This window comes from Sphaerodactylus townsendi, linkage group LG03, assembly GCF_021028975.2.
Source record: "Sphaerodactylus townsendi isolate TG3544 linkage group LG03, MPM_Stown_v2.3, whole genome shotgun sequence".
In the NCBI taxonomy this organism is placed as follows: Eukaryota; Metazoa; Chordata; class Lepidosauria; order Squamata; family Sphaerodactylidae; genus Sphaerodactylus; species Sphaerodactylus townsendi.
The window spans coordinates 80,821,183-80,965,361 of record NC_059427.1 but is presented as its reverse complement, the minus strand read 5'-3'; the positions used below and the strand labels follow the sequence as shown (position 1 = coordinate 80,965,361).

Here is a 144,179-nt window from a genome sequence, read left to right as displayed (position 1 = left end):
TATTTGGCTTTGTACAGTGAACAGGAAATGGGAGAAGTATTTCTTGGTAAACTTAAGTTTTTCTGTAAACAGACTGAGCAGCTCATCTGTCTGAGTCTGAGCTTTGGAGCAACAGTCTGGGATGTTTATATATTCAAAACATATTTTTCCCCAAAATCATATTTTTTTTCTGGCTTCCTGATTTGGATTTTCTTAGCCAGGCACTAATCCTTGAGATAGCCGAGATTCTGCTGCATTTGCCTTGATTTTCCTTCAGCGATCAGATGCATTCATGCAATTTATTGAAACCCAACAAGTCACACATGCTCTGAGAGCAGCAGTGTGGATTTTCTACTTCTATGCTAAGAGGGGTAGATGGTAGGAAAACCGGTGCAGATTGCTTAGTTCACTCATCAATGTCAGTATAAATCTTCTCGTAGAGGCCTTTCTTGTGGCTGATTCCACTACCACATTAAGGACGCTTCATGAAGAACTCAACATATTCTATTTCCCTCACAGTGAGCATAACAGAATTTGACACTGTGGGCAGAAAGGCAAGCACACAAAGATTACAGTGGATATTTCCTTACAGAAAGTGCAGCAGCATACGTTGCTCTGTCCTCTGATTACAGGTGCAATCAACTCCTATAAAATCATACCTTCTCAGTATCAGTAAAGTCCTGACCAGCTTTTCCAAAGGCTCATTTGAGCCAAATTCTCTCGGGAATTCTCCAAACAAGAGGGTAGGTCTTACTTCTGAGCCTTACATTTTGGACACAATATAGATTGCATTCAGATGTCACATCAAACTTACATGAAACCTGAATGTGCGTGGTCCTGGTTTGCATGCCACACCCTGCTCCTCCTCCTTTCCTCTCTTGCATGAAGCATGATGGTATCCTGGTTTTAAAATAACTCCAATTACCCATGGCCTTCGAATTCAGTCATGTGGTTTAATCAGAATCAATCTACTCCCATAACCCAGAAATCTAAACTTAGATTAAATCCCATTTTAGTTGTTAGCCACCCCAACTGGTTGTTAGCTGCTTCAAGCTTGGCTGTGGCCAAGCATGAGCAGAGTACAAATATAACATAATAAAATAGGACTTTATGGATAATCAGAGCTAGTTTTAAACTACGATTCCTTCATCATTCTCTGTCTGAGACAGGAGAGGGGAGAGGGGAGGTATGCACACAAACTCAACAAGAAGCCATTCACTGTATGTTCAGGGTTAATGATAACTTGTAGTCATGTCTGAATGCAACTGATGTCTTCTTCTACATTGAAGTGGTGCTTGCAAAAAGTCATGTATTTTGCAAATATTCCATGCCACCTTTATCATCTGACAGCATGCAATCTATAAATTATATAGCCCAAGCAATCTCTTTGTTCTTTCTCAAATCCCTCTGTGCAAATCACTGTAGCTGGGATATTCACAAAGATAAAGGCCCCGGCAATGGTTTACAACTGTGCATAATACTTATCTTGCTGACCAGAGCTGTTTCCTTGTTGTCCCTTTGTCCAGAATGAATCTTTTGTCTCTTATATCACATGCCCAGGCAGTTACTGATGGGCAGCTTTCTTTTTTGTGCTGAAAATTTCTGGACTGCCTCTGATGGTAATTTCTTTATTTGGCTTATTTATACTAGAGTACAAAATCAATGCATTTTGCCTCAGTTATTAATGGCAAATTTATGTATCATTTGTGACCCTTCAAAATAATCACAACCTCCTCCCACAATCCTTTCCTGAATTTCACTCAAATGGGGGAAACATGAATACTGTACACATGTGCTGGCATCATGCCTGATGCAAATCACATGAATGTTGTCCTTTGTGTTTAAAAACCAAATACAAATGTTCTTTGCAAAGCATCCCAGAGAGTAGGCACTCAGTTTTTCATTTGTTGTTGTAAGTATAGGTATTATGGCTTCTACCCAAAAGGCCTTGAACAGCCTTGTTAAATTTATTTACAAGCCCAGTGTCTCATTTCTGACTGTGGCACATTTAAGGCTACTCCTGGCTTTCATTTTAGTGGCAAAGGACTGCAGCCTTTTCATTCCATCTTACCCTTGGTAACTGCAGAAATGACTCGCCCCAAGAACCAGATTCAGGTGTGTCAAGTGTGGATTCTTCTTCCCGGGTGACCGTAGAACCCATTGTTATTAAGTGGAGTGGGAAGGTGTAATACTAGAGATTATATTTCTTTTGAGCCTAGGTTTGAGAAGCAGAATGAATACTTGACTATCTGGAGTATTTAGGGCTACTTTTCAAATTTCATGAAAAAGAAACTGATGTTTTAATTACAAAGCATCCCTGTTTTGGCAAATGTAGCATAAAGTAACACCTGTAACTCTTTTGAATGAAAACAGGAAGAGTTTAGAAGCCAAAAATCTCAGAGATATGCCAAGAGAACTGCCACTGCCATTTTTTGCTGCTGAGTAAGATGTTGCTGGTCAAACCTGCAAGGGGGACGTGGGTGCCAACTTCCATTTAACAGCCATTTAACTTATTCATATGCCTTTGAAAAATTATCTAATGAGCAAGAAAAATGTGCCATCTGCTTACATCTTTCTCCTAGAAGCCTGATACAAAGTAAAGAAAAGGCCTTTAAAAACCAACTACTCCATGTTGGTGAGAGAGGAGTTTGTGTACAATTTTGGTTGAACTAGTAATACAGACTTCATTGTGACAGGCCAAGCAAGAGCTGATCAAGTGATGATCAGAAGAGCATACAGTGTATGCATTTGGGAGGAAGAGGCAGGAGCATAGCTTTCTAAAACAATCCCTGGCACACATACACCCCGAGCTGGGGTGGGGGCACAGTTAGCCAGTAAGGCCAGCCTGGCTGGCTCCACCCCAAAATCCATGGGGAGTTCAAATGTGGGGACAGTCGCCCTGCCGCAATCTCCCGATGGAGTTTGGAGTGGCACAGCCCATTTGCTACTGGCCTCAGCTGACCCTGAGCCTTGCTGAGGCTGCAACAAACTGAGCACTGAGGGCTGACCAGCTCTAGCTTTATTCTGTTGGCTCTACCCCAAACCCCTCTGGTCAGGTGAAGATTGTGGGGCTGGGGGTGGGGGTGGGGGCAACAGTAAAAAGCTAGAGCTAGGGTCAGTCAGTCCCCAATGTTCAGTTGGCTGCTGGCCTCAGCAAGTTTGGGGCCAGCTTGAAACTGGAAATTTCCAATCTGCAGTTTAAAGCTGGACCCATATGAGTCGAGGCCAGCAGCAAATGGGCCCATGCAACTCCTTGTGTCATTCAGGAGCTGGGGCAGCCTTTCTGGCCAGCATCTAACTGTGCTCCTGCCCTGAACTCCTCAGGATCAGGGCTCTGCAGGTCCAAGGGGAGGTATGGCAATGTGATCCCAGGAAGTGGCACCGGGGGCTCTAGCCCCCTCATGCCCCCCATTGTTACGCCAGTGGAAAGAGGGGTGCATCTGCTGGTCCTATCTCCAAAATCTGTGTGTTCTTCCTTCATGTGTACATGTATTCATGCACACACTCTTCCATGCGACTGAGACACAGCTCTTAATAACATCCTGATTGCATGGAAGAGCCTACATGTGTTAATTTACATGTGCATCTACCTGTGTTCAGACAAAGACTGAAAGCATGGATTGAACACAATCCCTGCTACAGCAATCCTGTTCCCTTCTGCACAGATACAGTGCATGCCCTTTTGAATTTCTACACAGCCTTGAGCCTCCTATGGAACCTGGGCAGGAAGCCCAGCTCAACTAGGGGTGGAGGGCAAAGAGATGTTTTGTGTTATTTACTAGCAGTCAAAACTTTCATGTTTCCATGGGAGGCTTATGGTTCTCAAACACCCTCTGCTTAGCTGATTTTATCCTGCTACATACTTTATTGAAAGCAGCCTACTGTCAGCAAACATTACTTTGTATAGCTCTTTAATTTCACAGAACAGCAACCATTCCAAAACCCTTCTGTCTTTCTCCTTCTAACATTGTGAAGAAGGAAAAACTGAGGTAATAATTGTTATTTCAGAAACAAAATCCCTTTGGAAAGATTCCTGTTGCTTTTCTGCAGATGGTGCTGGCTGGTGAGTTTGTGGTAGCTGTGGAAAGATTCTCCCTACCTAAAAATATGCATATGTATTTAGGTGAAAGAGAAGAACTTCTGCAGGTGAAGCTTTCCCTGGAATGGGGGAGGGGGCAGGTGGGTAGAGAGAGTATACAAGTTGGCACCCTCCAGGGATATTCAGTAGCTCCAGAAATTCAAGGGCACAAATAAGGAGTCTATGTCCTGGGTCTTTTTCACACTGGCATCATCTCTCCAGTAACTGAAGCAACACCTGTGTATAGGCTCATTTCATTTGACCACAACCTTGACTTGGGAATGAACTTTAGATGCTCTAAAGTCAAAGTTCTCTATGTGTCAAGAGATCTTCCTGAAAAGATACATACAGTTGCTGTGGAAGACCTGATTTTTTCCTTTACTTCCCCAACCCACAATCCCCACTGAGAAATTAAATCTAGATACAACCAGGTTTCAAAAGATACGGCACCTTTTCATCGAGGTTTCACCCTCCCCACTGCAGCATGTTTCTAGTGAAGGCATTGATGTCTATCACGGATTAAAACAATGTTACGCTCCCCACAAACCCGTGATTGGCTCGGCAGGCCTATCCTGATTGGCTCTTGTGCTGTGTTGAGGCGGGAACTTTTTTTAAAAAAGGTTTTGCGGGAAAATACGTGGTTATGTAAGCACATAGGTGCATATGCACAATCTCCCCACCTACGCCACTTTCTTTTGATTGGCTCCTCGTGCCCACGTTTCAACAATTTCTGCTCCTCATGCCTGCGTTTAAACAGCTTCTGCTTGTCATGCCCATGTTTAAAACAATACCATGTAGCCTCCGCCGGCACACACACACACACACACAAAAGGGCTGTGCGCACATCAGGCACAGTCCACCGTGCTCTGATTGGCTGGAAGGCTCCGCGTCACTCCGCGTCACTCCCTATGGTGGGAAAAACAAATCTACATTCAAACCCTGATCCTCCCCACTGATCTGGATTGGACACATGTTTTTTTTAAAGATGCACTTCCATGCAGGTTCTGAAAAAACACATGATAAGGGGGAGAATGAGCACCAGAACCAGGATGAATCCTTGTTCAGCGGTTGAGCGGTGGGGAGTTCTTGCTGAAACCTGGATATTTTGCGTGAGTATCACGCAATTAATTGACCATGGGGAATCAACCATAGTTTAATTTTAAGGGAATCAGAGTGCTGGGCATCTTCCTGTTTTACCTAATAAATTTATAATTGTCATTTTACTCTCAAAGAAAAAAGAACCCTGCTAGGAAAAGCTGACAGCATGAAAATTAGATGGAAAATATTCTCCCCTTTATGTTAATTCAAAATGGATTAAAATTGTGATTCCCAGTCCCTTCCAATACCCTAGAGATATCTCACATGTCCTAGGAAGTACCACTGAAGTCCTAGATTTATTCATATATTACCAAGTTAAGCAGATGCTTTAGCAAGTCTGTTTCTCCTGCTTTCTGGACTTCAAATACCCAAATGATTAATGACAAAAGGTCCAGAATAGAGCGTGAATAACAGAAAAACTGTTACCTTGGGCTGGATGGATATATAATTCCTGCTTTTGGAATCAAAGTTCCTTTTCTCAAGTCTCATCTGGCCAAATTTCTCAGAAGAAGGTGATTTTGAATGGGAAAGTGTGTCTTTGTTTTCCTTCCAGAGATCTGATGAAAGAGATGGAAGAAAACATAAGATGAATCATCACAATCTGTTTCTACTCTTGCCCCTAACCATTTACATCTTCTTTCACCTCATCAGGACAGAACTTTATTCCTTTTTCCCATAACACTCTCTACACCAGTGATAGTGAACCTTTTCGAGACCGAATGCCCAAATTGCAACCCCAAACCCTCTTATTTATTGCAAAGTGCCGACACGGCAATTTAACCTGAATACTGAGGTTTTAGTTTAGAAAAAACAATTGGCTCTGAGGCATGAGTTACTCAGGAGTAAGCTTGGTGGTAGTCGGTGGCTTTGCTTTGAAGCATCCATTCAACTCTTCCAATGGGTGAATCATGACCCTTGGAGGGTTTATTCAGAAGCAAGCCCCATTGCCAGCAACCGAGCTTACTCCCAGGTAAAGGATCACGCTTTAGTTCTTTGCATGAAAATCAGTGGGGTTTAACAGCGCTTAACAGGGTTACCTACACTGCTTCCCCAAAACTAGGTCTTAGGTTTAATGCTAATAATTGAGCCCAGTGGCCCAGGCCAGCCTAGATGTGGGGTGGGGGGGCACTCTGTTTGTGCGTGCCCACAGAGAAGGCTCTGAGTGCCACCTCTGGCACCCGTGCCATAGGTTCGCCACCACTGCTCTATACCTTCTCTTTCAGCAACAAGTTTCTTAGCAACTAATGAGATACCCATGTTGTAGGGTTCTGATTCTCACCTCCTCAGAATAGCTACTTATCAGATTAGGGGGGAAAAGGCTATTTATTTTATATCCTTTCTAATGATGTGTCTAGGATCTGTGTAACCTTTGGTCAATGACTCTTACTCAAGGATTACAGACAAAAAAGAGAACAATGCTCACCATCATGTCTTCTGTGCAGTTTTGCATAGGACTGCACAGGAGCATGCCAGCTGCAGAGAACAGATCAGAGGGTTTTGAGAAGCTTCAGAGCTCTTGGAGCACTCTCCAGTTTCCCATCTGGAGTGGATAGCAGGATGGTTTCCCACCCAAACGGTTATGTGATGGAGGTGAGGAGAGTGCTTCTCCCTCAGTTCTCTCTTTGCCGCTGAAGAGAGAGGACAGGTTTTAGTGAAGTGCTTCAGCTGTTTTCCTCAGGATTCCTTTACTTCTTCTTCATTGAATGGGGTTGTTAAAAAAATGTTCCAAGTGCAGAACAAAAATGGTTCAGAATGATGAGCACTCAGTGAGACCCAGGTCTCTGATCCCTCTCCGCCCTGCTGCCTTTTCATACCGAAGGCCATACATGAACAGGCTTCAAAGTTAAGGTTGCATTGTAGGAAAAATCTCTCACTTTGGTGGATACTCCCATGGGAGAATCTGTGGATACATCGGCAATGTGCCATGGCATTGGGGAGACAAGGGCTTAGACTGAGGGCTTGCATGTCTTAAAGGACTTCAGTCCCTACAGTCTGGACTGACTTCTCACTCAGTTTTGGTGGCCAGCAGGCTACATTGGAGCCCCCAATTAAGAATGCTAAAAAGTTGAAAAATATCTCTCAGCTCAAGCCATTGTCTCCTCAATGCTGTGGCATCCAAGTCAGATTCCACGGTTTGTGCACCAGAGGTCCCTTCTCGATGTCGATCACTATCGTCTCTAGGTGCTGACTCTCATCACAAACATGTCACCATCTTGATTCTTCCAATTCATCATTTGGAGGTCTCCAGTTGATGTTGATTGCCATCATCTTACTGATGCTGAGCTTCTCCAATTCTGTCTCGTCCATTTTGTCGAACTCTCCACCAGGACAGTGTCTGTATCAGGTCATGGTCAGAGTCAAGGAGCCTCTCAATGACAAAGCTCCCCTTGTCATTGTATATTGTTGTGCCCTGTCATGGGCTCTGCCAGCCCTACTAGTTTAGAGCTCCTCCTTCATCTCAGGATGCTTTCACCAATGTTTAACAAACATTCTTTGCCTTCCTTGGAGGATGATGTATTTGAACTTCCCCTGCCTTCATCAGACTGAGGCAAGCACTCAAAGGCAGAATTCTTCCTGTCTGCTGAAAGGTTTCCATTCTCACCCTTGCCAGTTGTCATATTGTGGATATATATGCCCCTTGCTCCTATTGGGATATGCCTCCTCCTTGTCTCTCTTGTTGTCTTTCAAACAGTCCCCAACATTGAGACAAGAGGACATTGTTGATTCACCAGTTCACCATCAGGATCCAGACACAAGTCATCCCTCCAATGCCAATGGTACGGCTTTCTCTGGAGATTTCTCTGGAGGATGATGTTGGCAATTGTTGCCTGTTTCTCCAATGAAGGACATTAGCACTATTCAGAGTAATTTATTCAAATGGAAAAAGCACTGAATATTGACTATGTTCAGTTGAATCCAAGATCCTAGGATCTGATCATTAGTGTATCATACAGTGCCAATACGGGGCCAATTGCCCTCCCTTTAATCAAGGGTATTCAGTAAACACCATAAAGCATATGAGTTAGACCTTCAAATCAAACTTCCACTAAAAAGGGGGGGGGATTTATAAAGATAAAACAGAAAGGGTCTGAATTTCTCTTCTACCACCTCATGCCCAGTTTGATAGTTGCTGAAATACTTTCTTTTTGCTTTCTGTAATAAAATTTGGGTATTGTTTATTCTTTAGATCTATCCCTTCCTGTTTTTATCCACCACCTCCTTCTGTTTGCAGCTGGAATTTTGCTGCTGCTGCAGAAGGGTGCCATCACTCTAACTTTTTTCTGAAAAAGGATTTTATTCCAGATAATTTCTTATTAACAAGAAAGGTGATGATAAGAGATCTGTCCTGGATCTCAGATATTTTAATAAGTATGTAAACTTTACCTTGCATATTGATCCTGAGGGTTTGCTGATCCCTAGGAATATAATTTGGGGCTGCAACAGGAGGGAGAAACAGTAGAAATTGCTACCCCCTCAACATTTTTGGAACTGGATGGTTGGATACAGGCCATTGACTTTTCTGAAGCAGTCACATTAGCTTGAATAAGATTGTGGTGGACTAAACATATTATACAGGAAGGTTGGTGTAGCCTGTAATCTGTTCCCCTATTTCATGTCCCACTAAACACGGCAAACCATGCCCCATGATGGGCCAGCTTCATCATGGAGACTTTATTCCTTTAAGGCTGGAGATGAGGGACTCCGGGGTTCCCATGGGAAGCAGGGAAGGGGGATGGGGTGAATAGAGAGTTATAACCTGTGCTTCCCATAAAGTGTCATTCCCAAGCAATTTGTACTTTGTTTCAAGATGTCTCCGAATAAACGGTCTTTTTTTCACCAAAGAGCCTTTTATTTCTGTTTCTATGGAATTCTTACATTGTATGTAAACCAATTCTACTCATATCCCTAAAGTGCAGTGGACCCTGTCCTGCATGGAGAGGTTGGAATGTTACTATGAAGGTGCGTAGCCCTCAAAGAGGGGTTCACCTTCCTCTGGATCTGGAGGAACCGGGCGGAGAACGTGGGTCTTCACAGGACTTCCTTTCCCCCGGCCCCTCAGACAGCACGAAGTCTTCCTTTTACTCCGCTGGAACGTAGGGACGTGGACGACTCACTCATGGGGACTCACATGAGGCCGCTTTGGGGCTTGTCTATGATCGAAGGCCCGCGGATCGGTCTCTACCCGTTTTCGTAGATGGATTAAGCAAACCCTAGATGCGTAACCTGTCATGGAGGAGACGGGCCTGGACCACCTTCATGCTGCAACCTTAGAGTCCATTGAATCCATTCCTGACCTGCCAGATTTTTGGTGATGCTCCCAAAGAACCACCGGCACAGACTGGGGCCCGCCCAAAGACACCTGGACTAAACCTGGGATTGGGAGGGGTAACTGCATCGTTTTCCACCGGACCCCTGACCCTGGTCAGCGGCTCGCGACCTGAGGTGTGCCTCGGGAGCCACCGGGCTACGGTGTTCCGCCATGTCTCGCCTCCAGACGACTTAAGAGTCCGGAGGGAAAGCCTGCACCTCAGGCCGGATCTGTTCCCTCTCCATCGAAGGAGAGACCTGGGATGAGGGAAGTACACTCGCGAGATGCCCAAGAAGCATGGACCCGTGGAACGCCAGCTATGGAGGAGGAACGGGTACAGTTGCAGCAAGAGCGCCAAAACCTGCAGAGGGGACCACTGGAACGGTAAATCTAAAGAAGTCCAGCTCGAGTTGGACCGTGCCAAAGATGCGCTTCCAACGACAATATGCCCAGAATCTGTCAGTCCATGATAAAGTCCTGGAACACCTAGACTGGATTTACAACGCAACGCCAAAGCGTCAGGCCCCGCGCACGCAGTATGAGCTCACCTTCGCAGCTTTTAAACCGGGACGAACTACAAATTTGGAACGAAAAGCTGCCCTGCATGCTAATTCAGGGATGCACTTGACCCGCAAGGAGAGGGAGCTGGCTGGGCGCTTGGAGAGGGAGCTAAGGAGGCAGTAGACCAGAAGCCCCTGCTGGAGTCTATGCTACATTGATGTCGGGCTTGTGGGGGCCAATGTGACCTGGGTCCTGCCACCAAACTAGCTGGCACCGCCAGCTTCGACCTCGCCCCCCCCGCATAAACAGCTGCCTGCCCAACCTGCTCAACCCAAACCACTTCCAGCAGGCACCACAAGAGTCGTGGAACTGCTACTATAGGCTCCCCGATTCGCCCGCTTTTGACGGGACCGCCTCCAAACTTCCCCACTTCTATTTTGTCCTCAATGCCTAATTTGGAAGACTATGATGATTTATACCGGGTCTGAGCGCCAAAAAAAATACGTAGGACATCGCTCAGTCCTGGATGGGGCAGCAGCCACTGGTTCGCGGACTCTTTGACGGTAAGATGAAGACTTCGCACGGTGCCCGTGATTCCTCCAAGCTCCAGAGCTAGCTTCAAGATCCAGGGCGCCGAATGAAGCTATCCGCATCAAACTATCCAGCAAGGCAACCGCTCGCTTGCAGAATTTGTCTGCGGAACTTCGCAGGCGGGCGGCTGCTCACTTCCTCCTGGAGTGGCCTTGGAACGATGAAATGCGACACTTCTCGGATGCTGTGGACGGCAAGCTGCGGAAACGGTGTTTTAATCGGGTTCCTGCACTATTGCAGATTGGATCCAGTTGGGATCCCAGGCGGCGCCTCGCTTGAATACGCTGCCGGAAGCCGCCCACGCTTCCCAAACCCCGCCATCATGCTTCTACCAAGCTGCCTTCCAGCCGCCCCTACCAAACTTTCACTTCTGAACGCCGGGGCCGACTGGGATTAGGTCTTTACTCATGGAGGGCTAGGTCATTCCAGTCAGCCAACTGTCCCAAGAAACAAAATCAACCGCTTCCAGCTACGCTATACTCCATCTGCCAAGCTACCATGTAGATCACCGCCTCATCGGGTTTCCTGCCTAAAGCGGTCATCGGCGGCACTCCAGAGGAGGGGGGGGAAGCAGCTTGCTCCTATCATCAGCTCCCCATGGACATGGGGCCCACTCCTGATCAAAGGGTGAGTGAAGGCAGCGCCCCATTACTGTCCAAGCCGCTTGGCCAACCCCGCTTAAACACACTCGCATTTCTTATAGCCTCCTGGCCCTTTGTGGGATTCTGGCTGCTCCTATTGCTTAATGCGCCCCAGGTGGTAGAGGAGCTTAGGTCAACCAAATTCCCCTGGCTAAGTCTATACCACCCAAAATGGACGGTAGCCCCCCCTTCGGGAACAAGACCGCCCAGTTCAAAACACAGCCGGTTCTCCTCCTGCTATGCTCTGTAATTCATTGGGAGAAAATTAGTTTTATTTTACAGTGGCCAAACACTCCATAGTTTTGGGTATATGGTTATTGGGTTACATGAACCAAAGTTCACTGGAAAGAACGGATCTTAGAAATTCAATTGACCCTCCCCAGGTGAACACATGAATTGGGGAAACCCAACTCTGGACACACACCCCCTCCTTGGCTTCTTCTGCCATTGTTCTCGATTCTATTGGCATCCCACCCATGTATCAAGTGATTCAATCCAGAGTTTTTCAGGAGCAAGAATGCATCAGTTGCCACCCCACAGAGACACTGACTGCAAAAATCGTTATACAACCAGGGGCGAATCCAACAGGTAGAATCTACCGCGAGATGAGTCTCCAATGAGGGAGAAGGGAACTTCGCGGCTCTCTTGACAAGAACCTCTGCTGGGTTCATATCATGGCTACCAAACACACATGCTCCTGGGCTTTTGTTTGTAAAAGAAAGATGGGTCTTTACTGGGCTTTGTACAGATTATCGAGGTCTCAATGCGTCCTGTCCAATAAATATCCCTTTGTCTTTGATCAAGGACCTTTAGATGCACTGGCAAGGGCTTTTAGATTTTTTTACCAAATTGGGACTCTGAGAGAAGCTTACTACAGGGTCAGAATCTGTTGGACACATGAACACTTTGGACTGCCATCACAAAGTTTGGACAGTTTGAATACTTGATAATGCCATCTGGTTGGCGGGGGGGGCCCCCGGGCTTTTGGCAGCCCTATCAACGAAGTTCTCCATGATTTATTGGGTGGGAGTTGTATAATTTAGATGACGTTTTAATTTACTCACAAAAACTATAGAAGAGCATGAAACATTGGTTCGAGGTATTGAAACGCTTTGCTCGACAACCCCTTTGCCAAACTTCCAAACAGTTGTTTCTACCCAGGACCTCCATTGACTATTATTTGGGTTACCGATCTCACCAGGGTTTGAAAATGGATCCTGCTAAAATTGGACTTAGTCCTCCAATGGCTCTGTCCCCACCAACCTAAAGAACTCCAGTCTTTCTTTGGTTTTGCTAATTTCTATCGTGGACTTTATACCCAATTCGGCTGAACTGGACTCTCTCCTCTCACAGACCTCTTACGCACTAAAGGTAAAGAGACACTGTCCGGGCCAGTCTGGGCCCCTTCTGGTCTGAAGAGGTCAGCCAGCCTTTCAACTCTTAAAGTCTGCTTTTACCACCAACCTATCCTAAAGCACCCTGACCCAGATCTCCTGCTTGTGGTTCACGTGGATGCTCTGACAGCACTTGGGGCAGCCCTGTTGCAGAAAAATAAAGATGGTAGGTTGGTTCCGCAGGCTTATTTGTCTAAGAAATTCTCTGGTGCTGAACCAACTGGACTGTAGGGGATAAGAGACTGCGGCCATCAAAGTAGCACTTCCACTTACACTGGCTGAGGCTAACACCCTCTTCTAGGTTTGGTCGGATCACAAACCTTGGCAGCTCTTTCCACCCCCCCTCAAGATGTCCGCAAAACAACTCCATAATGATTTCTTTCTTCGCTTCTCATTTACAGTCCATTTTTCCTTGGAAACCAATAAACTGGCTGATCGCTACTACACACCCGAGGGGTGGAGCTCCACGGTACATCCCACGCACTGTCTTCCCTCCCAGTTGGGCTGGCTGTCACCGATCTCAAACGCTCCACTCTCCTCCACCCCACTCCTAGTCCTGCCTCCTTTCCCAAGTGGAACTTGAGGGAGGCGGGCTGCACCCAGCCTCCAAAGGAAGAAAGTGACCCACCATGCTTTGGAGAATGGGAGTTTCATGGAGGGGGGGAATGTTGGTACCTGCCTCCCTCCGCAAGCAGGTGGGTTCTGAAGCTCGCTACCGCATGCCCGCCCCGGCTGACATTTTGGCTTTCTAAAATCCTGTACTTGGTCTGGCCGCAGTTCTGGTATGCCATGCAAGGACATTGAGGGCATATATTATAGCTGCTCATTTGTGCAGAAGCTAAACTATCCTGAAAGCTTTTCCCATGGGCTGTTGAAACCTTCCGTGGCCTCCTCACTTTGGGAAGTCATCTCCATGGATTTTGTATTACAGATTTGGTTCAAAGTCAGTAACACGGTTTTAGGGTGGTGGTGGACTTATTTTCTAAACAAGCCCATTTTATTCCATGTGTTTCCATCCCTCCATTCTGTTGGTACCGCTTGTTCATTCAACATGTTTTACCGCTCTACATCCTCGGGCCTAAGGTGGTCTCCAATCACAAGCCCCCACCATCTCAAGTTCTGAAGGCGCTTTTGGATTGTTGGGGTCACTCGCAGTCACTCCACCACTGCCTTCCAAAGTGACGGTGAGATCTGGAGAGAAATCTAACAGAACCCTAGGAGCAGTATTTACGCTTGTTACACCAACTACCACCAAGACACAATTGCGCGAGCTTATCTGGCTTGTGGAGTAATGCTCTATACCAATGCGTCATAGTAGTACCTAAGAAAACCCCTTTGTACCAGGTCTGGTCACTCCTTCCCAATACAGTTACTAAATCCACCATAGCTTTGGACCTCCAGAGTTTCAACAATGGATTTCATTCCTAGTCAGGGTGGAAATCGTCCAGATCAGCCTTTACAACAGGCTAAGGACTCCTAAAGCTGTAAGCGTGGATAAACACCGCCGATTTCTCCATGCAGGGCTTTGGGTGTATTTGTTCACCAAAAATCAGAGACGTACACCCTTCCAAACTTGGGTGTGCAAGATCTGTGGACCTTTTCTAGGACATTAAAGTGATTAATGATGTCACTGTCCATTGATTTGGCTCTAACCTCTTAGTAACATTCATCCTGTCTCCAATTCATTGCTCAAGATGAACCTGTAAAGGTTTCAATGGTTTCAATATAAATTGTTGATGGTAAAATTGACCTTGAGTGCATTCCACAGCCGAGCTGATGGAGCCAGCTTCATGTTGGAGACTTTATCTTTAAGCGGGGAGACGGGACTCCGTTCCATAGGAAGCAGGAAGGGGGGGATAGAGGTGAATAGGGGATTTATAACCTGTGCTTCTGTGGCGGAAGTGTCATTCCTGCCACTCGTGTACTTGAGCTTTCTAAGATGTCTGAATAAGCGGTCTTTTTTCACCAAAGAGCCTTTTGTTCTGCTTCTATGAATTCCTGCATTGTAGCGGAATCTTAATTCATCTATATCCCTAGTGCAGTGGACCTCCTGGTGTCTCGGCATGGAGAGGTTGAATGTTACTGCGGAGATGCGGTAGCCCCAAGAGGAGCTCCGACCTTTCCCTTCTGAATCTGGAGGAACTTGGTGGAGAAGCGGGCCTACGCTGGTGACCACTTTCCGTCACCATTATCCAGCACGAGTCTTCCCCTTTACTCGTTGGAGCAGGGGCGTGGCGTGACCATGGGGACTTACTTGAGTCGTTTGGGGAGCTGTCTATGGATCGGCCTGCCCGGACCGAGGTCTCTACCGTTTTAGGTATGGATTACAAACCTCAGAGATGCAATATCATGGAGGAGGCAGACACAACCACTGCTGCATCGAGTCCATTAGGCGATTCCTGGACACCATTTTGGTGATGCTCCCAAGAACCACCGTGGCACAACACTGGGGCCGTCCAAAGGACACGGGACTAAACCTGGGATTAGGAGAATTATCCGTACTGTTTTCCAATCGGACCCCTGACTGGGTCAGCACCTAGAGGTGCCTCGGGGGGGAGCCACCGAGAGCTCACGGTGTCTCAGTGTCACAAGCTTCCAGGCAGCCCGAAGAGTCCGAGGGAAAGCCTGCACTCCCGGATCTATTTCCCTGCTCAGAAGGAGACCTGGGATGAGGAAGTGGGGCTGACTTCAGGAGTGCCCAAGAAACATGGACCCGATGAGCGTCAGCTATGGGAGGAGGAGCGAGGCTGCAGTTACAGCAAGGCTGAAAACCTGCAGAGGGACGGGAGCGGCAGCAAAGTCCAGCTTCGAGTTGGACCCGTGCCAAAGATAGCTCCAGCGACAATATGCCCAGAATCTGTCAGTCCATGATAAAGTCTGGAACTTGCTCAGACTGGATTTACAGCGACAGCAGCGTTCAGGCCCTGCATGTACGCAAAGTGAGCTCACTGCAGCTTTAAGCAGACCCGAACTGGCTAAATTGGAGCGAAAAGCTGCCCTACCATGCCTGGGATGCATTGACTGGAGGAGGGTGGCTGGGAGAGGGAGCTGAGGCAGCAGACCAGGAAGCCCCAAAGTTGGAGTCTATGCTGTTACTGATAATGCGGCCAGGAGCCCGCATTACCTAGGTCCTGCCACCCCAAAGCGCTCCAAGCGGCCACCCGCCAAGCGCCCGATTCCGGCCCCGTTACAACAGCTGCCTGCCCAACCTGCTCAACCCAGCGCAACCTTGCGCCCCAGCAGGTACCAGAGTGCGTGGAGCAGGTTTACTATAGGCCCGATTCCGGCCCACGTTTTGGCGGGACGCTTCCAAACTTCCCCTACTTCATTTTGCAACTCAATGCCCACTTGGAAGACTATGATGATTTATACCCCGTTCTGGCGAAAATACGAGACGCTCCGGCTCAGTCCTGGATGGGGAGCAGCAACCGACTGGTTCGTGACTCTTTGGATTTGCAAGATGAAGACTCTCACCACCCGGTGCCGCATTCCTCCAAGCCAAGCCTTCCAAGATCGAAGGCGCGAGAATGAAGCTATCCGCACCATCAAAACTATCCAGCAAGGCAACCGCCCGTTTTGCAAGAATTTGCCCGTGAATTTACGTCGGCTGTAGACTTACCCTGAGTATGGCCTGAGCATGAAATACGAATACTTCTCGGATGCTGTGAATGACAGAAGCTGCGTGAAAGCCCGGTGTTTTTTAATTCGGGTTCGTACTGTGCGATTGGATCCAGTTGGGATCCCAGGTGGCGTCTCGTTTGGAATCATTTCGTGCGAGGCCCGCTGACCCGCCATAAGCCCCAAAGCCAAGCCCAGCCGCCCCTACCCGGGAAACCACCTCTGAGGCGTCGCCCGGCTGGGAGTTGTGCTGCGGAGGGCCAGGTCATCTGGCCGCCAACTGTCCCAAAACAAAATCAGCAGCTCCAGCTGCACTCCATCTGCCAAACCACCATGCAGATCGGGGCCGCCTCCAGCCAGACTCGTCTAAGCGGTCGAGCATTGAAGGAGGGAAGCAGCTGTTTGCCTATCATCAGCCCCATGGACATGGGCCGACTCCTGGCCAGCGGTGAGGTAGAGGCAGCTCCATTACCTTCCAAAGCGTTCTGGCCAGCCCGCTAAACACACTTTCGCATTATAGCCTGCGGCCCTTGGATTCTGGCTGCTCCCATTGCTTAATCTCGCGGCCCCAGGTGGCAGAGGCTAGGTCTGGACCAGAATTCCCTGGCTAAGCCCATACCATTCACTAGATGAATGGCCCCTCGGGGAGCGAAGGACCGGCCCAGTTCAAAAAACACAGCCGGGGTTCTCCTCCGTTCGCCGACCATTGGGGAAGGTGAATTTTATTTTGAAGCCGGTGGCTAAACCTCCATAGTTTTGGGCATGCCATGGTTATTGTTATGAACCAAAGTTCATTTGGAAAGAGCGGATCTTAGAGATTCACTGACCCTCCCTGGGGTGAACACGTTGGGGAAAACCCAGCTTCTCCTGACACACACCCTCCTTGGCTTCTTCAGCGATTGCTCGATTCTATTGGCATCCCACCTGCGTATCATGATCTAACCAGAGTTTTTTTCAGGGCAGAATCACGATCCAGTTGCCACCCACAGAGACACTGACTGCAAATGGTTATACAACCAAGAGCGCCAACTGCCCAAAAGGTAGAATCTACATGAGTCCCAATGAGGAGAAGGAGCTTACGTGCCTTCTTGGACAAGAACCTTCAGCGGGTTCATCTGGCCGGGCTACCAAACACACTGCGCTGCTCCCGTTTTGTTTTGTAAAAGAAAGATGGGTCTTTCTGACTTTACTGAATTAGCCGAAGGGTCTCAATGGATCTCCCTGTCCAATAAATATCCTTTGCCTTTGATGGGACGCTTTTAGATGCACTTTCGGCAAAGGCATTTTACTAAGTGGACTTGAGAGAAACACTACAGGGTCAGGTACTGAAGGCTATGAACACTTGACTGCGTTTAACACAAAGTTTGGACAGTTTGAATACTTGATAATGCCATTCAGTTAGAGTGGGGCCCCGGGCTTTTATGGCCCTTATCAGCAGAAAGTTCTCCATGATTTATTGTACAGGGGAGTTGTAGTGGCATACTTAGATGACGTTTTAATTTACTCACAAACCATAGAGGCATGACATTGGTTGGAGGTATTGAAGCGCTTATTTCGACAACTCTCTTGCCAAACTCTCAAATGCTGTTTTCACCAGACCTCCATTGACTATTTAGGTTACGGATCACCAGCCCGAGGAAGCTTGAAAATGGATCCTACTTCAAAATTGGCCTTGGTCCTCAATAGCCTATCCCCACCAACATAAAGAACTCCAGTCTTTTTCTTGGTTTATAGCGAATTTCTATAAGTGACTTTATACCCCAATTGGCTGAACTGTCTCCTCCTCACAGACCTCTTACGCTTTTCAAGGTAGATCCATGTCAAGCCCAGAGCCGGGGCCCCCCTTTCCTGGTCTGAAGAGTGTCAAACAGCCTTTCAACTCTTAAGATGCTTTTACCACCGAACCCTATCCTAAAGCACCCTGACCCAGATCTCCCGTTTGTAGTTCCACGTGGATGCCGGACAAAGCACTTAGGGCAGCCCTGTTGAAAAATAAAGATGGTAGGCTGGTTCCGTGTGCCCCATTTGTCTAAGAAATTCTCTGATTGCTGAACTCCAACTGGACTGTAGGGATACAAAGAGACTACTGACCATCAAAGTAGCCTCTCCACTTAAGCCACTGGCACGGAGGGCTAAACACCTTTAGGTTTGGTGGGATCACCAAAAAAACCACAGCAGCTCTTTCCACCCCCCCCTCAAGATGTCCATAAAACAACTCCGTTGGGCGATTTCTTTTCTCGTTTCTCATTACAGTCCATTTTTTCCAGGAAAACCAATAAACTAGCTGGCCAGCTCTGGCGCCTACCGAGGGTGGAGCTGCCTTGAGACATTCCGCACTGTTCTCTCCCTCAGTTGGGGCTGGCTGTCACCCGATCTGCAAGCGTCCTCCTCCTCACCCCATTCCTAGTCGTCTCTCACTTTCCTGCGGGAACTTGAGGGAGGCCGGGGCTGCCTGAGCCACCTCAGCCCGGAAGAAAGTGACTCCCAATTGCGTTTGGAGAATGGAGTTTGGCCCGGAGGAATGTTAATGCGATGCCTCCCCCCCTCCATAAGCAGGTTCTGGAAGCCTGCCACGATGCCCTTCGGCTGGACATTTTGGCTTTCTAAAACTCTGCATTTGGCCCATACGGCAGTTCTGGTGGCTATGCCTGGGACGTGGGGCATGTTAAGGGCTGCACCGGTTTGTGCAGAAGCCAAAACCATCCGGAAAGCCCATGGGCTGTTGAAACCTCTCCGGTGGCCTCCGCCCTTAGGAAGTCATCTCCATGGATTTTATTACAGTTGCCGAAAGTCCTTGCTTAACCACGGTTTGTGGGTGGTGGTGGACTTATTTTCTAAACAAGCCCATTTTATTCCATTGCTTCCATCCCTCCAGCTCCTAAGTTAGCGGCTGTTCATTCAACATGTTTACCCGTCTACATTTACGCCCGTTAAGGTGGTCTCCGACCCATGACCCCAATTCATCTCGAGAAGTTCTGGAAGGCGTTTTTTTGGGATTGTTGGGGGGCGCATCGCCGCCCCTACCCGTTCAAAGTGGCGGTGAGGCGGAGAGAGCAGAACAGAACCCTAGAGCAGTATTTGCGTTGTTACACCAACTACCAGGGCAATTGGTGCGAGCATTTCGTTTGTGGAAGATGCATACTATAACAATGCCCCGGTTCATAGCAGTACTAAGAAAACCCCTTTGAAATTGTGTCTGGTCACTCCTTCCCGCCGTTGCCACAACTACCCAGCGACCTTTGGACCCTCAGAGTTTCAACAATGGATTTACCGTCCCTAGCCGAGGGTGGAAATCGGTCAGACAGCCTTACAACAGGCTAAGGACTCCCCAAAAGCTGCAAGCGGATAAGCTTACCCTTCAGTTTTCCCTCTGGGTAGTAGGCAGGTTATCGACCCCTGTCTACCAAAATCTCAGAGGCGTTGCATAAATTTTCCAAACTTGGCAAGATTAGGTGGGACCTTTTCAGATTTACTAAAGTGATTAATAGTGGTCACTTACCCGATTGGATTTGCCTAACTCTCTTAGTAACATTCATCCTGTCTTCCATTCAGCTTGCTCAAGGAGGCTCCGCCACGATGTCGATGTAAGCTAATTCGGACCACTGAGAGGCCCTCAATCACTCATTATTATTGGATGGCCACAAGCGCACTCACGAGAATTGGACGTTTTTCATCCTGGATTCTCGGCTTTGTAATCGCAGCAAACTGCCAGGCCATTTAGTCTCTTGCGGTGGGATATTCCTCTCAATTTATAATCAATGGGTTTATTCCGGAAAATATTGAGCGCCCCCCACCTCTTATTTCTGCTTTCCACATCGCTTCTTCCGCATAAACCTGGGAGGGGTCTTCTTTAAGGAGGCAGAGTGTAAAGGTTTCAATGGTTTCAATGGTGTTGATGGTAAGGTAAACCCTTAGTGCATTCCACAGCCTGGCGACATGGGCCTGCTCACCATGGAGACTTTGGTCTTTGCTGAGATGAGGGGACTCGCTCCCATGGGAAGCAGGGAAGGGGGGGGATGGGGTGAATAGAGTTATAACCTGTGCTTCTGGCGGGAAGTGTCATTCCTGCCACTGCGTGTACTTGAGCTTTCTAAGATGTCTGAATAAACGGTCTTTTTTCACCAAAGAGCCTTTTATTTCTGCTTCTATGGAATTCCTTACAGAACCGAACTGTCAACATTTATGAGAACTCAAACCCTATAACTAGTGGCTGTGGATGGGTTGTGAGTCAGACATTGTGTAGGGCTGATCTAAAGAGATGGTAAATAGGAAACAAATGTGTCCAGAGAGCAGACAATTATTTGACATTTACTAACTTAATTAAAATATTTTCTATGAATATTAAAAACATGGTTGATTGTGGTCAGTTCATACAAATACCCATCCCTTCCCAAATCCCCTCCCAAATTCCAGCCAGCCTGCCTTCAAATTTATTTATAAAATATATCAATACAGCCTGAGACTGGGAGCATGACAAGATAGGATCCCAAACTTTCACATTTGTGAATATTCACATTTCTCACATATTATTCTCTCTGGGCTATAGGGCAATATTCCTTTTTGTTGGGATGTTACATCACTCTAACAACAAATCTTAGGCTTCTTCCGCACATGCAGAATAATGCACTTTCAATCCACTTTCACAACTGTTTGCAAGTGGATTTTGCTAATCTGCACAGCTGTAAAGTGCATTGAAAGTGGACTGAATGTGCATTATTCTGCATGTGCAGAAAGGGCCCTACTAGCAGCTCCTTCCTTACGTCAAAAAAGGTGGTGATGAGAAATAGGACTTTTCCAGTATTCATTCATTTGGAACCACATGTTTTAGGAGCACAGATGTGTGATCATCTGCTGCTTTGGGTTGCAATCTGTCTGCAAATGGAATTAAGCACAGGCAAATATTTGACACACTTGTTTGCATACAGTCAATTGTGCACAAAAACCTACTAGACCTGCAAAATTTCATAATGCTTCCCACCCGAACGTAATTTGTGCATGCACATTCTTGTATAGCATCCCCCAAGTAACCATTTGTCTCTCACCCTGTGTTGTAACAAATTGCTTCTTTGACCGCAACACATAAGTTGCAAATATTTTTTTTGATAACTTCTCATATGTGATGCCCTTCACTGTCACATTCCGGGTGTGTTTGTATGCTGTGTGCTTGGAATCAGTTCACCTGTGATGCAGCTCTGTCCTGCACAACGCTCGTTTAAGACACATAAAATCCATATATGAGATGTAGCCTCCACATGGGAAGCACATGTGTCTAAGTTCCATATGCTTTCTTAGTTAGGGGAAGCCAAGGGAGTCCCTGTGGTTTTTCTTTGCAGCTATCCAGCTATTCTATACGGTTGTAGAAGAAAGGTTCCCCTTCCCCAGATCTCAGGAACTCCTAGGTTGGCATTTGTAATACAGTTCCTCATATTTCAATGCACTCTGGCCTCAAACCTCCCATTAACTAGTCAGACCTTCAGCAGAACACAAGCCTCCAATTTCTCGGCAATCAGGATTCAAGAAAATAGGAACTGACCCCAAGGGCAAATTGAGAAGGGGAAAGGGAGGAGGACTAGGAGTAGATTGTCAGCTGTTTCTTGTTACTGGTCATCAATTCTTTCAGGTATGAGTTTCTACTTCCTCTTCCTACTCATATTAGCTATTGTATTTTGTTTATTGCATTAGAACTTGAAAAAAATTCTGAACTTTTCCCCTTCTAAGTCTTTTTTTGCTCAAAATAGTTAAATTAACTCAAGCTTCAAAAGCAAAATATTTTCTTTAGCAAATATGAGTGACAAGAGGAAAATTTTTACTACCATTACCTGTTGCGCAAAGAGGTGTTGAGTTCTTGCCAACATTTCCTCATGCCCTATAACAGCTAGGGATGTTACACACTTCCCACCACCAAGGGAGCACCCCCCCTTCATGCCTCCTCACTTCTATACCTTACTTCTAGTAGCTTATCAGTAGTATGATTTCTCTTGGGGGTTGCCAGCTGTAGTCTGAAAATCCTACCTCCCCCCTCAGTAAGGACCTTACCAGTCCACTCTAACTAGGGCTATTTAAATAAGTTAGAGCTCATTAATGCAGTATTAATGAACCAAAATTACTCTCACACAGCCAATGGGAAACAATCCCCCCCCCCCCCGCCAATCTTCTTGGGCCCAGAAGCAATCAGCTCATCCTATCCTGTAAACAACCTAAAACACATATTTTAGTATCTAAAGCAATCTACACATTCAGACCAAATGTCATGATGTTTCACATTTGTTTCATCATGTATACTAAAGGCAACTCTTTCTTTGATAGCAGTGCCTAACATTGCTTCAGCACAAATCCTTTTCACTCTGGAAAGAATTATTCATTTAGCTATTACTACAGCCTGTAAGATCCAGAACCTTTGACCTTTTGAGAGACTTCAGGAAGAAGCAATGTCACTTGATCTTACAGTAAGTATAATCTTACGGTAAGTAGATTAAGATCCAGTGAATATCCCAGCATAAAATTAATTTCTATATAATTTTTAATCAAAATGGCATTATAATTGGACATGTTATATGTGTCGAATTGGCTCTTGGCTGCTTCAGCACTTATCCAAGTTTAACTTCAATATAAAGAATCTTCCAAGTGTCCAAAAAGTACAGAGAAAAATATATTTTTTAATTTTTTGGTGATCTAATGTCTAATTTATTGGTAATCTATGGGCTCAATTATTTAGGGTGTTTGGTCTTTGATGACTCTTACAGAGAGGCCCCAAAATTACTAGAAATTCGGGTCTCAGCTATGAGGCTTTTGCGAGTTTTTTTGCAGACAAGGTCCTGTCACTCTGCCAGGACCTCCCAGCTAACTTGAATGCAGTTAATGAACTAGAAGCCCGTCTTCAGGTCCTATATTGGAGCAAATCAGCTGCCTCTTCAAGACAATGTTGACAGAGTCCTGTGAAGCCTACCTCTTAGATCTGTGCCCATCTTGTCTGGTGAAAGTCTGTGGAGATGTGGTGCAGACCACCCTAGAGAATATTATCAATGTCCTACTGAGCTCTGAGACCTTCCCTGGGGGGTTGAATGAGCCTGTGGTAAAGCTCCTCTTGAAAAGAACCACCTTTGTATCCAGTGGGTACTTCCAACTACCACCCTGTTTCCCACCTTTCATTGCTGGGTAAAGAAGCTGAGAGAGTGGCTGCAAAGCCTTGGACTCATTTCAATCCAGAGTGTGAAATTAGTTTAGGAAATGTATCTGTTTTTATCTTGTTGAGTTTTTAACACCATCTGGTTGAAATTATATTAGATTGCTATAGGTTTATTGAGACACTGTATGGATTTTATTGTTATTTTATGTTGGAAGCCACCCTGAACTCATAAAGGAAAGGACAGCCTATAAATAGAATTAATAAAAAATAAATGTATAAAGAAGCCTGTTTAATAGTATACAGTATTTCTTGTCATATTGACATTTGAATTTTGATATTGAGTTGCATATTTCAAATCTGCCTCAGTTCCTGTGTCACATGTTTGTGTTCAGGTTTCAAATAAAGACTTGTGTGTTTTTGGTGATGATTCTGTAGATATTTTTAAAAGACAACATGTCAGGGAAATCTGAAGCAACAAATACATGTAGGTCAAATTTGGCATGAAAGCAATGGGTTGTAGATACTGCCAATGACTGGGGTTGGGGAGAAGGAATCTTATTATAATTTAATGACACCATCATTTTTAACAGTTGTGTTAAAGATACGATATCGGATTTGGCCCATATCAACCTTACAAAAGATTTGCCCTCAGTTTTTAAATTAAAGTTCCCCCACAGTGTCAATCACACATGTATAAATGGTTCAGATTTCTGGGACACCTGAATTTCTTTCCAGATATGTCTGGTTGCCTGAATTGTGGGGCAGGATGCATTTGGATTACTTAGCCCAATACTTTCTAGCCAGAGGTAGGATGAAATAAAGGATAAATAGAACCTTGAGGACATTCTTGCCAGTATTTTTTGTGCCATTAGAAAGGTCATATGAGGGGATCCAAGCACTCCTACTGGTACTAGCGTAAAGGGCCATGTGCACTCCTCAGTTTCTGACACCTGCATACAAAGAACCACCATAACACATGTGCATGCTAGCACACATGGAAACATACTCTTTCTTGTCTCCAGCTGCATTCTCTTTTTCACCCGCATATTCATTTATGCCTTTACAAGGTAGCACACACTTGTGGATAAAAAAGAACCCACAGCTCCTCTGCTCTGGACTCTATGAGGAAACAAAAGATGTTTTCTAGTTCCTTCACATCTATCCACCCACAGTAACAGTGGCTTCCCAGTGTGAAGCAGGTTGTCTTAGGAAAGCACTAATCAGTTGCTAAGACAACTAAGTGACCTTGGACATTTAAAACACCAATATTTATTGTGGAATGACATCTGGTTGTCAGGAAGCCTGGCCTAAAGTCAAGCTTTCCACTTCCCAACCTCCTGGGTTGTCCCAAATAAAGGGTTCTAGCCCAGACACAACCTCCCTGTAAGATAGGCAAGTAGCATGACAAATGGTTTTGTCAAGTTAGTAAGAGCACTGGAGAGCTTAAGTTCAAAGATTAATTTCAGGCAAGAGCATAACACAAAACAAACAATCCAGGCAACAAGAGGACAAAACCTACCCAGTCCCATTTTGGGGTTCAAGCTAAATACATTTCTTTGGCCACACAACACAAAGCAGACCCAACTGGTGATTGTACAGCAGCAGTTTTCCTGTCTGGGTTTCCTGGCTACAATGACTCCTCCATCTGCAGCATCTCCACCTACTCACACCCCAACCCCACAATAGCTGCTCCTTTTATCTAAACTTCAGCCAATCTCACTCTTTGTACCAGGTGTTTCAGCTTTACTGAGCAAATTTTTTTCTTGGAACTGGATTGTTTTCAGCTGGCTCTTCACCCTAGCTTTACACAGATTTTTTTTTCAAGTTTTACAGTTTTAACCCTCAAGAAGATATGTCTTCTTGATGCTGGTAGGATAACCGTAAGGTCAACAGCTGCTGAGTTCTGGAGACTAATGGGCTTTGCCCATTTTCCCCCAGAATTCATATAACTATCATTTTGTCCAGTCGCTACATTCTTGTGGGAATCCACTGGTGCTGGTCTTTCCCAAGTGCACTTTTTTCACACAATTAACAACGGCAAGTTGGGATGAATATGAAGTGAGATAGCATCCCAGTTCTCAGAGTGTATGGACAAAATGCAATAGACCCAATGGGAAGAGAGTCCAGTCTTGACCTGTGTTTCTGAACTACCTCATTTTTGACACATGAGCAAACACTCCATTCTATTCTACTATAAACACAAGGGCAGCTGAAGAAATTTTCTCATAGACATTCTTATTTTTTTAATTCCGAATTTGTCCTAGCAGCAAAGTAAGTCTAGTCATGCTGCATCTGTAGTTTTTAGCCCTGAAGTTTTATCATAGAACATCCCAGACAGTACACTCATGCATTCAAGGATTCATTCATCTGTCAAAAGTTGCATAAATCTTTATATAGTTAGTCGATGGATCTTTGATCAATGATTTCTAGCACTTTATATTTCCTGTGAGATGCATGCTGTTCTAAAATTTTATTTGATATGTACACATGCACTAACACATGATTGAAATAAGTACTGCCTGATAACATTTCCAGATATAACAAACTCTATGCAGCTGTTGTGTCTGAAATAAAGGTTGTCATTTTGACCTACAGAAACATGCCAATAAAGGAATTCATTATATTCTGTAGAACCCCTTTAAAATGGGGGCATGCCTCTCGAGACTATCAACAGCTAAAAACCCTACTCTAAACACACTTCATTTCAAGAACTATTCATGAATTCTTTCTTCTAAGATTGAAAAACACGTGGCCATGTACACATTACAAAATAAGACATTTTTCTGATGTGGAGATAAATATGTTTCCTTCACTCCAGAGTGCAGAGCTGCTTTGCCAATTGGAAGAAGTCCATCATTTACAAAAACAGAAGGTTAATGTCGGGGCAGTTGCGAGACAGAAGTGGGGTAAGCTCAGACTTCACTTAACAGGGGGCATCAATTACAAACGGGGGCTGTATTCATTGGCATGAGCCTGTTCAATACATTGAACAAAAAGTTCTTTCTTTCTGGTACTGCCCAAGGGAAGCTAGGCTGGTTCAACAAGGAGTAAAAAAATTAAAAAGCTATGTGCGTCAGAGACTGGCTGCAAGGCAAATTCTGCAGGAGAGCAAGCAAAGGCAGAGCTTTGAAACTGAAGGTTACTTGGAGTTTGCTTATTTTACTGTGGGTGTGAAAATATATCCAACTTCTTGGGGTAGCTTGGAAATCTATCAGTTTCGTTCTACATAATCATCTTATGGTGAAATAAATTCACTTTGTTTCCCATTTATTGTATCTGATTCTTACACTTTCAGAATCAAGTCCAATGGGATTCTCTCAAGAAAAAAGGGACTCCAATATATTTTCCTTCCCTATTTTAGTTTGTTTTTTTAATCCACCTTAAATGGTAGGGTGCAAAACAGGGGCATAGCTCACTAAACCAGCACCCAAGGCTCACTCCAGGGGATGCGTCCCTCCCCCCCATGGTGCCCCATAGGGCCAGCCTTGATGACCCTGCCCTCAAACTCTACCTGAAGTGTGGGTCCAGGGGCAGCCACCCTGGCCAATCTCTACATGGAGTTCACAGGCTCATTTGCTGCTGGCCTGGTCCAGTTTGAAACTTCAGGTTTCAAGTTTAAAGCTGGCCCCAAGCCTCACGAAGGCCAGCCGCAAACTGAGACCTAAAGGCTGACCAGCTCTAGTTTTATGCTGGTGGCTCTGCCCCCGAAGCCCACCTCCACTCAGGTGGTGCTTGGGGGGGGAGGGTGGAGCCAACAGTATGAAAATATTACCAGTCAGCCTTCGGGACTTATGCCGCACAAAAGTGCAGCGTAAGTCTGCAGTCTCCCAGGGCAGTGTTCCCAAGCTGGAATTCCAGTGGAAGCTGACTAACGTTGACTTCACCCCCAGGAATGTCCCTCCCACCACCACCACACCAGCATCCGATTCGGATGCCAGCGCAGCTCTACAGCAGCCCGGATGTCTGGGTTTCACTGCTGTGGAGCTGAGGGGTGACTGGCAGCTGGCTCATTTGCTCCTTGTGCTGGCAGGGCTGCCCCTTACATGGCAGAGGGGGGCAAACATGCTGGCATGGTCTTCCGCTGGTCTCTGTGCATGTTCACACACACACTCATCTGGATGGGACTGATAGCTATCATGAAACCCCTTAACATTCTGTTTTCCAGATTCAACATGCCCAGCTCCCTAATTTTCTCCTCGTAGGGCATGGATTCCTGATCTTTTATCATTTTGGTCACCCTCTTCTGAACACGCTCTAGCTTATCAATATCCTTCTTGAATTCTGATGTCCAGAACTGGGCACAGTATTCCAGGTGAGGTCTGACCAAGGTAGAATAGAGTGGCACTATTACATCCCTTGATCTAGACACTATATTCCTATTGATGCAGCCCAGAATCACATTGGCATTCTTAGCTGCCACATCACATTGCTGACTCATGTTCAGCTTGTGACCTACTAACACATGACAGCATTCTAAGCATAGGTGCAGATGCTCTGCAGTAAAGCAATGTTTACTGTTGAACAGCTGAGTGCATGAAGTGGTAGAAGCCTATCATATGCATGCCCAGGAAACAATCCAGTGCAGAGCCACAGCAACAACTATCTACACAGTAACCCTCCCCCCCAAACAATCCACATATTTTTGCACAGTGCTTAGAGTAGCAGCCTAATAGAAAATTCAGTCCTGGCGTCTCTTAGGACAAGATGTACCAGTTGGAAGGATGCATAGAGTAGATGGGTAACCAGAAATCCCCAAAAGCTAGCATCACAGTGGAACAAAAGGTAAATGGCTAAGTAAATGACACTAAAACAGTAAAACAAATTCAGTGTCAGAAAAGGAAAGAAATCAGATAATAGAAAATGGGCAGAACAATAGTTAAGAATGTGAGGCAGGCATTCAAAGTTATAAAATAGTAATTAAAAATACTTCTTCATATATCTATTTTTTAAAAAAACTTTGATTTTCTACCTAGCCTAAATTAAGTGTTTCCATGTTGTAACTTTCCTCTTTTTACATGAATAGACAAGAACCAATACATGGGACTGCCCTATTGTATCTAGTTTGTACCAAGGCGATCTATTGAGTTAATGACCGAGGCAAGATTTCAGCTGAGAACTTTACAACTCACTGGCCACTGAACACCTCCTCTTGAAAATCATAGACTGCAAAAACAGAGCAACCCTCCTGTCTTTTATCAGAGTTAATCAGCTGAGCCCTGCCCTGTGTTCAGCTTCCATGTGTGTGCCTGTGTGTGTGAGAGAGACAGAGAAATCCCACCACTATGAGCCCAGTCCCAAATAGCTTAGCCCCATCATCATGAGCTACTGTTTTATATTTCTTTGTCAGACAGAAGTAGCTCACCCCAGAAATATGTGAGTCCTGATGTGACGAGGCAGCTGGCTGATTAGAGGCATTTAGCTTTTTCACAATGCCAAAAGGATGTTTTATCAAGATTTTTTTTCCTGCAGACTATGTTTCTTTAATGCAAACATAAAATGGTCTGAAAGATAAGAGGTAAATTTATGCAAGTTCACATTGCAGCAGCCAAAATGCTGGCAAGGACATAACCCTCCTCCTCTTGCCCCTTGTTTTTCCCAATCAGCTGGTTATTGAGTACACACCCGACCATTTCCTCACATTCTGTCCATAGTCTCACAGTTCCCACTACAAACTTGGCTGTCCAGACTTTTCCTGCCAGTTATGCAGACTTCCACTAATGCAGCCAAAGCCAAGGATCTGAGGGACAGATAAGGTGAAGAGAATTCACAAGAGGCTTTGCAATGCTCTTAGTCTACCCTTCAGTAGTGAGGCATTCTTTAAATCTAAGCCTGTGTCTGCTATTAGAAACCTATGAAGGGGGAAACCCTGTTGACAGCTTTCATAGTTGATCACAGCTATTGTCAAGTATGCTTATGGTATGAGAAATTATATCTTGATAATAAACCAAAGTCAGTCTTTCTGCTACTTAAGCTAATTCTACAGCAGATTAGAAATGCAGATATGAAGATTTCTATGAACTTTCAGCATCGTAAGAAAAGCTGTATACTGGAAGCAGGCAGGCTGGGGGAACGATAAAACCCCTTGATCACATTTTTTAAGAGTGAGATTGAAGAATCCAACCCGAGGTGCATAACTAATGATATTAACTCATATTGTGAATTCACAAGATTTGGCAGATGTTGAAATTCAATCTGTTTGCATCTTTACTGATTTCACTGAGAAAGGAACCGGGGGGGGGGGGGTGTTCCTGCATAACATGTAGTAGTATGTACATCAAGCGTAGTATGATGTCATGAATGAGAACACCAATTTTTATCCCAGTAGCTTAGATTTCAAAGCAGAGATAAGATTTTATTGTGTTTTTACATCTCTTTCCTTTTATTGCCTTCTTGAAAATAGGTGCATTACCATCTGTTTTCCTTTTCGTTCCCCTTTGGAAATGAATATAAGGGATAGACATGGTATTTAACCTTGAACCACAGAATAGTGTTCTGTATAGGTTTTTCAACTCTCCTGAAATTCTAATCATCAAGGGAGATCTCACATGTGCTTTTCATCTTTCCTCACAAGCGTGGGCTCACAAGCATCGTTCCACAATCGGTTGAAACATTACAATCGCATTCTACTTTGTCCTCCTTTTTGGAGACCCAGTACCTCTCAAAGATTCATAAGATACCTGGAAACAGCTAAACATTCAAATTGATGAACAGTCATTAAGACCAAAAATAAAACAAAACAACACAAAGATCCCATCAAAGCCTCTTTGTCTTTCTCACAGTCTGTAATGTCAGGTTAGGCAGGCTGCCCGTGAATGGGATGTCCATTAGTGGCTGCTGTGGTCAAGGAAGTCTGTTCTGTCTCCTCTCTTCATAATTATATGGAGCAAGACCTTACTTTAATGCCCAGAAAGGCAAGGGAAGATGTTTCCTTCAGCCCATTCTACACAGGTCAATAAACATGGGTTAAGGACGATTAAAAAACCGTTTTGGGGAGGAACTTTGCATGGATCCCACCCCTAAAGCAAATCTGCCCTGTGTTATTTCCCCCAAACCGGTTTTTTTTTTTTTTTTGAGAATCGCACTGTTCACAAGTCTTTTGAAGAATCCTGGGTTGCAGCCGCTTGCGAGTGAACAGCCGGGCAGGAGGCGCATTAGTCAGCTGCACTTTCCTTTACATTTATTTTTCCTGGCTCACATCTGCATAGCCATGCAGATGCAAATGGCCATATTGTGGTATCATGAGATGTCAGCATGGCTTTGGGGGTTCATTTGTGCATGCCTGTGTAGCTACGCATTGGTGGGAGGTAAATTGTTTCCATGGGCTCCGATCACTGCCTGCTGGAAAACAGGAAAGCGGGTTACTTTATCCTGACTGCACCCCCCCCCCCCATACATTTGCTGTGCAGAAAAGAGCTCAGGTATGTTGGGTTTAGACTACACAGGGGATTATAGGAAATAACCAGTATCTTGAATTGGGCCCAGGTACTTGCCAATCTCCGGTGGAATTCACAAAATAGTGATGTCATATGCCATTTTTGATATACTCTCATCACCTGATGAGATCCAGTACTGCTGTACACTGGCTAAATTTTCTCAATTATTGTTAAGGGCAATTTCAAACCCCATGGTCATTGTGAGCAGGTCATGCATCATTTAAAACCAACTGCATTTTGTATTTTATGGGATTTAGTCCGCAGAATTCATAATTTGGTGTATGTTCAAAATTTAATGGCTTGAACTGTAGCTCATCAACAGCAGTGCAAAATATCAAGTATTTGCAGTTTAATTTAGAACATTTGATAACCATGCTTAGGTTTGGGAGTCAGATAAGCAAACTAGGCAAAGCTGGAATACTTAGAGAGGCAAACCATAGAGAGGCAAACTAAAGAGGCAAACTATTGTTTCCCTCACACCCAAGTAGGATCAAAACAATTAAAGAAAGCACCTCTTTAGTAGTGAATTACAATTTTTTTCCTCGTCAGCTGACTTGGATGGAAAGGTGGAGACAACCATGGGAAAGCAATGGGAGCCCATGCAACCACAAAATATTTTTGAACTGATTTAGAACAATTATCAGTGCTTGATAAAAAGCAAGCTTGTTTTGAATGTTCACGGATGTTGCTCACAATTTGCAGTCACATTGTGGTTTGAGGAGAGATGTGATCCCACATAATTGGTCTTCTGTGGGAAATAAACATTATATTCTAGCAGCGCTAGTCAATTCAGGAAGTGGGAGATTACATGACATGTTTAGGTTGTCCTGATTTTGGTAAGTAGGGTGGATCTGCACTTCTGACCTAATCGAGGGACATGAAAAACTAGGTTAGACAGGCCCTGCTAACTTCCAGTGCCTTTATGTGGCTCACACTTTTAAAACCACAAAACCCAATTATATATAGTAGGGTGAATCGATGGTACTGATATGCATTACACATTACTAATTAAAAGTACACACACACATTGTTACTGATAAAAAATTCCTAGAAAAAATGAATAAATCTTGTGTATACCTTCAACCAAGTGTTTATTCTGTATGTATACAATGTAGCGCAATTCTAAGCAGAGCTACTCCCTTCTCATTGAAATCTGGGTACTTGGAAACACCTAACTCTGGACACAGTTGCACTGTTGGTTTGCTATGTGACTTCCGTGAGCTTATAACCTGGGCTGATTTGTTCAATGTTAACTGTTTGTCAAAACATCATATGAGACAAACATAGTATATTAGAGAGCCACAAACGCTTTGTGAATCAGTCTAAAAATGAGTGGGACGACCCAACCCAGACTGCTTCTACAAGGTTTTCCCCCTCATCTTGGCATACGAACTGGCTTTTTTTTTTCACTCTGAGCTTCCACAGGATGTTGTGCTGTGGTCGTCCTGTTTCCAGGTTTTCCACATCCTCAATAAGCTCTTTCCCAATAAGCTTGGTTGACTCTTATCTTTCTGGAAAGAATACAGTTCAAGAGCATTATCGCGCCATCTGGGAGAAATGGCATGCTTTTTTCTGCCCTGCAAAGGTCTCACTCATGCAAATGATATTTTTCTGCCTTCAGTGCCTCATAGGCACCATTTTCCCAGCATTATTTCCCTGATGCTGCAATAGAGGGCTTTTACAGGGCTTTAAAAATACACAACAGTAATTGCTGTTCCAGTAACGCAATAGTGCAGTTGTGCTATAATATTGCAACAACAGCACATGTGTGAAGAACAGAACAAAAAAGGGGCAGTCCTGAAGGACCAATTTTGTGCAAACTCTGAAAATACTATTCCCTGTCAGTGACTCCAAGCTCTGTCTTAATAAACAGGAGTCTTGTGGCACCTTAAAGACTAGCATTTAAGACTAGCAGTTTATTCCAACACAAGCTTTCATGAACTACAGCTGCCTTCTTCAGATGCTACAAGCAGATCCTCACTATCCTATCATTTTATGTAGGAGGTATGAAAAAATAAACAGCATGATCAAGGGGCCATGAAATGCAGGCAGTACAGAATGAAATGTAATTATGTAAAAATCATACAGCATCTAATCAAGGAAAGTACAGATGCCAACTGATAGTTTTAAGTTAGCTAACTGTAGGGAGTTCCAGGTTTTGCTAAGATGGTTAACATTTAAGCCTTCTGCAGATGTTCCATTCCATTCACATGAATCAGGAGCCCAGGTGCCATCTCATATTAATTGGGAAACATGCAGATTTTCCTTGTGGTTATCTTATATTTGGATAGCAGCCAAATCTTTGGATACTTATATTGGATGGCTGGAGCTGTGATTGGGCAAGACAGATCTTTCTACAAACCTGAAAAGAGCCCCACATTTGCAGAAAAATGTGAAATTTAAACATATGCACACAGAAAGAGATTTGGGGTTTTAAAATCCCCAAAATGATAAAAGAAGTGCCTGTAGCTTTAAGTACTGTAGCTTGTAGCTTTGAGATTCCCTTAGTGGCTGTTGCTAGGCAACCACAGATTTCGGGCTTCAGTTTGTGTGCGTAAAAGGTAAGGTAAAGACCTATTTTGGTCGTTGAGGAAGGACTTACTGGGGCCAGGCCTAAGGTTGCCAGCTTCAGGTTTGGAAATTCCTGGATATTTTCTGGTGAAGTTTGAGGAGAGCAGGATTTGGAGGGGGGAAGGGAAGGGAAGGGAGAGGTCTTTTCCGAATATAATGTCATACAGTCCATCCTCCATTTCCTCCAGGAGTATAGATCTGCATTGTTTGGAGTTCACTTGTAACTGTGGAAGATCTCCAGGTCCTACATGGAGATATGCAACTCCAGGCCTGGTAGCAATCTCTGGATGGTTTTATATTACCTCACTTACAGGTCTCAACTAGGCCTGACTGCTTGCTACTATTCAGCAGTAGCTACCCTATGAAAGTCAATGTGATAAGGCAGTTAGAGCTTCAAAATAGAGTCTGGAAGATCCAGGTTCGAATCCCCATCTTGATGTTGAAATTCACTGGGAGATTTTGGACCATTCACATATTTTCAACCCTACCTTACTGGGATGTTGTGTGGAGAAAAAAGGGGAGAGTAGAATGATGGAAGCTGCTTTGGTCTTCACTGTGGAGAAAAGTGGAATATAAATGAAGTAAATAAATAATAAATGTACCTGAAGATGGGAGGGAGAGAAAAAGGTAGGTTGGTAAATCACTGAGAAGGAAACAATAAGGCAGGGAAAGGGAAGAAGATATGGGGTTGCTAGAATAAGGCAAAGGGGAAATAATGCAGGGAGGGGGCACAGAGGAAACTAACATCCCCCCCATAATTCCTTGAGGGTTGCATGCCATACAAGCAGGCCTGGCCCAGTGGTGGGCCACAGTTTTCCTCGGTAAAAGCTACTGTGGGGGGAAGCTGTAGACAGAGGGGCAGATAAATGTAGGTAGGCTGCTGGGTGGTGAGGAGAGAAGGAAGCCGAAAGAGGGGGGAGGCTATGGGGCTTTGCAGGAAAGGGAAAGAGGAAATGGGGAGGAAGAACTGAGATGCCTCCTGTGAGTCCTTGCTGGTACTAACTTGTGACTTCTATTCATGCAAATGTTTTGTACAGAATATCTGCAGAAGGCAATAGTCAAAATTTCAAGTCATGGATCAGTGCGGAATCAGGACAGGAAGATAATATGAATCCCAATTTAGTACTTTCATGCTGAAGTCTCCCTTTAAAATTCTTATGTTGAAATAAAGTGACTTTCAAGTTAGTGATAGAGCACCCTGGAACTGGACAGTAAAATTTCTCTCACTGTTTTTTGAATACTGTGAATTTTACAGTTTGATTTATTTTATTTTATTTTTTTGGTTTAACAAACTAACATTTTCTTCTTCGGTCTTATTAGCACTGTCGTTGCAACACTGCATCACTAAAGTCATAAGAGTTCTGCACCTTCACTTTGTCAATATGTTCCATTCTGAGCCTGCAGCAACATTTAAAATTAAAGTTCAAGACTGTCTTAATCAAAGGCTGCCGGCCTCCCCAAATTACGTGATTACACTGCAATGTACATGAAGATTTCAGTAAAAGACCACCCAGTTCTTTTTCATTTGTAAACCACACTGGAATTAGAAGCCAAGTGTTTGAACACAAAGCACTAGTACTCGAAACATGTGTAGAATATCTAAGGTTTAGATTTACATTAGTGAGGCTGTTATTAAAATTCATTAGAAGATTTAGGCAAAAAACAAACAAAGCATCTATATCAGGTGATAACCACATTTTAGGTATCAGCTGCTTTAGACATCAAGTAGCCACCATGAGGAACATGGATTATCTAGCCCATGTGTGTGATTTCCCTATCTCTAGCTACTTGAGAGTGCTGCATTTGCCCTCAGAAGTTGCTATGTTGACATCTAAAATGAGTTTATTCCGTACTTGGCATGCAGCTTGCAATTGTTGTATGTCTAAAACCCACAAAATTCTAATCCCCATCACACAAAAATGCCATCAATTATTCAGGAGATGTGGGGTGTTTGATAGCTCCCAAAACCTTCTGCACATTTGCATAATTTTGGTACTTTGTATAAGGGCCAAAAAATAATTTTTCTGGTCCAAAGCAAACTTGTGCAGTCGTGAGCATACCATTTCATAAGCAATAAACGTTTCCAATGTATTTCTAAAATGTCGCATATAAACTGTACCATATTAAAATCCCTAGAGTTCTTAACATTAAAGTTAATTCTGGGAAATTTGGTGGGCAGTGCCTAAAGAAGGTAGAATTTGAGGAAGATGCAGAGCTATTTCTGGTTAACATTCTAAGCTGCCTCCCATAGTCTGTATGATATAGGACTTTTCCTCATGCACATCTTGCCACAGATTTTTTCAGTGGTCAAACCTTGTGTCTTGGGAAATGTTTTCTGTGAAATCATTCTGCACATCTCCTTTCTTCCCATTGTTTTGAGGTTTTTCCCTCCTTGTCTCTTTAGTAGCACTTATTCCACATGGTATTGCTGTAAAGGTTTTATTTCCAATGGTAGAATGTCTTCCATGATGCAGAAAAACATCCCTCCCCCTTTTTTCTTCTGCACAGGCACTCCAGTATTCCTGTGCAGTTATATTTTGAAGTGGCAATTCAAAAATGTCACAAACTCCATTTCTACTGCTGAGAACTACCAACCCAAATGGAAACCAAAACAACTCCTGGAGCAGGCACCATTATCTGAAGGAATAGAAATATGTAGCCCATCCTGTCATACAGATAATATTTTTTGGGCAAATTTCATCTGCAGTAATGCATGATTGATACTGCAGCAATCCCCAATTATATGGAGTGATCACTAGTAGTACACTTTTCAATCACCCCCAGCTTCAAAATTGCTTTCTGTCCTAATGTTACTTTGGTAGTTCAATATGAAATTGACCTAGCATATCCAATCGATCATACTACACATGTCTCCCTCATTATTACATTTTTAATTCTATATGGCAAGATTTTTTTTCCAAAAAAAAATGCTTTTGAGAATGAAAGGGGAGGAGGAGGAGGAAATGGGTGAAGGAAAGGTTGATCAACTACATGGGACAAGTATTTGCACCAAATGGAAGCAAAAAACCCCACTATTGGAGCAGGTCCCATTATCCAAAACAAACAAAAATGCACAGCCTACCACACCCCCACAAAAGAACCACATTTTCCAACCAAATTAGAGTTGCAGTCTCACAATTGGTATTCCAGCAGTCCTTTGTCAATTTCCTCCTGCAAAAGGAACTTCCATTGTCAGTTTCACTCACTAACTGCAGATGCACTGTATCTTTGCTGTAAGGTTACATCACTAATTTGAGGTGAAATTGACAACATTGATACAATGGACCTGGCTTGTGTCTGTATCCTGCTGTGACATCAAGACCCACTTCCACTCACAAAAAATAAACTCTGGCCGTTTCCACACGAATGCAGAAATGGCCGGGTCGGCGTATCTGACGCCCACCCGACGACGCTGGGACCGTCCGCACAGACGGTCCTGGAAAGAGCCGGGCAGCCGGCACTGCGGAGGGCCGGTGCCCGGCCGACCCAGCATGTCCCCGGGCCTCCGGCGCATTGCCGAGGCCTGGGGACACGCCCCCCTGGCCCTGCGCGCCTGCTCCAGAGGCGCAAGGTGGGGGGCCTCTACTTGTTTGTATCTCAGGCCTTGGCGACGTGTCGGAGGCCCGGAGACAAGGTAAGTCCCGGGTGGGGGAGGCGTCCCAAAGCCGCTGCCGTTCGCTCGGCAGCGGCTTCGAGGCGGCGTTTCCCCAACAAGAGCGCTTTCAAGCACTCTGGGGAAACGTCGGCTTCGCGGCGGTCGGGCGGCGGTCGGGCGGCGCGGCTGCGATGCAGCTGTGCCCCCCGTGCGAATGGTGGCCTGGAGACGGCGTTTTTGCCGTCTCCAGGCCGTCATTAAATGCCCGTGCGGAAATGGCCTCTACTTGTTTGTACCTCAGCCTGAATGTTCTATTACAAGTGTTATATGAAATTGACAAAGCTGACCCTGCTTGAGTGTGTGTCTCTCCCTGAACATAACATTGCTAGTTTCATATGACAAAGAGAAAAAAAATCCTTTTGAAAACAGAGTAGGAGGGGGGAGGAGAAAATGGGAGAAGGAAGGTCGGGCAACTATCCAGGGGCATGGACACAGGCCAGGTGTTTGGTAGGGTAGAGAAATAAAGACCATTTCAACATGGTTGCATGCTCAAGGAAAGCTGGCTCAGAAACAGAAAAGAACATTGTGGTAAAAATATTCAGGGAAAACAACAGAGGAAAAATGAAAAGAAAACATTTCCAGAACCAGTAGAGAAAAAACGTGTAGAATTAAAAGAAAAAAAAACGTACCATTTGTTGTCAAGATACACTGTAAACAATTTGTATGGAAAAGGCAATAGACACTAGAGGAAATTCCTAGAGCATAAGTTCCCTTCCTGCTGCTCAATTACCTGAGAGTGGGAATTTGGGTCTGGGGCCAGGTAGTTCCCCCATCTGTGGTAGGTGAGAGGTCAAGTGAGGCCACCAGGGTGCCTGAGCCTGGTAAAATGCATTCATTTCTCCTCGCATCTTGAGACCAAGAAACACAGGTCTCTTGTTGATGCGATAGAAGTCTTGAACCACTGCTAACTGTGGTAGTTAAATGGCTAAGAGTGAACAGACTGAAACTAAAATCCTGACAAAATAGAAGTAATGCTGGTTTGGGATGCCTGAGGTCTCTAAGTAAGAGATGCCAAGTGGCAGCCCAGCATCGCTGGCAGCTTCAAGAATGGAGCAATGGCTGCAAATGACATCAGGCCTGATGTCAGATCTAGCAAAACCCAGGATGTGACATCTGTGCATTGACTGACACTGTAGCAACTCTATGATATTTCTAGAGGGTAATTTGATATTGGCACATGGCCCAATGTTATTTTTCTTCCCCCTCCCCATTTTTCCTTCAGACCCAAAAGTCAAGGGCAGGTGGAAGGGCTCTTCAACAGTTGTTCTTCTGAATCAGGCACTTGGTATGCCTGCTTGAAGGACATTGTGTTGTCAGTGGAGTTCAGTTGACTTTTGTAGACTCAGTTAATAGCTTAAGAGTTATACTAGACCAAGCGTTACTCATGGAAAAGCAAGTTAATGGAGTTACAAAAAATGCTTCCTTCCAAATCTGTTTAGCTTGAAAGATGGCTCTTTACCTAGACTCTGCCAGTGTGGCCCCTGGATCCACGCCACAGAAACATTGGCTGATTCCGCATGGGCCAAAAACAGCAGTGTGAAAACGATGTGAAAACAGTATAAACCCTTTTACACCATTTTCACACCGTTTTCACACTGCTGTTTTTGGCCCATGCAGAATCAACCATTGAGACGAGACTATTGTGATGTACTCTATGTAGGTTTGCCCTTGAAGTCCATTTGGAAACTTCAGTTGTTACAAGATGTTGCAGTTACAATCAGGAGCTAAGTGGCACATGCGTATTACACCCAATCTGCAGCCACTCCTTTTGGCAAAGTAATTAACTCAGTAGAGATGCACAACCTGATAAAAACTATAAGTAAAGCTTTATTCAGGAGCTAACATACTTCATAGTGAAGAGGAGAAACAGAGTTCTAGCTACATCACTAGCTGGGGTGTGTGTGAGTGTGTGAGAGAGACAGAGAGAGAGAGAATGGGGCCCTGCTTTTCCTGGTTTTGGAAACTGCAGGGATTCTCTCATCTGTAGCGCTGTGAGTTTGGGAGTGGGGAAAAATGTGTGCACAATTCAGAATCAGACTTGAAGGTAAAGTACACTTGACCTGAAGAGACCAAATGGCCTGAAACATCTGAGAAGAAGCAGGATATTTGCCCTAAGATCAGCAATATGGAGACAGAAGAAAAGGTGCTGCCCTCACTATTCTATCTAATTAATTATATGTCAGACTGACTAGATATTATATTTTACTATAAAAAGGGCAGCATATGAATCCAATAACAACAGCAGTAGTAATAATAACAATAATGATGATGTAACTGCAGGGAATGAATTTTTAAAAGGACAGTGAAGAAACACAAGATGAAAACACAGAAGAAAAAACAGGATTCCAATGGCCCCTTGAAGACTAACAAAATTCACTCCAGCATAAGCTTTCATGAGTCACAGCTTACCTATCAAGCTTATTTTTATCCACAATAGAAAGTGGGGAAGGGAACCTTGTGCAATTAGTGAAACTTGTTATATCATGAAACTGTTACTCTTATAAAACATAATCACAATCCTTCCCCTCACCTTTGTTATTGATGGACACTGTTTTGCATATCAAAACATAAGAGCCCTGCTGCTGGATCAGACCCCTGGTCCATTTAGACCAGCATCCTGTCTTTTTTTTTACAGCTGCAGCACACTGGGTTGACACTTTCGTTGAACTATCTACTGGGGCTAGGCTTCTGGAAAAAGCTGAACCAAAAAATAAACCTGTTTCAGCTTTTGGGGCATTTATTTTTGGCTGAAAAAATGGTGGTAATTTTGGAGAAAGCGTATCCCAAAAAATGCCATTTCAGCTTCACCTCCATTTAAAAAATGGGGAGACCACTCTCCCTATCCCTTTCCCCCTCACTTACTTGCTGAGCCTACATGAGTTCTGAGGGGTAGGTAGCAGACAGCTAGATCCAGGGATCGTCCTGGCCATGCCCAGCATTCAGCTCAGCGCCACCCCTCCAAAGTCCACATGGAGTAAGTCCACATGGACTTTGGAGGCAGCAGAAGTGGAGAGCTAAATGCTGAGCTTGGTTGAGGTGATCCCAGAAATCACCTCTCCCCACCACCTCCAAAACCCGCCCGGACTTTGGAGATGGTGGGGAAGGCAGCAAAGCTGAATGCTGAGATCTGCTGAGACAGATCTCTGGAATTCAGAATTTCTCAAGTTTAAAAGACTTGAAAATATTTGGAAATATTTGGAAAAACCTAGTATGGGGGTTCAGCTTTTTTTGGTGCTTTTTAAAAAAATTACAGCTTTTTTTTAACATAACCCAAATATAATGGGGAGAAAATGGTGCATACCCCTACTATCTACACAAACCTCAAGATCTTTTGCCTTTTCGGAATCAGCAAGTTTAGAATGCTATGTTTGAGGTCCTGGCCTGCAACTTTCTGCCTAGTAATTGAATTTTTTCCCTCCAGAATGACACAATTACATTTCCCAGTGCCAACACGGAGCACTGTATAGTGCTGGTGCTGACTCTGCCAGCATTATCTATCAACCTATCCAGATAGTGCATGGCCACTAAGATGGATAAGAATAGTCACTGAACAGAACAATTCATATAGAGACAATGTCAGATGTATGCTACAAGTAGAATATATTCCATGAGCTATCTCCTAACAATATCCTCGAGGCCAAAAGATGGAGAGTTACTTGAAAGATTTAAGGCCAGTGAGAATCTCTTTGCTGTCATCTTCTATAAAGTCTCCCCTGTTTAATTTCTGCAACTGTGGAGGTTGTCCAGTGAGCCAGGCCTCAGGGCTAGCAATGCTGTAATGTTTAACTTACCCAAATCTGTAATAAATTTGCTTTGTTGCCCCTGAGTAATCAGTACCCACTCACCCCCACCACACTCCTGACTAAGGTGCTTCAGGTTTATGAGCTTTGAAGAACTATAAAGCCTTTTTATGGGCAGCTTTTAAAATTTCAAATCAGAGTGTGTAACTGGGTAAACACAGGACAAAGCACCAATTTGCTGCGCACCCTGCTTAGCATGTGCAGCATGTGGACATCAATCATATGATTCATTTATTGGACTTCATAATTACCAGCAGTCCCTAGAATAGGGACAAAACACTCACATACATTTTTATATAGCTAGAACAATCAGAACCCTTTTCATTTCAGCCTTCATTTCCACCCCCAAAGGGCATTTCCAGGTTCTATGGAGGAGGGAAGGTCCTATGGTATTCTAGTGCATATGGAAGCACTTCAAATGTGATTGAGGCACAATTTCTCCTAAACACAGACTGGGATATGAACAGTGGAAACCTATGAACATGTTAATGAACTAGACCACTGGTTCATCAGAGATTTTTTTTCCCCTTACTGCCAAAGGCTTTCCTGTGTCTCACACTGTGGTCTTTCTCATCACCTCCTGTCTGGTTTTTCTAAGTGGACATTGTGGGGTTTGAACTTGGGACTTTCTACATGCAGAGTCAATGTTCTACCACTGAGTCACAGCCCCTTCCCTAATCCAAAGGGCAGGAAGTTGCAAGTACCAGTAAACACTTCCAAATAAAAAGGCTCTTCTGCCTAACAAAAAGCTTCCACCAGTAATGACACAATTGTCTGTATCACCTAAATGATTCAATATGGAGCAAGCCATAGCTACCTTTATGTATATCATAAAGAACTTCAAAAGCATAGCCTCCATCTCCAGAGATTCCACCAGAGTGAGTTAAAAATTTAGCAGGCAAATTTTCTCTTGGCATGGGGACTAATAGGGAAATGGGTCACAACAAACACCTACTCAGTTTGCGCATGTGTGCATGCGTGTCAGGCTGCTATTAAAGGCTTAGGAACGTGACTGGCCACTAAAAAGTTAACATTCCATTTTTCTACAGGGTGAAGGGGAAAAATCAAAACATCTTAGATCCTGAAATAAATAGCCAGGGTAACAAGTATGGATCCCATCAGAACTGCATATGCTTATTACAGAACTGTTTTCTGTCTCGGTTGGTCTTTCACAGAGCTGTAGATTGCCAGATGTGCCTATAGACTGGGTTCTTTCAAATTGGTTCTTGGGGTAGAAAGGGAGAGAGAGTGGGCTTTGCATGAGTTTGGGGCTCAAGATAAATATTGATACATTTCTAAACCATTGCCAGATGTGCAAGTTTCTTATCTTTGCGCTGCATCATGTGGTTTAAAGTGCGGTCCAAAATTCATTTGATGTCTCACCCCACTTCATTAGGAACTGGGATATTCACACAACAGAGGCTCCAAATAGGATCAGTTCTTTGACTCCAATGAAGCTAATGAAGAGGGGAGTTGCGAAATATGGGTACCTGGCTGTCCCCTAAGTGTAAAGCAATGCAAACCAAAACTCTGCAGTCAGTGACGGTTTTCTGTAGTGAAAGTGTTTGGGGTGGAGACTGCTGCCAGATGAGCAATAAATAAAGTTCATGTACACAGATCATTCACAAAGTCAGGCACAGGCAGCAGCAGGATGGAAAAAGAAACTTTCAAAGCATCATAGCGCTGTCTGTTTTTCTTTTGTGTGTTTGGAGCTTGCAAAGCTCCTGGCCCTTCCCAGAGTGTGTTTTCAGAGCGCTGGGCATGGGCTGCATTTATACTTTTGAAGTAAGCTCTTTAAAAATATAGGTGGCTAATGTCTTCAGTATGTATGAAATATACCATATGCTGGGAAACAAAAGGGTCTCTGTGCTATTAAAGTTACAGCTCCACGTTCCCCCTCCCTCTCCTCTCCCCCCTTTCACCCTTCCTTCCTCTGCTCCTACTCAGGCAACTAGGAGGGAGGGAGAAAGAAGAGAAACCCAGTTGCTCTGAGGTGCAGGCTGAGGTGGATGGAGAAGGAAGAGTCTGCTGGTGTGGCAGCAGCTGGGGACAACATTTCACAGCTTCAGGTAAGGGGGCCTAGCCAAGGAGAAAGACTTGTCCAAGATTGTAAACTGTGGTTGGATGGGATGAGGAAGTCAAATAGTAATCAAGTGTTTGGAACAGTTCAAAGAGAGAGAAAACGCAAGAAGCAGAGGATTTCTTCTTTTATCTCACCTTCTTAAGAGTACTGAAACTTTCTAAAATAATCCTTCTTCACAAGCAGTGCTTTCTGCCATTATAATGAGACAGAGCATTTTTCTTTCCATTGTGATCTGCACTGTACATTCCTCTCAGCTGAGCAGCTGGATTTGGGTAATTAATGTTTTCCTACAATGAAGACAGAGCTGTTAGTACTTAATACTGTCCTGTCTGTGCATTTGGAGTGGAAGGGCTTCACTATAAAGACACACATCTTAAAGGTACGCACATGTCTTCAGCCTGCTCTTCTTTAACAATGTGCCTTTCATTATGTGTGTGCTGCTGAATAAAGTGCAGGGATATCACATGGTTTAGGAAAACCAATCAGTATTGCTCTCTGGATTCCGTTACCTGATGGAATGTCTTGTCAGGTTGTTGTTTTTTAATGCACCATTTCTATATAAACCCAAATCCCGAATATAACAATGATCTAAATTCTCTTTGGAGATGCTGGCTTAAGCAAATACCAGGAGAAAAAGTTTCATGGGACCATTTGCTCCCACAGACTTCATAAATTCTAATTCCAGTTGTTGGCTATCAACAGGATTATATTACACCTCATGGTTAAGAACCAGTGAGTTTTTTTGCTGCTGGAAAAAGGAAGGAGGCTTCAATTTGACTACTAAAAAGGCTATGCTGAGGATTATGGGACTTTCATGGACAAAAGCTGGGATGGGTACTGTAGTGGGGAGTGGAATTAGGTGAGATTGATTGAAAAAGCTGTTTGGGTCCACATGGACTCTGAAAGGCCCTCATGGAGTTTCACATGGACATCCTTTTATTTAACTAAACTAAAGAACCAAAACTAAAGAACCAAAGGGACTACATTAAAGGCTCTCATCTTTCTGTGAATAGTTTGGAAGTGTTGTCTTTTTCTCTACACCTTTTGGATGGTTGGAAGTGCTGACATGTGGCGGCATGATATAAGGTCCTTCTGCTCAGCCTTAAGGAAACAGACCGTCCTTTGACTTGACTATTCTGTCAACATATTGGGGTTATTGTTGCTGGTGAAAAGATGGAAAAAAGGGGGGAAGAGAGAAGGAGGAGACAAAAAGTCTAGGAAAGGGAATAGTACTGAAGAAAGACATTGTAAATGTGATGCCAGTGAACTGCTAAAAATAACAATGTCTGTGGGTTGATTTGTTTGTTGTCCTACTGTCTTTCAACACCATATCATACAATTGCTGATGGCACAAGGGATTCTAAAAACAAGCTCAAATACAAATGCATCGTGCTACGTTAAAGTATGGATAAGTTGCTGTGCCCTATATAAAGGCTAGGATGAATTTTTGGTTAGTTGTATTTGATACTGTATCTGCTATTGTTTGATATTTATTATAGTGTTGTGAGCTGCTCTGAGCCTGCTGGGACAGGAGAGAGTAGGATAAAAATCAAGTAAATTAATAGATAATGTGATTTTAGTCTTCTGTGAACTGCCTTAAGTGCCCTGGGAGCTGCAGAAGGACAGAAATATAAACTAACCTAACTAAAAATCCGATGTCCTGGCTCTACATCAACATGTTTTCTTGTCTCATCTGTAATCTGTCCTTCCTCAATGAAGTATAAGACAATGTACACAGGGTTATCCAGTGTTAACTTTACAACAACCCTGTGAGGTAGGTTAGATTGAAAGGTATGGAGGTATCAAATGCCACCCAGTAATCTTCATGGCTAAACAAATGTTTGAATTCAAGTCAATATAGGTCCAAACATTCTATCTACCTCTGTACACTGACTCGTAGCTAGAATGCATATCCTTAATGAATTTCCAAAATCCTGAGTGCAGCAGTCTATTTTCAGCTAGGGCCAGCTTACAAGGAATACACTTGTACATGTGCAGTTTGGGACTTGCACTGGGTCACTAGTATTCTCTAGGCTCAATATGAAATGTTGGTTTAAAACAATAAACCACTTAATGGTTTTGAACAGACATACCTAAAAGTTGTTCTTGCCTCCTCTTTGTCTTGAATCATTTTCAGACTGACGAGTTTTTCTCTCTGAACAATTCTGTGCATACTGCTGACAAAACTGACCTGCCTAGGGGAAGGGGGACGGTATCTGTGACTGAAACCTGTGCTGTCCAGTGGCACTGAAAGAGTTAAGAGAGCACTGGAAAAGAGGGGAAGAAAGCAGAAAAGTTTAGGAATGAAATGGTAGCTCAGAAATTATTTGTGCTGGCTTGTATTTTCACTCCCTGTGTTTATTTCTAATCCACATGTGGCACTTACAGGAAATGGATCCAGACGGCTGAACACACATTCATTGATTTCTGAGAGAGAGGGGGGGGAGGGGGCTGTGCAGACATATCTATGGGTGGATTATGGTACTGACCTCTCTCCCTCTTTGTGCCCAGTCTCTTCTCCACACCATTGTGGACGCATGCATATCATAGTTAATGCACAATGACCACTGTACACATAAGAAGGACTAGTTTGATCGGTTTTCCTTTGTGCACTACATGCATAGGTGAGATTTCCACCTATGCTTGTAAGCCGTTTTGCACAAATTTTGACCAGCATTGGGCATAAGGAGGGTTTTGGTCTGAGATAGCAGCTGCCACCCCCTTTCTTGTATGTACAGCCATATATCTAAAATACTAGCCACTGGCTTCTAAAAAGTTGTCAAAACGTCACAATGCCTGGACAGACTAGAATGAGCCTTTCCTGTTTCCCCCCCCAAGTAAAGAACATGTTCAGGCATATTCTGATTTTTCATTCTGAAGGCATAAATATTTCATGTCAATCATCATCAGTAGCACAACCCTTGCCTCTATTTGTCTGTGAACACAATGTGTAATTATGTTAAAGCCAAAGTGCTTGCTTTGAAATACAATAGCACTTGATGAGTTCTTTCCTTGAAGACTGAAGTGACTTGTTTGGAGCCGCTTCAGATGATGCACAGTCATGCTATCATTTGGCAAGACTGCTGTATCATGCTAACTTTGTTCCGGTATAAATTTATCACACAGCAAACAATATAATTTGGAAGCACCCCTTGTTTTCCATTCTATTTAACAGCCAAGAAGGATCTCATTGTTGTGCCGAATAGATTCTGTGAGAAGAGATATCCAAATGTAATAGAGTCTTAATAGGTGAAAGCGGGCCCAACTCTGGCTGAAGTTTCTGAATAACTACTACTACTACCACTACTATGACTACATGGATGTTATTGGATAGTAGAATGTTATTTCTATAGAAAGACCCAGCTATGGCAAAGCTGGATCGAGGAATGCCAACCTCCAGGTAAGGCATGGAGAGCTCCTGGAATTACACCTGTTCTCCAGACTCCAGACTACAGAGATTAGTTCCCCTGGAAAAAATAGATGTTTTGGAGGATAAACTTCATGGCATTACACCCCACCAAGGCCCCTCTCTTCCCCAAATGTCACCATCTCCAGGGTCTATCCCCAAATCTCCAGGAATTTCACAAGTCAGAACAGGGAACCCTAAATGGATATCTCCAGTAAAAAGAACACAAATATCTTGCAACACAAATATCATTTTTTTAAAAATAGAAAGTGACATATGATGGAATGTTCACTCCACTTGAAGGAATATTAGTACCTACAGTCACATTTAGTCAAGGACGTAGGTAAGGGGGGGGGTTCTCGGGTCCCCCCCCCCCCGTTTGTGGGTTTTTGTATTTTTAAAGTTTTTTTTGGTTTTTGGCCTGCAGGGGGCCCGGTTTTTGGGATAGCGCCACCAAAATGTCAGGCTATCGTCAGGTGACACTCCTGATGATACCAGCCAGGTTTGGTGAAGTTTGGTTCAGGGGGTCCAAAGTTATGGACCCCCAAAAGGGGTGCCCATCCCCCATTGTTTCCAATGGGAGCTAATAGTAGATGAGTCTACCCATTTGAGAGTCCATATCTTTGGACCCCCTGAATCAAACTTCACTAAACCTAGGTGGCATCATCAGGATAGTCTGATTCTGAGACCAGCCCAGTTTGATGAAGGTTGGTCCAGGGGTTACAAAGTTATGGACTCTCAAAGCTGGTGCCTCCATCCCCCATTGTTTCCAATGGAAGCTAATAGTAGCTGGGTCTACCCATTTGAGAGTCCATATCTTTGGACCCCCAGATCAAACTTTACTAAACCTAGGTGGTATCATCAGGATAGCGTGCTGCTGATACCAACCCGGTTTGGTGAAGGTTGGTCCAGGGGGTACAAAGTTATGGACTCCCAAAGCTGGTGCCTCCATCCCCCATTGTTTCCAATGGAAGCTAATAGGAGATGGGGGCTACACCTTTGAGAGTCCATAATTTTGGACCCCCTGAACCAAACTTCACCAAACCTGGGTGGTATCATCAGGAGATACCCTGAAAGTTTGGTGCTGCTAGCTTAACAATTGTACCCCTGACAGCAGGCACCCCCCAAATTTTCCCAGATTCTCTTTTTAAATCCACCCACTTTGGCATGTATTTAAAGGGAGAATCTGAGGTCCCCAGTTTAAACATTGAAAGTGATGTTGTTTCAGGGTGGGGGATAATCCACCCCAAAACAGCATCACTTTCAATATTGTTTTATCTGGGGACCTCAGATTCTCCCTTTAAGTTGTATTTAAAAGCAGAATCTGGGCTCCCTAATTTAAACACCATTGAAAATGATGCTGTTTGGGGGTGGATTCCAGCATCACAGCAGTCGCCCATGGGGAGGGGGGTGCGCAAACCTCACATTTTGCACTGAGCTCCATTTCCCCTAGCTACCCTTCTGCCTGGAGGGGAGAGAGAAGGGATTGCCGGCTGCCAGCTGGGAGCCCAGCCGGTGGGGAAGGTGGGGCAGGCGGGTCATGGGAGTCTGCCATCCCTTGCCTCGGAGAGCTGCTTTTATAAGCACTTAGGCTAGGGGTGGAGCTTGGGGAGGCGTAGCCATGCCCCCAGAGGCAGGTGGGGGCGTGACCTCACCCTGAACCCCCCCATAAAAAATCTATACCTACGTCACTGCATTTAGTACCTATAAAGGCATAAATGACTCAGGAAGCAATTTTAAGCGGTTTTCTTCAAAAGTAAATTCCATTTTGTTCAGTGGGTTTACTCCCAGGAATGTGTTCTTAGAATTGGTGGAGTGTGGTTTTGGTGGTCATTTATTTATCTATTTAATTCAACTTCTATCCTATTTCTATTTATTTGCATTTATTCCCTGCCCTTTACCACAGACTCAGGATGTCTTAACCATTTACATGCAACGTAAATATGTAAATATTAATATAAAACTACATGTTGAAAAACAACCAATTTAAAAGGTGCCTAAATACAGCATGAACAAGGTCAGCCCCAGGAAGAACAAAAGGCATGGTGACCTCACAACACAAACTAGGGAATAGCAGTATAATGGCAGTATCCACTAAACTCTTGATAGGTTCAGGTTACACGTAAAACCTGTGAGTACACTGGGTCATTTAAATCTTCCTCATCTTGCTCGGGCCATTAGTAATAGGAAAACCATGGGAGAGAAGCAATATCCATGCTTAAAGACTTCTTCATAGGAAACAATGGCTCCTTCCGCACATGCAAAATAATGCACTTTCAAACTGCTTTCAATGCTCTTTGAAGCTGTGCGGAATAGCAAAATCCATTTGCAAACAGTTGTGAAAGTGGTTTGAAAATGCATTATTCTGCGTGTGTGGAAGGGGCCTATGTTTCCAAATTCCATCATCCAAGACTCCATGAACTGGGCTTAGGCTGGGGAAGTAGGGTTATTGTGGCATTCGATGCTGTCCCTGTAGGTAATGACCAACCACTAGTTTCGTCTTCTGTTTTTTAGAAAACAAAAGTATTCCTTACTTTCGATCAAGGACAAATTCAAGTAACGAATGGCAGAGTCAGGTTTGAAAAATAGTCCAGGCTCCCAAAGTAACCCCTAGCTCCACCCGTAGCAATGGTCCCAACTTCCTCACTTAACTATTCACCCCTGGAGTTGTTGCTATTACTAACAAGCTAAGGAAGGTCAGGCCAGCTTGTGCACTTAGGGAGTGTATGGGGTGAGTGGGAATGAAGAAGAGGCTAGAAGAAGGCATATGAACTCCCCAAACAAACAATTACATACATTCAAATCCACAAATCTCTTTCATGGCAATCTTAATAAGCGTATAGTGGTGTTTGTTTTTTTAAATAATGCCCTATGCTTCTTTCCCTTCAAATGTATTCCATTATTTTAAACAAATATACAGGGACGAAAATTGTGGGGTCAAGAGTAATGAGCAGAAACAGACACCCTACCATGCGTGTAAATGAGACTCACTGGCAGTGAGGCAAGAGGATATGGAGAAACGAAGATTCAATTTTAAAATGATATCCCCTCTTGTACTCCCTCCCTGTCCAAGTCTTAAAAGCAGCAGTGAGTGTTTCCTTAGATCGCATTACTGGATAAGCATACAGCTTAATGAAATCCAGTGCAACTTGGGGATAAAGCAACACAAGCCAGACATCGCTGTTCCATCAGCTTCCTTTTATGGGGCACTCTTTGCCCCCATAACTTCTCAAGCCTATAAGCTTTTCCAGGCAGGGGAAAAGTTCTTCTCTGTTGCTCAAATGGTGCACACACACAAAAAAGCTGGGTCAGTAAACAAACGGAAGACAGTTTCCACTGTTAAAGATGGAAAGACAATCTGGAATGTGGAACTTTTTTTAAAAAAGAGGAAAACAAATTATTGGAATTTGGGGGGATATTTTGTTTTTTGCAAGAACAGTTTCTGCTCAGTATAAAAGTCTGTATTTGAGCCCCAGGGGGCTCTATGCAGCCACACAGTAATTATGTCTAGATCTAGAACAAACAAGGGGGAGAGGGGAGAATATAATATCACAGCCATCATTTAATAACTTCTAGTTAACCTTATGGTCAACAAGAGTCCCTTTGGGCTCATGCTAAAATAAGCTGTTTTCAAGATTCTATTTTCCTTTCCCACTAGGAATAAGCAAAATGCATAATCAGACACAAGCTGGGTTCTTGCCACACTGGAAGCTAAGGCTGTCTCAGCTCCACCTGGTTATGTGGTCCTTTATCAACTCCACACTGAAGGCTGGGTGATGGTGGTGATAGTTATCATGATTCAGTAATCTTCCAGGGACGTAGGTAAGGGTGGGGGGGTTTCGGGTTCAAACCCCTCCCATTACATGTCCAGCTTGCTTGAAACAATGCATGGAATGAAGCAGCAGGAAAGCCCTCAGCCACCGAACCCACCCCACTAAAAAATCTATACCTACGTCACCCTTTTACAAAATCCCAATGCCAGCATCATGCTGGCAGGGGATGATGGGAACTGTAATCCATAACATCTGGAGGGCCGCGAGTTTGACACCTGTGCCCTAGACTAATTATTTGGAGAGATTTCAACATTCATGCCAATAGCACCTGGAGGGGGGGGGGGGCATGAGACAGGCACCACTCCCAATGGTCTTGTGGAGCATGCAAAATCCCCCGCAACGGCATCCCTTCCTGAAATTCTCCATTGAGTTCAGACAATGGGACGAGTAGGGCTGGCCCCACCCTCAAGCTCCACATGGAGCTGGGAGCAGGACCAAGTTCACCCAGCTCCCAAACTCCATGTAAAGTTTGGAAGTGGGGAGGGCCCATTGAATGCTGACTTTATGAGGTCCAACTCCATTTTTAAACTGCAAGCCTCAGTTTAAAACTCGACCCTAGCCTCAGTGAAGCCAGGATCAAACTGAGCCTCTGAGCTGACCAGCTTCAGTTTTGGCTTTGCCCCTCAAACTCCACCTCTGGTCATCCGGACCTGGGCCACCTGAAGCCAGCATCCAACAGGCCCACATGGAGTTTGGGAATGGGGTAAGGCAGGCTGGCCTCACTCTCAGCGCCACATGGAGCTTGGGGGCTGGGCCAGTCCTACCGTCCCCAACCTCCATGATTTTGAAGAAGGGGTGCAGCTGAGGGGGCAGGGCACAGAGTGAGTCCCAGGCACTGTTTTCCACAGCTACACTCCTGCAGCTGTTTGCTTCACAGTGGGGTTTTCCCATCTTTTTCTGTTTACTCTGTGAAATATAGGGACAGCCGAGTCACCATTTTGCCCACATTTTGCCTTCCTTGTTGTTTCTGAAACCTCCTATTGGGGAGTTGCCTGCTACCTTTAAAAAAAAATACCAGAGTTTTACCTGCTCCTGTGATAGACCTACAGCATTAAAATAAAAACGAAGCCCCTCTGCTCCTCTTGACAAGTTGACCCAAAGGGTGGGCAGAACTGCTGTTGTGTGGGTGAAGGAAGACAGGGAGGAGCGGGAAAACCTAAAGAAAGCTGGTGCATGCTACTTTCTCTGTGAAAGGGGGGGGGGGAGTCAGATTTTCACAGGTTTAGAAAGCTGCAAGAAGAGTCTAATCTAAGATCACAGTGAGATCTGAAATACAGGACACATGTGCATAACTGAGAATCAAGCCAGAAGGGAATGTGTGTCCCATGCAAAGGAGACCATAAGTGCATAAATGGTCTGAATCTATCTTCCAGTTCCTGAGGATTAGACTTAGGGGTGCTCGAATATCTGCCAGTTTGACTCGACATGTTAGTCAGTTGCAAATAGGAAGCCAGGATTTTTTTTTAAGGTACTCGGGTTAGTTGTTTTGACAAATATTTCATGGCTTTCCAGCAATCTGAACTGTTCCTCCCTTATAGTGCCACTAGCTTTTTGTGCATGTGCAATCTCAGTCTCTGAGGGAGTTCTATTTCTCCCACTACTTGCCTTTGCTCTACTTAGCAGACATCAGTGATAAATCATATAAATCAGGCAGAAATAAACACTATTTTTTTAAAAAAATAACCATACCATTCAATATCTTTCAAAGTACTCCTTAACAACATTAATGGCTGCTGATCTGTTTGGACTGGCGCATGCCAGATTTTCATGCATATGCAGATTCACAAAAACTGCTTGTGCTAAACTGTTTGGTTTACATTCAAGTGGTTCAGTTTTGAAGTGAACAGACCTGCAGAGGCGTAACAAGAGGGAAAAGTGCCCGGTGCACTGGTGTGTCCTCTGCTTCACCCCGCCCCACCCTGCCCCGGAACACCTCCGCTGTGCCCCTGGAATACCCCTGGAATGTCCTCGCCACACCCCCACAGGGACACGCACCCAGTGGGTCACGTGCCCCCCCGGTCCCGTTGGAGCTACGCTTCTGCAGACCTGTTGACACAATCAAACACAGTAAATCTGAATGTTGGACACGTTTGCCACAAAATTTGTGGAACTCCTAGTTAGGTCTATGACTTACTGGAAAAGGGTAATCTCAATATCTTGTTCCCTCTGTTAGCGATCAGTTGGACAAACTGCTGGCTCTCAGGTATATGGTAAGTTGATCCCCATTGCCATGCTCTTGAAGAGGGGTTATTTACCATCCATTCTTTTCTGAAGCAACAGTAGAAATTTGCAGTCTCCTCAGTTCCCCAGCCTAACATCATAATTTTGGGGGGTTTGTTTATTGAAGCAATGACAAATACTTTGCACATGTGCATTTTTGCACTCCTTTCCTTTTACAGAGTCCCCTTCCTCGTCTATCCATCCGAAATACTTGGAAGAAAAAATATTTATTTTTCAAAGTGGGGATGACTTTGGCTGTCTTAATCTTGCTGGGGGCTAAGGTGGAAGAGGAAGTGACATGGCTTGTTTTTTTAGGGTTCATTTTTTGTTCCCTCTTACTCATATATAAAGCTGAGTGTGTGTGTGTTAATTGGATAGCATTTATATGCTGAAGCACTGTTTCCTGGTAATTGTGGTTTTGATTCACCAGCAATTTCCTGTAAATGGAAGGGATTTCTGCCCATGGAATGCAAGTCTTAAAGGACTGGGGACCCCCAGGAACTGCTTAGGAGTGGAATCGGAGGTCTGCAGCAGGAGATGGCAACTGGGGAAATTGCACTTATTCGATATATGTTTATTCATTTAGAAAATGTATATGTCCCCTCTCCAATCCTTCTTGTGACAACAATAAAATCAAAACCAAGCCTACAATTGAACCAGATTGTAACAATAAATATATAATTAAACATTCCAGTCAATAATAATAAAAACCAGCCAAAGGCATTAACTCTAGTAAAATAAGTTGTTTGGAATAATATTAATAATACAGTCTTTATTACCATTGAACCATTGAACCATTGAAAATAAAACCATTGAACAACAGACAAAACTCCTTTAAAATCCCTTGGCCTGGCACCTACAGGAAAGTTAAGTAGGACCCAGGTGAGCCTCAAAGAAAAGGGCCTTTCAAAGGTAAAGTGCTACTCTCTCAAAATGTCATGGCTCTGGTGACCATCCACCTTAATGTTGAAGATGGGGGCACAAAGAGAAGAACTTGACAGGAAGACCAGTAAGCTGGACAATATGGCAGAAGATTGTCATTCAGGTACCCTGAAACTGAGCCATGTAGTACCTTGAATTGTGCCTGAAGATCTGCAGTTATTATAGATCTTTTAACACAGGGGTGATACCAGCAATAATTTAGCTACTGCATTCTGAAGTGGTGGAAATTTCCAGGCAGTTTTCAAAGACAGCCCCACATAGGACCCATTACAGTAATCTAAAATGGATGTGTTCAAAGCATGGATAACTGTGGCAGTTGATGCTTTTTGAGAAAGGGCTATAGCTCTTCTATCAGTCGGCAAAAGGTTCTACGTGCCACAGAGGAGATCTTTGTTTCCAGACACAGTCCTCCAATAAAACTGCACTTTAGGGGGAAATACAACCCCCTCTGACTCTTCAGTCCTTCACTAGCTTTGTCATTGATCAACAGCATTTCAGCCTTGCATGGGCTGAGCTTTAATTTATTGGCCCTCATCTTTCCCATTACTCTCTCCAAACATTTGTTAAGAATTTCTACAAATCCACCTAGCTGTTAGGGGAAATAGAGCTGAATGTCATCTGCATATTAGTGGTACCTTGTTCCAAATTCCAAATGATCTCTCCCATCAGTTTCATGCAGATATTAAATAGCAAGGGGGACAAGATAGCTTCCTAGTTGATCCCATAGCATACACATCATTGAAATGGCCATTAGCCCTTCACTCCCAGCCCATCAATCCACTCCAGAAGGATACTATTTAAAGCCACTGACAGGTCCAGGAGAATCAAGAGGGAAACATTTCCCATAATTCTCTCAACAACAGTCAGGGCAACCAACAGGGTTGCCAACCTCCAGGTGGTGACTGGCAATCTCCCACTTTTGCAACTGATCTCCAATAGAGATCAGTTCACCTGGAGAAAATGGCCACTCTGGAAGGTGGGCTCTATGGCATTATACCCCATTGAAGTTCCTCCCTTCTCTAAACCCTGCCATCCTCAGGCTCCACCCTCAAAAATCTCCAGATAGTTCCCAACCTGTATCTGGCAATTCAAGCAACCAAAGCCAAATCTGTCCCAAACCCAGACCTCCATCTGGATTGAAATGGGTCTAGATAATGTGTCCCTTTCAGGACTGCCTGAATCTATATAGTCATACATCTTCCCCCAAAATGGAGGGGGTTCACAAATGCCTTTTTGAAAACATCTGGATTTGTCCCCTCCCTCTACCAAATAAGCAGAATGAATAGCAAAAAAAAATCACAATAGTACAGTAGATTTCCATGATCAACCTTGTCTGGGGCATAAGATAGAGAATTCTTTCATCATTCAGAAAATATTTGCTGGAGGCACTGCATGGATACTGTAATGGTGAAGAAGTGAGCTTGCTTCCCTACCATCACTGCCGCAGAGTGGGTACAACAGTGGTGGCAACCCTTTGGCACTCCAGATGTTATGGACTACAATTCCCATCAGCCCCTTGCCAGCATGGCCAATTGGCAAGCTGGCCTGTCTTTTCAAATTAGTGTTCAGTGAGCTGATCTGCTGTTGCAGTACCAGCACCCCCACCCCCACTGGCCCCACTGCTGATTCATCTGTGAAAAGCCTCTGGTGCATTTGATCCAGTAAGTTCTGCACATGCATCAGCATGCTGAATGCTGTCAACTGCTGAATTTTACTGCCTCTGCAGGTGCAACAGCAGCACATACACTCTAGCTTAACTGCTTTTAAGTTATGCATGATCTAGCCAATTATGACCCTTGGGCATGCACAAATCAAGGAAGCAAGTAAATCACAAGTGTGCACCACCAGCCATTTTTTAGCAATGGTTTACTCCAGTTGTTGGTTGTTGAAGCAAATAACTGCAAACAGGCATTGTGGGCTTTTCCAGAGAAGGAATCATCAAGTACTGTTGTAGTGGGGCCGGAGCTGACAACGAGCTGGCACCATAATTTATTTATCATGAAAGTAACATTAAGCATCTGGCACTTTTAGTTTTAGCATTTTGATCCATCAGTTAACCTTCCTTCAACAGCATTTCAAAGTTTACCCATAAAAAAGGGTGCAGTTTAATAGATTTTGCAAAAAACTTTGGATCGTTTGGCCATGAACATCTGATATTATACTTAACAGATGGCTAGCTCAGCTCACTGGGCTGCTCTGTCAGGTCAGGCCATGCTCCAAATCTCCTTTAGAGCTATACCTGGAATGGCATCTTGGGTATTAGCTATTGCATCACTAGGCAGGCAGCATTTCATAAAGCAGTGCCCGTCCAAGCTCCGAACTGACCTTTTATCATCTGAAACGACTTCTAGTTCCTCGTGAGGTTATAAAAGGACTATGCCTCAGTAGTGAACTGCATGTTTTGTGTGCAGGAAATCAGTCCCTGATTTTGTGGCTAAAGAAATTGAGGCAAGGAACTGTTGAAAAGACAGCCTGGAAGACTAATAATTGGGCACAGTGTAAAAGTGGCTCAGTTTGTTGGTGGCTCAGCAACAGCAAATACATTTTGCATGCAGAAGTTCCCAGCTTCATTGGGCATCTCCAGTTGAATGATCACAGGGACCAGGTACTGGAAACAACCTTTCTTTGCCCAAGCTCCCTTGAGAACTTCTACCGGTCAGAGTGGATAATACTGAGCAAGATGGACTAATGGTCCAACTCAGTGTAAGACAGCTTAATGCATTCATAGATAATATTTAATTTTCCTCCACTGCACTGCATTCCAGAAACATTTTTTTTGCTGAACTTGTCTATTAATTATCGGGGAAGGAAGACTGGCCCAGGAATAATCCAGGAGGTATGAGTGCTTACTCTTGGCCAAGTTGTTGAGCTATGCTAAATCAGAGAGCCATAGGGGCTGGGATTCTATTCTCATGGAGGGATTTCTGGTTGAGGAAATCCTTTTATAATACTCATGAGATTAACTTCATACATAGAATCATTCAAATGTATAAAGCAAGTTAAAGATCAAGCTGCCATTTTTGACTTGGTTGAGAACAGGCCTCACATCTTCAACATTTCCAGTACTTCATGTGAGGAAGACAATGTCTTTCTAAGGAATGATTCCTGTTGCCAGAAGTTATTCACAGAATCACTGCTCACATTGATTACAAAAATGTTATTTACAGCCCTAATGAGGAGGAACAAATGCTAAGGACTGTCATTGCCATTATAGTAGGTCTATGAATAACCGTTACTGAAAATACTGAAACTTTGCACCAAGAAAATCCAAACTCTATGCCAAAAAAAGCTGAACTCTGTGACCTGTGTACATCATGCAAATAAACCAGATTTACTAATAATTGCCTATGATGCATCATTTTTTCAGCAATAATGATAAGGAAATTTCAGATGGCATGGACAAGGCCCGAACTTTCTTCCGTCACTTCAAGCGGCTTCATGGCTGGCAAGACACTGGGGGGGGGGGGATGGGAACAAGGCCAGAGAAGGAACGCACCCTCCCTGGCCCTACCCCCACCACCCCCAGTGTCTTGCCAGCCATGATGCCTCTTGAAGTGATGGAAGAAAGTTAGGGCCTTGTCCCCGCCCCCAAGTGTGTTGCCAGCTGTGCCACCACTTGGAGGGATAGAGGAAAGGTTTGTTTTTATTTTGCAGGGGTGGGAGGAGTGCAGTGGGGAAATGGGGGGAGTTTGGCCAGGGGCTGGGGCAGGTGGTGGCTGCAGGGGGCAGTACCTGGTGCAAGCCCTGGGTGCCATTTTACAGCAGTACGCCACTGATCCATCAGGATGGCAAGTAATTAAAGATCCACTGGGAACTGTGATGATTTACAAACTGTGATTTACAAACTGTGATGATTTACAAACACATGCTGTCTGCTTCTGGGAGCTTCTGATTTTTCACCAGTTATGGCACACATATTTCCAGTCTAGCTTTGTAGCCAAAATGGCTAAATACTGACTGCTTTAGCACAACTTTCCATGCATGCAGAAATAAAGAACTCTTTTCTTAAGTATATCATGAAATTTTAATCCTTCTCTTTTAAAGGTTGCTGTATTCTGGGGGAAGTGGGCTTCCAAAGCACTCACCTCTCCCACCAGATGGGGATATCACAGTCAGAATCCTTGTAGCAGGTCTTTTTCTCTTCATTTTGATGGCATTGAAGCCAACCGTGCCTGCCAAACCATATTTGTGTAGGAGGTGGAAAGTTAACTTTAGTTGTCCTTTTCAAAGGGGGAGGGGTATTCTTTCTTTATATCACTACAAAATATGTGTGCAGTAATATCACAGAGAGAGCAAGATACTTTTCCTCTCTTTTCTGAAAGGAAATGTTTCCAAACCAGTTGTTATACTTTGACATTTTCAGAGAGCAAAAGGTTCCCTGTAGAGATAAAGCTGTACAGTATTGAAAGTGTGAAGGATCATACATATTACTGAGAAAATACAAAAGGCAGAGCCATAAAGGTACAGCAGTTATTCAGCAAATAAGACCCAACACATTCTAAAATAATCGCTTCACCTCATTCACATTACCTTTTGTATATTTTTCTGAGTTTCAGCAGGTGCCCCTCTCACATCCTTTGATTTTTATTTCTGAATCCAGAAGAATGGAAATAGTATGATTCATCATCAGACTACAAACTTGGGCTCTAATAAAGTTAACACTTATTGCAATGTGTCCATTAAACATTGAAATATAAGAAATTGATCCAGGTCTCTTCAGCAACCCAACTGTATCTTCTTAAACTTCAGCTCTCATATGTGGGATAGGCTATATTTACTCAATTTGTGCTTCTGCTGCACAGATACCAAAATGAATGAGGCACATCATGCCTCTAGCAGCACATCACCTTTCTAAGGCTAATGTGGGATGACCACATTTCTTTAGGAGTGAGGTTCTGAATCCAGGCCAGCCCACCTACAGGTTCATGTCAGTACACCATCATTAAACAAGTGGTTTGCTCTCTTTGCACTCACATGCAGAAACTTCAGATATTGGGGGAAGCTCTCAGCCTTACCTGCCTCACAAAGTACCTGCTGTGAGAGCGGGTAGGAAAGGGAAGGTGATTATAAGTCGCTTTGAGATTCCTTTTGATGGAGAAAAGTGGGGTATAAAAGCAAAGTCTTCTTCATAAAATGACTTCTCTTGCCTTGTGGCTCACTTCTGAAGTTATGAGTTTATACCACAAAGGGGAGAGAGAAGGTATTCCTCCTTGTTCCTCCTCCTTCTTTTCCTGCCACAGTGTTCTTGTTTTTGCAGGCAAGTAGTCAACTGCCAGAGAACAATAGAAAAATGTGCACTGCCACCTGTTCCCTTCAACCAGAAGGGCAGGATGCCCTTCCCTCCCTTGCATGCCACCCCTCCCTCCCCTCCCTTGCATGCCGCCCCTCACTCCCTCCCCTTCCCTTGCATGCTACCCCTCCCTCCCCTCTCCCTCCCTCTGCTAGGGTGGGTGGGCCAGGTCCAGATACCGGGCCTCCTCCCTCCCTCCTCCCTCTATGTCAGTCACCCTCCCTCCCTCCCTTGTGCATGTGCCACCCCCCTTTCCTCCTCCATCCTTCCGGGCTTAGCTTAGGGTGGGCTAGGGTCCAGATGCCCGAGGCCTCCTTGCCCTCCTGCCCCCTCCCCTTTGTGATGCTCACCCTCCCCCCTCCCTCCACTAGGGAGGGTGGGCCATGTCCAGATGCCAGGCCCCCTCCCCTCCCCTCCTTTGCATGCCACCCCTCACCCACTCCCCTTCCTTGCATGCCACCCCTCCCCCTTCCTCTGCTACCTGATGATGGTACATTGCAGCCTTAATGGGGTAAATTAGAAGGCTGGGTTTATAGTTTCTTCACACAACACGTGATTGGTGTTTGGAATATGCTGCCACAGGAGGTGATGATGGCCACTAACCTGGATAGCTTGGGCTTGGACAGATGAGTAAATTCACTTCTGCATACAGTTCTATCCAGCATGCCTGTGATAGTCATTTTTTGGTACAGATCTGCTGTCTACCACTTGGGAAAGAGGCGTTTCTAGAAGATCTGTTCCATTTTATACAAAACATTGGTGGGTTTAATGATGAGCATATCTGTGGGACAGAATTATAGTATTCTATCTGTCAACTATCTGATTTTCAGTAGTCCTCTGTAATGAGCTAGACATGGCTGTGCACAATTTTGTGTGAGGTCTATTCAGACATTCTAAGAAATTGCAGAATGGGTATGAATTCAGGAAGCTCTTCCAAAGAGAAGTATGACAATGAGTGATACCACATGATTTATTTGCCCCAGGTTCAGTGCTGCTGGAAGATGTTTTTAATCTTATCTGTATAACAAGGCACCCCGTAGTCAGCAAGAGAGAAGGAGAGGGTGTGCTTCTCACACACACAAGCATCTGCCAACTGCCTGTGCCTTGAGGGAAATTTTTCCTCCAAAATCTCTAACTGATAGAACAGCTCTGACTGAGCAACTTTTTATTGTCAGAACAAAAAAAAATACTCATGTGGAGAGGATGTTTAAGAGTTCAAATTTCTCTTTCAGTTTTTCCATATATATGTTTCCTAAGAAGTCATCTAAATAGCTGCTCTTTCAGGGCACTTGTCTGTTAGGCAGGGCAGTATCTCTGAAAGAAAATTAAAATAACCTGTTGTATTTCTGTCACAAACTAGATTTTTAAATTTTTTATCCAATTTATATCCTGCCCTATCCCCGCAGTGCCCAGGAAAAGTCACAACAAAGAAAGATAAAGAAATGGTACCAGGGGTTTGTAAAGTTTAAACCAGAAATTGAAAGATTTTATTTACAGGAACAAGTTTAAAAGAGCTAAACTAGCGAAGGATTAAGGACAGAAAATATAGGTACAAAGGAAGCTGGTTTTAGAGCGGCTACTATGTACAAGATTTTTTTAGTAATTTTTTTCGGTTCATACAAATTACAGATGGAACACTATCTTTGTGCCTTCCTGATGCTACTATTACTGGCTCTAGACAAAATAAATCTGTTACTTCAATATAGTTGTTATGGATGGCTATCTAAATTTTTTTTGAAAAACCTTACTTTTTACCCTCAGGTGAGTGCTAAACACACACAGTTTTTTGGATACTAATACTAAGACAAACTCTCTCTTAGAGTGATTCTCTCACATGGTGCTAATCGTAGAAGGATGGATGCTCTCCTTGAGAAGTTCCAATCCTCTCTATATAAGCCCCCTTCTCTCAGAAGCTTCACTGCTTCATATCTGAGTGGGGTTCTCTTCAAAGAAAAAAAATTAACTAAGCCACCAGTGTGATTAATCAGTGTTACTGTGTTATGCTTAACTCCAGAAACTCTAGTACAGATTCCTTTACTGAAATCTGCCCTTCCCGGTACTTAACTGAGAGAAGAACAGTTCACTCTGAACTGGCCCCTTACTTCCAGAGAACAGAGCTACCGTTCACTCTTGGACTCCTAACAGAAGATTTTCTCTCCCCAGATGTTCCTGTCCTCAGGCTTTAAAATGCAGTGCCACTCTCACAGTCAATCCCGTGGAGTTCTAAGTCAATCCTTTGGCCTATGAACTTTCCATTGACTGTATAAGCCTAAGTGCTTGTATACATTACATCAGTCAAGAACCACCCAGGAACTGAGAGAGTAGATTGTAAATAGTATGTAGATAATTTTCCAGGGTTTTTCTTTTATATCCTTCATTTTCTCATTGCCTGCTAAAGAGATTCATACATTAAAAATATTTGACTAGTCAGTATTTCCATGCAGAATTCGTGTCTATCCTATATCATCCTGTATAACACTAAATAGCACATCTGAGCCCCACCCAAGCTATTATTTATTTTATTTATTAAATTTATTATACTGCCCACCCCTGAAGGGCTCTGGGTGGTGAACAGAATAATCAAACATTAAAATCACAACAACCATAAAACCATAATTAAACATAAAAACTGAACAAAATTACAGATGGCGATAAACATCCTGTCAAAGTCAGAAACAATTGAATTCAGCTCCTTATCACGGGGGTGGTCCAATGATGGAAAAATATGTGTGGTAATCAACGGTTACTCTCCTCCAAGTGCTCGATGGAACAGTTCAGTCTTTAGAGCCCCACAGAACTGGCCAAGGTCCCGCAGGGCCCTAATGGTTGGTGGACGAGTGTTCCACCACATTGGGGCCAAGGCACTGAAGGCCCTGGTCCGGGTGAAAGCTAACCGAATCATGGAGGGGGCAGGGACCACCAGCAAATTGACCTCTGCAGAATGCAGAGGCCGAGTGGGGACACAGGGGGAAAGACGGTCCCTGAGGTATGAGGGCCCCAGACCGTGGAATGCCTTAAAGGTCATCACCAACACATTGAAGATGATCCAGGAGCCAGTGCAGTTGGTGCAGCACAGAAGAGATGTGATCCAGCATAGAACTACCTATGAGGAGCCATGCCACTGCATTCTGGACCAATTTCAAGCTCCGGATCAACCTCAAGGGAAGGCCCGCGTATGGAGAGTTGCAATAGTCTAATCTGGAGGTGACCATTGCATGGATCACAGTGGCTAGGTCGGTCTGGGAGAGGTATGGGGCCAGTCACCGTGCCTGGTGCAGATGAAAAAATGTTGTCCATGCCATGTGGGCTACCTGGGACTCCATAGATAATGATGAGTCCAGGCAAACCCCCAGGCTACAGGCATGGGAGGCCACTGACAAGGGGACTCCCTCCAGCACCAACAGACAGACCCTCTCATCCTCCAGTCACCAGCTACCCACAGGATCTTCATCTTTGATGGATTCAGTTTTAACCTGCTGTGCCTCAACCAACCAGCAACCATCTCCAAACAGTGCTGCAGAGCCACAGAGACAGTAACTGGCCCTCCCTCCATCAGCAGAATGAGCTGAGTGTCATCCTCATACTGATGGCAGATCAGCCCAAAGCTCTGCACCAGCTGAGCAAGGAGTCACACATAGACGTTGACTAGCAATGGGAACAAAAGAGTCCCCTGCGGCACCCCGCATTGAGGGGGGCACCGCCGGAATCCCTGTCCCCACATATCATTTGCTGAGTCCGGTCCTGGAGGAACAAGATGAGCCAATTTAAGGCAACACCACGAACCCCGGAAATGGCCAGGTGGTGGGCCAAAAGGTTGTGATCGACCATATCCAATGCTGCAGTCAGGTCTAACAATACCAACAGCACCGATCCGCGTCGGTCCAACTTAATGCGGAGCATATCTGTGACGGCTGTTAGGACAGTCGAGTCCGGACTGGAAGGGATCGAGGAAGGGATATTAGTGCCACATGTGAATATTGTTGCTCTCCCTCTGAGCTGGAGGATATCTTCCAGGTGATTTCCACCAATTAGTCAGGAAGGCAGGAATAAATTTTCAACGTCTTGTTTTCTGTGGGGATAACTTTTTGTCCTCAGTTCTTTTCCTGTCTCAAGGAAGAGCAATAACCCAGTTGCCTGTGCTCCTGTCAAATCCTTGTTTTTTTCCAAATTTATCTTTTTAATTCTACTTTTTCTACACTCATCACCTCCTTTCTTTAACACCTATTTTGTTCTTTTGCCTCCCCTCTTTCCACTGGCAGGAGAGAGAGAAATTGGGCTGAAGATCCACAAGGATAGCTTTAATAGCTGAAACCCATATGCCTTGAGAAGCTTTCTTTCAGGAGTCTAAGTGGAGTCAGAACTGTCCAAATAGGACTTGGGGGCTCTGATTGCAGTTGGCGCCACTTTAGATACAGACCTGGTGGGCACGTCCCTGGAATGGGCTGCTCTGACCTCAGCTCCATCTTAATTAGCTCCACTATCTTGCTGGCCAAAATAAGTGCCAAAAAGCAGAGGTAAGACAAAATGGCATCTGCCTCTTCAGGTGTTCCTGCCTGCCCATTATCAAGTCAGTGAAATAGCCTCCAAAAAGCTTCCACTCAACTCCCTTAGTCCTCCCACTGAAAGCAGCACTACTACTCTGCATGTCCATAATGTTTGTGCCACTGAGTCATCCATTATGTCCCCAGAGTTGATTTCCCTCATCAGATCTACCATGAGTTAAAGGGATGAACTTCATTCCCTTCTGTAGCAAAGAGGTATTTACCTACAAGTACCAGCCTCCAGTTGCCCAAGGAGGAGCAGCTCTTCCTGGTCCACGAAAGTGGCAAGGAAGAGGGGGAGATTGAGTCTAGCCAGGGATATGGCAAATAGTGCAGAGGACTTCAGTGGGAAAGGAGAGTTCCTCTCTGAGAAGGAAGAAGAGGAGAAAATCAAGGTACATTCCAGAACTGACCAAAAAAATCCATGTTACCCAATCTTCATCAGTGACATGAATAATAGGAGGGTATCACTCAATGGCATCCCTTCTGTCTCAAAGAAACATATGGTTGACTGGATTGTGACTTTACAGCCTGAAAGTATATCCAACATATGGACTAAAAGACGGTCTCCAATTACTCTTTCCAAATCACTTTGCATTAATTAATGCACATATTTATTTAGCTGTAGGGTCTTAGGCTTCCCACTAATGCTTAATCAGCTGTATGGATAGGAATATCTTTTTTTTTGCTTTATTAAAGCTGTTGTAATGCAAAACCAAATTATAAGGTGCAAAATATATATATTGTACTGTTGCATCTATGAACTATAGAGTTGAATAGATATAGTGGGTGAGTTAGAATGATTTCTTTGAGCTGTTAATGCTGTTCACTACAAGATAATTTTATTAGTTGAGCCAGTTCCTTTTTGTAATTATAACTATAATAAAATCATAACAGAAAAAAAATCAATACACATATTTTAAAGTCAAAATCAGGCAAACTTTGTTTACAGAAAATAAACCCTCTATTGTTGGGTGCCTGATAGATTATTTTAGCTCTGGACACTCCTTGGATGTTATCCTAATAATACAAGTTGATAAAGAAACAGAAGGAACTCCTAGGTTGGAGAGATTAAGGCTGCCAATAGAGAATGTGTGGAATTTACCGTTGATCTTGAATGGAACCCTTCTCAGGACTTGTCAGTTCTTCCTCAAAAAAGCCACAAATGGATGAAGCAAATATCTTGGATAAGAAGCAAAATTAACCATTTCCTGAACTGCAGAAAGGAATGTAGACAACAATTTGAGTATGAGGAGGCTGACCCACTGAGGAAAGTCTGTTCTGCTCTACAGACTGCTACTTCATTTTCTCTTCATTCCCCTGCCTGAAGCAACTTGCCTGTCATCTTTTTACAAAGCTCTTTTTCTTCCTTTCCCACATCATACGTGCCTGAATCATCCCTATACGAATCTCATTATGGAATTTATCAGTGAGAGCCCACAAAGGTGCAAGGAAACTGCAGACTTCAACAAAGGAATGGAACAGTTATTGCTGGAAAAAAAACTTTTTACCAAAGTTTGAACATTCTTATGCTTCAATTTTCTCTTTTGTAAGTGTTACAGCCTCCATGCTACTGGGGAGTGGGGGCAAGGAGGGCAGTTTTCTTATTACATCATTGTTGCTATTCACTTATATACAATCAATGATAGTAACCATCTAAAATATTATCTGCATCACAGCAGCCACTAATAGTGCAATCCACTGGGTTGGGAGGATGAAAGAGTTGTTGAACTGGAATGAGGGCATACTGGCATGAGTGCCCCATATGCTTGGCAAGGGGCAAATGCCTCTGTGGTAGGGGCACTCACACTGGTGACAGGGGGCCATGAGGCTCCACAGCTTCCACATGCGGAAGCTGCCGCTGCATCAGCACTCCTCTAGTGCTACTGCACCAGCATTCCTCCAGCACCAGCACTTCCCACGCTGGTGAGGGCAGTCTGGGGGTAGAACTGACATTAGTCGGCTTCCTGTGGCCTTCCGGTTGGGGAACACCCCCTTTGGCTGGTGTAGACTTACGTCAGCTAAAAGTGTGGTGTAGCCCGTTGGACTGCAAATGGGCTTTGCAAGGCAGCTGGGGATTATCTGCTGTTTTTTCTTGCTTCCCGCACTGCTTGAAACCCCTTTGGAGGTGGTACAACTTTGCTGCAGTGTGGCCATCCCCAGCTGCCACAACTGCTGTTCCTCATGGAATGCATTGTAAGTTAGCAAAACACACACATATAATGACAACAGCAACAACAATAATGCAGAATTAAAATGTATTTTGACAGGGAGATTTCTTCATGACTTTAAAGTTACATAGTTCACCTTACAATTCTTCATGCTTATAAGAGTAGGGTTAATGAACAATACTTCTAACCTAAAGTTGTGTCTATTTGTAGGCTATTCTAATATGGTGTGCATAATGTGTCAAAAAGGGGAAAGCTTCCACCTGCAACGTTATAGTTTTTACTGTCCAGCAGTTCAGAGTTGTGTTTTACTCAGTGAAAAACATTATTACTGCTAACTCAGTCTTCTTGGGATGTTTGTGTTTCTCTACTCGCATGCTGAGGTAAAATGGTTCACAATCAAGCAAGCACATTCTTCGTCTTTTACTGCCCTGATGAGATGCATTAATCTGCCCTTTTCCAAGTTGCCTTTCTTCCTTTTGTTGTTTAGAGTTGCCAATTTCCAGATTGGGCTTGGAGATCACCCAAAATTACTACTGATCTCTGGAGTACTGAGGTCAATTCCCTCTATGGAATTTTCTTGGGGGGGGGGGGGGGGGGGAAATGGCTGCTTTGGAGGATGAACTCTATGCCATTATACCCTCCTCTCCTCACCTCCCCACCCCTGCACTATCAAATCTCTATAACTTTCCCAACTCAGAGTTGCTAATCATAAGAGAGATTCAGACATTGCCAGATGTAACAGATAGGAGGTTGTTCTGCCCCTGAAGGGAAAACAACCATTCAGCTGAGTCTATGGGAGTGGCCTTCCAGCATCCAATGGAGTTGCAATGCTGGAGGGAAGCACACAAGGAATTCAGATCTCCCTAAGGGAGAGAGCAGTGAGTCTGGGTCTGCTTCAGTTAAAGAGTAGACAGATTGAAGAGTGGCTCTGCGGGTTAGCATGGCAGAGTGGTTTAACTCCTCATTTGGGAGTGAATAGAGTACCCAGTTATGTTAATCAGCAGACCTTGTACCACTTCGACTAATTCTTGGGAATGGGCAGGCTAATATGGATGGAATCTCGTGTGTATGAGAGGATCTCATCTAACCTAGTGGCTAGACAATAAAAACCTGTTTCTAGCTAACAGCATAAAAGGAAATTAAAACCACACTCTGGTTATGACTCTCTTAAGTGTATGTTCCTCAGTCATGTTTCTTCTTTCTTCATCTTTGACTGGATACCTGTGCTGCTGCTCTGCAGTGTTTCCTCTCTTAGGGTCCTAAACTACATGACGGCCTTTTGGAATGCAACAAAACCTAAAGGGTCTGGTAGAATAAATGAGATAACTACAGAGAGGTACAGGATGTCTGAGATCTGATGACAGGGCATATCATGGAAACACCAAAATGTTTTCTCTAGAATCCCCAGACCTTGGACTAAATAACCTTCAGGTCCTTTGAAAGAGTCAAACTTTTCACTTTTTTAAACTTTAAAGGAACCAAGCTAATTTGCTCTGGAAAGCAGAACTGGTGGAGAGAGTATTTAACCTTTTCTCCTGTTGTGTTCCCCAAACTAACCCCCCACCCTCCCCCCCCCAAGCTCAGGGCCATCTTTACAGCATTATAGGCCCCAGGCCAAAGCAGTGTGTGAAATGCATACACATACGTTGGTTTCAGAAGTGACCATGATATTAAATCAGAGGCAAATGATAATGTCCACTTATTATCATAAAAAATTAACATTAACATTGTTTATTATCTTTAGTAAAACACATGCTAAATATGCATTTTCCAATAACAAGTATTTATCATTTAATATTGTATAGTATTTATCAATTTATGTATTGACAGCAAATCATAACATACATAGATTAGCATGGGGGCCCTATGCTTGTAGGGGCCCCGGGCAGTTGCCCAGTTTACCCATGCGTTAAGATGGCCCTGACCCAGCTGCTAGTAACTGTCCACAGGTACAACATGCTAACTCCTATGACTGTAAATGTATTCACATGTGCATTTACCATATATACTCATGTATAAGTCGAGTTTTTCAGCACATTTTTTGTGCTGAAAAAGCCCCCCTTGACTTATACGTGAGTGAGATGTATTTTAAAAAATATTTTAGGGTTTTACTTTGTCGGCTGCCAGGTAGCACAGATTTTAGGCTAGTGGCATCAAAATTTCAGGCTACCATCAGGTGACACTCCTGATGATACCAGCCAGGTTTGGTGAAGTCTGGTTCAGGGGGTCCATAACTTTGGGGGTGCCCCCATCCCACATTGTTTCCAATGGGAGCTAATAGTAGATGGGGCTACATTTTGAGGGTCCATAACTTCGGACCCCTTGAACCAAACTTCAGTAAACCTGGGTGGTATCATCAGGATAATCTCTTGCTGATACCAGCCAGGTTTGGTGATATTTGGTTCAGGGGGTCCAAAGTTATGGATCCCCAAAGTGGGTGCTCCCATCCCTCATTGTTTCCAATGGAAGCTAATAATATATGGGGCTACATTTTGAGGGTCCATAACTTTGGATCCCCTGAACCAAACGTTGCCAAACCTGGGTGGTATCATCAGGAGGGTCTCCTAAAGATACTCTGAAATGTTGGTACTGCTAACATAAACAGTTATTGTTGAGACTATGGGCCTTTCCCCACTTACCTTAAGCCCCGCGCTACTCTCCTCAAGTAGCGCGGGGTCCCCCGGCACTCCCCACGACAGGGGCGGCGACAGCGCAGCCACCCCGACGCTGCCGCTGTCACGCCCCCTCACCGCACGGCATCCCTGGCGCTCTTGTAAACAGCGGCTTTTGATGACCCCGTGCAGAGCGCAGGGTCGTGGGGACGCCCTGGCACGCGGCATAGGGGGGATCGTGGAGAGTGGGGAAACACCCTAAATTGTTCTTGTTGACCCTCGTTTCCACTTACAGAGCAAGTTTACTGTTTTTCTTTGAAATAAATATTCAAAAACATTTAACCTACTGATGCCTCAATTAATGTAATTTTATTGGTATCTATTTTTATTTTTGAAATTTACCAGTAGCTGATGCATTTCCCACCCTCGACTTATACGCGAGTCAATAAGTTTTCCCAGTTTTTTTGTGGTAAAATTAGGTGCCTCGACTTATATGCGGGTCGATTTATACACGCGTATATACGGGTACATTAATATTTTATTATTTAAAATGTTGTAATATATACAAACATAAGTAGTATGTACTGGTTACTTTTCATACAAAATGGAGCATTTTAAGTGATTTTTAAAATTCATTTCTTCCCAGTTAGATTTCATTGCTCAGAAGCACCTTCTTACAAGTGACAGAAAAGGAAAGCTCGAGAAGAGGTCATTCGTCCTTCATTTTGAGCAGCTGAAGACTGCAAAAGCAAGTTTCTCTTCCAGAAGCTCTAAATAATACACAGCTAAAAGTCTGCGATTCCTCTTCGAAAGCAGAAATGCAGCATCCCCACTCTCATCTGGTATCACCCATCAGCATTCATGCATGCAAGATCTTAAGGGTCAGGCTGCAGAAAGGACTGATACACTAACACAGCCAAAGTGTTACTGCCTTTCATTTGTGGCCAATTTAAGTTTTCAAAATTGTTGACTTTATTCTGAGCTTGAATCAAAGGCCAATCCTTACATCTGTAGAAAGACAAGCAAGTTTCCAACCTTATCCAGTAAGGGTGACAAAGGAAACAAGATGATCAAGACAACCTTGCTGCAGCCTTGTCTCCAGCCTCAGTCAAACTATGCAGGGCCTGGCAAAATGAACCAAAACCCACACAATTCTAAGCCCACCTGTGGAGAAGGCTATGGCTGTTTGGGGAGGCAGCAAGGGGTGGAAAAAGAAAGCAGTCCAGTTGGAAGGAGATCAGATACAAAGGACCAAGAGATAAAAGGGTCTACAAGAGACAATTTCCTGCTGGAACTATGTAGAACCAATGGAGAGATACTACCAAACAAAACAGATGGTAGTGGCTTGGCACCCAGCAATGAGCACCCGGTAGCAAGAGACTCTCCAAGGCCTGCTTCAGGCCTGCCTGGGCCTAGCAACAGAAGTGACCAGAACCAAGAATGGAAAGTGGTGAAAGTTAAACGAGTCCTTATTTCTCCTGTTGGTGAACCTCGGAAAGCAAGTAAGTAAAGTTCTATTTATCATGAGGAAAGTAATAAAAATGTCCTTCTGTGCTCACTTGCTTGGAAGTAAGTCACATTATATACTGAGTGAGACTTATTTCCAATAAACATATATTGGATGAGGCTACAGTTATGATCCGGCAGCCAATGCTTACTCTTACTGCAATGACCCTCTCTACAACTCCATTTAGCAGCTTATATTCAGTTCACCCACTGTCGGATTCTTTGTCATAGCTTCTTCTCGTGTTGGTCTTCTTACCACACTAACTGGAGTGATGCATTTGAAAGTGGGGAAAAATCTAATTCTGTTTTGAGGGTAAGACAAGCAGTGGCTTGTGTGACCATCAGTCAGCTAAGACAATGATAATCATAACTCTTTCCTGTGGCTGGGGATTTGCTGGAAGTGGTTTCCACTTTGATCAGAAGTTTAGATCAGTTGATTCTCATGTTAATGCCTACATAAGTGTGTGCATTTCAAAGAGCAAAAGGAAAAAGGGTAGGGCTGGTGAGGTGACCTATTGAGCAATTTTGCCAGCACAATACAAGCAGCGACAGCGGCTCATATGATTAATGTTTTACAGAGGTCAGTTCAGTTAGATTTTCATCTTCCTCAAACTTGCATTTTCTTACCTCTTTGCTGCATGATTTAGTTGGTCATTTCAGTGTTAATTGGGAAAAAAAGACTAGGACCAAAACAGGGCGAGGTTTTGAAGTGTCATTTCTGATTAGGATACCACATCAAGCATAGGGGTGTTCAAAAATTGTCAGATTTTGGGGGGGCACTTAACGCTGTTTTAAAAACTTGAACCAAATCCTTCAATTGGAATTAAAGCTATTCATGTTACGAAATCTTCATAATGGTTTGCATGGGTTTCAGTGGAAAACACATGTTTAGGTATAGTGAAGTTTAGTCTGGGTTTTAACAAAAATGGAATGGATTATGGGAGCTGAAATCTGACTATTCCCATGCCTTTCCTTGCTGTGCTTCACTTTTCTCATCATTTTTCGCTCAGCCCAGTAGACTTCTTATATCAAAAGTTAAATACACCATCTGCTAAGTTTGTATGTATGGGTATTTCCATTGTGATGGGGATTGGGTGTGCTTGTCTCCTCCTTTATTTTTCCCCCACTTAGGCTGCCTGAAACCAGGGCAGGACCTAAGGCTTCTGCTTTTATACCTTCCCAACCATGTAGCCTTACCTGCCTTTCAGAATTTTGCAAGAAATCATTGTCTTTGTCTCCGGCTGGAGATGTGGGATGGCAACCTATCACAGGGAGGGGGGTGTGTGAATTATCTATAACAGCAGTAACCTTAGATCTGAGCCTCTGCTCTCAATCCTCCCAAACCTACGACAGGTGAATTACAGCCTCTGCTTCTCTCATTCCTCCCTGCCTGCCAGCATATGCAGCCTTTTTTTCTTACTTAAAAAGCAGAGAAGAACACAGTTTCATCATCATGTCTTCAGTGCAGTCCCATGTGATGACTGCACAGGTCAGCCACAGAGAACTAACAAGGCTTTGAGAAGCTTCAGAGCACTTGGAGTGTTCTCCACTTTTCCATCTGGAATTGAAGCAGGCTGATTTCCCAAGTGCCTTCAGTCACTTCAGACTCTATTGTTCAATCTGGACCAACTTCTGACTTCTTTGGTGGCCAAAAGAGCCCCCGATTAAGAAGGCCCCAAAGAAGATGAAAAATACATCTCAGGCCAAAATGTTGTCTCCTCAATGCTGAGGCTTTGCTGACATGTCCACAGTCACATTCCCCAGTTCGTACACCAGAAGTCCCCTCTTGATAATGATTACTGTCATTTCGAGACAGTGAGGCTTATTGCCAATGCATCCCCATCTTGATTCTCAAGGTCGTAACTTGGATGCTCTGGTTGATGTTGATTGCCATCATCTTACCACTCCAAGCTTTTCCGGTTCTGTTTTGTCCGTCTTCTTTAAATTGTTCTCCAAATTCTCCACCCAGACAGAGATAGTATTGTAGTAGGGGTCAGAGTCCAGGAGCCACTTCTCCTCATTGTCACACACTTGTCTCTTGTCATGGACTCTGCTATTCCTGCTAGTTCAGAGGTCCTCCTCCATCTGAGGATGCCTTCTCCAGTAGACACTCCTTTTCTTACTTGGAGGATGATGTATTTGAGTTTCCTCTGCCTCTTTCAGATTGGGGCAAATGCTTGATGTCCACATCAGGGACGAAACAGTTGCCATGTCAGAATTTCCTCTCCTGGGTTTGTTGGTTCTTCAGCAGTCCTGGACTGGGGGCCATGTCGTGGTGGTGGTGGTGGTGGTGGTGGTGGTGCTCATTTGAGTCGTTCTCCTTCAGGGCACTCCCCACATGTGCCCCTCACCCAACTAGCCAGGAGTTTAAGGCTGGGTTGTCACCAATATGCTGATGACATCCAGCTATATCTGTTAGTAGATGACAAGCTGAATACTGTCCTGGAAAATCTGGCCATGTGTTTGGAAGCCATAGTGTGGGGATTAAGGCAGAACCATTTGAAATACAACTGACCAAAGAGAGAACACTTGTGTCTGAGTTGGGTAGGGGGGGTGGGTTGGGTAGCTCAGCTTCAGAATAAAACTTTCTTTTCAGTATTCATAGTTCTCCTTGCTATTTCTGGGTCTATTTTCATTTTTTTTAAATTCTGATTTACATGGATGGAGAATCTTGCTATTGCTAAGCCACCTTCTGATTCCCCAAATTAATTATTATCAGCCTCACCTACCTCACAGGGTGTTTGTTGTGAGGGGGGAAGGGAAAGGAGATTGTCAGCCCCTTTGAGTCTCCTGCAGGAGAGAAAGGGGGGATATAAATCCAAACTCTTCTTCTCAGTTCTCTTGATTGCCTTGCATTTGATAACTGGCAGAAGAATGTATGAATCAAGTTCACTGAAAAGCATTGTATCTCAGGTGACATAAAATTCATACCTGTGGAGGCTCACTCATACATGCAAGTCCTCACTTGGCATTGTAGTCATAGAACATTCATAGATGGAACTGTGAATAATGGAGCAGAAAAGTAGCAGGTTAAGAGAGGCATAAAACAATAACATGGTTTTGTGAAGCACACAGTGAAGGAAGATTTAATATTTCTCTCATAGGACAACTTTCCTTAAGTTTGCTCCCCCATGTTAGTTTCTATGCTTTAATCCTATGTCGCCTTTGCTGTCAACTTTTACTGGTTGCGTAGGTATGGAGGGGTATATGCTGTCATAAATCACCTTCCTGAGGAATTATAGACCGGTTTGACAGCCACGATCACTCATGAGCCAAACCTACAATCTATTCGCCTGTCTTTTCATCATGAATGGCTGTTGAGCAGCTTTGCATTTGCACAGTAGCTGTGGTTTGGTTTCCTTGCTGTGGTGGAGTTTTGCTTCCTTGCCTTACGGGGAACAGGTTGTATTTATGTAGTAGGTGGCAGGATTCTACCCAGGATCAAGGATTAGCAGACCAGATGCTTGGGAGCAGCAGCAGAAGCAGGCCATTGCTTTCACATCCTGCATGTGAGCTCCCAAAGGCATCTGGAGGGCCACTGCGAATAGCAGAGAGCTGGACTAGAGGGACTCTGGTCTGATCCAGCAGGCTCTTTCTTATGTTCTTAAGGATGGTATGACACCTTCTATGAAGCCATTCAAAAATACATATGCACAAAATAACATCAATAGCATGGACTTAAATGAACACCAGCCAGTTAAGCCTTTTTTATTTTAAAAATACAACATTTATTTATAATTGCTTGCTGACTGATTTGCCCACTGTTTCTTTATACAACTGGCTGCTGCTGAGTGGCATGCAGTGAAAACAGATCTGTGGGAGGAAAATAGGACTCATATGAGGCTGTGGTGAGAATGTGCATGTGTGAAACGTTGTTGGTTGTGCTGTACCATACAGTTAGAATGATCAAAAACAGACTTAATATTCACAAACAGCTAACAGTTTGAAACGAAACGAGCTCCCTGTTCATGAAGTACTAGGCTGGGTCTGGAGTCCCTACCCTGTGACTGATGTATCACACTCAGATGTGTGTTGCAGGTTGTCAGTTTTCACTTGTGCAGGGTCTACTTCAAAACTTATCAGAAATGAAGTGTGAATGGAGGGGAAGATTCAATCCCACCCCCCCCCCCACCCCCCTACACAATTTCCCTACCCTGAACTGTCTGTAGGGGTGATATATGAGGGTGATATTAGCGGAAACCCACATGTTCCCAAGGATATATAAGGATTTCCACGGCAGACCAAATAATGCCCCTCAGCCCCAGGTCATTTTTGTTTAGGAAGGTAGTACAGTGTATGCACCACATATGCAGAGCCTGAGAAGAACCCATGGTTCACTGTTAGGTTTGACACAGGGTGAGGAGGCCAGACGTAGTCTGTGAATTCCATTACGTTTGAATCAGATAAGAAAACTGACATTTAGTATCCAAATACCTGAGGCAGTTTGATTTTATGAAATACCAGAAATGTGGCATGTTTATTTTATTTATTTAGTCTCAGAGTTGGAAAAGAAACACCAGGATTATCTAGTGCAACCCCTTGCCAACAGAGGAACTACAGCTATAATATCTCTGGCAGGTAGATATTGATTTGATACTTTAAAATCTTCCTCATGTGGAAGACTGTTGCAGTGTTAAATACATCTTGGTATCATGATGTTCTTCCTCAAATTTAAACAAAACCTCCTCTGCTGTAGTTTATATCCATCAGTCTGATCCCTAACATCCAACATGACTGAAAACATATTCACCCAATCTACTGCATAGCACTCCTCTAGGTATCACAAAGTGGCAATCACATCAAATCACATCACCTTACAAGTGTCTCTTCTCCAATGTAGAGATTCTCAATTCCTTCAACCTCTTCTCAGAGGTCATGGTCTCCAAACCCCTTGCCAGCTTGGTTGCCTTACACTGGACATCTTCCAGCTTACTGACATTCTTCCTGAACTGTGGTACCCAAAAGTGAATATGGTGCTTCAGATGAGGTCTAACCAAAGCAGTGTACTGGGACAACAATCCTTTGTGTGATGTTGACACTACAATTCTATTAATGCAGCCTTAAACAGCATTAGCCTTTTTACTGCTGCATCACACTGCTAACTCATATTAAGCTTATGGTCCACTAGAACCCCCAAATCCTTTTTCACAAGTGATAATACACAGCCAGGTTTCATGTATCTGATATTTATATAGTCGACTCTTACTGCCCAAGTGCAACACTTTACATTTGTACCTATTAAACATCATTTCATTTTCCTAGACCCAATCCTTCATGTGAACTCCCTCATCTAAATCATTTATAAAGATATTCAACGGCACTGGGTTCAAAACAGAGCCCTGAGACACCCTGTTTGTCACCTCTCTCCAGGCTGATGAGCATTCAGGTAAAGATGAACTTTAAAAAAAAAACCCTGAAAAATACCTTGGTGTTTTTCAGTGTTCTCTCCCTCCCACCCCCACCCCCCAAGGCAGCAATAAAAGGGAGTCAAAAAAGTGGACCCCTCTCCCTCCTCTCCCCCCTCTTCCCCCCCATTTCCCTGCAGTCTGGTTGGGCCCAGTGTTGAACTGTGTGTGTCAGCTCTGATCTCCGTGTAGGTCAGGGAGGCAGCAGGCGGCAGGCCCAGTTCAACGCTGGGCTCAGCTTTTAAGGCCTAATCCACGCCTGGTAGAACGTACTCCCCAATGACATCTGGGTCCTGTGGAGTCTATCTCAGTTCCACAAGGCCTAAAAGGCAGTTTTTCAACCAGGTCTTTTCTGTCGAGCTGGCTGGGCATCCCTCTTCTGAAAATCATCCTCTGGCCTCTGGCTAGGTGCGACACACAAGCGTTTTTATGCCTTTGAATTTTTTTTGCCATCTTGTTAAAACTGGTTTTAATTTTGTAAGCCGTTGGGGCCCTTTGGGGGATTGGTGGGATAAAAATGGAATCAAACAAACAAACAAACAAACAAACAAATAGGGTCCAGCATTCAACTGCAGGTAATAGTGGGCAACTGCTGGATGGGCAAAAAAAATTGGTATTATTCGGGTTTGGGTTTATTAGACCTGTAATTTAAAAAAACCCAAAAAAATTAGATCCAGATATTTTCAGAAAACCCATCCGCCTCCCAAATACGCCCTGTATCTCCTGACTCCACATAGGTCTGGGAGGCAGTAGGCGGTGCACAGTTGAACCCACATGGTGTGCAGAGGAACTGCAAGCAACGCCTGTGATCTCCTCATGGAGATTGGAGATGGCACCTGAAGTTGAACTCTGGGCTTGGCCTGGCCAGGTCTAGCACTAAACTGCAGGTGCCACCTCCAACAGTTGAACACTGGACCCAGTCAGGCCAAGCCCAAGGATGTAGGTAAGGGGGGGTTCTCGGGTTCAACCCCCCCAATTCATGTCCGAAGCTCCGCCCCTCCGTTTGTGGGTTTTTAAAACATTTGTAGTGTTTTTTTGGTTTTTGGCCTGCAGGGGGTGCATTGTTTGGGCTATAAGCACCAAACTTTCAGAGATTGTTTGGGGGACTCTCCTGATGATACTACCCGGGTTGGTGAGGTTTGGTTCAGGGGGTCCAAAGTTATGGACTCCCAAAGCGGGTGCCCCCATCCTCCATTATTTCCAATGGGAGTGAATAGAAGATGGGGGCTATACTTTTGAGGGTCCATAACTTTGGACACCCTGAACTGAACTTTACCAAACCTGGGAGGTATCATCAGGAGAGTCTCTTACTAATACCATCCAGGTTTTGTGAAGTTTGGTCCAGGGGGTCCAAAGCTATGGACTCCCAAAGGGGGTGCCCCATCCCCCATTGTTTCCAATGGGAGCTAATAGGAGATGGGGGCTACACCTTTGAGAGTCCATAACTTTGGACCCCCTGAACTGAACTTCACCAAACCTGGGGGGTATTATTAGGAGAGTCTCCTAAAGATACCCTGAAGGTTGGTGCTTCTAGCTTAACAATTGAACCCCTGACACCAGGCACCCCCCAAATTTCCCCTGATTCTCCTTTTAAATCCACCCCCTTTGGCATGGATTTAAAGGGAGAATCTGAGGTCCTCAGTTTAGAAGAAGAAGAGTTTGGATTTATATCCCCCCTTTCTCTCCTGTAGGAGACTCAAAGGAGTTTACAATCTCCTTGCCCTTCCTCCCTCACAACAAACACCCTGTGAGGTAGGTGGGGCTGAGAGAGCTCCGAAAAGCTGTGACCAGCCCAAGGTCACCCAGCTGGTGTGTGTGGGAGTGCACAGGCTAATCTGAATTCCCCAGATAAGCTTCCACAGCTCAAGTGGCAGAGCAGGGAATCAAACCCGGTTCCTCCAGATTAGAATGCACCTGCTCTTAACCACTACGCCACATTGAAAGTGATGCTGTTTCAGGGTGGGGGATAATCTACCCCAAAACAGCATCGCTTTCAATGTTGTTTAACTGCGGACCCCAGATTCTCCCTTTAAGGTGGATTTAAAAGGAGAATTTGGGATCTCTAGTTTAAACACCATTGAAAGTGATGGGGCATTCCAGCATCACAGCGGCTGCGGGGGGGGGGGGGGGCGCAAAACTCAGATTTTGCACCAGGCTCCATTTTTCCTCTATGCCTCTGCCCAGAGGGGAGGGCAGAAGGAACTGCCAGCTGGGAGCCCAGCTGGTGGGGGGCAAGGGAGGGCAGGGCAGGGCAGTCTGCTGTCCCCAGCCTCGGAGAGCTGCTTTTATAAGCGCTAGGCCAGGGGCGGGCTTGAGGAGGCATGGCCATGCCCTAGGGGTGGGTGGGGGTGTGGCCTCACCCTCAACCCCCCCAATAAAAAATCTATACCTATGTCCCTGGCCAAGCCCAACGGTAAATTCTGCACCTGCTTCTGAACTTCAGGTGGGTCTCAGAGGCAAGATGGCACAGGTTCAGCTCTACTGCCTCTGGGACCCCCATGAAGGCTGGAGTATTTTTCAGGTTTAATAACCTGAAAATATTTGGAAAAAATGGAAAAAGTGGATATGCAATATTGACTTTAAAAAAATTTTTTTTTCAGGTCTAATAAACCCAAATGTAAATAATAGATAGATAGATATACATATATATAGTGGGACTACTGTTCCCTCTTGACACGCTGGGATCAGCCTTGGATTAGGGTAGGAGGATCTGCATGTGTGAGATTTCTAGCAACAGCCCGGAAGTTGTGCATTCAGCAGAATACAAGCAGCTGTATTTACTCAAATAGATCTGCACCGCTTTTCAGGTGCTTCCCATGAGAGTAAAAGGGAAACCTTCCAAGAAAGCAGAAGGTCTTTTGGACCCGAGAAAGAAATGGTCACTGGTGCGTGGAAGTTTTGATGACTTAAAGCCGTTTGATTACTTTCAAAGCAAAAAAACAACAACAGTATTGCTCATAACAATAAAGACCTGGCAAAACGGTCCGCGGGGACTGCGCGGGAAGAAGGCTGCGGGAGTCAGGCCGCCGATCTGTGCGCGCTTGCTGGGCTCTCCCGAAGGCTGCCGAGCCAAGTCCCTCTGTGGCGGCGGGGAGTCAGTCGCGGTTCGCTTTTGGTCCCCCCCCCCCCCTTCTCCTTCCTTCTGAGTCCTGCTACTTTTGACAGACGCAGCCAGTTGCTGCGAGAAGCCGGGACACCCGATCCGCTCGCTCAGTCCCGGGAGTCGCAGCCAGCAGGCAGACAAACAGCCCCGGCGCTGCGCAAGACCCGCGCCACAGAGCCCGCAGCGCCACAGGGCAAACTTCGGCGAGGCGGGAGCGCGGCGCCCTGGCCCAAGAGGGCACTACCACCACCGCCAGCAGGAGGCGACCTGCTGCCCCGCGAGGAAGCGCCGAGGTAAGGGCCAGGGCCAGGGGGCGGGGAGCGGGGCCAAGGGGAAAGGCACAGCCGCGCCTCCTCCCCCGGGCTGGGCTCCGCGCTCTGCTGTGGCCAAGGGAGGGCCAGATGCTGGGCCGGCAGCTGGACTGGGAGGCCAGGGGCGACCCAAAGCGACCTGCCGCCACCGTTGGCTTCGCAGCCCCCAGGTAAGAGCCGGCAGCCCCTGCCCCGCAGCCCCCGGCTCGCTTTCGTGGGGAAAGAAGGAGCCGCGGGTGGCAGGGCGACACGGACCCTGTGGGGCTGATGTCACCGATCTGGCCGTGGAGCCTTGCGGGGTGGGATGCTCTCGGCCGCCCTCCCCCTTCCTTGCTTGCTTGCTTGCTTGCAGGCCAAATGCCACGAAACTTTTCGTGGCTGACGATCCTTCTTCCAGCTGTTGCTGGAGAAGAATTGATCGCCGCCGGCGGCAATATAAACAAGCGCTTCGGGTTGTTTTCCCTGGGGAGAAAGTGAAACGCGCGTCTGTATATGGATAGTTGAAGAGGTGTGAGTGAGTGTGTGTGTTAAGAAGGGGGGGGGGGGAGGTATTTCCAATAGGGAACCAGAAGTGGTGATTAGAAAATGCCAAGCTGGAGAGACCGCCCCAGAGCACCCCTCTTCTCGGGCTACCACTCTTCTCCCTGGTGATCCATATCAGTGTGCTGGCCAGCTGAGCTTGCTGCCCCCCCTCCCTGGTGTTTGCCCTGTATGTATTTATTTGCTTTATTTGTTCCCTGCTTTTTTCACCCAAGGGAGATCCAAAGGGACTTGCATAGCTTAGCCTGAAAGTGTTTGACAAGTCTCCTAAAGGTCACCCTGCAAGTTTTCATAGCTGAGTAGGGATTTGAACACAGGCCCCCAGGATTCTAGTCCAACTTTCAACACAACGCTCCTGGTAGTCAGCCCATGTGATGTGGTGGTTAGCAGGTTGGATTAAAGGAGTTTCCAAGAGCCTGTCAACTGTCAAGGTTTGCCAGCCCTTCAGCTTAACCATGGGTTACTCCCCTGGAGGGAAGCTGGGATGCAAGCATATTATAGGTGGATATCTGAATTTCTGCTGCTGTGGGTTTGGAAGATGGTTGGTTTAGCTCACTCCCCCCCCCCCAATCCCATCCCCCCATGTGCTGATTTTGGGAATCTGATCCCCACTTGCAGAGCAATGCCACATGTCCGTTGCACTGATCGCTTTTGGCAAAGTTCCTCACCAAAGACCATTGAGAAAACTCAGCAATCAAGGAATAAGAGGGGAAGTCCTCCTATGGATTAAAAACTGGTTGTGAAACAGAAAACAAAGGGTGGGTGTAAATGGGAAGTTCTCACGATGGAGAGATGTAGGGAGTGGTGGCCCCCAAGGATCCGTTTTGGGACCAGTGCTCTTTAACCTGTCCATAAATGACCTGGAAGTAGGGGTGGGTAGCATGGGAACTGCAAAGGATTGTGAAGAGCTCCAAGCAGACCTTTATAAATTAGGTGAGTGGGTTAAGAAATGGCAAATGCAGTTCAATGTAGCAAAATGTAAAGTGATGCACATAGGGGCAAAAAATCCAAACTTCACATACATGCTACATTGGTCAGTGCTATCAGTCACAGACCAGGAAAGGGATTTGGGTGTCTTAGTTCAACTCAATTCATGGCAGCTGTGAAAAGGGCAAACTCTATGCTGGGGATAATTAGAAAAGGAATTGATGACAAAACTGCAAAGATTGTCATGCCCTTATATAAAGCAGTGGACTACTGTGTTCAGTTCTGGTTACCACATCTCAAAAAGGATATCAAAGAGGTAGAAAAAGTGCAGACAAGGGCAACAAGGATGATTGAGGAACTGGAGCACCTTCCTTAAGAAGAGAGGCTGCAGCGTTTAGGACTCTTTTGTTCGGAGAGGAGATGTCTGAGGGGGGATATAATTGAAGTCTATAAAATTATTCATGGGATAGAAAATATCAACAGAGAGAACTTTTTCTCTCTTTCTCACAATACTAAAACCAGGGGCATACACTGAAAATGCTGGGGGAAAGAATTAGGACTAATCAAAGGAAACATTTCTTCATGCAACGCATGATTGGTGTTTGGAGTTTGCTTCCACAGGAGGTGGTGATGGCCACTAACCTAGATAGCTTTAAAAGGGGCTTGGACAGATTTATGGAGGAGAAGTCGATCTTTGGCTACCAATCTTGATTCTCCTTGATCTCAGATTGCAAATGCCTTAGCAGACCAGGTGCTCGGGAGCAGAAGCAGCAGAAGGCCATTGCTTTCACATCCTGCATGTGAGCTCCCAAAGGCACCTGGTGGGCCACTGCGAGTAGCAGAGTGCTGGACTAGATGGACTCTGGTCTGATCCAGCAGGCTCATTCTTATGTTCTTATCTCCCTGGACTTGCATGGCTGAGCTGAGAAATTGCAGGGGTCAGCGGTGTGTATGCTTAATTCCATCTGGAAAAGGCATGAACAAGACCCCCTTTGCTCCACAGTGCCACTCTTTCAGGGATTGCTTCTTCTCATACTTGGCTGCTTGGGGAGCTCCCCCCATGTGGACATGCCTCCATTCTAACTCCACATGCATTTCATTCTTCATAAATCTGCTCTCTTGCTGGCAGACCTTCAGGATGCTCAAGTTTATGGGGCTGGATTAAGATGTCAGGTTGTTGTTTGTGGTGCCTCAAAGCAACAAGGGGAGGGGGGATGATGACAAAGGAATCCTGTGAATTTGATGGAAGTACACGCCTCCAGTCTTATGTCATCTGCCTTAGGTGTTGTCTGTACCTTTGCTTTATACCCTTGCCAGCCACAGTCTTTTGACTGTCCATTCCTAATTACTTTGAAAATTGACAAGCAGACAGGTGGGCATAAATGGCAATTATAAATCCCCAAAAATAATCTGCCTGTCGGGAAGCACCTCTGGAATCCTTGTATCACCCCCGGTCTTGCTGTGAACCAGCTGTTGATCCACTGCAAAATCCACTTTTCATTTATCAGATTTTAATTTCACCCTTCCTCTACTGAACTCAGTGTGGTGACACACGTAGTTTCCCACACATTGTTAGGGTTGCCAGGCCCACCCTGGCCACCAGAAGGGGATGGGGGGGTGAGGTATAGGGTTGCCAGGTTCAGGTTGGGAAATTCCAGGAGAGGACAGGGACCTCAGTGGGGTATGATGCCATCCTCCAAAGCAGCCTATTTCTCCAGGGAAACTGATCTTAGTAGCTCAGAGATAAGATGTAATTCCAGGGAATCATCAGGTCCTACCTGGAAGCTGGCATCCCTATACAATATATTGTCAATATACCCCTGTTAGGTAGGTTTAACTGAGAGTGTAAGATTGATAGCCCCTACATCACATAGTGAATTTTATCGATTACTACAGGTTTGATCATGGATTTCCCCAGTCCTGATAAAAATTCTTACCACCATTACAGCACACTGGAGCTCCCTATCCTTTCTCTTAGACTACTGTTTAGGTTTTAACTCAGTCTGTCACCTTTTGGGGAACGAGGAACCTACAAATGAAGAATACTTCAGTTCTCTCTCCATTGAATCCATTGTTGCCCTTAGTCCCATATCTAGTTACCCATTCTAACATGGCTAAAGGTGGATACTAAATAAACATGCTTACTAAGAGATATAGCTTTGAACTGGTGGAAGGGTCCCCCAACCTTGGTCAGCTTGTGGGCACAACAGCAAAATGGCTACCACAGAATCAGTGGGATTAATCACAACATTGCTACTGTGTCCAATCTCAAAGTGTTGCAAGGGTTCCACAAAATGTTAGGAGGTTCCATCTCAAGCATCTTCCAGTCATAGCCACTCTTTTTGAATGGGTGCTGTTTACAAAAGCAAAAATGCTTTTTGGACTCTTCAGAAATGCCAGCTGTTCCAATGAGCTGGAGGAAAGATATGGTGAGTTCTTTTTTGCTTTGACGGGCAGATGCTTTGGGGGAAGAACAAGTGGGCACCAATAAACACATTGGCAGTACAATGCTGCCCACAGACACCACACTGAGGAATCCTGACCTATTTATTTATAGTTGATTTAAAAAATAGCTTAGTTGTTATCCCTGTCATTGCCTCATGGGTGTGATGCCACACTGGGATCAGGCTCTCCCTTCTCCTAATGGTTTTTGAACTTCATACATTCCAGTAAGCCTTTCCATACCGATTTCCCTGCAAAGGCGCCTCTATGTGTTGTCAAGATTCCAATGCATGTAAAAGAGTGTAGTGCATAATCAGTTCACCTGGAAAGCTAGTCATGCCCACTGGGCCTTGTTGATATCCTGGGTGAATTCAGTAATAAATGAGAGTCTCATGGGACCTCAAACTTACAAGATTTAGTTCAGGCATAAGTTTTTGTGGAGTAAAGCCCACTTCCCTTCTTACTAGACTACTGTTTCTTTTTGCAGTAGTAGACTATTGTTAGTATTATCATATGTGAATTTAGAATACATCCCAGAGCACAGCTAACACTTCCTCGTGGCTGTGTGTTGTAAAAGAAGTTTGGTAATTTTGCTGCTGTTTTTGATCCTAAGTGAGGGAATGGGTGTCCAATGACACCCACAGTTCTCTTTAATACAAACTGAAATCTACTGTTCTGTACAATATTTTGCCCACTTGTAAGATGAGGCTAATCCAGTGAGGGTTTTTCTTGGATATGACTATGTGGTATTATTACAGTACAGTGAATCTTAGCTATAAACTGTCCCCTGATGAGGTTGCTGACTCAGGGTACTGTCTGTTGTGCCAAATCAGCTGCTATTTGAGAATGGTAAAAAGTTGTCTTCTAGAGAAGGCATATGGAAGTTGGCAGGACATGTGTATAAGTGATTCAATCAACTGTCAACAGGAATCTTGTGATACCTTAAAGACTAACAAGATTTTATGCTGATGTTCCATAAGTGCTTGTGCTGGGATAAAATTTTACTAGTTTTTAAGGTGCCAATAGACTGCTGTTTGTTTGTTTTGGAATCAATGGGTATGGTTACCCTTCTGGAATTTAGATTAACTTTTTGTGTCATCTTCAAGCAGTGAATAGGGGGGAAAATAGGGGCAAAAAATCCAAACTTCACATACACGCTACAGGGGTCAGTGCTATCAGTCACAGACCAGGAAAGGGATTTGGGCATCTTAGTTGATAGTTCCATGGGAATGTCAACTCAATGCATGGCAGCTGTGAAAAAGGCAAACTCTATGCTTGGGATAATTAGGAAAGGAGTTGATAATAAAACTGCAAGGATTGTCATGCCCTTATATAAAGCAGTGGTGCGACCGCACTTGGAGTACTGTGTTCAGTTTGGTCGCCACATCTCAAAAAGGATATTGAAGAGATAGAAAAAGTGCAGAGAAGGGCAACGAGGATGATTGAAGGATTGGAGCACCTTCCTTATGAGGAGAGGCTGCAGCGTTTGGGACTCTTTAGTTTGGAGAGGAGACGTCTGAGGGGGGATATGATTGAAGTCTATAAAATTATGCATGGGGTAGAAAATGTTGACAGAGAGAAATTTTTCTCTCTTTCTCACAATACTAGAACCAGGGGGCATTCATTGAAAATGCTGGGGGGAAGAATTAGGACTAATAAAAAGGAAACACTTCTTCACGCAACGTGTGATTGGTGTTTGGAATATGCTGCCACAGGAGGTGGTGATGGCCACTAACCTGGATAGCTTTAAAAGGGGCTTGGACAGATTTATGGAGGAGAAGTCAATCTATGGCTACCAATCTTGATCCTCCTTGATCTCAGATTGCAAATGCCTTAGCAGACCAGGTGCTCAGGAGCAGCAGCAGCAGCAGAAGGCCATTGCTTTCACATCCTGCATGTGAGCTTCCAAAGGCACCTGGTGGGCCACTGCGAGTAGCAGAATGCTGGACTAGATGGACTCTGGTCTGATCCAGCAGGCTAGTTCTTATGTTCTTATGAATAAGTCTAACATTCAGCCTGATTTACACTTGGAACAACTCAAATGCTAGTAGAAACTTGCCTATGGAAACCCATGCCACAAAAAATGAGCTGATCTTAAAGGTGCCACTTGATTTCTTTCTTTCTTTCTTTCTTTCTTTCTTTCTTTCTTTCTTTCTTTCTTTCTTTCTTTCTTTCTTTCTTTCTTTCTTTCTTTCTTTCTTTCTTTCTTTTTGCTTGCCTGTACTTTTTGCTATAATGGACTAACAGTGTTCTTTTGGAACAAAATTTGAGTCCATGGTATTTCCTGAGTCAAAGCTCTCTTTCAGATTTTCTGCTTGACAAAATGAGTTGTGACTCACAAGACTGTATATCCTGGACAAGTTTGTTAAGGTACAATTGGAGTTGGATGTTGTTCTGCTACTGTATATTACCGCAGCTAACTGCCTGCGTATTGTTCTGGAGAATGAATTTAGCTATTCGGAATCAACTTTATTTGAAGTGAACACCCCCCAGTTCTGACAAATTCAGTTTTTCTGAAATCCTCTTGTAGCAAGAACACTTTTTCAACTCGCTTTCAGACATGACAAAAATAGCCTGAGGCCTCTATTTCACTAAATACAGATACGTTCTGGCACTGGAAAAATGTAGCATGACTACTTGGGGCAAAAGAGCCACCTTGTGATTACAGAGGAGCAAATGCTTTTTGTCAGCCTAGAATGCCTGCCTGTTAGGCAACAGTTGAACTTCTTTTGTAGCATTTCCATGAGTGAGTTCCAGTGTAGGGTAGGAACTACTGGATTGAATTGGATTTTCCTTGGGAAAGAGCTTGATCCACACATGGATCTGAACTATCGGTATCAGTGCTATTTATACCCTATCACATTTACACTGTGGGAATCCTGGTGCAAGAACACAAACCTAGCAGCTAACTGTTGTTTAATCTCCTAAAATATGAACAGTAATCTTACAAATGAATGGATACAGTAAAACTATGTTATACCTGTAAATGGATTTTATCCTTTTCTTAACCAACTCATTTCCATGCTAGCAGTAAAGCCTGTTAAGCTTTATATATATCTATGTCTCTTGCCCTGGAAGGATCAGTTTTCTAGAGCTCATTATATATATTTGAATCCCACCACTGCCTAGCCCTCTTTTCCTCTATCTGCCTCTCCCCAGCACTCGTATTCCCCAGCACTCGTACTCCCCTACTCCAACTCTCTCTTTCTCTTTCCACACCCTTCCCAGCCCAATTCTTGGTAGCTTGCCTGGAGTGCACTGGTGTGATGAGGCTTCTCTCCCACCAGAGGCGTAGCAAGGGGGGAAAGCAGCCAGTTCACTGGTACGTTCTCTGCCCCTGCCTCGCCACACCCCCACAGGGGCGCGCGCCTGGTGCGTCATGCACCCCCTACTCCCTTGGAGCTACGCCTCTGTCCTGACACAATCCCATTCTCATTGCCTCAGCCAGAGCCGTTACAGGTGCTACAAGGCCTTCCCCATCCCCCAAAGCAGCCTAGGGTGGGGTGGTTTATTCAGTCCTGGCCACTCGCACAGGGCTCACTGCTGACTTACTTGAGAGTTGACTCAGGCAAGTAATAGGACAGCTGTGCAAGGACCCCTACTGGAGAATTGACTCAGGCAAGGAATAGGACAGCCTTGCAAGAACCTCAGAGCTTTAAGATGTGTTATGTGTCAAGTGAGGAGTCTGGGAGTTGTAGTCCTAATCAGCCCTTATGCACATGAAAAATGGCACCCTCTGGACTACATCTCCCGGAGTCCTTCACTTTTTCTGGTTTCCTCATCCAGAACATGCTGCTCAGTTATCTAATAAAGAAGATCTATGGGAGTGAATGACATCAACCTTTCCCCCCGTTTGTGTCATGGGTTTTGAAATTATTTTTTTCAGAAGCCACTTGAATTAAGCCTATCAGGTGACAGCCAGGGACAGAAACTTGGTCAAGCTTTACATCATGCTTCCTCTGTTTAAACACCATCTTTTAAAGATCCCAGCCTTCACTGGCAGAATCTTGTCTGTGTATTACCAAGCTGTTACTACCTCCAACTGCTGAAAGCCAATATCATTGGCTGAGAGAGCTCTCACTTTCATCGTTTGATGGAGACTTTCATTCGACTCTTATAAGAATGAGTTACTGCATCATTCATATCTCTCTGAGGGAACCTCTAGTTCCCTCTGAGGTGCAGGAAATGACACCATTCGATGATAGGCAGCCACAGTTCATTTTTAAAGAAAGGGTTCAGACTAAGTTTGAGATTAGCTGTGTGTTCACAAATCTACACATAGGCACATACTCACCTGACATCCACCCAGTGTATAGTTGTAGCCTTGTTACATCGCAGATGAACTAATATTGCATTTTTTGTTTATTTTTGATTTTCTATGTTGTCACTGATATTGGATTGCCTCAATTTCATTGCCATTGTTGCTTTGTTTCTTTTATTCCATTTATACCCCATTTCCATTCCTCGCCACTTCTACATTATGCACCATGTATATGAAATAAATGGAAGAATGGGGGGAAAGAAATTATGTGAAAATAAAGATTCTTGTGTTCCTGTCTGGGTATTTGAACAGGACCAGACAGCTTTGGAAATCTGGTCTCATTTTTATGTTAGATGTGTTGGTTGCAATCTGACACCTTGGAAAGAGCAAGAATGGCAGCTAGCCTCATCTGAAGAACAGATGCTTTGATCCATTGCTCACTGGGCAGCAGAAACCCTAAAGCCTCCTCCCTGTAAACATTGTGGTCTCTGTTACATTTCATTGCAGGTTGTACTGGAATTCACCAATTATTAAAGTTAAACGACTTACAAAATTAATCATGATGACTGAATAGATCCTCAAGTAGAATGTCCAGTAAACAGGGGTGTGGCTTTTGAATAAATAGACTGTATTGTAAGAATGCCTAGCCCAAGGACACCCAACAAGCTTCCACGGCAGAGTGGAGATTCAAACCTGGGTCTCCCAGATCCCAGTCCAACAATCTAGTCACCATACCATGCTGGTTCTCAACAGCAGCATAAGGAAAGAAGGCCAGAGGTGACTTTTTGGAATTGCATACGCTGAGTATTATCTCCACACTTGTGGTCCAGCTGACTGGGATCTAACAGTGTGGGAAATTCTCCAAGGAGTAAGGCTTCATATTTCTTTTAGACCTGTGTAATCTGTAGACCCTGCATTATGAAGAGCTTTGATGTGTGGGAGCAAAAGGGAGTTTTGAGATCTGAAATTTCATAGGAGAGTAGGGAAATGTATATATTGCCTTATGTGTGGGGCGGGGGGACCCAGCACAGCTGTTGCTAAGGCAAAATGCCAGTGGGTTTTCTCGCCAGAAACCTGTCCTCATTTCCTTAATGTCAAAAGCTGAAAGCATTTGAATGAAAATGCAGTGTTTGCCTTTCCTGGTTATATAGGGTGTTGTTGCCTTTACGTGCTGTGTGAACTTTTCTGTTTCACACATCTGTGTGGCTCTTGCTGAGCTGCTTGCCAAAATGCCAGTGCCCAAAAAGCAAAGAGTCTCACCTGCAGTGATGTTGCACAGTTGCCTCCGTCCAACCTCTGCTGGCTTAATTTCTCCCCCCACTGTGGCAGGTTAATACAACCTTTGCCATAAGCTCATTCAGCCACACCGGGTAACATTCCTGACATAATAGACCTTGCCCGAACAAAGCTGTAACTCACACCAGAAGCAGTCATGTTGTTATCAGAATGGAATCCAGACAATAATCTTGCTTGGCATTGTCTGGTGAGTTCTTTTGACCAAAGGCATGGTATAAAACATTGTTAGAACCAAAAGGATTTGCCAGATTTATCTCTGTTCTACATACCTCACAACATTCTGGAACAAAAACAGGCAAGGCCAACAATCTATCATGCTTGGTTGTGTGTAAACTAATTTTAACTCTGAGTGTGGTTATGAGTTCAGTTGGAATGTGGCAGCTCTCCTTCAAAACATGCAGATACATCTGGATGGTGCTAAATTTCCTTGGGTACATTAGAATAGCCTTCATCTTCTTTCAGCTCTGGTCTCTGGAACATGCTGGGAAATTTATAACACTATCATCGGAGTGTATTTTTCCGGTGGTAAATAGACCTGTTTCATTTTTATTCCATGGATATACCCAAGTTGCATATACTTGGAATTTTTTAGATCCTCTGTGTATTCTTATTTGAGACATTCTTTACCTTACTGTGACAAACGGTCCACGATAATGGTAAAGAAAACTAATCAACTACCATGCACCATCGCTTGCCTTGAAATATGCACCTCAATTATTCTGTAAAGGATGTTGAATGTGAACAGTGCATCTGGCCTGAGATCAAAATGTTAGAAGTAATCCTGTTTAAATGTTTGCCTCTAATGTAACTCCTTATTCTCATGATCACTTCACTATATGCCAAACAGTGAAAACAGCTCACCCAATCATTAGTCCTTTCTGATCCTGGTGATGGAATCATTTGTACAGGGTATGCCACAAAACATGCAGTATGAACATGAGCATCCTGTCAGGTACATACAGAGTGCTCTGCTCCCAAACGCCCTCATGGGTAAGATCATTTTCAGCCTAACTAATTATTTCCTGGTCTTTAATAGTTGGCTTGTAGAAAAATAAAAATGAATACAAATGGAAGGAGAAAAAAGAGAGAGTATTCTTGAGACACCTCAGGAGAACAGAATTTTAATGTTCATGCAGGTGCTACAATTAGATTTAAGGGCTATCATATTTGCATTCTGACCTTTCTCCAAGGAGATCACTGTAGCGCACAGTTTGCCATTTTCCATTTTATATCATTGCAAGTCTGACATGGATTAAGCTGAGAGAGAATGAAGCACTGGCACAAGGTTACCCAGTGAGCTTAATATCTGAGGGATATTTGAACTCTGAGTTCCTGAGCCTTAACCCTACATTCAAAGTACTGCACCATTACTTAACATTTCAAAAATCGCTAAAATAAGATGGATCAAAAATTCACGAAGGCCTCTATAGTAGTGACTTTTCTGAGTGCGTGCTTTGGCTCTTAAAATTGAGCAACAAAGCTTTTGTAAGCAGGATATTTTGTTTCTGAACCAGCTGATCAATCTTAAAACAGATGAACTTTTAGAAATATCCCACAGCTGTTTACAATTTCCTTTTGGACATTATGATGCATTAATATATAAAATATTTAGGTAAAATTGTAGCTTCATCAGTTTTTCTGTGATGCAGATTTTTGACAATGTTAGGCTTTCACTAGCTAAAGACAATGCTGAGCAAGGCCCTAATTCTTAGCAGTTATCTTGTTATTACTGGCCGTTCACTAGACATTTGTGTCTACATACCCAGACCAGGAATTAGCCTTTGAGTCCTTTGATAACAAACTTAAAAGCTACCCTCAAGAAGAGCAAAGAGAAATTTTAATAGATAACTAAAGATTAAAGCCCATGCTTTTGCCTTCAGGGAGTGAATCTCCAACTCAGCACTAATAGCAATCCCTGCCTTGCAATAATGAGCAACCAATAACTTTCTTAGAAATCTATGCAGAATAGCATCAAGATGCTCATCTACTCAAGTGGTCTACAAAGGAACATCATAAATAATCTGGGTGATTATTTTTGTTTCAAAGAGCATAGTAGCAGAGGGAATATGTTGTCAACCTCTGGAAAAGAAAAAGCACTGAATTCCTTTAGATGATCTTAAAGTCTTCTCTTTTACAAGGCCTTCAGGTCAACTTAGTTTGAAATTTCATATCTACTCTTCTTCTTTTTCTTTTGTGTGGCCGTCATGAGTGCAGATGATACCAGTGTCACCGACTATGAGACTTAACAGAGTCATCTTATGCAGAGTTACCGTACCTTTTTAAAAGTCCATTGACATCAATGGGATTAGAAGGGTGTAATTCTGCTTAAGATAACACTGTTAATTCTTCACTCCAAATAATTATGCCATTTTGGTGAAGTTAAATGGGTCTGTTGTATCCCTTTTGGATGATCATGCAACCACTTTTTAAAAAGAGAAAAAAAACAGTGCACGCTTTCTCCACATTGCACATCATTTGTCAAGAAGCTACAGCACATATCTCCCAACATGTTATTATTTTTAAAAAGAATGAACATGGTCCCCACTTGCATTTCTTGCCACTGCAATACTGTTACATTTATGCAATTATCACATGGTGGATGTGGAGCTAGAACTAGTGCCACTATAATTCTAATCTATATGAAGGCGTTCAGACAGGTCATCCAGAGATCTGGACTGAGTTGCCACCAATATGTGGATGACAGTTCTATTTCACATTTCCAGCAGATCCCAGGGAGGCTGTGGAAACTGTGAATATGTGCCTGGAGGCAGTTTGGGGTTAGCTAGGGGTTAATGAACTGAAATCTAATCCCAACAAAATAGAAGTACTATTGGTGGTGGAAGGTCTGGGTACAGGGATAACTCCTGTATGGGAATGCCCTCCCCCTAAGGAAGCATGGTCATAGTTGTGGATGCTGCTGGCCCCAGGCCTCCTGTTGAATAAACAGATGGCAGGGGTGGCCAGAGGCCCCTTTTACCAGCTTTGGCAGGTGAACCAGCTGCAACTGTTTCTGGGCAAGAAAGATATTTCTGTTATGCATGCCAATCTTGATTAGAAATCTTGATTAGAATCCAGTAGTGCACTTTACACAAGGCTACCCTTACAGATACACTGGAAGTGGCAGTTGCTGCAGAATACTGCAGTCAGAATTCTGACTGGAGTGGGTCACACGGACAATATAATTCCAGTCTCGTCCCATCTACATTGGCTCCCAACTTGCTTCCAGGCCCAATTCAAGATACTAGTATTGATCTTTAAAGCCCTATATTGCTTAAGACCAGCATACCTGGAGTACCACATACTCACATATGAACTTACCCAACTACTCTGATAATCTTTGGAGGCCTTATATTGGTTGCCCTGGTATCTGAGGCTAAATGCATGACAATCCAAAGAAGGGGCTTCTGGGTCATGGAACTAAAACTGTGTAACCCCAGAGGGCTTCATTTGTCGCCCTCTATTCTTGTCTTCCACTGGTGGGTAAGACTTTTTTTGTTTCATTTGGCATTTCCTTACTCATTCTTCTTAGCCCACTTCTATCTCTGTATTTTTATTTTTATGTGTTTATGTGTTGATATATTTTATTAAATTGTTTTAAATATTTTATACATATTTGCATTGTAAGTGTTTTCAATGTCTGTAATATTGTAATGTTTGAAACCCTGTGAACCCTAAATTGGGTTGAAAGCCAGCATGGAAATGTGTTAAATTAATAAATAAACCAAACAGTGGAGTAATTTGCTTTGAAAATTTACTTTGATTGATCCAAGTAATAAGAACTAGTTTGGAGTAACAGTTAAGCAATTTTGATTTTCATTCTGAACGCAGAAACGTCTGGCTGGTGCTGGAGCTTAGTGTGGTTGGATTATTTATCTATTTGGAACATTTCATGCCAACTTTTCCCCTTACCTAGGGCCCCAAAGACAGGGAACGATCAAACCTGTTAAAACAGCTTTTCAAATATACGGATTAAAACCAACATTAAAGCACATAAACAGTTAAAACATATAAACAGGCTGAGGGTCAGTGAGGAGATGTCAAATGAATCAGGTAAGTCTTCACCCAGTAGTGGAAGGCAATGACCATGGGGGAAATTGTGGAGAGAATTCTGTAATTTTGATGCCATGACTAAGAATGGTCTTTAGCCTCAGATGGTGAGGGCACTCAAAGAAGTGCTCCTGGGGATGATTAAATTTATCAGGTAGGTTCATATGTGAGCAGGCAGTAGGCTGGCCCAAGCCATATAGAGCTTAGGTTTTTAACCTTGCTATTCAGGGAAGGAACAGGAATCCTTGCCAAAAAAATGTTGCTTCTGAGAGCTTTGTACTTTTTTCTTTAAGTGTGAAGCTCTGGTTATCAGGACTGTCACTTGAAGTTACAACCATGACAGCGGAAATCCAGGCAGCTTGTCTGATGACTGCACATACATATATTTGAGTGGCACCCAACAACTCTGCTGTATTTCTGGACTTGTTAACATTTTCACTGTATGCTCTATGTACAGCCTTGAGACAGTGTTTGTTTTTCAACTCACATGGATTTTTTAAAAAAAGATGTCATATATCAGTGGTTCAATGCTATGTTGGATGCTGATTGATTCATAATGCCCTGAGTGAATTTCTCTAGATTTCCTCAGTAAGGGGGCATGTAGAATCAGTCAAACAGTCAAGATGGGTTGGAAAAGAGAGATTAAAATGGTTTAGTGGATTATCTATCATTGTGAAAAGTGAGCAGCAGCAACAAGAATGGAAAGCACTCAGAGTACAACTAGATTCATTCTCCTCCCTTCAATTAAAACTGAAAATAGGATATAAAGATTCAGCACATTCTGAGCTCAATCCCATTTCCTGTCTCCAGTTATTCCTGGCCCAAGTGTTGGTTCTTCAGACAAAATATATGCCCCTCTGGGAAATTAGTTTGGAAAAATATGCCACAAGTACCGTTTATCTCATAATTGTCCTTCAGTCCCCCTTCATGGAGTTCCTTTTTCTGCAAGTTGATTTTATGCATTTTCACATAGATCTCTCACTATTTTGTGTGTGTTTTTCCAAAAGGCAAACAGAAGGGTTTTTTCCCCTTATCTTGACAAATCTTGGTTTCTAAACAATCCTATGGAGTCTAAACAATCTCATGGAGTCTACAATCTCAAGAAAATGAAATGTGTATCTATGATAAAATGTACAAACATCAGTATCAGTACAAACTGAAAAGAAGGCATCAGGGGGCCTTTCCCCACTTACCGTTTGCGGCGCGCTACTCTCAGCGCGAGTGATTTTTGCCGCGGGGTCGTGTTCCCCACGCCGAGCAGTCAGAAGGTGCCGTTTCTTCAGCACCAGAAATGACACGCGCTGAGGGGGCGTGAGAGCGGCAGAGTCGGGGCGGCTGCGTTGTTGCTGCCCGGACTCTTGGGAAGAGTAGCGCGCAGCAAATGGTAAGTGGGGAAAGGGCCAGGGTTGACATGCCCAGAATTCCCAGCAGAAATGCAAAGATATTAAGGGTATCCTTTTATTTTGAGACAGCTCTGGAACTCATTCATATAGTATACCTGCACTGTGAAGCAGCTGATTTCAGATAAATAAATGCATGATTAAAGCAGGAGTTCCCAACATTTCATTTATTAGATTTCTATACCGCCTCTCCCCTTACAGTTGCCACGTTGTCTACCAACACTTTTCCTGATGCCTGCCAAGTGTTTTTAGAGAGTTGACAGGGCCTGGTGGGCCTTTTCTCCAGCAGGAATTTAGACTGGCCACTGAAGACTCGATGAGAAGATTTTTTTAAATTACTGCAGCAGACATTCTTACCACAGTATAGAGATCATCAGAGTGTGCTTGCTGGTATGCTGTGCATATGCAAGGAAACATTTTAAAACAACATGTTCATTTTAAAAGGCATTCTGTTAAGCAGAATTTTTGCCTGAAATGTTGAGGAGTTACTATTAAAGCCAGATATAACTTAATTCCCTGACATTTTGTGATTGGTTCCACCTCTTGTGGCAGCCATTTTAAAATGTAATAGTCATTTCTTTCCTCCCTCCCTCAAGTACCATGTGAACTATGCTTCTAAGGCTCTATCAGAGATAACTGTCTTGGTCCTTGATGTACTACAGTTGCCAGGATTCTCTGTGGAAGCCATAACAATGAAACTGTTGTAAAACTATTCCAATTTGATTTTGTAGTTTAGGTAGCCCCCCAGGCTACTTTACTGTTGGCACAGAACTATTCACAACTCTGAAGTACTCTCTGAAAAAACAAAAGTAAAAGAGAGGAATAAAGAAAAAATTGGCAGAGAATTTTGGTCCCGGAGACCTTTCTCCCATAAGCTTCCTAAGCAGAGAAAAAATGACAGTTATGGAAGATTCATCTCGTTTAATACTATACATGATTGAAAAATTCATTATGTTCTAAGGTTCCTCTTAAAATAAACTCCAAAGAAGGAGATTCTACAGTATCTAGGCAACATATTTTTTATACAGTTGAGGTTACAGTGTTCACAGGCTAGGCTGATTCTGATATAACTGAAATCCTTTACCTCATTTCTTTCTTTGAGTGGCAGTGGAACACAGTCATTTTCCATCCTCCTACATGGTGGCCTCCATGGTTGCTCTGTAGGTATTTGAAATCTGTGTAATGCATCCCCCCCGCCCCGCCTTAAAAAACTGAATTGAATAGTTCCTGCGTCTTATTATTCACTCTGGGGGAGGGTTTCACAAAGTATATGTCACAGAAATAAACATACCAGCAAGTCAAATCAGTATAAAAATGCCACAGGACTGGTTGATTGGTTGCGCACTATATTTAAAACGAGTAGGTTTAGTCTCAACAGTATATTCATTTCAAGAGAACGTGTTTCTAAAGTGTGTGTTGAACAAGAACTTGACATTTGCTTCCATCAGTCTGTAATGGGGATTAAGTAGATGCAACTTCTCTTAGCTTCTGTCTCCTACTTCATTTATTCTCTTGTATATGCATTTGTACTGCAGTAAATTTGGTCCATTAAACTATATCATAAAACCAGCAGGGGGAGCAGAAGCAAGTTTGGTAGAACAACCCTGCAATACTTTTTGTAACGGTGGGGCTGTGTTAGAGTTCACCCCCTCTTTTGATCAAGTCATTCGTGATAGCTTTGAGAACTGTAGGCTCATAAAATTCATATTAATTCTTTTGCTGCAGGAGATTGCCAGTTCTCATAAGTACACTGCCCTGTGCCTCCTCTCTGCAGATCTTCTGCTCCCGAAGGCAGTGAATAACACAGTGGGCAGCTGAACTATCAATGCTTGCAATTAATGAACATAGAAGTTGGGGAAGATGTATCTGTTGTGATGTTTGATAGCAAGACAATGGTTAAAGTGTGGGGAAGTTCATATTGTTGAATAACACCATGGACCCAGGTTCTCTCTTGGATTCCGCCTCCCACATCATCCCATCATCCAAACATCATCCCCACCCCAAATATAATATAATACCAATCACTAGATTTATATGGATCCCCGAGATTCCACCCCTTCCCCAGTCCCCCCTTCTCACAGCTCCTGGGAAGCTGTCACCAGATTTGTCATCCCTATTCCAGAGTAAAGAATGCATTACCTGATCTGTATGAGCACATGTATATTACATAATAAGTGATAGGGTTTAACAAATCTTTAACAAATATGTGTACTATTTCTAAAGACTTCCATCATACTGTTGACAATTTTAACAGGTAATGTATTTTGAGCTAAAAGAGTGATGAAGAATCAGCAATGTTGCTTCTGGTCACCCATAAGAGCAGAAGTTCAGGCAAAAGGCTTTTTAATACTGTCCCCTCCCCAGTCTGCAGAGCAAAGGAGACTTTGTCTTTCCTCTCTTATGCACTTTCCATTGTTTAGAATACTTTGGCATTTGCCTGCATCAAGGTTAGCTGCTGAGGTATATAATGACATCGTTCTGGCAGGGTCTGTTGCTTGTCATGCAGTTGAGATATTTGTGTGTATCTTAGAGCTTTGGAAACTTATCAGTTCCTGATAGTAACTCTTAGAAGGGGGTCATCATATTGTAAATCTCCATGTGTTCCTAATGCAGCCTCTCAAGAGGCAAAATCAAGGATCACAACAAAAGTGGTCCTCTATCAAAGTTTCCTGGAGCTGTTCACATAGCCATATGATTCTGAGATAAAATATTTAAACACATCAAATGCTGGGGACTCAAGCTATTTCTAGTGTCTTTCCCTCTTATTATGTGTTGTGTTATAGCTGTACAGAGCTTATATACAACATACAAGCTCATCTTGACTGAGAAACTTTTGGCAATTTACAAAATGATGGAGAAGGCTAGAGGCTGCCTCTTTCAAATCATCATAACTTCATTAGAATGCAACTAGTTGGCCAGTGGGACCTTGTGCAGTATTCTGGTTCCCCTTTACCTACCACTATGCCTGACCCACCACTATGAAAGGTGAGGCTGAGGAGGCACACTTCCTAGACAACAGTCATGTTATGTACACTTCAATTCCCCAGGGATTGCAACAGTCCTTTTTGTGCAGTGCTGGCCCTATGAAGCAAGATTGGCCCCACCTCTGTTATTCAGATATATCCCTGAAGGCATCCCTTTAGCCTTGTTTGGTCTTCTAATCAACATCCTTTCTAGTTCTTCCAGTTACAAGCAGTGAAATCTATTAGAACAATTTCTGAAGCTCAATATTGCTGCTCTTAATCATGTTGCATCCTCTGGACCTAAATGCCGTTAGATTCTATACCTCCAGAACCAAATTCCCTGTAGCAGCATGTCTTTTCTTTGGGGTGAGGCAAAACACTCCTCCATCTAAGGAGTAGGAAGAGCAAGTGTCAGAATCATATTTTATCAGGAGTTTCCTCCTACTCACTTTCCTGCCTGTCCCAATCTTATTTTTTTAAGCCAGCAAAATAGCTTACTTTAATGCTCAGCATACCACTCTCTTGTTTCATTCCTTTTCCATCTCCCTCTAAACACCTGGACATGTTACGCTTTATTGATTCTGAGCTAAGTCTGAGGAGGGAAAAGGTGACAGAACTGCCAAGCCTGTAGGATACTCCCAACCTGTCAGAGTCAGAAAGTGAGGGATTAAGAGCTTATTCACTTGGGCAATAAGACAGCTAAGCAGAGTAGTATATAAAAAGCAGATGGGAGAATTCTGCAAGACAAGTCACCGGGGCAAAATAGACCTTAATGAAGTATAACAATGAAGAACAGAAATCACACCCGGGTCATTTGCAGAGCTGTGTCTGTTGCAGGCAGAGAAACTGTTAGCAACTCATAAGGGAGGAGAAGGCGGAGACCATCAGGCAAAAGTATCTCCTTCCTTTTCCTCAGTAATAGGAATGGTGCTTGCTTTCCTGCACAGTATGGAAAAGGGAGGGATGCCAGCCTCCAAGTGATGCCTGGGAATCCCCCGAATTAAAGCTCACCTCTAGACTACAGAGATTAGTTCCCCCGGAGAAAATGGATGCTTTGGAGGGTGGACTTTATGACATTGTATCTCTATCCTCCCCAGGCTCCACTTCAAAATCTCCAGGAGTTTTCCAGTTTGTATCTGGCAACCTTAACCCCCCGTGGCTAAACCCTGCCAGTTGCTAGCGGGGACGGGGGGGGGGGGGCAGACCTGACAACTCTAGGAAAAGGTGAATTGGAAGGTAAAGCATAAGCTCCTTCTTTGAGCTTGATGGCTTGGGTAGGTCGTTAACTCTTAGACTAAGCTGTCTCTTAGGGCAAAAGCACATGTTACATCAAGTTCCAGTCCTTGAAAACAGTTATAAACATTTTGGACAACCCAGTATTTGGGGCTGCAATTTAGAAGGGAACACTGGTGTGAGGGGGATGAGCTATTTAATTAACACTTTTATATCACCACATATTCTAGATCACAAAAATGCTTTGAAGATCACTGGGGTAAATGTCTGGATGCAAATAGGTTTTCCCTCATGGAATTAAAAATAGCAGGGAGGGATGATTTTCAATGGGAAAAAGTGTAAGGGATTGTAAGGTTAAATAATCCCTCTGCCCCATTCCTTTCAATCAACAGCACAATATAGTAGGTCCAGTATATAGCACTTTTAAAAATTATCACAAAGGATCACACATAATGTTGCCCTAAATCTATTAGAAGAACTGTGAAGTACTTTTGTACACAGAAAATACTATAGAACTAAAGTTAATATTCAAATACTTCCATTCAAGAACCACAGAAATGATTCCTACAAGAGATACAGTTTTTCAAGCGGCTTTCAAAACACACACAAAAATGTTGGATATGTGTTCTGAGGGTTCAGCTTTTAAAAATATGAAATTCATAACCATCTGGCCCCCGTGGTGTGTTTCTCAACAATCCCTGCATTCCATAGCCATACTTCTTCCACATTATGAGAAGATAAACCATTGGAAGGGGGATCTGCCGGAGGATGAAACTCAGGCTTACTCTGGCCCTTCGCAGCCAGGGTCAGTCTCTCTGGCCAACTGAGAAAATTTTTGTCTGTTTCTGCCAAAGAAAAGAGAACTGAAATGTATTTTTTTTGCATTTACAAGAGCTGAATATTTTGTATTGCATTGCCTTTGCTAGATCAGATCCTGTCCTGCAAATGACCACTCACACTCTTTGGTTTATATCAAACTAACCGCAAGAACTGTGAATCTTGTGAAACAGGATTTCCCCACCTCTCTCCTCCTGCTGTAGCCTTATGAAACTCTGCTTGTGGAGGTTGAGGGACCCCCACAAGTAGGAGAGGGGGGGATGTAGGTCTCTCAGTAAGAGAGGAATACACCTTTCTTTTGTCAGAGAAACATCTACATTGGTGGGAAATGGTGGTGGGATACAAGCTTTTATGTCCCTTGGAGGCCATCAACCCACACTTCAAATCTTCAAATATGCTTTGATTCATCCTACTGTTGCTGTAAAGAAGGCCTGGGGTAAACTACCCAAAAATGCAAATAACAAAACCTTGATGACTTTGTAATGATGACAGAGAACATTTTCATATAACTTGCAATTTGCCACTAAAAGATAAGCTGTAAGGAGTAGTTATCCATTAGATTTGACAGATTTGACAATATCTCCTCATTTGTGAGGCAACCTTAAATGTTTAAAATATGGAGAAGGATTTGAGAGATTTGTAGGATTTGAGCAAGGTTTTATGCAGATGGTAAAAGCAGTGTAAATGATTAAAAATTGAAGTAGATACAAACCAGTTGGGTTTGATTCGAGACCTTTTGAACGCGCTTTCACGGTCCCCACTGTAGCTTGTGGCCACCAAACGACCCCTGCTCCAGGCAACGCAGCTGCCAGACAGAATTCCCCACTGGTCACGGATCTGCCGCGCGTTCTGCTCAGGGGCTTTCCTGATTGACTGCTGCATTGTGCTGGGGCGGGAATTTTTATTTTATTTTCTACCCGTCAAATCCACATCTGCACGAGCATGCACAGAACTGTACACACAAACAGGGAAATGGGCGTTTAAAGCAATGCCCCATCTCCGTTCTGGTTTGTCTTCTCGTATCCATGTGGATACGAGGTGTAGCGTTGCTTTAGACTGTGTTTTACAGGGAAAAATCATTCAAAACCGGCCCCATGTCTCCACGTATACACATGGATTTCGACTCCGAAAGTAAAAAAAGATGTGGCTGGGAGGTTCCACGTCACTCACAATGGCGGGAAATTCAGCCGCCAATCTTCCCCACTGCTCCCCTCCGATCCGGATTGATCCCAGCATCATTCAAAAGGTCTACTTCCATCCAGGTCTGGGGAAAGCACACGCTAAGGGGGACGCACCCAGAACCAGTGGGTAATTCTGCGCCAAATGTCGTTTTTTTTTTGCCGACTAGTGCGCGCTATTTCGTCAGTGGGAAATTGATCAGCAAGGACTTATTTACACCACATACATCTAGCATAAGTCTTAGGTACAACCAACTAAAAGTGAATTTGTACTACTTTGTCAGTCTCATTCAAGAACCAGTAAGCTAGGTCTTACTGTGTGTTTCTAGCAGGGCACTTTATAACAGAATATTTTTATTCAAATTAACTTCAAGCACCTTTGCAGTTTTGGTAGAGTTACCATTAAATACACTACCTTGAGATGGTATTTCCTGCTCCATAATTATCTCAAGGAAGTAGAAGTGAACTAGGTCCCGAAAATAATTGAAATAATATAACTATTTTGATATTTGATTGTACCAGTTCAACTTTGTCACTGGCTTTTTTTGGTCCCCAAAGACTGACTACACAGCTTCAGGCAAGTTGTTTTGGAATAGATCTAAATCTATTTCAATCTGAATTCAGGTCTGGGTGTGGGAGAAGGGCTCTAGTTTGACCTGACAGATTATCTTCTAATGAAAAGTGGGAGGGAGTCCCAGTTGATTATTCTGGACTTCTCTGTGGAATTGGCCATCATTGACTACCGGCCAGGACCTTCTGAAAGTGTAATTGGGTGAGGGGTGTGTGTGTTATGTTTTAGTGGTTTGCCTATTCCTCGATAAGCCTGCTCTGTATCCACTTTGAGAGATGATGAATGGTAGCTGTGAGACAGGGCATTTCTGGTACTGGTAACTCCAACTTCTACTTGAATGCCTATTCGAGCTCACTTGGGGTCTATGTTGAGCCTTTTCAAATGCCAGATGAAAACATTTTGTTCAACGTTTCTTAATTATAAGGATTTTTAAGAACAACAGCCTCAATTTCTTTTGCTTTGGAAACTTTTTCTAAGCTTTCTGTGATCGGTTTTTATGGTCTATGTTTTTGTGCTGGGTTGCCTTCTGCCCCGCTGGATTTTAATTCATATCTTTTGTGCTTCTTTTATTGTTTCTATTTTGTAATTTTCTAAATAAATAAATAAAACTTGGTTGGATCCCATGATCCATAAATACAAGGTACATGGATTGTCCTTGTATCCCCCTCCCAAGCAGTCCCTTCTATTGATGCAACCAACTATGGGAATAGTAGCTTTGTGTCACTACGTCTGCTTGCTGACACTTTTAAAAATTAATTATCATCATCACCCCAATTAGTGTTATATTGCTATTCATTGTTCTTCATCGGTGGTATGTGACATAATGGGTTAAGTGAAAAAGACCTTTTCTTTGTAAGTATTCTATGATTCTATGATACATCCACTCAACAGTCAAAAGAAATTCTGAATTGTTGCACACCCAGCTTGACATTTCTTTTAAAAAGCCACAGAGTATCTAAAACAACAGTATGGATGCTATACAGTCCCTTGTAGAGACATAAGATATATTGACTACATTCAACTGCAAATATTCAGCACTTCTGGTACCTCCTCAAGAACAGGACTTCCTTCCTCATAAGCTGCTGTTCTCCTCTTGAAAGGATATACAATGAAGGTTGTAATTCTAAGTAAATACCCAGGACATGTTTGTGTGCTGGGATGTTCTCTAAGACTGGGCTGTAAAGTATCTGGACTGCAGTAATTTGGAGAAAGAATCATGAATAAACTTTAGTATTTCCAAGAAGACATGTAGTTCAAATAAAGAGAAAAAATGAGTTTGTCCAGTATGAAGAGAGAATAACCCTGCCCAAAAAAATCTGTGCAAACTGCAATCCCTAAACCCTTCTGAAGTTACACTCTTCAGAATTCACTGATATCTTAGAAGGGTATTAACACTGCTTAGAATGACATTGCAAGTAGTGTAGAGTAGACAGACATCATAAGCCCATACAGGGACACAGAATATCCATAATAAATATACACACTTTTTATGTCCTCACAACACACATCCAGCTGCATTGGAATGGGCGTTTAAAGCAATGCCCCATCTCCGTTCTGGTTTGTCTTCTCGTATCCATGTGGATACGAGGTGTAGCGTTGCTTTAGACTGTGTTTTACAGGGAAAAATCATTCAAAAGCAGTATGTCTCCATTATACACATGGTTCGACTCCAGTAAAAGATGTGGCTGGGAGGTTCCACGTCCTCACAATGGTAGAGGTGGCCGCCAATCTTCCCCTCTCCCCTCCAGTCGGATTAGTCAACATCATTCAAAGGTCTACTTCCATCCAGGTCTGGGAAGCCTGCACGCTAAGAGGGCGCAGAACCAGTGGGTAATTCTGCGCCAAATGTCGTTTTTTTTTTGCCGACTAGTGCGCGCTATTTCGTCAGTGGGAAATTGATCAGCAAGGACTTATTTACACCACATACATCTAGCATAAGTCTTAGGCAATAACTAACTAAAAGTGAATTTGTATCATTTTGTCAGTCTTCATTCAAGAACCAGTGTTGTGTCTTACTGTGTGTTTCAGCAGGGCACTTTATAACAGAATATTTTTTGTCTAACTAACTTCAAGCACCTTTTGCAGTTTTGCAGAGCTACCATTAAATACACTACCTTGAGATGGTATTTCCTGCTCCATAATTATCTCAAGGAAGTAGAAGTGAACTAGGTCCCGAAAATAATTGAAATAATATAACTATTTTGATATTTGATTGTACCAGTTCAACTTTGTCACTGGCTTTTTTTGGTCCCCAAAGACTGACTACACAGCTTCAGGCAAGTTGTTTTGGAATAGATCTAAATCTATTTCAATCTGAATTCAGGTCTGGGTGTGGGAGAAGGGCTCTAGTTTGACCTGACAGATTATCTTCTAATGAAAAGTGGGAGGGAGTCCCAGTTGATTATTCTGGACTTCTCTGTGGAATTGGCCATCATTGACTACTGTATCCTTCTGGAAAGTGTAATTGGGTGAGGGTGTGTGTGTTATGTTTTAGTGGCTTTGCTCTGGTCTGATAAGCCTGCTCTCTCTGTATCCACTTTGAGAGATGATGTGAATGGCAGCTAGAGACAGGGCATTTTCAGTACTGGCACCTAACTTACGGAATGCCTATTTCCGTGAGCTCACTTGGGGCCTATGTTGGTTTCTTTCAAATGCCAGACAAAAACATTTTTGTTCACCCAAGCTTTTAATTAAGGGGTGATTTTAAGAACAACAGCTCTATTTTGCTTTGGAAACTTTTTCTAAGCTTTCTGTGATCGGTTTTTATGGTCTATGTTTTTGTGCTGGGTTGCCTTCTGCCCCGCTGGATTTTAATTCATATCTTTTGTGCTTCTTTTATTGTTTCTATTTTGTAATTTTCTAAATAAATAAATAAAACTTGGTTGGATCCCATGATCCATAAATACAAGGTACATGGATTGTCCTTGTATCCCCCTCCCAAGCAGTCCCTTCTATTGATGCAACCAACTATGGGAATAGTAGCTTTGTGTCACTACGTCTGCTTGCTGACACTTTTAAAAATTAATTATCATCATCACCCCAATTAGTGTTATATTGCTATTCATTGTTCTTCATCGGTGGTATGTGACATAATGGGTTAAGTGAAAAAGACCTTTTCTTTGTAAGTATTCTATGATTCTATGATACATCCACTCAACAGTCAAAAGAAATTCTGAATTGTTGCACACCCAGCTTGACATTTCTTTTAAAAAGCCACAGAGTATCTAAAAACAACAGTGCATGTGGGATGCTATATGAGTCCTTGTAGAGACATAAGATATATTGACTACATTCAACTGCAAATATTCAGCACTTCTGGTACCTCCTCAAGAACAGGACTTCCTTCCTCATAAGCTGCTGTTCTCCTCTTGAAAGGATATACAATGAAGGTTGTAATTCTAAGAATACCAGGACATAAGCTTTGTGTAAAGGATGTTCTCTAAGACTGGGCTGTAAAGTATCTGGACTGCAGTAATTTGGAGAAAGAATCATGAATAAACTTTAGTATTTCCAAGAAGACATGTAGTTCAAATAAAGAGAAAAAATGAGTTTGTCCAGTATGAAGAGAGAATAACCCTGCCCAAAAAAATCTGTGCAAACTGCAATCCCTAAACCCTTCTGAAGTTACACTCTTCAGAATTCACTGATATCTTAGAAGGGTATTAACACTGCTTAGAATGACATTGCAAGTAGTGTAGAGTAGACAGACATCATAAGCCCATACAGGGACACAGAATATCCATAATAAATATACACACTTTTTATGTCCTCACAACACACATCCAGCTGCATTGGGACCAGTTGTGTTTTTAAATATCCTCTCTCTTGACTTCTAAATACAAGCTGGGGTGTGCACATTTTTTTCATTTATTTGTTCATTTGTATCTTATTTTCATTATATCCTTATACCTCTTTGAATGGGAAACACATGGTTGGCTGTAACTCTCCCTCCCCACTGTCCAACGATGTTGAAATTCCCAGGGATCATGCCCTTTCCTCCAAGGTATCCTTCCTGCCAAATTTTAGGCAGATCAGAGAAATCGTCCTTGCTAAAAAGACACAATTCTCTCTCATGGAGTATGCATTTGACAACTTCCCAAAACAGGCATGCATAAATATTATATAATAATAAATAGCGACTTCCTTGTTTTTAAATTCAGCCATTTTGACTAAAGCATTAAACAGGGGGTGGTCTATTGTAAAAAACAGAACATATGGCTCAGAGGATCATAACTCTAATCTATCAAGTGCCCTGCTGCAGTGCTCTCTTCTGGTGCTGCCTGGGAAGCTCCCCTTCCCTCTACCATGGCCAGGTGTCATCACCTGAACTCAAAATGGGACAAAAGGAGGACCTTATTCCCTTGGCTATAAGGTCCAGTAGCATTCCTTGGAGCCTCCTAGCTGTTAACCCCCCACCCCCACCCCCCGGTCATCTTGCAACTCCCCCCACCCTTTGTACCGTCCCCTCCCTTCTACTGCCACTGTAAACATTACCTGACCCCTAAACTGTCTCAGCTGGCTGGAATCCCCACCTTCCACTTTCCTGCTCTATTGCCCTCCATAGGCCTATATGGCCTTCCATTTGCTGCTGCTCCTTCAGCTGAGAAGAGTCCAGCAGTGTTCCTTGGACTGGAGCATTAAACATGCAAGACAATCTTTATATAAACCCAAGAAATACCCCAACTTTGCAAAAAAAAAATGAAATCTAAAAAAACCATTGTGAGATTAACCCACCCCCAAATAATAGAAGCAGTGCCTGTAACTACAAGAGACAGCCGTTAGTGGCTGCTGCTAGGCAACTACAACATCATTGTCAGCTTTCAAGCCTTGATTTCTGTTAATAAAGGGTGGGGTGATGGGCAGGGCCTTTCAGGGCAGGCCCCCTCCCCTTCCCTCCCTTGATGCCACCCCTCACTCCCTCCACGTTAATTGATGTAAAGTATACAGAGCCAGTTATACACTGGTGCTCTGCTGTGCAGCAAGGCCGCATTTCCTTTGCGGCAGAATTTTCATCCCCCCACTCTTCTCTGGTATTTCCTGGGGATCGACAGTCCCCCCCCCCCAAAAAAAAACATTCATGATTACAAGCCTGCACAATAGTGATATGAGGAATATCGATATGAAATTTGAAGGACTCAAAAGAAAAAAAAGCCTGCGATCTTGTGAAGAATATCAACATAACCTTGTTCATTCTCTCCTCTGTTCTTCCCTCCCCCTTTTCCCACCCTCCAGGCTCCCCTTGCTTTCATGGGGGTGGGGAGCAGGGGCTTGTCTGGCCGTGATATCCTCTCCGCTGCCAATGGCCGATTGTGCCTGGGCATCTTCCCTCCCAAGCTCTTCATCACTGCAGCAGAGAGAGGGAGCGAGGCTACACTGTGGAAGAATATTGGTATAAAATTTAAAGGGCTGTTTAAAAAAGCCATGAATCCTGCAATCAACAAGGAGGGAGGCAAGCCATGCAGCAGGCAGTGCGGCACCTCCTTGCATGTAAACAAGGAAACGCAAGGAGACCACACTGTGACTCCACTGTGGAGCGAAGAGCATCACAGAAAGGACTCCATGCATAATGGGCCATAAACACAGACCTGAGCCTTCATGTCTGTTCTTTAAAATTCCTTCAAACACCTTAAAAGACAACACTTGCCTGGCCATGTAACATTTGCTATTTCCTGGATGCTGTCAAGTACAGTCCAAATGCCTTGATCCTCTTAAATGAATCAGACAACGTGACTCCTTTTGTGTAACTTTACAAGGCATGAAATAATAGCTTTACTATAAATGACAATCTCAGGAAGCTTCAGGCAGCAGATTCCAGAGGGAATACACCTTTCTTGCCTCTTAGCTTTTGTCTCTGTGTGTCAGTGAAAATGAGCAGGGGAGGGGCTGACCATTTTTTCATTCAGGAGGAATCCATCTAAAGATAATGATGATGTATACAGGACATTTTCTGATCTACAAGTGTGTTTCCATGGAACTTCAGTGTCATCCTAAACAGAGTTACACCCTTTTAAGTCCATTAACTCTTGTTTAGAATTGCATTGCCAATGTTTCTTTTAGTTACAGAATGCTTGATGGCTCAGTGAGGTGAGGAGAAAGAGAATCTAAAAGGAACAGTTTTCAGTGGCAAAAGTGGGCTGTCATTGAGATACCGTGTTGAGAACATAGCCCAGTGGATGACTGGGTTTGCCTCTGAGAACTGCCCCATGGTTGGATGGCAAGTTAATGATGTATCAGCAGCACCCAACATAAAATTGAGATGTCCTCATAGCACTTGCTTGGTTGTTGCGATAAAAGGTGGTACCAAGATGGTAGTGCACTGACATCGTGTTGAGCTTTTCTTGCATTACTTCAAATTCTTTTGATGCCCTCTTAAAGAGAAACTTGGAAGTACATCCACTCTTCTCAGTGCAAACAAACAGCACATTTTCCATCCTCCAAATGTACCCACTTCCCCAGTGACAGTGTCGTCATCTCTTTATCTGCACTGTGTGTTAAGTGAGGACAAGAGGAAGTCTATGAGGGTGGAATAACTGATCTAACAGGAAAGGTTAACAGTGACTTTGGAAAGCAGCCATAGACAAGGTTCCCACAGACGTCCTCAGAGAGGGAGCTCTGCAACCAGTTCTGTTCCTTTCCTCTGGTGCTGGAAAGCAAAAGGCATGTTGGTCAAAGTCACTTGTCTTACACGCCTTAACAACACATTGCACAAATAGTAAAATAATTAATTAATGCTAAAAGGCAATTTAAATCTTTATACTCTGTGTTAGGAACATGCATACTTCTTGGCATGCTGGCAGTTAGATATAATTGTCTTATTTGGTTATCAGAGTACACTTAGAACTTCACTGTGGTACTTTGAGAACCTGTAACTATTTAGGCATGCAATGCTTACCTCGTGGCTGTTTGTTTCACAGAGTTTTTCCTTATTTTTTGGGTTTGTTTGTTTGTTTTGTTTAAATGGGATTCTGCTGTGAAGGTGTCCCCAGCTGAACCAATCCTCCATTTTTCCTACCTCCACTTCCTTGTTTTATCTATGCAGCCCCCAACTGGGGATGTTGCTTGCTACCTCTTTTTTGGGGGGGCGGGGAGGTGCCATCTTTGGTTTAGCATTAATTAACTAGACCAGGGCTCTGCAACCTGTGGCTCTCCAGATGTTCATGGACTACAAATCCCATCAGCCCCTGCCAGCATGGCCAATTGGCTACTGGACTTGATGGGCCTTGGTCTGATCCAGCGTAGCTTTTCTCGTGTTCTTACATCTTGCTGTATCAGGTCTTTCTTCTTTCCCTTCCTTCCTGCTTTCCATCACTCATCCAATGAGCCACTATGCAAATGATTTTGAGACTGGATTTTGGAAAAGGATATTGTGTTCTTGGGTTAGTCCTGTTTGTGTGAGTCAAGAAGTTCCACATAATTAGTCATGTTAGTTTGACTCAACAACAACAGCAGAGAGTCTTGTAATTTGAAGGCTGTAATCCTAACAAGGTTCCCACATTCAATAAGTCCTATTGAATAAAATGGGAGTTACTTCTGAGGAGGTTGGCTTAAGATTGTTCACAATAAAAACATTAAAACTTGTGTACCAGAGCCCTCCACTTTGAGTTCCTGAAACATCCATGTCCACCCATCTACCTTATATACCAAAGAACAAGAAGGATTTTTAATAAAGTGAGGCCCAAAAGACCAAGGTATGTTATTTTGTATGCACAACAGAAATGAATACGCAGTCTCATAAAAGGAATACAGGATCAAATTGTTACCCATTCACAATTACCAGCTACTAATAATTATTTGGAATAGTAAGATGAATGGTGCATATAAACATTTATTTACTTTATTCATCTCCCAGTTTTCTCTCTAGCTGGAACCTCAAGTGACTTACAACAGCCTCCTCCATTTTAGCCTCACAACAACTGTTGTGTGAGACGGTTGAGAAAGAGTGGTCAGCCCAGTTTCACCCAGAAGCTTCTGTGGTATGAGTGAGAATTTGAATTGGTCTCTCCCAGTGTCCTAGGACACCCCAACCACTCGAATGTTGGTGAATTAGCCACTGCCAGTTGGTTGTGGTGGGTTTTCCAGGCTGTGTGGCTGGGTTCTGATGGATCTTGTTCCTAACGTTTCGCCTGCATCCGTGGCTGGCATCTTCAGAGGTGCCAGCCACAGATGCAGGCAAAACATTAGGAACAAGATCCACCAGACCACGGCCACACAGCCCGGAAAACCCACCTCAACCAGCTGAATCTGGCTGTGAAAGCCTTCGACAATACATTAGCCACTGACAGTTTGGTTAAGCCCAAGTTTCAGAAAGTAAAATGTATTGACAAGTGCCAACTTCATGATGAAATTCAAAACATTGTCCTTGACATATTTCAACTTTAATGCCTCCTACAGAATGGATTGGAAGGAACAAAATTCAGTATAGACTACCACACTTGCACACCCTCCTCCATTTTCCTTTCTTTTCCTGACCTCCATCTCTCAAAACACTTTCATTAGTAATTCAGATCTTCAGTTGCTGGTACATTAAAGGGATGAACCTTTGCTTAAAATAACCTGGAAACATTCCAAGCAGCACAGAAGGAAAGAAAATGAAAAACACACTCAGAGAATTAAAGTTAACATTAGACATGCTCCAAGTGGGTGGAATTAGTGGCAGCAACAACCTACAGCATACCTGGTAGTTCTGCAGAACGTCCTACACACTTTCAGTCTCTCTCTCCTTTTCTTTTTCTCCCTCCCCATTTTGATATTTTAAGCGATAGTACTTACAATAAAAAATGCTAATTAACTTTATTCTGAGTCGTCCAGCTGATATGTGTACAGGTTTTTCCAATAATCTACTCTCTATTTCTTCCATTAATCTCCCTTTATTTCCAGCCAGTTGCAAAACACACAAAGGGTTTGTAGTATTTGTTCTTCCAATAAAACCAAAGTTCCTTATCTCTAGTGTTATTTTTCCCCGATTTTCCCATTTTGAATCCCATTCTCTCTTGATGCCTACCAAGTTGTTTTCTCCTTGGTTCATCCACGTCTCTCGAAGCATGATGGGTTTGGATTTGTTTGCTTTATTCTCAGCCAAAGGTAATACGTCAAAATTGCTAATACCGAGTCATACTAAGGCTCTTAGCATGGTCTGGAAACTGGTCGGAAAAGGTCAGGGAAAAGGAGGACACCCATTGGGTGAGTGTGACATCAATTCTAGAGGAAACCCGGAAGTGATGTCATGCTTCCCTTAGGAATCCATAAAATTTCAATAGAGTTTCTTGTGATTCCTAGAGAGGTGTGATGTCACTTCAAGGTTTTCCCTGAAAATGATGTCACACCATTGCCCAACAATTATTGTTTAATTTGTTACCTTCCTACCAGTCATTTAGGTGCCAGCTGGCAATGGGAGTCAGGCCAGGTGATCCCCTGTGCTTGACAGAAACTTGGCAGCCTTAGATACAAACCTATGCACATTTATCACTGGGATTTATCCACCCTGGTTCAACGCCTTTAGGAAGAAAGTTTCTTCCCTGCTTCCCTGCAGTATCTTGGTACTCATGTAATGTTTTCTCAGTTTTTCTTTGGTCTTTCTCAAACCTGTGCTGCATTTTTTTTAAAGATCACAGTAAAGCCTGAATGATTGTTGTGTGGGTAGGAGATTTCAGATTCCCACACCCAAGTGGCAGCTATTTTCCCTGATCCTATCCCTACGGTTGGCTTTTCTTCCACACATGACAGGGTTGCCAACTCTGGTTTTGGAAATTATTGGGGATTGGGGGGGGCACTAGAGCACAGGATTTGTGGAGGGAGGGAACTCAGTAGAGATGTCATGCCATAGAGTTGAAGCTGCCAGTTTTGCAAATGGAAATGATTGTCATAGCCTAGAGATGAGTTGTAATTCTGGAAGAACTCCAGTCTCCACTTTGAGGTTGGCAACCCTACCCACCATAAGGTGATTTTTCTTTTTAAAAATCAGCAATTAAATATCATTATATCAGTAAAAAAAGTATAATAACATGTGTAACAGGCTCTCTGAATTCACAGCTGTTTTTAAAATGAGTCTCTAGCCTTTTCTAATTTGGAGATATAAGGGAAAAGGCACATCTCCATAATGGCAGAGGCCAGAGACATACAAGAAAGCAAGCAAGCAAGCAAGCAAGCTATGGATTCAAAGAATGCATTACTCAGAATGTTAAATTGTTATATCTGTAATAATATTCTCCTGTGGATTTTTGTCTAATTGAAAAAGCCCAAAGGGATTGGGGGCGGTGCAGCTGCTGCTGTGGGGAGGGGGCAGGGGAACTGCAGGGAAGCCTTCCATGTTGAAGTCCTATTATTACTGTACTGTATTGGCAGCAGCACGAACCACACAAGCCTGTCCTTTTGTGGAAGCCACCTAATGTGATGAAAGCATAGCTTCATAAGGAGCTTTGGCCAGAGGGCTGCAGGACATATCTGCTAATATACTGAATTCCTCCATTGCGATCAGTTTGATCATCCCATTCAAGATCTTTTTAAAAAATGATCACATCCAAGTAGTATTTGTTAGTGATATAGTGTTAACAGTCGTTCTTTGGCCTGTGCCTATAGGTTAATATATGCTAAGGGAATTACAGAATAGTTGGTGTGGATTCACATGGTTGTTTTATTTTACCACAGAATCTTTGCAGTCTCTTTGTGGTGAAAATGATTCGTAGCCTATTCTTTTGAATGGGTCTTGTGTCCCTTCCCTCCCTTAAGGAGTTCTTATACCACAAAGAAGTGCCAAGTATTGGCACAACTGAATCTACCTTTTAAATATTTGCTTTTAAGGCACCTTTCTCAGATGTGTAACTCCATAGTTTCTTGTTCAGCATCTACTTTTTCTTAGCAATTTAAAAAAATAGTTTTTTTTTTAATGCTCTTAAGTCATCGTGAAGGAGCAGCAGTGGCATAGGAGGTTAAGAGCTCATGTATCTAATCTGGAGGAACCGGGTTTGATTCCCAGCTCTGCCGCCTGAGCTGTGGAGGCTTATCTGGGGAATTCAGATTAGCCTGTACATTCCCACACACGCCAGCTGGGTGACCTTGGGCTAGTCACAGCTTCTCGGAGCTCTCTGAGCCCCACCCATCTCACAGGGTGTTTGTTGTGAGGGGGGAAGGGAAAGGAGATTGTAAACCCCTTTGAGTCTCCTGCAGGAGAGAAAGGGGGGATATAAATCCAAACTCTTCTTCTTCTTCTTCTTCTTCTTCTTCTTCTTCTTCTTCTTCTTCTTCTTCTTTTGCAAAGTGAGATATATGCTGAAATCAGGGGGAAGGGAGTATTGTGGAGGCTCTGTGGCATGGTAGAGTTTGAACACAATCCACTTAAATCCTCACTTTTTGTATAGCTTTGGACATGTCACATTATGTCCTAACCTATCAAAATATTCATGTTCATGTTCTACACACTTCCTTTTATCTTTCGGCCATTACCGGTAATTCTTCAGACATCAGTTCAGTTCACTCTCCTTTCTTTGGTATTCCTTTTTCTAAGCAAAAGAGGTATTTCTGCTGAGGAGTAAGAAGAGACTCCAAGAAGCTACTGAATCTGAGGGTAGCCTTTCCAGTACTGGAAGTCTGAAAGTAGAGTATGTAATAATATACACAGGGTGGCTGACAAGCGATTGTATAAGAAACAGATTTCCTGCTCATCTTTGCAGTTGCCTTCTGAGGGTGGGAACCACCTGGGTGGATCCTCTCCCAATAACCAAACAAGACTCTCTTTGCTGGGGTAAACACTTGGCCATAGCCATTTTATTAACCAAACAAAACAGAAGCGTGAGGCGTAGCATGGGTCTGGATCTGGCCTATCTGCTTCCTAGCGAAACCCCATGGGCGGATGCCCTGTATAGGGCTTTGCTCGGCTGAGGGGCTCTGCCGGGCGGATGCTCCTGGCAAGAGGTGTTCCCCGTTTGCCGGTTCAGCAGGGCAGTTGCCTCTTGCCGCCGTCGGCACTTCCAGATCATTACCCATGCGCCACCGCCGATGGCTATGACAGAAAACATGCAGTACCATAAAAGCCAGGGAGAGGTGGATGGGCAAATCGTCGCCAGCCAGAGCACATGGACAACACAAAGGAGGGCTAAGGGTTCAGTCAGCCCTCCCCTCTGGGTGATGTCAGCCCTGGCCCAACATGGCCCAGGCTTTGCTTCCTCCCTTAGTTGGGCAGAAGCAGTCACCTTGGCTCCACCTACCCCACCCCAAGAGGCAACCACAGCCAGTGGGTAATTCACAGCTGCCTTTCTGTGAGACACCAACAACACAACATTCTGCTTGAAATCTGAATTTCATACACTGTGTTATGGTAATGAAAGGACATCAACAAGCCAGCATAACAAAAGGGATGTATTGAACTCATTAAGGCCAAGAGAGGCAGAATGATGTTCCCGTAAAACCATTCCCCTTGGAACACATTTCCTGTTAACATAGTTCCATTTGTATTGACACACACTGATGCCAACAGTTACATGTGACAAGCAAGTCTTCATGTGGACCTGTTGGGAAGCCATGGTCATTGCATCTATCATGCAATGAAGCAGTTATATTTGGGACAGTCACTAGAGATGCCAGCCTCCAAGTGGGACCTGGAGTTCCCCTGGAATTACAACTCATCTTCAAAGTACAGAGATCAGTTGCCTGGATAAAAGGGATGCTTTGGAGAGCAGACTTTATGACATTGTAGTCCAGTGAGGTCCCTGACCTTCTCAGGCTTCTTCCCCCTATCTCTATGTGTTTCCTAACCTGGATTTACCAACCCTGTTCCCCTATCCCCCACTGGTGGCCAGGGGTGACCTGGCAACTCTAATAGTCACATTCAATCTGCATGCAGTTTCCATGCTTGCTCTTCTAAAAATCTATTGACAATGTAGGAAACTTGTCACATTTGAGATGACTTAAAGAGGCGATGAGAGAGCTTGAAGGTCCATAGAAAGGGGCATTACAACCTGGCAGATAGGCACCCAGAAGCTCTCTGCAGATGTTTCAGTGAAATGTTTTATGAAGAGAATTGAGAAAAATGTTAACGTGAAAAAATGCAAACATTTGTCAGAATATGAGCACACAAAATAGCCTTAGAATGAGTCAGGCTATTGGTCTGTCAAGGTCAGTGTTGTCTCCTCTAAGTGACCTTGGGTCTCACATGTCTTAGGTCAAGGTTTATCATATCATAACCTTTCAACTGGAGATACTGCAGATTGAAACTGGGACTTTCTCCACACAAAGCAGATGCTCCGCCATAGAGCCTCAACCGCCTCGCCTGTTCACATCCTTGCAGCCCACTTGCTGAGTGTGTGAAGGGTGGGATTCTCTTCCACCTGCTTTCACTGATTCATTTTCCATGAAGGTTATTATGATAAGAGAGAGATACAAACATGGCCAAGCTCTGACTTCACTCACCTCTAACTCTGAACTTTGTCAGCAGCCGGATCTGTCAATCCAGGACTCTGAGGCTCAAGTTCCCAGGGTATTAGGTGACCTGGGGACACCAGAAAGGGACACATAGAGCTCTCTTTTTCCATGCTCCAGCTCTCTTTTTCACAATGTATTTCTACTCTTCCTTCCCTTCTCCCACCCATTCTCTTTTGTTACATTCCTCCCTCTTCTCCCCTTTCTTTCCCCATTTCCTTCATTCCTTTCAATTCAGTCTGCAATCAAATTATCTTTCTGGCATGGTTACAGGGCAAATCGAGAAACAAGATAGGATCACACTTGTGATGGAGGAAAGAATTTGTCTCTGTGGACAAACTGGAGAGGACTGTGTGATCCTAAGCTAAGATATACTTATATCAGTGGGCCAAGGAGAGGGTTACAGTGTTTAAGATGGTAATGTAAGTATACTGAGTAAGTCTCCTTCATGGAACATCTCTGGCCTAACTGTACATCATCTGACTGAGCATAGTTGCAGAATATGGGTTTGAATATGGCTTCACTAGTATGATGATCAGCATAGTCTGAACAACTGCTTGTGGCATCCTTGCAGGATTGCCAGCCTCCAGATGGGCCCTGGAGATCTCACAGAATCACAACTGGTAACCAGACTACAGAGATCAGGTCCCCTGGAGAAAATGGCAGCTTTGTAGGGTGGCCTTTGTGAATTATTGAGGTACCCCCAAACTCTGTTATCTTCGGGCTCCATCCCTAAATCTCCAGGAATTTTCCAACACAAAGTTGGCAACCCTACGTACTTGGCCATGTTCCAAGAAGCCTCAATATGTTTTTGCTAGTAAAACTCAATTGCAAGCATCATAAATCTGGTTCCAATTGTGAAAATGAGTTTAAAGAGGAGCTGAGGTAATTATTTGCCTGGGCAGGCCATTCTGCCCTCCTCTCCTGCCACAATCCCCAATAGGAATGGTGGCCGTTTGGCTGTAAACTTTTAATAACTGTTCTTTGTTTCTGTTGCTTCCTCTTACCAGAGGTATTAAATCATGGGAGTTTTTAAAAAGTGGCTTATAGGAAATGGCTCACTGGGAGAAAATGTGTTCTGTGTCCTGCCACATCCTTTCAGGAGCATTTCTAATAGCTGCTTCTGCCATGACCCATGGCCAGATGTTTTTATAAGCTGGCAGCACCCGTCATGTCCCAGACAGTTTAGATGGCTTTAGTTAGGAGGCACACCAGTGGCCTATATGTTGCACTTTTGTGAGATGCTAGGTGAGTTCTATTCTAGGAAGTCCTTGGGCTCATTAGTTTGAACTGCTGCTTAGGAAGCATACAAAATGGTGCAGATTTTATTATCAGACACTGCCATCTTGTGTTCAAAGAAAATGTTAGATCAGCACTATGCATCCATTGTCCAAGGGATGAGCCTCCAGCCGCACTGAGACAATTGTTTACTTTCCTAATTTTTATGATAACCCGGCCCATTATGCTTAGCCAACCCTCTGAAAAGAAGGGGAGATCTGTGAGACAGTTTTGACCTGGCCAATTTCCTGCTAGCAGCATGTTTATACAGGGCATTTGAAACCAAATGAACTGCAACCTGAAACCTTTTGAAGTCTTTCAATAAATTCCTTTCACATACAGTCATTCGTAATCACAAAGTAAAACTGCATTCAAGACAGGGACACAACCTCCCAGGGACTTTTTTTCCCCCCATGTTATTTTGTTTACAAAATTGTTCTTGTATGTAGTAAGTTTGGAAACTCTGGGATTTTCCACTCTCGAAACTGCAGTGTCAAACTGTGGTGGTCTCAAGAGTAGAAACTGGGGGGTGGGGGTGGGGAAATGACCAATTACCCACTGAGGGCAGCTACCAGACCCCTGCAACCAATTAGTTATCCTTAATTCCTAATGAAATGGTCATAAGGCTCCTGCCATAGTCTGTTGTCTGTTCGCTTTAATTATATTAGAAGGAAAGATTTTCCAATACATATTTAGCTTTCTTCAGCTTCTAATTTTCCTGATAATCGTTTTTTTAAAGTTCCCCTTCCTTGACCACTCCCCAAGCTTTGCACCATATAAGACTAATTTTAGATTGTCACATGGTTTATACCAGGGATGAGTGAAACATTATTGCTTTATCTGAAGGTTATGAAAATTGGGGAGAAAAACACCAAGTAAGGGATTTTTGTTTGTTTATGATTTGCTTTTTTAAATGGCTTCCTTCTTGCTGTAGTTTGCTACTTCCTAGTTTGCAAGGCAAAAAAAATGTATTATTATCAGAATGTATTAGTATCAGAAAGAGTACATTTTGAATCTTAAATATGCCAGAAACCTTGCCTTGCTGAAATGATGGGTCTTAACAGAGCTTGGTGAACAGAGTCATTCAAACCCAACATTTCTGCAAATGTTGCTAGCGTGATTAGTTGCAGTAGAGAAAAGGACTGCTGTACCTTTAAATTTTGGCAAGTAAAGGGTGACTTTTGTAACTTCTGCAGAGATGACAAGCATGGTATCTGCTAAAATTTCAACTGAATATTCAGGACCCCTGTTTTCTATGGCATCTTCTGTTTCTGCTCATTGATTTCCAATGAGAAATAAAATAAATGCTAGAAAATACAAATCATAACAATCCAAAGTTAGGATAGGAAGACATAAAAAGCAGGGGAATATTAGGGTTCCTCAACAAGTTTTCAGGATCTTCCTTCTCAACTAGGGTTGCCAGCTCTGGGTGGAGAAATACCCGGAGATTTTGGAAGAGGAACCAGGGCCATCTTAACAGCATTATAAGCCCCCAGACAAAACAGTGCATGAGAGACATACACATACATGCACATGTGGTTGCAAAAGTGACTGATACTAAATCAGAGTCAAATGCTACTATCCACTGTTATCATTAAAAAATTAACAATAATATTGTCCATTATCTTTAATAAAACATATGCTAAATATGCATTTTTCAATAGCAAATATTTATAGTATAGTATTTATTTGTCAGCAAGTCATAACATACTTGGATTAGCATGGGGCCCCTGTGCTCATGGAACCCCCAGGCAACTGTGCAGCGTGCCCTGAGTAGAGCCTGAGGAGGGTGGGATTTGAGGAGGGGAGGGACTTCAGCAGGGTATAAGGCCATAGAGTCCATTTTCTCCAGGGGAACTGATCTCTGTCTTCTGGAGATCAACTGTAAGTGGGAGATCTCCAGGCCTCATCTGGAGGGTGGCAACCCCAGTTCCAACCTTAAATCCTTTGACAGGGGAGGATGAGAAAGTAAGTTGCCACATACCTCCTGACACACTTTCAAAACCACCTCCATCAGTTTGATCCTGTTTACTTAAGGAAGTCATGCATCCTGTTCTCAGTTAGCCCTGCATACAGTATTTGCTTTTCCTTGAAAACTCTTCAAAGTGTCAGGCCTCTTATATGCACGTCTTTGTAGTACATGATAGGTGAGTACTGTAGGCTAGCTCTACTGTTATTTTACCATTATTATTTATAGAAATAGTAAAATACTTTCATATCTCTCTGTTTGTTTTATTATATGGATGTTGGCTTATTATATGGTTGTTCACCACCCTGAACCCTCCAGGGGAAGGTGGTCTATAAGACCAATAAATAAATAAGACCAATCAATCAATCAATAAGAAGGATATGTTACATGTATTATTCCTGCTCCCTGCACCCCCCATATGACAGACCCCCCACGTGATAGAAAGGTGTGCGCCCAGGTGACCCCATGTCCCTCTAGGTCTTTCGCCTGTGACTGAGATATAGATGTCTCCATTGTAGTTTAAGTAGCAAGTTTTTATGAAAACACAAAAATAGTGAGGAAGTATTTGCATTCTGATGTCATCCTTTGAAGATAAGTGGTTTTGCATGCATGTATATGTGAGAAAGAGAGCTGAAACCATGCTTTGCAGGACTCCTTGATTCCACTTTTAACATTGTCTGCCATATTCTTTTTCCTCAGATATTTCAAGAAGTGCGAGTCTTTCTGAAAAAGAGCTGAAGGAAGCAAAAGCCAGGAGCCAGAGAATTGCTGCCCAGTTGACAACCCCACCCAATTCTAACTCCAAAGGCGTGCTGTTGTTTCACAGACGCAAGCAGCGAGTGAATGCGTTTACCTTGGAAAACACAAAGACAAGTACGGAACAAGCAGCTTCAGAGATCAGCTCCAAAGCTATTCACCACATCATTCCAAGCCATGGGAAAGAGCTCCATTTGAAGGAGATCTTAAGTGACAACAGGGAGCTGAAAGGATTTTCCTCCATCAAAGATTCTGGGTTGTGGGAACAAAAAGGCAGCATGGAGAAACATGAGGAGAGCCTGGCTGAGGAGGGCCCTCAAAGGAATAAAATAAAAAATGAGGAGACTGTTTCTATAACAAACACAACAATATCTTCTGAGGAGATTCTAGCAGAAGACTTTCAACAAATCCCTCTCAGCGTGTACCTAAAAGAGAATACAGAGACTGTCTCAACTAATGGAGTGCATGAACCTGCCACCAGTGAGCTTGAAAAGTTGCCTGCTGTTGAACACACACCAGTTATTGACAATGTGAAAAATGTGCCACCTATTGTTGATGAGGAGCTGTACCTACCTAGCACTGATAAAGAGAATAATAGTTCCGCCCCTAAAAAGCAGTTGTTTACACTGCAAACAGACAGCGAAAATAATGTTATTGATAAAAAGCCATATTTACTGCTTATTGGTAGTGAGAATAACAACAATGCCTTTGACAAGGAATTGTATGTCCCTGTTATTGACAGGGAGAATAATGTTCTTGATGAGGCGTTGAGTGAAACAGTTATTGACAGGAAGGAGAATGGAGAGATTCTTAACAAGGAGGAGGATATGGCAGTTATTGAAAACGAGAAAAATCTCCCCACTACAGACACAGAGAAATCCATTCTAATTACTGACAGCCAGCCCAAGGACACTCTGACTCATAATAATAAGCAGTACTGTGAAGTACGCCTGACTTTGTCCAAGCCAATGCCTGTGAAGAACCGAACAGCAAGACCCTTTGGGACTCAGTCGTTAGTTACAACTCATACACCAGCAGAGGAAAGCCCTGTTGTGGAGCTTCCTCCACCACCTACCTATGCAGAAACATTTTCCAGTCCTCCTCCAGTAACTAGAGTCAGGTCACCTCCAGCCTATTCAGCTCTGTATCCTACTGAAGAGCAGAAAGCCTCCGTTCCACAAGTAGTGAACTATGAAGTCAGCAGACCAGGACCCCCCTCTGAAGAAGATAGAGAACCACTTCCAACTAAATCAGGCATTCTGGAGGAGTCCATCGGCCGCAGAGCAGCCAAAAAGTCCATGTTTACTTTTGTGGAGAAGCCAAAGGTGGCTCCAAATCCCGATCTCTTGAACTTAGTCCAGAGAGCAGATAATAGAAAAAAGCAGAGAGGAAGAACAACTCCTGAGGATGAACCATTTGCTCTGGGAGCAGAGGCCTCTAACTTTTTACCAGAAAATACATTAGATGGTCTAACCCCAGCTACTGCAGATAATGCCCCAGAATGGTCTTCATGTCTAAGGTCACCAAGAATACAACCGAAACCTAAGATAAAATCCAACCAAAACCTAACGGAGGCAAGAGGAAAGGGAGCAGAATTATTTGCCAGGAGACAGACAAGGATGCAAAAATACATCATAGAGTCCCCATCACACCCTGATATAGCCAGATCACCTTCACCTACTATTTCCCTCCCTCCCTCCTGGAAATATGCTTCAGAGACTCACCTGTCCCCTATGGCCTTCCAACCTTTACCCAAAAGCCCAGTGAGATCTCCAAGAGCTCCCCCTCCTGTACCTTTGTACAACAGCAACATGACAGAGAGCGAGATTTCCAAAAAGGAATTGGAAATTTCTAAGCAACAGCCATACCAGCTCCAATCTTCCTTGTTTATCCTTTCCCCAGCCAAAGATCCAGTAAGATCTTTACCAAGAGCCGCACCACCACCCAAGCCTGTGGTTCCTGAGCCCAGCTATATGAGACAGGCTTCTTGCCCAACATCTCCTTTGCCACCTTCACCTGTTTTCTATTTACCTGTCCAGTCAAGTCCAAGCAGACCATTACCGGGTCATTTTGCTCCATCTGCTGGAACTGTACCTGAACCTCGAAATATCACAACAGCTACTGGAGCATCAACAGGCACATCTGTTGAATATTCCTCCAGAATTTTGTCTCCAAGAGCTAAAGGGGTCTACCAAGCTCCAAGACCTTCTTTTTCCACCAAGGATGCAGGAATTGAGCCTCAGGTGTGGAAACCTTCTTTTTACTACAAGTAATGATGTTAAAAGTGTATGTGTACAGGAGTTTCTTCAAGTGGCCAAGACTATGTTTAACTGGTGATTGGTAATGTGCAAAAAAAAAAAACACCTAAAGCAAAATGAAGACAGCTTGCAGGTTATGAATATAAATGCAGCTTGCCTATACTTTAGTCATATTGCAGCCTCTGGTGGGCAAGAACACTTGTACACAAAAGATACTTAGTTTAATCAAACAGACAGGGACTTTCTGAGGCATTTCTGGAGCAATGATCTGCTGTGGAAGCTCATTCGAGCATAAAACCTACCATTGTGAAATCTAATAGGCCTTGCTGGGCCAGTCCTAGCAGAACCTGTGCAATTGGATCCATTGTGTAGATCAAGTTTCCAAAGAGAAAGATAAACAGCATGTGAATGCAGTGCACAATAGGAGTATAAACATAGTCCAAGTGTAGGAGTCCTAGAAAACTGTTAGCAAAAACTTGGCTGAAACAGGACAAAAGTCTAGTGCCTTCTTTCTTCTCACGCCCAGAAATGTTATGGACTTTGACTCTCTGGCTGCATCTCTGCTATGCCTTTTGAATCTCTCCTGTGCTCTGCAAGACATGTTTTCTCTACACTGTCTATATTCAGAGACTTCGTCGTGATATCCTTGGAGCTTCTACTCTCTTCTCACCCCAAAAGGCACATGCCCTTTTCACCAATGAATGCCTTTAATTTCGGACAGCATCCTCTCTGGCTTTATCTATTCCTATCCTGACTGTGTTTTCTTTTTCATGCATTTTCCTTCTTTTTCATGATTTCCTCTTTACAACAACACTGACAAGGAAAAGGGGGGCACACAATGCACACACACACGGCTACTTTCCAAGTGTCTTTAATGCATAGCAATGATGGTAAACCTTCCCTGTTTTGCAATGACCATGGGCCACAGAATGACCCTCCTCCTCCTCCTCTTCCTTGAAGGGTCTAGAAAAACTGTGGAAGTCCACCCTCTGAGACTAAACAGACTTCTGCTGTTCACTTATGGAGCCACTGTATCCTGCCTATGCTGGTTGTTATGAAAACATACACAATATAATTGTTACAATGTGTAAAAATAGCACCTCCAAGCAAACTTAACACAAAAATACATGTAGCTCAGTAAACAGTTTAGTGTTTGATGCATACTAGTGAGTTTTCAGAGGACTAAGCTGATTTTGAAGTTCTATTATCAACTGCAAGCAGTGAAGGTTTTGGAGTTTGCAGGCAGATCTTAGGCTCACAGGTGACGTGGTGACCTCATAGAGTTTTCAAAACATAAGACGTTCAGAGGTGGTTTGCCATTTCCTGCCTTTACATAGTGATGCTGGTATTCTTTTGGTGGTCTCCCATCTCAATACTGGCTAGGGTGAACCTGCTTAGCTTTCAAAATGTGAGAAGGTCAGGTAAAAGTATTCTTTAGCAGAAGAGACTTTTTTACACTAGTCAATATAAACAGATATCAGGGCTGTACAAAATAGGACCCCCATGACTCAATATTTCCTGATAAAACTGTAAAGAAATTTTGTGTTTCATCCAATAAGTTTGTGAACCTTATGTTTGTGGAGATTGGAAGAAACTATAGGGCATGTCCTAAAAGACTAAGAAACAAGGAGAATAAAGCAAACCTCAAATTGAACATTTTATATCTGAATCTCTTTCCTATGATTCTTGTTTAAGGGTACTGAATATTTGGAGCTGACACTATCATTAATAAAGAGACTCAGATTCAGCCTCCTTTGGAATTTAAATGTAAATGATCTCTTTATGTCAGAAGTCTTCCTTCAAAAACCAGCTCCCTGCTACGTTATTCTACTGGCCAGAGGCAATATTGAAAAACCTTCCTTTGCCTTAGCTAAGGGTGCCAACTCTACATTGAGAAATTCCTGTAGATTGGTGGCAGAGCCATGGGACAGTAGAGATTGGAGAGGGGAAGAAGCTGAACAGGCGTTGTGATGCCCTGCAGCCTGTAATTCCAGGATAAGTCCAGGGCCCCAATCTGACCTTAGCTTCTGCCCTCAGATTTTGTTTTCTAGGAGACCAATAAAAGCAGCTGTGCAGGTCTGTATGAAGAACACCATAATCAAGTCTATGGCCTAGTGTTGTACAGATGTAATCTTCCATCTTCTTTTGAGAGTAACACATGAGGCATTACTAAATACTTTTGCTGGACTGGTCACTTATCCGTGAGCAAGATCAGACAACCCAGAACCACACATTAGCTACAGAAGTGTGTAGGCTGGGGATATGGGAGCCTGTTTTCTCTAAATATAGAGTTTATTTGTGATTTGATTTTTTATATCTTCCTTACTCCAGGGGCCCTATGGCGCAGAGTTGTAAACTGCAGTACTGCAGTCAAAAGCTCTGCCCACTGTCTGAGTTCAATCGTGATGGAAGTCCGTTATAGTTAGCCAGCTCAAGGTTGACTCAGCCTTCCATCCTTTTGAGGTTGGTAAAATGAGTACTCAGCTTTCTGGAGGTAAAGTGCAGATGACTGTGGAAGACAATGGCAAATTGCCCTGTAAACATAGTCTGCCTAGTAAATAATGGAATGTGATGTTACCCCATAGGTCAGTAATACCCAGTGCTTGCACCTTTACCTTACTCCAAGGAGCTCAGGACAGAAGACACACTTCTCTGCTATTTTGGTGGGCCAGGTTTGGTGAGATATAGTGAGTAGTCCTAGGTCACCCAATAAGCTTCCTGATTTCATTCTAGGTCTGTCTGGTCTTAGTTTCACTCTCCAACCACTTGTATAACATTGCCACTATTTCTTCCAAAGCATCAAAGGCCTTCGATGCTTACATGGAGTTTAGTATGAAATATTATGGAGTGCTACTCCGTAAATGTTTTCACTCCCCCAGTTAGCAAGATTTTTAGTGACAACTACTTTGTAGGTTGATATTGTGATTCCATTCTGTGGAAGGGAAAGATTCCTCACACCCCTACAATGGCTGAACTAGACTCACTATTGAAAAATTAATCGACTAGCTTCTATAGGGACTTGGGTAAAATGTCCTCCAAATTGTTTCACTTACCACCATCCATAGCGTTTTGAGTATTGCAGCTTTCACCTTGGACCTGTGTTTGAAATGGAACTTTGTACATTCATACGTATGCTTCCAAGATGGTGTTCCATGCATTGTGTATAGATGTGAATTATGCCTGCTTGGACAGCTGGAAAATTTTAGATTTTTAAAAATAATCTCTTTTTGCTGTTGATTTAAGATTATAAAGACTGGGGATCATTTTGCCCAATTTTGACTGAAAATACTGGCCATGCAAACTGCATGATGATCATTCCCTTCTGTGAAGTAAACAGGGGAGGATCCTCAGAAAAGATGGGAAATTGCTATGTAGTGAAACCTAAATTTCCCTGTTACCCTGGATACAGAAGTACATATGTCTTTATGGACATGCCTTTAGGTTAATGTGTACTTCATTCACACAAGTTACTTTGCAAGCCAAAGGATGATTCTTTCTGAAAGAAGCAAGCGAACTGCAAAACGACCTTCAGGATCAGACAAACTGGCAAAACCTCTCAAACCCTTCACTGAGAACATTTTGCACTCCATTTTCTGTTTGGTATACCCCATGATTTTTCAGATCAACCACTTTATTTAGTGACAGATTAGAATGCAAATATATGACACAAGTAAATTAAAGTGGTAGATGTATCCTCCTCTCTCTCTCTCTCTCTCTCTCCCTCTCTCTCTTCCTGCCTGTCTCTTTCTCTCATCTTGCTAAGCTGCCTGACAAATCCTCCCACCAATACATCAATGAAGGGGTTTAAAGTTGAAAACACTGCCTTGGATCCTAAATTGATATCCTGTGCATCACTGCATTTCTGTTGGCAGAGGAGGATTGGGGAAATTTTGCCAATTCTCCTTCTTACTGCAGACATCTGCTTCCTCCCTCCACTGATCCTGAGGCTCCATTGACCCACAGGAACACAGTGTTGTGATAGGGGGTACAGGGGTCTGCAATGGGAGGAAGGAGACAGAGGAGTGACCCTCCTCTGTGGTGGATTCTACACAGCATATGTATAATCGGTTGCAGTAGTTATAAAGGAACCCGTTTTCCTTTTTTGTTTGTTTGTTCACATGTGTGCCGTTCACCCATTCAGGGAGCAATTGAAGCCCATGGAAACAATCTGGGTTGCTTTCACGCCTTTAATTTCCTGCAACACATGCATAGCTGCGCAGGCATACAGAAATGAACCCCCACAGCCATGCCAATTATCCCACAATACAATTGGCTGTACCTGTGTAGCTACACATGTGCAACGTGCAAAAGAAAAAAAGACCTCTCTGCAACGGCTGAGCAATAATGCACGTGTTGCTTTAGATCGGTCATACTCGCTGCCATGGGGAGAAAATGTGTTTGGGGGACTTTTTGCCCTGTCAGGGGCTCAGAGAATCTGCCCACAACCTGCTGGGCAACCTGCATAGAATGACAGGTGGGTGGATTCTCCCTGACAGTGGATGGCGCACAACTTTAAGTGAACAAGTGTAAGGGAGGAAAATTAAGCATCTCCTGCCTGTTGTGTTCGCACTGGACGACCTCCATCCCGGGACTGTGCAAAAGGATCACTGGTTTCATGATCTTTGAAAATCCCAGGTTGAGGGGAATAAAACAGGCCAAACTCATTTTGTAATGGGACCAGTGCAAAATCCCTCCCCCCCCCCTGAAAAACAGCTTATATAGTGTCCTACACCCATTATATTTGGCCTGTGTGGAATCCACCTGTGTTATGATTCTGCTTGCATCACTTAGAATCCAAGTTATCCCCAGACAGGAACATCCACAAAGCACTGAAAGACTCATGAATTAATGCTTTAATACATGGTTCAAATTACTCAGTCATGCATTTGTTGCTAACAGTACATGCAGTAATTCTTCCATATTCTGTACCACATCTACATTTGGTATAATAGTGCTTTGAATGTTGATTTAAGTCTTGCAGGTTCAACTCCAACAGAAAAATATTGCACGGAAAACTTGTGCGTGAGAAAAATTATAGCACACTAATGGATGTACAGGCTACCTAGCAGTCAGGATAAACTGTACCTGGTAATTGCTATTTAAGTTCCATAGGGAAGCTTGTATAGACATGACAGAAAGCTCTACAACATCAGCTGATTTATAGGACAAATGCCTGCAGAGAATGTTGGGTATATCACATGCTTAGAGATGGGAAAGTTAAAAAGGTGGCAGGAAAATTACAGGGTAAGTGCTATGAGATAGCTGGGTATTTATAGAGCAAAGCCTTCTTTTATGAACTCCAGCATCAGGGCCAGTTCCAGGTGCTGAGAAGCCATGGTCAGAGAGTGTGCACCTCCCCCCATAGCCACTACTAGGCTTCCCTTTTTGCCTACCAAGGGACTTTGGTAATTGGTGGGAAATAAATGTACAGGAAAGACAGACAGACTACCCACATGCCTTCGCATCCTGCAGACAGGCTCTCCCACCACCTGGAGTTTCAGGTGCCCATGCTGGTGGGTGCAGCTAGGCGCACCACAGCCATCACCACTAGAAACACTGATGCTTTGTGCACTACCGGTATATCCTTCTCCAGCAGCCTTCAGGGACAGGGCGGGATACAAATCCAATAAATAAAAATAAATAAATATGCAGCAGGAGGCACAGGTGATAACATGCAACCTAGCAGATCTCTGGCTACATGAATCTCTATTGGAGACTTGGGGCGGGGAATGGGGGGATTTTAAAATTAATAAAATGACAGCACCTCGTGGCTTGCTAAACAAATGTGACATTTGCTTCAAGAGAGTAACAAATATTTAATGTTGAAATATGAACACAACTTTACAACAGTTAAAACTAAATCATAGTGGCTATGAATATAGCACCACTCAGCTATATAGAATTTTCAGTGCCCTTCACAAAAGGTACTCAGAACAATAACAGATATCAGCAGTGCCCTCCCTGTAATAAAAGAAGCAGGGCCCGGGGTGGGGGTGGGGGTGGGGGGAGGGAAGTCCAAAATATTAATTAGAAGTGCAGGGCTGCTTCTTCCCCATCTGTTCTTCTTTGGTGGCTATGGCTGCTGCAGGTCTTTCTCCAGTTTGGGCCTGTAAGGAAATAATCAATTCCCAATCAATGTTAAAATGGCATGGGTTACAAAAGCACTCCCAAATAGGCTGTGAGTGTAGACATCAGAATAGATGTGTGAGTAGGAAGTCAGCAGCATTGGCCCCACCAGAATCCACGGGCCCTGGCTGATGCTAGCCCTGACTGAAATAATGTAAGGTATCATCTTCACACAAACTACAGGATTATGCTGCAGTCTTTGGACAGAGACATTTGCTGCACATTCCAGTTGTAGTACGCATGCCCTCCCATTTGCTTCTGAAATCCTTGTTTGAATCCATACTTGTGCAAACATCCATTTATTTTAACAATTATTTTTTAAAACAAAACAATGTACAGAAAGCTTTTTATAGAAGTGCTGTTAGTCTTATGAGTCTCCAGTAAGGACTTATTTCCAGTGTGCTTCCATCCTCCAAAAAGGAAACACTTATCTTAGAAAGAGTCGCCTGGCAGTACGAAGGGAAGCCGAGATGGACTTATGCACTCACTAAGTAAACTACAATTTAGGGCCGCAGGTTATAGGGGGCCTCTAAATATTTTAAAATAGTAAATTTCAGCATTAGAATTGGCTACAATATCATGTTGTGAAAATGGGCTCTGAAAGAACATGCTGTCTGAAGGAGTTATTTCTCTGACCTTTTTCTTTTAAATGTCATTCCTGCTGAGTACAGCTACAGCCAACTTCTTTCACTCCTTGGTAGAGAATCCCTCCCTCCCCCCTCCAAGTTATATTCTTTCCAACTTGCTGAGAAGCTAAGACATATGCGACTGCTTAATTTTTGCTACAGAAAGGATCTAGCTAAGCTGCAAATCTAGGCTGGATTCCAGCAACATAAATTTGGATGAGTTCTCAGTCTCTTCCTGTGGAAGGGTTGAGCCAATTACTGAAACATGCTTTTCAGAATTAAAAGCCATTGAAAGGAACACCCAAAGAACCAAAGCCCAAGGAAACATTAATCAGCCAAGTGTATCCTTCTCAACAGTTGGGTTTAAAATATAAAAGAAATATTGAGGGTGAGATTCCAATTGCTTGACCTACAACAGAACAGAGATATAAAAGCAATTGTTTATTCCACTATCTCCAGGCTAACACACTTGTGTATTGAAGAGTGCTTTTTCCTCTACATTTTCAGTATTGTTTCATAAGCAACACTTAATACTCTCGGAATACACTGTAGACCAGTTTATCAGAATCAATCAAATGGCATTTGAGCACCCTTTCAGACTTTGCTCAATACTCTCACAATCAGAATGGAAGATGATAAACAAACAATATTGTAGATGTACCTGACCAAGGAGATGGAGCAGGATAGTGTTGTGGGTTTTCCAGGTTGTATGGCCATGTTCCAGTAGCATTTTCTCCTGACGTTTCGCCTGCATCTGTGGCTGGCATCTTCAGAGGATCTGATGGTAGTAAAGCAAGTGGAGTATATATACCCGTGGAATGTCCAAGGTGGGAGAAAGAACCATTTTTCATTGGTTGAAAGTGTTAAGAGTGCAATTTGCAAGTGTAATTTGCATGTGTTAAGTGGAATCCACCCATTTTCACATATGTATGTAACACTGAAGTTGCATTATCAGTTAGATAGAGCATCTGCATAGCAGTTGCTTGGCATTTTAATTCATTTAATTGCTTCCTGCAGAGAAGTATCCTGTGTCTGGGTGGTGTTCACTAACCATTGTCTTGATTCTGGCATTTTTAAGTACTGGTAGTTAAATTTTGTTCATTTTCATAGTTTCTTCCTTTCTGTTGAAATTGTCCATGTGCCTGTGGATTTCAATGGCTTCTCTGTGTAGTCTGACATAGCGGCTGTCAGAGTGGTCCAGAATTTCTGTGTTTTCAAATAACATTCTGTGTCCAGCATGGTTTATCACGTGTTCTGCTATTGCTGATTTTTCCAGCTGAAACAGGCTAATGGTTACTCTACTACAGACGTCAGAAGAGCTGCAAGACCAAGACAAACCACAGGAATGAAGATTAACAGCTACCCAGGGGGAAGGTGTTCTTACCATACATCAAGGGAATCATTGATCGAATAGGGAAACTGATGAAGAAACATAACTTCCAAATGATCTTCAGAACCACCAAGAAAATTCATTTACATTTAGCAAAGGATAAGAGGAATCCTCTAACTTCTGCAGGAGTCTACCACGTACCTTGCAGCTATGGACAAGTTTACATGGGGACCACAAAACGTAGCACCCAGACATGAATAGAAGCACATGAAAGGCATTGCAGATTATTTCAGCTGGACAATTTTTGTTCATTTTCATAGTTTCTTCCTTTCTGTTGAAATTGTCCATGTGCCTGTGGATTTCAATGACTTCTCTGTGTAGTCTGATATGGTCCAGAATTTCTGTGTTTTCAAATAACATTCTGTGCCCAGAAAAATCAGCAATAGCAGAACATGTGATAAACCATGCTGGACACAGAAAATCCACAGCACTCTAGTGATTCCAGCAGTGAAAGCCTTCGACAATACATGGAGCAGGATAGTTTTGCTTTTTTTAGTCCCTCCCCTTTCAATGAAAAGCTGAGAAAATTTGCAGTTGAGATTCAGGACACAAATTCAACATGATTTTTAAAGCCCTTGGAAAATGGATTACAAAATGAGAGGCTACTGCTATGGATAAAGGCGGATGACTTGCCAGCATTCCCATTTGTCAGAAATAAATATGGCTACCTGAGCTGTCCTATACAGAAGTTGTACAGGGTCAGATACACAGCTTTCAGAGGGGAAAAGTGCAACAAAGCTTAGATAGTGTCATTCAGCACTGCTGCCAACTTTGCCATCACTGTATGGGACAATTACCGAGCCAATTGTGGTGGCAGTGGAACAGCCTATATTGCCAAGACATTCACCACTTACTGGGTAGAGCTGCTCGCATGGTTTAGATTGACTGCTACTCCAATCATCGCTGCTGTCATCTGGGAGAAGGAAGAAGCTGTAGCTTAGAGGAAAGGAGGAGGTACTGAAGCAAGCCAGGTGGCAAGGAAGACACTGGAGAGGGGAGTAGGAGAAAGGGAGGTTGGAGCAAGGAACGTGTGGAATCAGAACAGCAGGAATGAGAAAATGGGAAAGTGAGGATATGCAGCAACAATTCGAGAAGGACAGAAGTGGGGGAGGGAGGAAAGGTAAGTCGTAGGAACAAAGTAGAAGTGAGAGGAAGGATGCTAGAACTCTTTCCCAAAATGTTTGTTTGTTTGTTTACAACCCCAACTGGTTCATATATTCCTGCATATGCAGACAACAGATTCCTAGAGAAGTATTTAATGCTCAAGCATAGAAACCAATACAGTGTATGTAGGTTTGGTTGCCAGTTCCAAGATTGGAAATTCTTGGGAAATTTGTGGCGGGGGGGGGGATGCTTGGGGAGGTCAGAGTTTCAGGTGGGGAGGGAGCACAGTGGGAATGAGATGCCATAGAAGCTGCCCTCTTTCAGAGATACTTTTCCTGTTGTCTGGAGATAAGTGATAATTCAAGGACAGCTCCAGACCCCAACTACAGGTTGGCAGGCCTATAATTAAAAATAAGCCCACTGAAACAAAGACAGGATACAAATGAAATATATTTCATAAATATTTGTTAAATCCATGCTTATTTTTCAATAAATGTGGATGTACAGGATAGCACTTGAATCCCTCCAAAGCATGACCATGACTGATGCAACTGACAAGTGTACATTTTAGTGTGACTGTTGTGGTGCTTTTTGAGTATCTTACAGATGATTAATATCGCATGTGAATGCACATGTGAACACTCATTCACCTTGCTTGGAGTGCTTTGGGGATTATCTTTTATTGAATTTTGGCTTTTAGCTTAGAGCAGGGGTAGGGAACCTGCGGCTCTCCAGATGTTCAGGAACTACAATTCCCATCAGCCTCTGTCAGCATGGCCAATTGGCCATGCTGGTAGGGGCTGATGGGAATTGTAGTTCCTGAACATCTGGAGAGCCGCAGGTTCCCTACCCCTGGCTTAGAGCATATGAAGGTTTTTGCCAAAAGGTAATTGAGGAATGTATCTGGTTTGGGAAGTGTTTCATGTCTGCATTACTTTTTGGGGCAGGGTATGAATTTCCTTTTCTTTACTGCCACATTATAGTGGCAGACTCTAAACTAGAGAACTGGGGTTTCTTTTACTCATTCCTACAAATGAATCCTGCTTTATGACCTTGGCCCAGTCACAGTTCTCTAAGAACTCTCTCGGTTCCACCTACCTTACAAAGTGCCTGTTGTGGGGAGGGGAGGGAAAGGAATTTGTACGCTGCTTTGAGACTCCTTGAAGTAGAGAAAAAGCAACTCTTCTTCTCCACAGAGAATAGGGAATTTGAAGCAATATTCATGTGAGCTCCTTTTACTCTGATCTAGTTTGAGGCAAAAGACAGAGTTTGAACTAAAAGCTTGTAATCCTTGGCCACAAAAGGTATTAGTAAGCCACTTATGGTCCTATTGCATGAATGGAAAAACACAGAGACCAAAAGAAAGGGATTTACATGCAGCAGGGAAGTCAATTTTGGTCATGTCATCCACCTTCAGTAGAAAGCTAGGATTCACTATAGATCAGGGAAAGGAACAAACTCCAATGAAAATCTACTTCCCTATTACAATTTATACTACACTTCATAACATTGTCAAATTCTCCTGATACTGAGCCTAAAATTTCCAATATCTTACTGAAATGTGGCACAACAGAGGGACTATGATGTGCAGACAGGAATTAATTCCACTTTTCTGAACCTAAAGCCACATATGGCCATCATCCAAAGAAGTAACTGGAGCCATTATGATCAGATATGCTGAGTGTGATGAATGGCTGTCCCTGTGTTTTAAGGTTAAGTTGAAGATGAAATCAAGTTGTACTGTGGTCTGCTTGGAAATACTCTGAAAACTTGACTTAACCACCCAGTCTTACAATCTAACTAGAGAAGAGGATGAAGGATCCTTTCTATCCTCCAGCCTTCCAGGATAAATCATAACTTAGGAAATTTTAATAGGTAAAACTATGTAGGAAAGGGAGGGTTAAACTCTTCCCTAATTACATCATGGCCCCAATCAAAATAGGGTGCCTATACAGCTGCTTTTTGCCTTTAAAATACTCCACAAAAGATCACACATAAGCCTTTCAGAGACCCAGTACTTCATCTAGTTGTGCCCTCAGTAATAACATGTAATGCGTATATCAATGCCATGCAAAGGAAACAACAAAAGTTATAACTGGCAATCTTTGCACTGCTGTCCTAAATACTTCCACTCTTTCTATTTACTTCTGATGATGGCTGCAAGCTATGCTAACCTGGAATGCATTTGCCAGAAAATTGGAAGCAGGTCAGGGAATCTACTTCTCAACAGTAAAGCAAGCATGACAATACCAATTCTTTCGTAATGTTTCCAAGTTATAAGATCCTATGGTGCAAGAAAGGGGAAGATATATGGAACTTCAGGGCAGGAATGTAAGAAAACTGTTACTTGTTTTCATTGACATTTCACAGATACACATCCTTACATTCTTTTGAGCAAGTGTTATGTTGGAGGGGGGGTCTTTCTGTATCTATATGTTCCTATTTATTCTGCTTCTCATGGACCTACTATCCCCTAACACCCACTGTGACCTCTAGGATGCATTTGGTGTGATGCTGTACGGCTGTTAATGAAGCCATGGGAATTTCCCTATTCATTGTGTGCTTTGCATAGAGTAGAATAATGATATGATCTTCACATTTACCTATTTTGGCTTTTGCTCGGTTTTCTCTGTCAGTAGGAAGTTGAGCAGATGCCCATTCATTTCTGTACACTGAGGAAGCAGATCATTTGGGTAGTCCTGTAACTCTGCTCAGGATGGCCCTGTTTCTCTATCAAACAGTTTCTGAATAGTGACTTGTTTTTCACTTTCCACACACACACACACACACACACACACACACACACACACACACACACACGATTCATTACAATGTGCATTCACCAGCCTCCATGTGGCACTTACACACCATTCATTGTGTTTTCACAAAATTGAGGGAAAAATCTCAATATGATTCATCAAGACCATTTGGACAACTGTGCCACAAGATATTACACCAACTGAAACAACTTCTAATTAGCAGCCTGTCAATATTTGGGGCAAACCATGTAACACAACTTGGCTTGTGGATCAATTGATGAGTTGGAGAGTCCCAAAACCGCCAGCAGCTGCTGTCAGGAACATTCTTCAGTAGCACGGATACAAACACATTTGTTGCAAATGATTTCACTGAAACTATTATAGTTAACCTCCATATGACAGATATGACATCTAGCCCTTCTCAAAAGCATATGGAAAAAACACCTTCATAAAGAGATGTCTACCTATATAAAACAGAAATCACAAGTTTTATCCCTTAGATCTTGAGTTCTGAATGGGATTAGGGCTAGAATGCCAAGCAAGGCCTAGTAACTGCTGGGAGTTCTGTTTGCAAGGTTGTTGTGGGGGGAGGGGTTGCTGGTGTCTTGATGATGTCCAAGGTAGCTCTAGGACAGTGGTTCTCAACCTGGGGGTCAGGACTCCTTTGGGGGTCGAACAACCCTTTCACAGGGGTCGCCTAAGACCATCGGAAAACAGTCTTTTTTATTTTATATATACCAATTTTATGGGTGGAGGTCACCACAACATGAGGAACTGTATTAAAAGGTTGCGGAGTTAGGAAGGTTGAGAACCACTGCTCTAGGACAAGGTAGCTCTAGGAATCACTGGAAACTCTATGGTAAAACCATAGAGTTTCCATTGGTTCTTGGAGCTGCCCACTGTCACTTCCTTGCTATTCCCAGAAATCCCTGTGCTGGAAGAAGAAACTTGTTTGTGTGAGAGCCATTACTAGATAGGGCCTCCACAGGTGTTAACATTTTCACAGATTCCTTTTATAGGGCAACATTTTCACAGGCAGTTTACAAAACACTGGGGTAACATAATACTTAGGCTACTGGGATTTATTTCTCTCCATCTTGTTCTAAAGCCCTTTCTGATTCATTTTCTTTAGTTATGTAAACTTTCACAATTATATAAACTTTCACAGTATTTAATATTCTGAACTTATCAGGAAATGGTACTACAGGGAGGTCATGTGTCTGGCCCGCAACACCCAAAGAGGAACTGATTTCTGAGAAAGGAACTGAGAGGGCCTGCTCTCTGAGCCACGTTTCCTCTTACAATGTCTATTTAACACTGTAAAATAGATCTAGTTGTACTTTCATATTGAAGGGACAGATTGCTAACCTTATATTTGTTCCCCTTACAGGAAAGAAGAGTGTCCCTCCCTGCTTCCCCAACGTGGATTCCACAACTGATTCAACAGCCTATCAGTCTGGATGGTTGGATAAGTACAGCCCAAACATCAGAACCTGAGGAAGGACAGATGGAGGCTTTTCAAGCAGTCATGATCCCACCTCCTATGTCTCCCTCCTGGAGTGAAAGGTCTCTGTCCCCATTTCGACAGGAAACTGATCCCAAGTCCAGCCGTCAGATGCAAGCAATGCTGGCCAGAAACATCATCAATGCTGCCAGAAGGAAGAGCTCTTCTCCTAAAGCCACAGGAATAGATAGTTTCAGGCCCTTCACTCCCCCTGCCTCCTCTGCCAATGTGTCATACTCAGGCAGCAGTCCTAAGAACACAAGTACTCATTCCTCAAGCCCACTACAATCTCCCAAGCCAACAAGAATGGAAGGATACAGACGTGTCTCTCTCCCCATCACATCCTCTACACCACCACAAGATAGTGCATCATCAAACAATAGCCCCAGATTGCTGGGCAGCCATTCCACCATTTATAAAAGCCCACTACAATCTCCAAAAGCAGTGCGGATGAATGGGAACAAGTACTTCACATTGCCTGCCAGCAGTGGGGCAACAGTGTTCAATGCAGCATCCAGTAATGGACCGAGAACATTGGGCAACCATTCTATGAGCTACAGGAATCCAGCACCATCTCCCAAACCCTCAGTCATGGATACTCACAGGATCTTCACAACACCAGCAAGTGCAACCAGAAAATCATCATGTGCTAGTCCTAAGAATCTGGACAACTGTTCCCCAACCATCAAAAGTCCCCTGCAGTCTCCCATGATGGGAATACATTATCCGGTGAGGCGCTATACCACTAGTTCACCTACCAACTCAGATGTGTCCATTGACTCTGAAGACTCTGGGATCAAATCGCCCAGTATCCGCAGCTTCAACATTTGTCCCCGAGGCTGGAACGGAAGCTTGCGGCTGAAGCGAGGCAGCTTGCCTGCAGAAGCACCCTGTACCTCCTAAACTTGGGATTACAGAAATTAGCTAGGAAATAGATGAGATCTGTTATTAAATATATCTGTAGCTCTGTAACTACCCACTGTCCAAATCCTGTCCAAATCCTGTAACCAAATCCCGCTGTCAAAATACCAAATCCTGCCAACCTAGTTATGTATCAGGAAGGAGTGGGTGCTGACAAGACAAGATGTAATTTTTCATTTCAACTTTTTTCTGGGGATTTTTATTATAGACTAGAACTTGTTCATTAAACAGAATAACTTAGGACAGAAATGCCCTAAAGTGAGGGTAATGTGACTCTCACTTTACCCCAAAGCACCAGATTTCAGGAGGATCCCTTCTGTTTCCTCTCATCATATATTTGCTTTCACAACATTTGGGTCAGCTATCTCAGTTGGGCAAGATTCATCAGTGCCTTCCTTGTCCAAGGAGGGCTAATTTGACTTGGACCGCTTTTGTTTCCACTCTGAAACATCAATTTGGAGGATGTCAAATATGAAACCTGCAAATTGCCTTTTCAATGGAAGAAACCCCCTTAAGATGTCGGTGAGCAAGCCGAAGAAAAGGTCCACCAACCATGTGTCTGCCTTCTAATGCAATATTTTTCCTACACTCTGATGTCTCCTCGATTCAAGCCTGCCTCCAGTGACCTGAAGGGATAAGTAGAAAGCAGTAGGGGTCAAAAGCCCACTCAGTAGTTATCCCTGCTAGCTGATGTGTATGGCAAGACATGGCTTTACATAAATTCTAGAAGAAGATAGCTATGGCATTCTCCTCTCTGGACTTCAGGATCTATGACAAAACTACAGTGAGAGTAAGAGCTGAGAGGGAGTACTGAGCTGAGTTACAAAATGACAAATCGAAGATCTTTTACATGTAAAGAATTCAAGTCCAATCTTCAGAAAGTTGCCAGTGTCCAACAAAATCTGGAACTCTTCGGAAAGCAAAATAGTTATTAGCTACGTGGAGAGAACATGATAAATGCTATAATCCTCATACAGGGTTAATAATACCTGCAAATCAGTGTCTGGTAACCAATCTTTTTTGTTATGAAAAAAGGCTTTCTATGAGTGAGCAGACACAGGATCTTTCTGTGAGGAGAGCCTCTCAGTCCAGCATAGGCCAACGTGTGTTTAACTGAGGCAGACCATAAACAACATTCCACTGACCTACAGATTTTGTTAAGGTGTTGGGAAGTGGATATGGTTCTTATATTAACTGAGAGCTTATTAAGTGGTAAGCCTAGCTTTTTTATCCTCCCAGAACCATTATTTTATATAAGAGCTGATTCCAGAGGAGAGGTTCTTTCCTGTGGTGTTCAGTGGTTGCCCAACTCATACTTGCAGCAGAGAGTAGTGTAAAAAGTATTTTTTGAAAAACTCTTGTTAGCCATGGTTTCCCTCTGTTGTCATGCCACCATCATGAGTCTCCATCCAGCTTTTTGTTACGTACTGCAGGTATACCTCTGCTCAACTATAGTGCAGTACTGCATTTTTCTTTTTTCTAAAATCACATATTTGCATGGTGCTGCTCCAGAGTAATGTAATACTTGAATCATTTGGCTACACTAATTGCACACTAATTGCACAGGGGGTCCCACTGCAGTCATCTATATTGAAAATTGGCTACCTACTGCTTTGGGGGAAAAGTCAAGTAATGCAGAAGAAGAAGAAGAATTTGGATTTATATCTCCCCTTTCTCTCCTGTAGGAGACTCAAAGGGGCTGACAATCTCCTTGCCCTTTCCCCCTCACAACAAACACCCTGTGAGGTGGGTGGGGCTGAGAGAGCTCCGAAAAGCTGTGAGTAGCCGAAGGTCACCCAGCTGGCGTGTGTGGGAGTGCACAGGCTAATCTGAATTCCCCAGATAAGCCTCCACAGCTCAGACGGCAGAGCGGGGGAATCAAACCCGGTTCCTCCAGATTAGAACGCACCTGCTCTTAACCACTACGTCACTGCTGCTCCCAATGTAGTAACAGTATCACCCTGTAAATGTAGTAACAGTATCACCCTGAACCCCCACCCACCCACCCACACACACCCAATTTTTAAAAATTCAGTTTTGTTGATATCATCAATACACCGGAAGCTCACTGTGAAAATGCAGGTGAAGGGGGCAAAAGAGGCATTTCCTTTCATTCAAACACAAGGTGTAGTTTCCCTTCTGGACACATGAAAAAGACAGTATCAACATTGCCAGGTGAGGAATCTTTTTTCAGGCTTTTTAAAATGTGGAGTTTATAGGGGGAAATGGGCTGTTCATGACATGCACAGAAATGAAAGATACCATGTGAAAACAAAACAAAAACAATGGAGAAAAACCTCCATGTGGAATCTGCGGAGGAAAGCAAAATTCAGGACTTTCCTCCATATTAGCAGAATGGTATCTGAATTGCAAATACTTTGTTAGGAATCTAGTGGATGAGAGAAATATAAAGAAGACAAATTCCAAGTTAGGATCCTCCTGGGCTGGTTCTCGAAGAGTCTGTATACCACAGTAATGCTCTTTCTAAACAGTGTGTTTCCACACACACACCCTTTGCCATCAGGATCACAAGCTAGTTGGCTTATATCTGATTCATTGGTAATAGTGAGGAACCTTTTTGGTATTTATAAGGTACACAGGAAGAAACAAGGTGGTCTGACAGACGAATTTGCCTATTGGACTCTCTCACATCAGTCGCAATTAAGATTACTGTCACATCTCTATTAAAATGAACCTTCTCTCTAATTTATACAACCTAATGAAGGTTCCTCCTAACTTTAGCCTCTCCGATCTTGACCATTTTCTCTCTTTCCCATCTACTGTGTGGTACAGTGTCACACAGTCAGTATTCCCACTGAGATTGGCATGAGCAGGGCCATATCAGGTGTTCTACTTGTTTGCCTTTGATTCTGCACTAATCATCTATTTTTATCACTGTAACCTTTAAAGACAGGAATGTGGTCTCAGTATTAATTCAAGGTGAGCCAGGAGTGAAGTTAGATCCCCATCTTTGTTTTCTTCTGTTCATGCATAGCTTATGTGGGAACATAGGTAGAGGAGGCTTCAGGCTGTGGGTTCCTAGGAGACATTCCACTCAAGCTTAGGTGGCATTGATGCTGCTCACATTACATTGCGCTGCAGTTTCACAACAGGGACAATAGGGTTAGGTAAAGAGAAGCCAGGCACCATAAACTAAGTATATCATCTCTGAGAGACATCTCTGAAAAATATCTGATGATTATAGGCATAAAAACTGGATTGCAGTATCCATGAACCTGTTGAAATAGAGCACACTGGCCCTTTCTGCACAACTAAAATAAAAAGTTTTGAGGCAGGAAATAAAATGTTTCCTCTGAGGAGTTCCACATGGTTTCCAGCCTCAAAACATTTTATATGCATCCTGAATATTAGCAATTCTTTTTCTGAAAACGTTTTCAAAATGTTTTCACTTGCTGTGTGCATGTCTTTAAAATACTTCCCATGCCTCTCTGCAGTCCCCGGACTTCCTCCTTGGTGCCATTTTTTGAGCTTGCTCCATCATCTAAAAAACCTGTTGCATCAGGTTTTTGGGGGGTGGAGGGTGATATCTTTGAAGCTTAAAAAAGACATGACCCAAGAAGAATCACAGCACAAGGATTTGAAGCATCAAGGCTACGAATCCATGGCAAAGTCAAAACAAAACGCAAGAATCAGAAAATGGTGGCCAGGAAGCGTATCAAGGGGGAGAGTGTGAACAAAAAGCGGGGGAATTGAAAATGTTTTGCAAACGTTTTCAGTGGCTTGTGTGGAAATGGCCACTATTCTGTATTTAGCCCTTATTATGTTATTGTGGGGGCCTGTCAGTGGAATGTTGTCATTTGCCAAGAAGGAATTCCTGCGGATTACAGCCTTAGGCTGTAACTCCTTGCCCTTTGTCACCCATATAACCTGCTTCAGATAGCCTGCCAACCCACATTTGGGCTGTGATATAACATTTGGGAATCATTGCTGCAGGCAACAGTGGGGACTCATAGTTAGTGAAGTCAAAATAAACATTTTGCTGCTGCAGGGACCTGAGCTCTGCCTTGACTCAGCAGACCCCACGAGCCAGAAGAACAGTGTAAGAACATCCAGTGCTATGAAATATTTGTTTCCCCTGCAGCTGCTTGGCCTCTGGGGACTGGAGGTTAAATGGATACTTTGGTTCTGCTCTGGTTTCACTGAAGGAATGGCCAGGCAGGGACGAATATCAAACATTACATCCCACACTGAGGCCTCTGTTATGACTGATTGGCTTGTGTGATAAAATTCAGCCCCACAGATGGGCGGCCAGAGAGCATATGGTATATTGAGTGTCATTCTCAGATAGCTCTCTGGCTGGTCAACCTATGCACTGTGAGGGGGAATAACAACATGGGGGAAGGGGAGATTGCAAGGGAAGGTCGATTGAGCCCTCTAGAGGTTCAAAGTGTCAACTGCAAGATTTATCTTAACAAGGTAGACACATTTTTATGATGTGAAAATAAGGACAGTACCCAGAAAAATAATATTGTGGCAAAAGAAAAGCTCTACCACTGGTGCCCTAGGAAAGTGTTGTCTGGTGATTGGAAGGAAATTCTGCATGTTGCTGAATGTATGAGAAAGTCATTGATCCAGAAGAAGGTGTTAGAAGAAACTTTGAAGATTCTGAGACTCTGTAGAGGCTTTTTTTTTCTTGAACTGTACAGGATTGCCATTAATGCTGTTTGTGGCTTGAAGCAAAGGCAGGACTTGAGTGCAGGAATGGAAGTGTGTGGAATGAAACATTATCATAATAACACATTCCTGCTCTTTGCGTGCAAAAGCTCTCTTGCTTTCCAAGGAAAACAGAATTTCAAAAAGACTACAAAATATATACTGAAGTAATAAATTCTGAGGTGTGGTGTTTAAATACACCCTGCTGACCCATGCCCAAGCCCTGAAAGCACGGATGATCTAAGCAGGCTTGGAAGCAATGCAAAGAGTATTTCATAATACTGAAAAGCGGTGAAGGAAGACAATATAACGCAACCTGAGAAAGATTGGAAGTCTTTGGAGCGGGGAGGAATGGAACAAGGGGAGACATCTGATTCACACTTCCTGACTATGTCATTATGAAATAGGCTTCAGTTCTTTCTCCAGTTATTCTCAAGTGATTATTTTTGGTCGCTGGAACAGAGCACGTTTTCATGTAGAGAAGGGGCAAGAAAATTAGCATCCTATTGCTCAGCAAAGTGAAAATCTGGGAATATTAGCAAAACAGGATTCAGTCACATAGCATCACCTGAACTGTCCTTGCTTGAAATAACTCGCACCCATGAACACATGGAGCTGCCTTACACTGAATCAGATCATTGGTTCATCAACAATATAAGATGGATGTTTAGAAAACCAAGAATAATTTCTGTTGAATAGCAGTAATGGATAATTTTTTAAAAAAAATGTTGATGGCCAGTTGTTGTAGAGGTGCTGTTGTTTGTTCAATTAGGATTTTTAAAGAGTTTTGCAAAAATATTGTTATTCAAAATATTGATAATGTTAACTTTTTCAATGTATTCAGATACTGATTGTAAATAAGAATGCATGACATCAGAAGCAACACATAGCTTGCAATATCCACACTGTTAAAAAGTGTACACATTTCCCCATTTTCTGGTAGTTTACTCAATCCAAGCGAAGAATTTGGCCACCTATGATGAAATCTTTTTTCACTGTGGTTAGTTTTCATTATAGACCCAACTGACCCATTTCACAGGAAGGCAAGTAACAAAGTGAACTGGATCATAAATAACATGTTGTGTGTTTGTAAGGCCCCCATTTGTATAAATTATTAATCCCTAACTTCCATGGACAGTTCAGTCAAATATCCTTGCTCACATCTGGATTCGTTTTCACAGCAGAGAACAGTAGAAGCTTTGACTCTTCTTTATTGAGGGGAAAAAAATGCATTCCAAAATTCAAATAAATGAAATTGTTTCACATTTTACAATGGTTTTTCCATGCAAAGCAGACATAATTTCTGCTTCTTGGGAATGACTACCAGAAAACTATGAACAACAAGATTAATTCCAAATTGATGCCTCAGTGCCATAGTCTTGAGTTAGCAGCATGCAGATGGAACACAAGTAGGGAATGCTCAAGTAGGAAGATGTTGCTAATTTCTCTTAAGAGTTTGTAGGACTACTGGTGACTTTTTTGGCTTCTGGGATTCTCCATCCTGAAACTCTATAGTTAAGATCTTTACATAAGCAATGTGCTACACCTGTGTATACCAAGCTCCAAAATAAATCAGAAATTAACCCCTAATCTTCTACCATCTTGTATCAATTTGGCATTTGAGTATCAGCCACAAGGAAGGCCTCTTGCTTTCACAGTGTTTGCATGTTGATCTCTGTGAGTTCACTCACATACATAAGCCCTTGCACAGCAAGGGAGGAGAATAATCTTCTGCCATAAAATTACTGCTGCAGAAAGCGAAGCCAGCCACAAAATGGCTGCTGCAGCTCGCCTTCAGACAGGCAGTGAAGAGCCTTGTACTGTGGTGACAGATGTTGCTGAAGCAATGTTTTTAAAAACCTGCACAGTTAATCAGATCTCCAGTAGCCAATCAGAAGCCTTGCTGTGCAAAAGCTCCATCTGGTCCCACCTACTCTGTAAAAGTACTTGGCAGACACCAGCAAGCACCATGGCACCCACAGGCAGTCTGTTGAGGACCCCTAGCTTAAGCAATATGTCAATCACCAATTAAAAAAAATTATTTTCAGGTGGTGGAGGGAGTGAAGGCGCACATTAAGGAAGACCGACAGATGTGGACAGTGATTAGACAATTTTCCAGGGGATCCATAACAAAGATGGGTTTGGGGGTTGAAAGTTGTTCTCTATATATTGCAGGGATGCCATTAGAATTTTGTGTGAGCTATGTGCCATCAAGTCACTTCTGACTTCTGGTGATCCTATTGTTGTGTCTGTAAAACCTCCTCCCAATAACCAGATCAGCGTTATTGAAATCAGTTTATTGCATCAGAGTAAATGAACAGGTACACGCCAGAAGGTTTTTGCTGGATCCAACATTCCCACACTAAGCAGCAGTCTATATCCCCTACTATGCACTCCTTCCTAACGGCTTTCCCAAAAGAGAAAGTGTTCACAGGCCATGCAGTTCCTCCAAGGTCAGAATCCTGATAAGGGTCAGGTCTGATCTGGCTTGGGAGAGAAAACCATTACAACCAGCCTGCCTCTAAACAAGCTAAACTTCAGCACAAGGAATGATTCTTTGGTGCCACAGTCTCCTGGATTCCCCCCCCCGGGGGGGGGGGGAGTAGGGCAAGGCTCTAGGGATGGGGTCTTGACACCTATGAATTAATGGCCTCCAAAATGTCCTATCATAGACTTCTGGAGAAATGGCATTTCACTCTGGTTGAGCCTCTGAGTGCTCCCAAACTACACATTGCTGCTATTTTGCCAGCTGTAGAGCAAGTTCTTCTTAGCTCTTGCCTCCCTAGATATTGGGGACCTTAAGTTTGACAGGTGAACTAGAAGGGTTTGGATTTTGGACCCACAAGTTCTGAAAAAATCCAGGATCAGCAGTGTGAATGAGTCACAGAGCTGTTAGAAACAGCCTTCCCATGAAAAAGTCCAATCATTGAAAAATGTCCTTTAATTACAAACCAAAGGCCATGGCTTACTTTATGGCGTCAGTGTATCTCATACATGTTAGATCTTCCTATTTTCCTGCAGCCTTCAACTTTTCTTAGCATTATTGTCTTTTCCAGTGACTCTTGTCTTCTCGTGATGTGACCAAACTACAATAGCCTCAGACATTTACCACTAGAATTATTGGCTTAAAAAAAAAACTGGCTCTGCTCTTGTGTATTTAAAAGTATATGTAAAAATAATGTAAGCTAAATATTTTCTTGTCAATTTATTTCTATGTCTTGAGAAGCTTCACCTGCCTGAGCATAATATGTCAGGGTGCTGTTGAAAGCTGGGAAAGAAATGTTAACTATAGATGGCATTTTGGGAGACCCTGAAACCACATATGAATTCCTCTTGCTGACATATTGATTTTACCAAGTGATTATTATTACAAATAATTTTGAGTCTATGAACTCAGTCATGTATGCCAACATGTACAAATCCACTGCCTTAAAAGGGGGTGATGTGACCTGTATTAATAATATTGTTATAAATACTATGTAAGGTATTGAAAATGTAACCACAACACATTTCTTAAACTGCACTGGGGCTTTATTCCTTGTCATTTAATTTTGAATACATCAAGGAATTGAACTTTAAAACTTGCTGAATATCTTTCCCAATGAATCCACTGTATAATTGGAAATAGTGCTCGTGATGGACACACTCTCTGTGTGGGTCTAAATTATTTGCCATTTAATCTTCATGACAGAATGATTTGCCAACAGAAAGCAGGACTTCCCCAGTGCTAGATGTACAGCAAATAGATAACTCTGTAGGAGATGGATTTAAGGTTAAATAAGCCAAGCAAGGTGGGAAAATTTCAACTAAACTACATCTTGCATGCTTCATGTCAACTTTTGAAAACACAGAGAGGAAGCATGACCACAAGATGGCAGTACAGTAAAGAAATGTAACAAAAAAGTACAGCATTTAAAAGAGGTCAGTGGTTCCTGATCCTGTTGAAAATGGTTTCAGCCTGGTCAGTGATTGTACAGGACCTATATATTTGGGTCATGAGAGCATGAATTTTCATTATTCCAATATCTCAGAAACATATGTAATTAGATGCCACATTTTCTCTTCTGCATGCCTAATAGCAGTTCCACCAATGGAACAACATTTCTGTTGTTCCTGGAGGTACATTGACCCAAAAGGAGCACAAGTTTCAGGGACACAAAGGCTACAGGGGAAGGAATTTGCCTTCCTCCACTGTGACTCTTCCACACACATATTAGGCTTGCCAACCTCCAGGAAGGGCCACTAAGGATCTCCTGGGAATACAAGTGATCTCCAGATGGCAGAGATCAGTATCCCTGGAGAAAATGTCTGCCTGGAATTTTTTCCACAGCTCCTGAAACCCTGTCATCCCTAGGCTCTATGTCTCCAGGGATCTCCAGGAATTGTCCAACATGGAGTTAGCAATTCTATTCACATTGCTTAGGATCAAAGCCACAGTGTTTTATATATTTGTAGGTCCACTGGAAAATGTGTATGAGATTCAAATTGGGCTTTGAGCTTGAAGCACAACAATTTATCTGAATGTTCACAACTTTCATTCTGATATCTTAATCTTCTAGGGAGAGATTTCACTGTGAAGAAGAATCTGTGTGGAGGACCTCTGGTGATGAAATGGAGTGGACCTACTGATGCTGCATTGCATTGAATATTTATATATCTAATTCCCAAGTCTAGCCCTTGCCTCTGACTTAAATCTGCAGATCGGGAGCAGACTGACCCCCAACAGGATTTTCTGCAGAGTTAGGGGTTTGAACCCTGGGTTTGCAGAAAAATCTGAAATTTAAAGGAGGAGGGATAAATCCTCTAACTTCTGAAATCCTCTAACTTCTGAAACTTTCAAAATGGAGGTGGCTGCCGCTGAAAGACAGGTTCGGCTGGCCCACCATGTCAGCAGATGCTGGGAGTGGTCCCCAAGCTGTGTCAGGGATGGTTGGGCCAGGCTCTCTGCTGTGGCAGCCACTCCTACCATAATTATCTGGGCCCAGTTGGGGGATTGGTCCCCCGATGAGGGGAAAGGCCCAGGGCTGCTCCAGGGATCACCAAGCACTCTACCACTGTAGCAGTCCCTGTTGCACACAGCCAGGCCGACCAAAATATAAATGCCCCATGAGGGGGTCGGACACACCTTGGGCTGCTCTGGGGATGGCTGGGCCCAACTCTCTGCAGTGGGAATGGCCACCGCTGCAGAAAGCTCAGCCACCTCCTGAGCAGCTGTCAGCTGCAAAGAGAAGAAGCTCAAGGCTGCTCCAGGGATGGCTGAGCTCTCTGCAGTGGTGGCTGTCTACCCTGAAGAGACCTGGGTCTGGCTAGGGGATTTCTCTCCCCCACAAGTGGGAAATGAGATTCTTTGTCTCCCTTTGATGGGGAAGGGCCCCCACTTGCCAATACTAAAACCAGATATATTACTAGGAACTGTATCAGAGAATATCTGTTAATGAACATAGGCACAATCACGTGACTTTGAAGAAACAATATTCACCATACTTAAAAAA

The 144,179-nt window shown here is 43.5% G+C and overlaps 1 protein-coding gene across 2 annotated transcripts; it reads left to right on the top strand.

Annotated features, from left to right (window-relative positions):
• Positions 1-42,749: 42,749 nt before the first annotated feature.
• SYNPO (synaptopodin) lies at positions 42,750-135,762 on the top strand. Of its 2 annotated transcripts, none has more exons than XM_048489791.1 (4): positions 42,750-42,863; positions 68,539-69,394; positions 117,269-119,568; positions 132,979-135,762. In XM_048489791.1, the coding sequence occupies exons 2-4, from the start codon at positions 68,959-68,961 to the stop codon at positions 133,993-133,995; spliced, it is 3,753 nt and encodes a 1,250-aa protein (XP_048345748.1). In that variant the 5' UTR covers positions 42,750-42,863; positions 68,539-68,958; the 3' UTR covers positions 133,996-135,762. The 2 variants fall into 2 exon arrangements, with proteins under 2 accessions (XP_048345748.1, XP_048345749.1); XM_048489792.1 differs by having other exon boundaries at positions 42,760-42,863; positions 68,543-69,394.
• Positions 135,763-144,179: the final 8,417 nt, after the last annotated feature.

Bases quoted from the DNA above. Each gene is read 5' to 3' on its own strand.
- SYNPO (XM_048489791.1), top strand. From the start codon at position 68,959: ATGATCAAGACAACCTTGCTGCAGCCTTGTCTCCAGCCTCAGTCAAAC. The intron at 69,395-117,268 runs GTAAGTAAAGTT...CTTTTTCCTCAG, and splicing joins TGGTGAACCTCGGAAAGCAA to ATATTTCAAGAAGTGCGAGT. The intron at 119,569-132,978 runs GTGTGGAAACCT...TTCCCCTTACAG, and splicing joins ATGCAGGAATTGAGCCTCAG to GAAAGAAGAGTGTCCCTCCC.